Source organism: Balaenoptera ricei, chromosome 2 (genome assembly GCF_028023285.1).
Source record: "Balaenoptera ricei isolate mBalRic1 chromosome 2, mBalRic1.hap2, whole genome shotgun sequence".
NCBI classification, from domain to species: Eukaryota; Metazoa; Chordata; class Mammalia; order Artiodactyla; family Balaenopteridae; genus Balaenoptera; species Balaenoptera ricei.
Window position 1 is genome coordinate 160378875 of NC_082640.1, and position 144179 is coordinate 160523053.

General features: G+C 39.7%; 4 protein-coding genes and 1 non-coding gene across 15 annotated transcripts in view; 4 read left to right on the forward strand and 1 right to left on the reverse strand.

The window, feature by feature from the left end:
• Positions 1-2482: 2482 nt before the first annotated feature.
• AREL1 (apoptosis resistant E3 ubiquitin protein ligase 1) lies at positions 2483-50328 on the reverse strand. 8 transcript variants are annotated; one of them, XM_059914664.1, is made up of 20 exons: positions 50173-50328; positions 32519-32839; positions 28556-28616; positions 27467-27693; positions 26290-26527; positions 22618-22787; positions 22191-22371; positions 21744-21991; positions 19822-19899; positions 18913-19054; positions 18660-18781; positions 17503-17578; positions 16864-16973; positions 15378-15557; positions 15079-15204; positions 13238-13367; positions 13092-13150; positions 11094-11183; positions 10500-10675; positions 2483-10390 (listed from the first exon to the last, which is right to left on the reverse strand). In XM_059914664.1, the coding sequence occupies exons 3-20, from the start codon at positions 28569-28571 to the stop codon at positions 10288-10290; spliced, it is 2472 nt and encodes an 823-aa protein (XP_059770647.1). In that variant the 5' UTR covers positions 28572-28616; positions 32519-32839; positions 50173-50328; the 3' UTR covers positions 2483-10287. The 8 variants fall into 8 exon arrangements, with proteins under 8 accessions (XP_059770647.1, XP_059770646.1, XP_059770651.1 ...); XM_059914663.1 differs by having other exon boundaries at positions 32519-32834; positions 50096-50328; XM_059914668.1 differs by having other exon boundaries at positions 27497-27693; positions 50096-50328.
• Positions 50329-50379: 51 nt separating this feature from the next.
• Positions 50380-69456, forward strand: FCF1 (FCF1 rRNA-processing protein). Of its 2 annotated transcripts, none has more exons than XM_059915785.1 (8): positions 50380-50436; positions 50738-50805; positions 52003-52074; positions 52681-52829; positions 64979-65051; positions 66905-66992; positions 68207-68315; positions 69184-69456. In XM_059915785.1, exons 1-8 carry the CDS (start codon positions 50434-50436, stop codon positions 69237-69239), a joined length of 618 nt encoding a protein of 205 aa, XP_059771768.1. In that variant the 5' UTR covers positions 50380-50433; the 3' UTR covers positions 69240-69456. The 2 variants fall into 2 exon arrangements, with proteins under 2 accessions (XP_059771768.1, XP_059771769.1); XM_059915786.1 differs by having other exon boundaries at positions 68221-68315.
• TRNAD-AUC (transfer RNA aspartic acid (anticodon AUC)) lies at positions 59694-59767 on the forward strand. The gene has a single exon. It is a non-coding gene; the product is annotated as a tRNA-Asp (tRNA).
• Positions 69457-77821: 8365 nt separating the features above from the next.
• LOC132360700 (protein SET-like) lies at positions 77822-82114 on the forward strand. Its single transcript, XM_059915784.1, has one exon. It carries the CDS (start codon positions 77923-77925, stop codon positions 78793-78795), a length of 873 nt encoding a protein of 290 aa, XP_059771767.1. The 5' UTR covers positions 77822-77922; the 3' UTR covers positions 78796-82114.
• A 7218-nt stretch (positions 82115-89332) lies between these two features.
• The window catches only part of YLPM1 (YLP motif containing 1), a 68728-nt gene continuing 13881 nt past the window's right edge, over positions 89333-144179 (forward strand). For 2 of the 3 annotated variants that reach the window (XM_059914671.1, XM_059914673.1), the window contains exons 1-17: positions 89333-90364; positions 99028-99264; positions 100215-100394; positions 101618-102612; positions 121960-124071; positions 126702-126822; positions 132842-133262; positions 133376-133468; positions 134668-134863; positions 135342-135460; positions 136372-136526; positions 139841-139903; positions 140185-140304; positions 140521-140697; positions 140785-140868; positions 141157-141240; positions 143541-143621. In XM_059914671.1, the coding sequence (XP_059770654.1) occupies positions 89492-90364; positions 99028-99264; positions 100215-100394; positions 101618-102612; positions 121960-124071; positions 126702-126822; positions 132842-133262; positions 133376-133468; positions 134668-134863; positions 135342-135460; positions 136372-136526; positions 139841-139903; positions 140185-140304; positions 140521-140697; positions 140785-140868; positions 141157-141240; positions 143541-143621 (6111 nt within the window). In that variant the 5' untranslated portion in view covers positions 89333-89491. The remainder of the gene's footprint in view (positions 90365-99027; positions 99265-100214; positions 100395-101617; positions 102613-121959; positions 124072-126701; positions 126823-132841; positions 133263-133375; positions 133469-134667; positions 134864-135341; positions 135461-136371; positions 136527-139840; positions 139904-140184; positions 140305-140520; positions 140698-140784; positions 140869-141156; positions 141241-143540; positions 143622-144179) is intronic. The other variant, XM_059914672.1, reaches the window with a different exon arrangement.

Genomic DNA, 144179 nt, shown 5'->3' on the forward strand with positions numbered 1-144179 from the left:
TAATTGTCTTTACCTTGTAGACCAATGTGAAGATTAAATGAGTTAATATAGGCGGTGCTTAGAACAGGGCAAGGCACAGTGTTAGATGCTGGCTATTGTTATTTTTACAAGAGTTTTGAGATTACTCCCTTAGATGTCCCAGCGTTCTCTCTTGGGGTGTTCCTGTCACTTAAAATGGATTGGGATTTCAGGGCAAGTACCAGAGAAACTTAGGTCCCTTCTAGTGAGACTTCTGAGGCTTCTGTGACTGACCGCTAGCACTGGCTTGTTTCTTCTCTCCTGCCGCCTCCAGTCCTAGGCTAGTTCTGCTGCTCTGGCTCACAGGCTGTCATCGCAGCTGCTCGCCGGAGAAGAGGTGTTTAATACCTCCCGACCACTCGACTGCTCGTTGTGGGAACTAATCTATTGCTCCCTCTGCAGTGACTCTGAGCTGCCTTTGAAAAGCAGGCCATGTGATGCCCGGAGATTTCCCCAGCTGGTCCCAATTCCCTCCCTTGGTTGCTCCCTCTACCCCGAGAGGGAAACAACTTACTGGTAAGATTTTGGTGATATATAGGCACATTAAAAAAAAAAAAAAAAAAAAGTCAGACCCTTCTGCAGCACCTGAAACAGAACCTTTCTGTTTCAGAAGCTTTTCCCAGAGTCTTCCTCCTCTTCTTCCTTGTCCCACACCTGCAGACCCCTCACCCTTGCCACCCGTGGTTTGGTACAGCAATCAGGGAGAAGGAAAGGGCCCAAATCTGAAGCAGATGTTTGGGATGAGGAGTGAGGCTGGGGTGGAGACAATAGGAAGGATGTGGACCCTGCTAGAACTGCTTGTTGCCCTGACTTACTGCCAAGGCTGAGAAAAACAGAGCGACTGTTCCTGGTTAAATACCCAGCGTTTACTCGTGCCAGGCTTTCCTGGGCCTCAGTCCTCAGAGTCTCTGGCTCTGCTTCCGAAGTTCTCCATATCCTTGTGCCAACCACTGTCTTGGCCCCCTTTTCCCACCATGCCAAGCTCCTAAGCCCAGCCTGACCCCCAAAAGTCAGGACTGGAGTTTTGCTTTTTTTTTAATTCATCCTCCCATAGTTAATCCCCAATGATATTTTTCGAGCCAAAACTCAAGATATGATCTGACAAAAGAGTTTCGTGCTGCTTCCGAGTATGAGAGGCTGTCTGGAATACACAGCTTGGATGCCAAAACAACAGAACTTTCAAGGTGTAGCGGGATCTCCGTCAGAATTGTTGAAACCAGACCCTTATGGAGCAGGCAGATGCATCGCTGCGGTACCCACACCCACCTCCAGACCTCTCCAGAGCGGCACACGTGAGCCTGCCAGGATCCGACAACACGTCTGTCTACCCCTACTGGGATAGCAAATGTCAGATTATAGGAGAACACCCAAGTGTAATTCCGCTGCTCTGACTTGTTGAGGAGATGCAGCCTGGCATTACCATGACAAGGTATCAGAGAAATCACTCTGGGAAAAGCAGCCTGAAAGTTATCCTCAAGGCAATGGCCCATCCAGCTGCGATCCAGCCCAGAAGCTAGGCGGATCACCTTTAAGATCTGCCCAAACCACAGAGATGACTAAGCATCAGCTGCAGTACACTACAAAGACATGACCAAGGACTCCAATTTCCTGGGTTTGAGAAACTTCAGGGGAAACTGGAGTGAAGCTGTGTTTCCACCTGTAGTGGCCACAACCAACTGCATGGCTACTCATGAAATTGGTTTGCCTCTTCATGCCTGTTGGTTCCTGGGAAATAACATTATTTTGTCTTTCCTCTGCCACCCCCTAGTTATTCTGACCATAGTAGGAACCCTTTGATTGCTGTTAGTGTTGGAGATACGTCCCTCTCCCCATTCACTCAAGATTTTACTTTCATTCACTGATCTGCAGGCTACTAGCCAGTCCCCTGCTGCCGAAGTCAACACCTCAGGTCTGCTTTGTCTGGGAGAGAAGGTTAAAGGGGGAGTGGGGTCCTAAGATGATGGACATCCCTTTCCTGGGAACGGCTCAGGCGTGATGGCCTACTTATGGCACAGTTAGGGGCTTGCTCCTTGGGTCTTGGTTTGGAATCCATCTTTGCAAGGGTTCTTGCCTCTCTGAAGATCAACAGGGAGACTAACTTCTCTCCCTTTGTATATGTGTAAGGAGCTCAACAAATTTCACTTGCAGCTGTTACTCTATCCTTTGGAAAATCTCTAAATGCATAAAGAGAAATGCACCCCTCCCCCCAGATTAAACAGGAATGGGAGAAACTATGGGGGTAGGTGGTGATGGCTTTGGGTGCTCAAGCCTTGGGGGAAGGAAACTCTAAGGAAAATGCATTGTTTATGTGTCTGTCTCCCCCCATGAGACTGTGAGCTGTTCAGAAGCAGGGATCACATTCTATCTTGTGTCCCTAGCTCCCTGCATAGTGCCTGATCCACAGATGTTTGCTGAAATGCAGAGATGCAAAGAACTAAAGGGAAAAGGGAGGCCATAAACCCAGTGATGGAACAGAAACATCAGGTTTATTTTTTGGTAGTGGGGGCAAGGGGTACACTTATAGGAAATGAAATGACAACTTGAGAGTAGGATTAGACCAGGATTTATGAGAACTAGCACAAAATGATGACACACACATAATCTTCCTCTTACATAATAACACAACATTTTGTTTTCAACACCATCAAAGGCTCTCCAGCTGGCTTGCAAATACTGATATCCCTGACTCTGCTAATGGGCAAACAGAAGACTGTCTTGGCAACTCCTTCGAGTGGGAGTTCTGAGTAGAGAGGGAACACTGTTGGTCCTTCAAAAGATGGGAAGATTCAGAAAGACTCCTCCATGTGCAAATCCACAGAAACAGTGACCTCACCCTAGAGAGGCACAGGACCCCTCACCCTGCAGAAGATACTATGTTTATAGTTCCAATAGAGTCAGTCTTGTTTGAGGTGTGTGTCTCCCTTTAACTCTGGCATTCTTGAAAATGTTTACTTCCTCAGCAAGATAACCACCAGAGATTTGCCCTATGCCAAACGGTGCTGCGTTTCATGTGAGGAGAGTCTAGAGACAAAAGATTTATTTAAATGAGTCTTTTTCTGCAGACTTAGTTACCAGAGATAAACATCAGGTTATCGGGTAGCATGTCGGACCTCATTCTAGTATTTCATTTGCATGCAACCTATGGATTTTCAACCAAAGTGGGGATATTAAAATTTCAGGATATTCTTCCTCAGTTATATCCTCAAGGGTGTCTTGTACACTTTATGCAGGATTCATTTAAACTTGGAAGTCACTTCACTCAAGTCATTAGCTGGTTTTCTTTGGAACTTTCTACGCAAAAAAATTTTAAAGCTACTGCCAATAGCTCTCTTAGACGCTCTCTATGCTCAATCAATAGGGCCTTCTCCTCATAAACCCCAAAGCCTCAAATGACTGACAGGTAAACAAAGGTAAAGTATTCATCTGTCACACAGTGTCACCAAGTGAATGTGAGACAGAGTCAGTGAACACAGGTGACCCAGTGCCTGGGTTGTTTCTTAGTCTAAGCTAACCGGCTAGAGACAAACCAGCAATGTGGAAAGAGTTCGGGCTTTGACATAAAACAGACCCATGTTCAAATACTGCTCTGCCACTTACTAGCTAAGGAACCTTGGCAGCTACTTATCCTTTCTGAGTCTCAATTGTGTCTCGTGTAGAATGGAGAAAACAAGACTTACCTTGCAGGGTCATTGTCAACATGAGACAATATATATTAAAGCTCCTAGCATAAGGGAAGAGCTCAAAAATCGGTAGCTATTATTATGATTCAGTGATCAGGTGAGTTAAGGAAAGTCAAGGGTATTAGGTTGCCTACCACATGACATGGCTTGAGATGCAGTCCCTTCAAATACTTCCTCTGGCCTTTGGAGGGTCACATGAAGAAGAGAGAGGTGGTCTCTTCTGACCTGGGGTCTTCTTCACAGGTGTTTGGACTAGGTGTCCTGAATACCCATTCTCTCTGGCCTGCCTGGACATGGCAAGGTGGAGCAAGAGCCCCACCCCATACCAGTCATCCACTCTAGCATCCCCTACTGCCCCCAGATCCATAGAGTCTCCTGCTGTGGAAATTACCAGGGCCCTAAGCCATAATCAATATGGTATCACACATACTATATATAGGAAAACTTTTCCAAGGGCTCCAAGTTATTAGTCAATTTTCTTTAGTTAACAACATCATTTTGCAGGTCAGAAAACTAATACTAAAAGATTGTCTTGCCCAAGGTTGAACCGTGGGAGTTAAAAATAAAATATGAAAGTTCAAGCTCATCAATTCATGGCTCTCTACCCTTTGAGGGTTCCATTCTGCACACTTGATACAAAAGCATTCAAGGGCATCTTCTTTTAGAAAAGGCCAAATGACAGGAGATGCCTGTCCTGCAGGGGAGGCTGGAGGCCCAGGGGCTCTGGAGTCAGAAACATAGGATACAAGTAGGTTCCTGTCATCAGGAGGAGCCACCTGGTCTAGGACACAATGAAGTTTGTAAAAGAAATTTATATCCTCACTTAGCTCGAGTGACTTCTTCCTAGTCACCCCTAAGAGATGAAGTCCTAAGACCTTGCTCACTCGGAAAGTTGCCTGGTTGGCCAGCCAAACATGGTTTAAGGCATTCATGGCCATCAAAGACTACAAAGGCCATGCTGGCCTGCTAACTGGGGACTGCAAGGAAGTAGCAACCATATCCACAGGCTTCATCCTGGATAAATTACCCATCATCTCCCTGAAGGAAGACTACAAGGGGAGCCTCCTACTGTTCTTGCAAGGTGACTAGATGCTCTGGTTCTGTGCTAGTGTGTTTGATCCCTGTCCCTAGACGTATCAACATTATCTCCACCTTGTGTTTAAGAAGCTGTGGCTGCTGGCTGGTATTAACAAGCCAGGACCCTACTGACAACCTGGACAACTTTGCTAAGGCCACCTCTGATGCCATATCAAAAGAACTACAGCTATCACTCCTCTGACTTCTCGAAAGAGACTGTGTCCTCTACATCTCCTCACCAGGAATTCACTGAGCATCTTGTAGAGACCACACCTGAGTTCACCACAGCGAACCAGGTCCCTGCTGTGGCCACCACAAAGTATTCATATACAAGCAACGTTAAGTGAATTGATCTGGGGGGTGAGGAAGGTATCTGTAGCAAGGCATATCCCAACTAGCAGCACCTCTCTATCACATACAGACCAAGATCATCACCATAGCCTCTGCATATTTCTAAATCCCCTCCCTTTGTACTCCAAGCAAAAACCTAAGCTCTCCAAGAACTTTGGGATGGCTTTCTGTTAGAAGGTGCACAGATTCAGTACTCTGAATCAGAAATACTAGCCCATCCCACAATTTGGGGGACAATTTAGTACCAAGTCATTTTCAATACTACTACACTCAAGAACCTGCTGCTGATCACCAAAGAGAATCATGATCACATTAGATCAATCCATAAAACCTCTTCAGAGTATAAAAGCAAAGGAGTATCCAATTTAGGATATCTGGGGAAAAACCTCTGCAGAGAGACGTGGTGGTCTTTGAATATGATTCCTCAGATTCAGCATCAGGAACGGGAACTAGATTCTCATGGGGCAACAATGGTTTCAGAAGACTTTTAAAACTTCCCTGGTGGTGCAGTGGTTAAGAATCCGCCTGCCAATGCAGGTGACACGGGTTCAAGCCCTGGTCCGGGAAGATCCCACATGCCACGGAGCAACTAAGCCTGTGCGCCACAACTACTGAGCCTGCATACCACAAATACTGAAGCCTGCGCACCTAGAGCCTGTGCTCTGCAACAAGAGAAGTCACTGCAATGAGAAGCCCGCACACTGCAACAGTAGCCCCTGCTCACCGCAAAGCAGTGAAAGCCTGTGCACGGCAACGAAGACCCAATGCGGCCATAAATAAATAAATTAATTAATGAGATCACATGGGCTCTTTTTTCCCCCTCCCCACTGTGATTTTTTAGGGCAGGCTGTTTGAAAAGGGAACTGGTGAAACAATTATTCTAAAAGTCAGGAAAAGTTACCTCTAGAAGGGTGGGAGGAGACTTGCTCTGCAGTGCTGTAATGTTTTCTTTCTTTCCTGGATAGTGGTTACATGTGCGCTTCCCTTATAATTATTTGTTAAATTGTACATGCTTGTATGCCTTTTTTTTTTTTAATATGTTCATCTCAAAATAAAAGAAAAAAGGAATTAATCATTTTTAAAAGAAAGAATTACAGGATACCTGGAGCTGGTCTATTACGCTTGAGGGCCTAAGTGAAGCCAAAGCAGAGGTAAGGAGCCCTCTGGTCAAGCCACCTGCTGGAGAACCTCTACTGTGTCCTAAGAGAAGTGTAGCTGGGCAGAGGTCTCAGAGCTTGAGCTGCAGTGGCTTGAAGGTAACAGTGCATGAGAAGCTGAAGGCAGTATTTTACTGTGTTAATTCAAGAACAATTCTACCAGCCTCTTGAGTCTTATGAGTAACTGCATGATGGGATGAAATCACTCAGTGACGAATGTTCATAGTGACCCATTCAAAGCTACAAGAGCAGCATGTGTAAATGATGTAGGACTGTTAAATAACCTATAAGTGTAAAGTTGGAGGGACAGAATTTTGTTTTGTGTGTTTAAGACATCTCATACCACTCAAGGGAGTTTGATGAGGTGGGAGTACCTTGAATGCACTCTAAAGGAGTAATTTTAAAGTTAAGATTCCAATGCACTGGGTCTGGGAGGTAGGAGTGGGGAGAAAAAATAATCTGTATTTTAAAAACTATTACAGAGAAATTCCCTGACGGTCCAGTGGTTAGGACTCAGCACTTTCACTGCTGGGTCAGGGTTCAATCCCTGCTCGGGGAACTAAGATCCAGCAAGGCACACGCCATGGCCAAACAAAACAGAACAAACAAAAACTAACAAAAAACGACAAAAAACAAAACAAAAAGAAAAACAATTATAAAGGGGATTTTGTTTTGATTTTCCAGAATGGGAACCAATGCACAAAGACACCATGATTACTTCCCCAAGAAAGTCAGGGTCTCTAACACTTTTCCTACAAGGCCCAAATCAGAGGTCTGGTCTTCTCTTTCTGCCAAGCTTATCTGTGGTTAGAAAAGAATTGGTCCCGCCTACCACCCAAAAACTTTTGTGGAACAGGGTTTTTGTTTGCCATATGCAAACTTGTGTGGGAGGGTCAAGGGCACATTGAGAAATACATGTATGATTATATGCAAATAAGAAGGCCATCCACCAAAGTGTTATTCCCTCTGGATGGCAAGTAACTTTTTTTCTTGTACTTTTTTTTAATTTCCTAATTTTCTACACTGAGTCTCTTATGTAGTAAAACAACAACTAATTAATGTTTAAAAGACTGATGAGAACAGACATCCTCTACTTTTGCCAGACGGGTTTCTTCTTCTGGAGCTGAGCACAAGCACTTGCTTGTCCCAGCCATTGGCTCTCTGTGCAAGCAAGCACTGTGGCCCTGCCTGGCACCATGGACAGCAATCAGGAAAGGGTGAAAGGGCAAGAAAGTCCGGGCCAGGCCAGGGCTCTGGGAGTACATTCAACCCCAAGCTGTTTCTTTCTTTTTTTTTTTTTTTAATTTGGGAAGTTCTTTTAGCTTAAAGATTGCCAGAATTTGGGGAAGTTTTTTTTTTTTTTTTAGTTATTTTATTTTTTTGGCTGTGTTGGGTCTTCGTTTCTATGCGAGGGTTTTCTCTAGTTGTGGCAAGCGGGGGCCACTCCTCATCACGGTGTGCGGGCTTCTCACTGTCGCGGCCTCTCTTGTTGTGGGGCACAGGCTCCAGACGCGCAGGCTCAGTAGTTGTGGCTCACGGGCCCAGTTGCTCCGCGGCATGTGGGATCCTCCCAGACCAGGGCTCGAACCCACGTCCCCTGCATTGGCAGGCAGACTCTCAACCACTGCGCCACCAGGGAAGCCCAAGCTGACTGCTTCTGAAGGCATTACTGGGGAAATGCAAAAACATTTCTGAATTTTTCTTTTCCTTCCCCACCTCCAATTTAAGCCCTGAATCATCACGTAAAGCAGTCACTTGCTCCTTAGTCCTTTTAAACATTCATTTATTTACTGTACAAAATATTTACACTATTGTTGCAACTGTCTGGCCCTTTTGTCTGGCCTGACAAATCTGCAGCAGCAGGGCTTGGTCTCTGCTGAAGTTCTAGAAACATGCCGATATCTTCCTTGGTGTTCACTTGGTGCCTGGTCTCCTTTGAAGAGACTCAAGGCCAGGAGGTTAGTTGGCTCCCCAAGCATCTGGGTCACAAGGGCATAAATAAAACAACTGGCCAAAATAAGAAATGTGAATAGAAAACTGCTCAAGAAGTAACAGACACTCTTCCTTCTCTCCGACATGGTGTACCTCTCCCCACACTGGCTAGTTCCAAAGCAGGATTAGAAAAAAAGGTCAAAGGAAAGGCCTAAAGAGCAAAGATACTTTTGAATAGTTAGGAGAGACAGGGTAAACCGGAAGAACAAAAAACCACAACAGTACCAAAGGGTTTTGTTAAACAAAGACCTTGGGGCTAAGGACCACTGCAGGACGCAGCTGGGCTGCAATGGTACTCAGGATGCTCTGAAAAGTGCTATGACTAGAGCTTAAAAGGACAGATCTAACCAAGAGAATCAACTTGAGCTCCAGCATGAGTCTCTGGAGAGGAGAACGCAGAATCCAGAAGAGGAACAACAGCCAAAGACAGCAGAACCAACCCACATGCCCCCCAGCTGGAAACCCTCTCTGGGCCCGAGGGGCAGCATCATGTTTCCCGGGGGATGATGCAACTTGCCTGTACATATCCCATAGGAAAACACCGGGGCAGGCAGCAGCACCTTGTCCTGGTCCCTGAGGAGAGCAGTGACCGTGTGGCATGGAGGACCCTGGGGTACAGAGGCCCTGATGCTGGATCCTAGACCCCAAGGATGAGTGAGGTCAGCACCCATGCCAAGAAGGACAAATGACAACTGCGAAGGAGTGAGGTCAGGCAGGAATTGTAGCAGCTCAGGAAGGCTTGTTCCTCATGATCTCTGGGAACAGGAGGGCTCAGACGTGCTTCCAGGAGGCCAAGGCACTGCTGCAAGTCCCGCCTCATCTCTGGACTCTTTGTACTTGCTGGTTTTGGCAATAAAGATGGCTTGTAAATATTCTGAGTCGACTGCCCCACTGGGAATGGTAGCTTGCAGCAAAGCCTTCTTAGAAACAGAAATTTGGGAATTCAATGAGATTTTGAGTCTTGAAAACGTCTTCATTCAAATCGTAATGAAAAAGGTTGTTGTCATCTTCCAAGAAACAGCTGCAGGTTCTCTTCAATCATCACGTAACAGTGAACCTAATTTATCTTCCTCCCTCCTTAGCTGCCCTTGCTGGTAACTGATGGAGTGACAGGAAGTAACTGGGACAGCTAGGTGTTTATTTATCATCTGATGTATCTCCTCTATGTGTGTTCCCTGTGTCCTGGCCCTAAGGACCTGTGAGAAGCAATTAAATTACTGATTCCTTTTTCCTTGCCTTAGTGCTGCCAGGGAACACCAAGCAAAGAGAGAACCAGGGATCGGTGTCATGCTATCGTACTGTCCCAATCTCTTCCTCCAAAATTTTCTTCAGTGGAAATCTAAAGAATCCCCAGCTCTTAGCAGACTGCATAAGCTGGAGGTAAGTGGCCGAGCTCAGCCACACCTCAGTGTAAAGAACAAACTCAGGGACAAGCATCAGTAGTCTTCAAGCCAGCCACGTGCCTAGACGTGCCCCATAAGCCTAAAGGAGAATCACATTCAGCACTGGAGGCAACAGCCCAGCTATCTTTCACATTCTTAGGTCTGTCTATCTCACAGGCTCATAGTCAAGAAAAAGCTTATTAGGGAGTTCTTCTTTGTGGATTAATGATCATTTCCAGAAACGCTTGCAAGGAAAGCTCCTTTTCCAGTTCTGACACCACAGAAAAGATCCTTTTGTGCTATCAGTCACCATGAGAGGTAGTCCAGTGCCACCCCGGCTACTGAGAGCTTCTAAGAACCAAGTGCAAGCACAGCGGCATGGCCCTCCTCTTGTGACTGAGCGAGTTGCTCAGATTATGTACCTGCCAAAGTGGCCTGGGGGGGGGAGATGGGAAAGGAGGGGGCGAGGGAAGGACAAGGCTTGTAGGTGACTGAATACTCCAGACACTGGAGAGCATGCAGCAGCTTCTGGCTGATGGTTTTGTGTATGCTAGGGTCAGTGGTTATGTCTGTTATGTGCACTCGGATGCTCCAGAAAGCACGGGAGCCAAGTGGATGGCAAGAGAGTGGTCAGAGCATGCCAAAGCCCTCGCAGCCCTCACTGATGGCCAGCTGCAGCATCCTGTGCACCTCTTCATATGAGTCATACGTAGGGAGGCACAGCTGGTTGAAACTGGAAGGCCAAGGGGAGAGAAGTGATTAACTCACACCACCAGAAACACTGGCAAGGGCTGGAAAGATAATCCCCCGTGACAGCACGCACCAGGCAGTCAGATACCCACCACGTGTGTGCAGTTGGTAGCGTGCTATGGGTCGGGGTGGCAATAATCTGGAATGAGGGACAGAGGGCGGCAAAGCCTCCAGGCGGTAGCTGAGACGAGCCTGTTGTGAACTGAAGCAGCCGAGCCAACTCCTCCTGCGTCAAACTGGAAACCACGGTCCAAAACCACCTCATGACCTGGCAGGGAGAGCACAAGGCTGGGGTCACACCTACGTGCAGCTTAGGAGTTGACCCCTGGGGGAAGGAACAGGATATCCTGAAGTGGGGGTGGGCCCCAGTTACTGCACGCAGGTAGGAACGGCTAGAGTCGACAACCTCTTTAAAAGGAATTGACACTGTTACACGGTCAGGAGGGTAGTCGCTGATTACTTGGTTCTGTTTCTCTGCCTTTCCAATGTACTGCCTCTGTGGCAGCAGCATGACAGCTCTTAGGGTCCAGGGTTCCCGTCTGCCTGGATGACCACCTGCCTTTCCCACATATATCACTTTTTCCCAGTTGATATGTCTGCTTCTCCGACTATTCGACTTTTTCCTTCTGAAACTTTTTCCTTACAAGACAGCACAAATTCAACTAAAAGAAATTTGGCCCACTTACCTTTTCTCTGAAATGCCATGAGCCACCAACGACCACCGCATGGGCTTTGAAGTCAGACACACTGATGTCCCCAGTCCCACACATCAGCAGCTGGAGAATAGTCAGGTGTTACTAGGATAGTCAGAGGGGCAAAGTCCCACCATAAGGCCAAAATATGTTAACATGCAAAATGTGGAATACAGAAAACACCAAGAAAGAGACATAAGGTGAGGTCATAATGCCAGAACACTGCTTTAGGAAAATCAATTATAATAGGCCAATGGTTCCTAACCAGTGTGGTAAAAATCACACAGCTTAAAAAAAAAAAAAAAAAGATAGATAGATAGATGCCTATGGCCTTACCCCAGACCTATTGAATCAGAATCTCTAGGGACAGGTTACAAGCTTGTGTATTTTGAAAAAGTTTCCCAAGGGCTTCTGATGCACACCCCTAATTAAGAACTGCTGCTATATATTATTTTGAATTGAAACAGAGGACAGAAAGGGAACCAAGTATTTACTGACAGTCTGCTCTGGATGTGGCCTGGGAATACCAGGGCAAAAAGCAGGCCCTTCCCCTTTCATGAAGACCCCCGGCCCCATTTATGAATTTGTTAGATGGCCTTTCCTTTTTCCCAGGATCCATCCTTCTTTTCTGGATTGAACTTATACTACCATCCCTTCAGCCCTGCCTCTACTTGATCAGATAAATGAAAAAGAATGCCAAAAAATGAGAACATTAATGATATCAGAACCCTAAACATCTTGTTGATGTCCTAATTTGGTTCAAGATCCAGCAAGTTACTTAGCAGACTCTAAGTACTCATCCAATAGCTATAAAGAATGAAACAACCTAATCAAAAAAAAGAAAAGCCCAAATTAAGCCTGAGAAGCTTGGCTCCTTCAAAAAGAACTTGCTAAGCTAATGAGTAACTAAGAGCAGGATGGGGAACAACCGTTAAGAGACTGCGTCCTTCCTCCTACGCACTTTATGAATTGTTACAAATGCTTTGCTTCAGGATAAAACAAATTACACCAGAAGTTGTTCCTCAGCCCAGAAAATGACAGCAAGAGGTGACAGGTCTGTCAGAAACTTCAGGCTGAGAGATGGAGAGTTCATTATGCAGATTTCATATCTAAAGGTACAAAACGTGTTGAAAATTGCATGAGACTTTGATTCTTGTTCTCAAAGCCAATTCAATTTAATAAGAATAAAAACTGTGCAAGACTACCTGAAACTACTTTTTGTTTCCCCATTTTTAAAGAAGAACTTCCTCCCTATAGGAAATAGTTTATAGAAACATGCCCCTCATAAAGGCTACGGGAAGTTAAAGCTAAAGCTAGTAACTTGCATTGTGTGTATTATCTGTGAGCAGCAGGTAAAAGCAAGCTGGTTTTATTTTTTGTCTATACCTGAAATTCACGGAACTTCAATTTTGCTAATTACAGCAAGGTATTTACCATCTTATAGTCACATTTTGGGTGTTACAGGATCTAAGATAAGAATATATTAACTATATAGTGTTGTAACACAAAGCTGTGAAATACATCACATCTTTTGGTTTGTTTCCTTCACTAGAATGTAGCTCTATGAGGACAGGGACTTGGTCTTATTCATTCCTAGCTCCCCAGTTCCTCAAAAGCACATGGCATATAGAAGACACTCAATAAACAGTCTCTTGAACAAATAAATTCTATTATTCCCTTAAATCAACTTTAAAGGTCATAGGATTTACAAAGACTGTGCAGGATACCAACATTCTTTACTACTTGACCAGTATCAATAATATTTGATGAATAATATTAATTATTACTATTCATAATTAGTAATTTGCTGATTCCTAATTTTCACATTCAAATTTTTTAAAAGCTGGAGAAGGGGTCCATGCATGGAAGAGTAAAACCAACTCTTAAAGGGCTTTCCTACTGCATCTCATAACAGAAGGTGCAGTAATCCAGTTCCTGTAGGCATAATAAAAAGCAAGCCAAGAATAGGGGGTGTCAATTGTAAGCACTTACCTCAAGCTCATTCTCATCAAAAATAGCCAAAAGGTTCTCAGGGACCAACTCATTCAGGCCTGAAACAAAGTAGCCAAGTTAAAGCCATATCCACACCATGGATACAAGTATTTTCACCTCAAAGCCAAGAGTAGACAGGATCCCACCTTTTAGGAAATGTTCCACTTCCTCTTTCACTTGACTGGCCAGCCGATACTGGGCCAGCAAATTTAAGTAGAAGATTTTATTCGCGTTGGTGACTGGGGTTTGAGCTCCACCTGTCATAAGTTCTACGACCTGAAAGAAGAGGCAGAAGACAGGGAGAGGATGTGGATTGGAGGGTATAAGATGACATCTGCCCAGTATGTCCCACAAACACAGCATTATTGAACTCCACCATGGTCACAAGTTCCTGCTGTGCGTTCAGGTTTTCAACACACTTGGTTTTATTTAGTTACTAAGCTTAAGGTTTCCTACCGCTATTGCTATATATTCTCCTCGCTACTGTTTCTGAAGTGGGTCTCTCAGTAAGTCTCCTCTGACCTGGTCAAACAGTGGTGATGCAACAGGAAGATATTATGGTTCCTTGTTAGCAATATTTTAACATTTCTATGATCCAAAATTGAACCATTACTGACCTCTTCTCTTAAACCCCTGAGCCAATTGAGAATAAATAAAACCATATAAGTAGTGAAGAAGTCTTTTCAGGTCTCAAAAATTCTAAGATGGGCATAGATGTTCCCTACATTCTTCTATTTCCAATGTGAGTCAATGGAAAAAGCCACGGCTTGATACTTGGAGACTAACTTGCTACAGGATTTAAGTCACTTAGATATTTGGGCTCCCGATTTTTCTATCTGCAAAGAAAAAGCTGAACTGCATGATTCTCAAATAGAATTGGCACACTCTTTCCAATAAATAACTCCTAAGGGAGCTTTGAGGAAGCCCTGAAGCACAGTTTAATGCCACAACCCCAGAAAACCTGTGTACAATGACCATGGTTGTCTTCATAGGTGAGTAGTGAAGGCCTCCATTTAGTTACAAGATCAGATTTTAAGGTTCTGACGACAGCATGGTAGGGACGGAACTTTGCTCCAGAGCAAGGATTCTCAACGGATCCAAATGTGTTAAGACTTTTTTTCTGTTACTGTGCACAATTCTGGATATTTTTATTTTATGTGTATAAGCATTTCTAACTAGTAGCCTAAGTAGTAAATTACTAAGATTTAGTATTCATATTAAATCCATTTAAAATCAGTACTCCCCTAGGCCTGTGGACCCTAATTCAGTATTCCACTGACTCTAGACACCTTGCAGTGCTGGGTCAGGAAGACAGGCTCCGCCCACACACGTGCAAAGGCCGTCAGCTGGGATCCCCACAATGTTCACAAAGGTATCTGATTATCAGCTCAGTGCTATCAGTGATCACAAATTTTCAGTCATCGCTATTTTGCTTTCAATTATTTATGACTGCAACTTTAGCTTCATCGTTACCATTTGATATTATTTAACCTCAGTATGTAAACAAAATGACATTTTCATCAGAAATACTTTTGGCCATTAATTTTCTAGTAAAAAGTTTAAAAATATATACACACAGTGTTAAAATAGGAGTCATCTACATCCCTGCCCCTAATGTTAAGAAAGACACTGTCATCCCTTCCAAAGCTGCTTGTGCAGTGACACTTCACTATCACTTATAGTTCTTTCTCTACTGGAAAGTAGGAATGGGTGGGATGGATGGGTATACGTGTCTTTGGCTCCACTTAAATAGGCCAAGACCATACAGTGTGGGATGCAATGCCCCAAAGCTATGCTCTCCAATATGGTTGTCATTAGTCACATGTGGTTATTTAGAAACTTAGTTATTTGGTCATACCAGCCACATTCTGGGTGCTCAAAAGCACAAACAGAGAACACTTCCATCATTGCAGAAAGTTATACTAGAGAGCCCTGCTCTAGAGGAGGCTGGGAAATGGGACCCACAGGCTTCAGTTCTCTTTCTCACCTTATCCAATTGACCTGATTTGCTATATTTCTCTTCTGCAAAGACCAGCTCCATCTCACTCATGTCATTGTTGAGGATGAAACAAACTTTAGATTTGTAGAATTCTGGGTCATCTGTTTCAAAGTACTGAGGAAACAGAAAGACACAGAACAGAACATGACTACTCTTACCCAGAAACGAAATTTGTAACTGCTTGGAACCACTTACCCCTTCAACCTTAAGAATAATAAGCTGAGGGTGGAGAGATTCCAGAGTTAATGGCCAGGGGCCTTAGTAGAAAATGCACACCTAAGAGTTACCTTGTAATGCATACGCAGTCCTATGATTTGGGCCAAGAAAGAACGGGTGAAGCGAGCTCGGACCAACTGCTTGTAGGCTCCTCCTAGAGAGGACTCATAGAGACACTTGCCCACCAGGCGCCCTGCAAACTCATACATCTTTAGGCGCAGATGAGCGGGGCGATTAGGGTTGGGATGCACCTGTCAAAGAGAAAGATTAAAAGGCCCTGGGCCATTTTTCTTCAAGCCTAGTTCTGTGAAGATCCTCCCTCCCCAACTCTATCCCAAGGGAGCAAGAATTTCAGTGTTAAGATCAAAGAGCCCATCCAAATGGCATTAGTTGTTTGGTAGCCACCACTGAGTAATTCAAAGTGATTGGAGGGGGCTTCCCTGGTGGCGCAGTGGTTGGGAATCCGCCTGCCAATGCAGGGGACATGGGTTCGAGCCCTAGTCCGGGAAGATCCCACATGCCGCGGAGCACCTAAGCCTGTGCGTCACAACTACTGAGCCTGCACTCTAGAGCCTGCGAGCCACAACTACTGAGCATGTGTGCCACAACTACTGAAGCCCACATGCCTAGAGCCCATGCTCCACAACATGAGAAGCCACTGCAATGAGAAGCTCACACACCGCAATGAAGAGTAGCCCCCAGTTGCCGCAACTAGAGAAAGCCCGTGCGCAGCAACGAAGACCCAACACAGCCAAAAATAAATAAATAAATAAATTTATTAAAAAAAAAAAAAAAGTGATTGGAGGATAAAGGGCAAAGATGGACTTACATTAAGTTGAAGAATCTTATATTTATTTCATCGTCCCTGGCTGCAAACGGAAGTTAATCACTGGATGATATAATGCCTTTTCCCTAAACCAGAACTTCTTTCAGCCAAAGTCAACTTCTCTACTCCACCTAGTCAAAGATCTTGTACAGGGGCTTCCCTGGTGGCACAGTGGTTAAGAATCCACCTGCCAATGCAGGAGACATGGTTCAAGACCTGGTCCAGGAAGATCCCACATGCCGCGAAGCAACTAAGCCCGTGCAGCACAACGATTGTAGAGCCCGTGAGCCACAACTACTGAAGCCCGCACACCTAGAGCCCATGCTCTGCAACAAGAGAAGCCACTGCAATGAGAAGCCCGTGCACCGCAACGAAGAGTAGCCCCCGCTGTCCACAACTACAGAACAGCCCGTGCACAGCAACGAAGACCCAACACAGCCAAAAATAAATAAATATTAAAAAAAGAGAGAGATCTTGTACAGAGTTCAATTGCTTCAGGTATGTTTTGAGAAAAGTGGCTTAATTATTAAAACACTAAGGAGTAGAATAGCCACTGTACTATTATGCTTTTAAGTTAAATATTCATCTGTCTGCATTTTCTCTTATTTTACAGATGAAATAATGAAGGCAAAGAGGAGGGAGGCAATCTGATTAGTTCAAACTCTTATTAGTCTCTTCATTATAACACAATCCACATTTTCCTCCCACCCACGCGGAAGTCACAGACTCACTAACGCTTGGTTGGTGTCACTGAATCGGGTGAAGAGCTGATTGGTGGTGTCAAATAGTGCTTTGCAGATTAGCTCAAACCATTCCCGGCGAGGTCCTCCCCAGTCCAGAGCTGGAAAGTATAATAAAAATAAAAAGTGAGTCTGGCCTACCACCTCTTATCACTTTTGTTCATTTATTCATCATTTTATACTCTCCGATCCTTACTTCCTGCATTCCACCACCTTGGTGTCCCCCATTCCATCCCACCTCAGCTATGGACTTTTATTGAAATCCCCTCTTTCTGTAGGATTAAAGGTATTCTGATCACTAAGCTAATGCCTCCTAGTGTGGGGATACAGATCAGAGATCCTAGGAAACCAACATTTCTCTACAAAGGTTACTTTGCCCTTCTGCTTCAAACTCTCCCTCCAAGTCCCTGTATGTATGTGCTTTACAAGGTCTACCAAGCTATTAGCCAGTAAATGCCACCCTTTTTATCTTGACTCATGACTTCTTTTTCCCAGGGAAAAAGAAGCTGGGGCAGGGGTGGCGAGTATGTGTAGGGGGGTTGTTTTTGTTTTTTGTGGATGCGGGGTAAGGAGACAAGGAGGAGTGGGAAGGAGAGTTAAAAAAGATGAATATGAAATCTCAAAACTGACCTTCTTCGTCCTGAAAAACCACTTCAAAGTTCTTGCTCCAATCTGAGATGGAGAAATTCCGAGTGGCTTTCAGAGACTGAAAAGCAGTGAAAGAAAAAGAAAGGAAACTGTCAGAACACTGGCCGGTATCTCTTGGGTGTTAAAGACAAAAACACAAGAACATTGCCATTGTCCTTGTAATAACCACAAGTACCTGGAGGCAATATATTACTCATAAATAAGCTTTAATACTACCACCTTATATTTAAAATGTAAATATCTCCAGAAGAAATCTAAAATTACAAAAATAATCTAATTCATATTTACACCATTGCCTAACTGGAAAGTTGAAACTTATTTTTTTTAATAATCCTCATTTTATTAATGAGAAAACTCTTAAATAAAGAAGTAACAATGGCTCAGATCAGTAAGCTGTCAGCAAGAGAACCAAGGAGTCTTGGTTTTCAGTAAAGTACAGTCTATCCGCTAGACATTTTTAGCCACAAGGCTAGGTTCAGACAGGAAGCCATGCCACAAGGAGAAGGTGGGTTTCCAGCAGCACCTACCAGAGCTAAACATCACAAACACTTTCTGGACAGGGACCAAGGCCTTCTCATTCTCAAGGAACGTAAGAACTATGCCAGTGTCTATGTAGTGGAGACAGACACACATCAGGTGTTCCTTTTCCATCAGGCCAGAGTGACGACAAAAATCGTTTCCTTTTAATCCCACAAGAGCTCTTCTATTCCCGGGATTCAATAACAGGAACTTTCTTCTATAACAACAACTTACCACCTGCCCTTAATGCTTTTAAGTTAAATAGTCATCTGTCTGCATTTTCTCTTCTTATTTTACAGATGAAATAATGAAGGCAAAGAGGAGGGAAGCAATCTGATTAGTTCAAACTAATAGGAGTTCCATGAAATTGTTCAGGAGCTAGTTCAGTCTGATTTTAAAGCCAATGTGTCAACTAGTCTCTCCTTTCAATAACATACCTCCAACAAATCTGCCCCAAATTCAGTATAATCAAATGCATAGAACACTGTCTTTAATACGTTTAAAGAAGAGAGAGATGTGGGTTTCATAAAAAAGATAACCTGCAGAATATAACCAAATATCACAGAGGTTTCTAGTTGGAAAATTTTGACAACTTTTGACAAGGATGAAACTTTACGCACCGATTCCAACAAGGCATGTCTGCTGACCTTCAGGGTGACTTTGGAATGTGGTCTTTTCATATGTACCTGCCGAAGCTCTCGCTGGAAAAAGTTCACCTTGTCCTGAAAGGTCTCAGAGCCTCCTAAGGAGCAGCAAGATCCATCATGATTACAGCCTCATTATAAGACACCTGTGCAGGCCACCTCTACACCCTCAGGCACCCAGATATCTGGGGTCACTGCCTACCCCGTCAGAATCCCTGTCCAAACTCACCTATGTTTTTATGGAGTGAGCGGATGAACGTGGCCGCTAGGATGTTCCTCTCCTTACAGCTGAGCTCCACAGGAGGCTGAATGCCATCATCCACCACCAGTGTGAGCAGCTTATGGACAGGGTCAGGGCCAAGGTATGAAAACTAACAAAAGGAAAACAAAAAAAAGAAAAGGAGTTAATCTATAAAGCGCTCAAATCCAGCAAAAAACCTTCACATCCCTACCCTCTGCACCAACCAACAAAAACAAGTTAAGTCTGTTTTCCCCAAGTAAGTACCTACCAGGAGTATATCTCCTTGTTTTTCACCTCAATGCTCTACGATTCAGATTTTATTTTAAATTACTCGAGTCACAGAGACCACCTTTAGTAAGGATCACAGGCAACACTACAGACTTTCCAACATAAAATATAAGAAGGGTGAAAGCAGGAAGGATATGTAAAATAGCAAATGAGCACCTGAATAGGTTGGGCAAACTGGCTGGAGGAAAATGATTTGCCTTTAGATTCCAAAACCTCAGAAGAGTTTAAAAAAAACCCACTTTTTAAAAATTTTTTAAATTTTTTTAATAGATGAGACTACTGGTGCTAAAAGAGCTATCTTTGGCACGTTGGGAAGCCAAGCTCAGGTCAGAGTTACCAGCACCCTCTCCATTAACTTAGCCTTAGGGGCAAAAGATAACTGTTGAAGTATTCTGACTTGCTACCAACTGCTGTTTCTGTAGGCACGTGTCCTCCTAGAACTACATCCTTCACGAGGAGGTAACAACTCCTTCTTTATTTGGCAATAAATCCTGTGTGCACAATGAGAACTTCCAGAAACACCAAAAGTCCTTCTAGGGAAAAAGAAAAGGTTGAGATGTTGAAGGCTGAAGCCTGCTCTACATGAACCGGATGTAAGGTTCAACTTACTTTTGTTCCTGGGCACACTCGGAAGGTATAAAGGCGCCAGGGAATGATTTTCAGGTAGAACTCCTTCACTGAGAATTGCTGGAGGACCAACATATAGAAAATGAAGTGAATGATAAATAAAGAGGTTCTATTTGGGTATAGTAATTCAAATATCAGTCCCCATCTACATTTCTCATGATAACCCTTTTCCTCTCTGAACAAAGAAGATAATTTAGGACTGAAATCAAATAGAAAACATCAACTCTATCTTAAAATAGGCAAATTTAAAGTATTACTCTCACCATGCAATTTCACACAGATATTTCATAATCTTAATACTCAAGTCTGACTACCATTTCCAAATATCTGAGATCAGGTTTTCACTTTACAAGTAGAGAACATTTCACCTAGAGACAATCAAAATCTCCTTCTGCTTAGCCAGATGCTGCTCAGAGAGACTTCTTCCAAGTCAGTGGACAGGGAACACCAGTGGCCCATGCCCACTGCTTTATCTCTATTTGAATGGCACCAAGGATTTGCTGGGGAAGAGGGGGTGGGGGATGGGAGGAGTCTCATACAAAAAAGTTCATAAAAATCCTTTATGTAAGAATATAAAGAGGTCTGTTGCCATTTACAATAAAAGAAAAGACAATGCAATAACTTTTCAATCTAAAAAAACCCCTGTAGGGCTTCCCTGGTGGGGCAGTGGTTAAGAATATGCCTGCCAATGCAGGGGACGCGGGTTCAAGCCCTGGTCCGGGAAGATCCCACATGCCGCGGAGCAACTAAGCCCGTGCACCACAACTACTGAGCCTGTGCTCTAGAGCCTGCGAGCCACAACTACTAAGCCCGCGTGCCACACTACTGAAGCCTGTACACCTAGAGCCCATGCTCCGCAACAAAGAGAGTAGCCCCCGCTCGCCACAACTAGAGGAAACCCCTGTGCGGCAACGAAGACCCAAAACAGCCAAAAATAAATAAATAAAATAAATAAATTTTTAAAAATATTGAAAAATAAATAAATAAATAATTAATTAAAAAACCCTGCTATCTGAACATGTAGTAGGTCAGATTTTTTTCTTGATTTTTAAAGAACTCTTCATTAAAGAAAATTTCAAACACATACTAAAGAAGAGAAAACAGTACAATGAAGTCGTCACCAGCTTCAACAATTATCAGGTCACAGCCAATCTTGTTTTATCTCTACCTCACCATTTCCCTCTCTGCCATTCCCCCAGGCCAAATTAAGGCTAGATTTTTAAATGATGAATAGTACATAGTGAAGTGTTCTAAAGTAGAACAGAATTAGAACTCAGTTTTGGTTATGCAATTAAAGGAATGTAATGGGATGTTTCAAGAGTCTCATTTTTCTGAGGTTTGTATGAATAAGCAAAATACAAATACTAAAAAAGAAAACCCCTAAGACAAAGCGCCTCTTAGCTCAGGGGCCTTGGGAAGTTCACCTCCTTGTCTCTGCCAAAATTTCTCTATTCCAGTCCTGTACCCGGATCATGACATCTGTTGTGGTTTCACAAATCACAGAATGAAAGATCAAATTGTTCTGAAACAGTACAAGGGCCCAACAGTAATTTTTACACTAGTGAGAAATTGTTAATGGTTAAAAGTAGCTTTCTTTAAAACTCTGAGAGCCATGCCTTGAAAAATCTTCCCAGAAGCAATCAAACAGCAGAACGCCACAGGAGCTCTAAAGTCCCAAGGCACAGACTCTCTAGACAGAGATGTTATCCAGCCAAACCAGACACGGGCAACAGGAGAGGAGGCACGGCCTTCTGCTCAACTTGAAGCAGCAGCCTCCTCAGTATCCCTGAACCCTGACAAGGCAATGATCTCGCTCTGATTCTCAGACTGTTGCTTTGTGGATTTTGTAACCAAATACCAATTACAAGCAGGCTCGGGCAGGGGGCAAGAATGGGAGTTCCAACCTTTGGTGACACGTAGCAGTACACCTTCTTCGGTTTCTTCACCTTCTCAGGGGTGTGACACTCAGAGGGTGAGTCTTCATCTTCCTCCTCCAGAGCCGTGGAGGGCCGGCGCTGGGCAGAGCTTGTGTGCATGGGCGGGAGGTGCCACGGCGTGCTGGTGCAGTTGGCAGCATTATACAGATAAGCTTCAAAGTAAATGCTCACTCCTGAGGTGGACACATTGCGTTCGACAATATTCCTCTCATTCTCTGAAGTATAACAAGGAATAAGGTTTAAAGTGCAAGACAGGGGAGAAAGTTACCTATCACTAGACCTTTAGTCCACAGGGCTCTAAACCAAGTTTGGCTCAAATATCTAATATTTGTGGGGTTGGTCAGAAGAGTGCAGACGTGCAAAGAACAAGTGGCCTGAGAAGAGGACTAAATCACAGCTCTTCTCTCAACTCACCACTTAGGACAATAATGTCAAATTCGCCATTATTGATTGGCTGGTTTTGGTATGAAATGCAGGCATGGAAGCAGCCTCGAGAATGCAGGGTGAGCCGCAAGAACACCTGGCAGGTCTGCCGGTTGGATGTCACTGACTTCTCGAATGAGACACCAGCGCTCTCTTCTTCCGGAGGACCGAGCTACAGGAGGAAAACAAAGCATCGCCAACCACACATAATTTTCCCTGTTTGCACAGTAATTTACTCTTTACAAAGAACTTTCCTATCTACGAGCTAATCGAAGTCTCACAGTTACTAATGAGATAGGTATTGTCAGATGAAGGAAGGCAGGCACAACAGTCAGGGAGAAGGAGATGGATGGAAGTGAACTAGAAAGGGTGAGAGTGACAGGTGGGAGCACGCAGGGCAAGATGGGAGCCTGCTTACCTCATGAATGGACAGACTGTAATTGTGCTCATCTCTCAAGGACGTGGAAGTGTTGGTAGGGTTGTCATACTCATCTCGGGGCACTATTTGAAGAGTGTGTGGCTGCCCACAGGTCAACACGAGAGTAGAAAAATGGCACACGATTTTGGTCTTGGAAGGAACCACCATTCCTGGAACAAAGACAATGGAACATAACGTCAGAGAGGTGATTTTTAGGGCACAAAGATCTACCCAGTCAGTGAGTCCTAGAAAGCTGGGTGCCTGCCCAATTCCTAGGGATAAACAATACCATTATGAGGCAGAGAGAAAGAAGAAAACAAAGAGATTAATTCAAATGAACTTTTGGGAACTCATTTTTACAAACTCCTAACCACTGCAAGCACTAAACAGAATGACAGAAAAACTTGGAGAAAACAGAACTGAGAGTTATAGATATAGTACCTAGAACCCCCCTGGGAACCTACAAGTGAAGCAGGCCTTAAAAATAAGTGAATAATTGCAAAATAAACAAACAAACTCGAAATACTTAGGTGCAAATCTAACAAAACACGTATAAGACTTGTATGTTGAAAACTACAAAACGCTGATTAAAGAAATAAATTCAGGACTTCCCTGGTGGCGCAGTGGTTAAGAATTCGCCTGCCAATGCAGGGGACATGGGTTCAAGCCCTGGTCTGGGAAGATCCCACATGCCGCGGAGCAACTAAGCCCATGCGCCACAGCTACTGAGCCTGTGCTCTAGAGCCTGCGAGCCACAACTACTGAGCCCATGTGCCACAACTACTGAAGCTTGCATGCCTAGAGCCCGTGCTCCACAACAAGAGAAGCCACCGCAATGAGAAGCCCGCGCACTGCAATGAAGAGTAGCCCCCGCTCGCCACAGCTAGAGAAAGCCCGCACGCAGCAATGAAGACCCTATGCAGCCAAAAATAAATAAATAAAATTAATTAATTAAAAAAAAAAAAGAAGTTCAGATGCATACCATGTTTATGAATTCAAAGACTCAACATAGCAAAGATGTCAATTCTTCCCAAATGCTATATAATTTTAACACAATTCTTAACAAAATCTCACTAAGATTTTTTTGTAGATTTAGACAGTATTATTCTAAAATTTATATGGAAAGGCAAAGGATCTAGAATAGCTAAAACAATTATAAAAAAGAAGAGTAAAATGGAAAGAGTCAGTTTATTCAATTTCAAGACTTATTACATAGCTGTGTAATTAAGATTCTGGTATTGGTGGAGGGACAGACACAAAGATCAATGGTACAGAACAGAGAACCCACAAATAGATCCCCACAAATATGCCCAACTGATCCCTGACAAAGGTGCAAAAGCAATGCAATAGGGGAAAGCTAGCCTTTTCAACAAAAGATGCTGGAGCAACTGGACATCTATAAGAAAAAAAAATCTTGACCTAGTATACAAAAGGTCAAAGGTCAAAATCTTGACCTAATTAACTAAAAATGGATCACGACCTTAAATACTAAATGTAAAACTATGCAACTTTTAGAAAAAAACCATAGGAGAATATCCCTGGAATCTAGGACTAGTCAAAGAGTTCTCAGATACCAAAAGCATGATCCATAAAAGGAAAACAATAAATTGACTTCATCAAAATTAAAAAGTCTTGCTCTGTGAAAGACCCTGTTAAGGCGATGAAAAGGAAAGCTAAAGATTGAGAGAAAATATTTGCAAACCACATTTCTAACAAAGGACTTAAAGAACTCTCAAAACTCAACAGTAAAAAACAAAAAATACATTTAGAAAATGGGTGAAAGACATTTCATCAAAAAGGGCACACAGAGGGCAAATAAGCATATAAAAAGATGTTCAACATTGTTAACCACTAGGGATATGCAAATTAAAACCACCATTTATAACGGCCCAAAACTGGAAACAACCCAGATGTTCTTCAACCGGTGAATGGTTAAACAAAGTATGGTATATTCACACCAAGTAATACTACCCAGCTATAAAAAGGAACCAACTACTGATATACTCAATTGATATACTCAATTTCTCTGGATGAATCTCCAGAGAAATATGCTGAGTGAAAAAAAGGTATGTTAACCAAAAGGTTACGTATTGTTATGATCCCATTTATATAATATTCTTGAAATGGCAAAATTAAAGAAATGGAGAACAGATTAGTGGGCTGCCAGGAGTTAAAAAACAGGTGGGTGAGGGAGGGAAAATGGGTGTGGCTGTCTAAAGGCAACATGAAGGATCTTTGTGGTGATGGAAATGTTCTGTGTCTTGACTGTATCCATGTCAGTACCCTGGCTGTGATACTGGGCTTTAGTTCTGTAAGATGTCACCACTGGGAAAAGTGGGTCAAGGTACAGAGCATCCCTCTGTATTATCTCTTACAACTGTAGGAGAATCTACAATCATGTCAAAGTAAATAGTTCAATTTTAGTTTAAAAAGAAAAGGGCTGGTACACATTATAAGGATATGAACTGTTCTCCACTGACGGCAAGGAAGCAAGGTGATGCTAATTCGTGAGAAAGGAGTCTGTGAGTGAGTCACTGAAGCAAAGGAGGAAATACCTGGAGAGGGAGAAGGCTTGGGAGCCACCTTGTCTGGAGGCTTCCTCTGTTATAAGAGAAAGAAAACTGAGGACCTTTCAAGCAAACATATGCAAATCTTCTCAAGACCCCTCTTGTTATGGTTTGACTCCCAAAGTGGACACCAACCTGGCCAGTATCTAATGACACTGTCAAAAGGAAGCCAAGGCAGGGCAAACAGGACAGCCAGGGTCTCAGCACACTAAACGGTATGTTGCAGAACCAGGAGTCAGAGATTATACTTTTAGGCTTTAAAGCACATGAACATCTATTATCTGGCACAAAGGACACAAGGGGGTAAAAAAAGTTGAGATAGAGGCCTCAATTCTTAAGATGCTAGAAGCTTGGGCAGACACTCTTCAGTAAGAAGTAAAACACATACTGGCAGCAAGGGTAGGATTAGGGTCAAGGTGCTTTTACTTGAAAAGGTTTCAAAAATCAGAAGACTTTACCTTTGGTCTATTCTGGCACCCTTACCCCTTAAGAACTTACCCGGCTGATAACACAGCAATTCCACTCCTAGAGAAATGAAAACATATGTGCACACAAAAACTGTACACAAATGTTCACATCAGCATTATTTATGGTAGTCAAAAGCGAAAACGACCCAAATGTACATCAACTGATGAATGGATAAATAAAATGTGGTATATCCATATAATGTAATATTATTTAGCAATAAAAGAAATGAGGTACTGATTCATGCTATAGCATGGACAAACCTCAAAAGCATTATGCTAAGTGAAACAAGCCAGTCACAAATGGCCACATATGTAATGATCACACTTTTATGCGATGTAAATGGTAGAGTAGTACCCAGAGAATGCAAATCCACAGAGGCAGATCAGCGTTACCTAGGGCTAAGGGATTTGGGGAAAATACGAGTAACCTGGGTACAGGGTGATGGGGTAATGAAAATGCTCTAAAATTGACTGTGGTGATGGTTATACAAGTCTACAAATTTTTAAAACCACTAAATTGTGTATTTTAAATGAATGAATTATATAGCATGTGAATTAAATCTCAACAAAGGCACTGTTTAAGAAAAGAAAAAGGAAGGAAGGAATGGAGGGAGAGAAAGAAAGAAAAAACAACCTACCAGGCTGAAAAATCTTGTAGTAGGGACTATAGGCCACGTTTAATCCACCAAGCTTCACGGAGATTTCATACCGCCCAGCCCTGCGCACAGTGAAGGCCACCTTGACCACGTTGGAACTGGGTTCCTGGAGGACTTCCTGGGTCACTGGAATTTCCACTGCTAGCTCAACATGAGAGATGTGAACTCTTAGTCCTACAGGCCGATGTGCAGGAAAGGGCTGCCCGTTCTTATAGAATAACTGCGGTGGGGAGAAGAGGGACACCCATTATTGAGCAGGGGGAGAAAATCATTTCCTGTGTTACTTGAGAGAGTGTGGGGAGGGAGGAGGTGACTGGTAAATCCCTGTATCCACCCACTCCTACAGTCCTGCTCACACAAGAAGGAACAAATTCTCTCAATGCTTCAAAGAAAACCATTAAGTCACGAACAAATTCTTAACGTATTCTGAGGAAAGGGGTAAAATACGCCACTGAGTCCATTTCAACTTGACACTTCGGAACCACAGATGCTGCCTACCCTGTCTTACTTGCAATTTTTTATTATATTATCACTGCTAACCCAAACGTAAAGGTAAGTCAGTGGGTACCACTGGCACTGAGTGAACAAAAGCACTAGGCAGGGCTAGCGGGGTTCAGACTATGGAGCTAAGCACAAGGCTGCAGTGGAGAGGTCATTGCAGCGGGCAGCAAACTTTCTGCAGAGGGCCAGAGAGTAATGCTGTTGGTTTGCGGGTCATACACAGTAAGTTACTCAACTGTGGTTAACTCCTCAAACGTGAAAGCATCCATAGGCAGTACAGGAAGATGAATGGGTGTGGCTGTGTTCCAATAAGTCTGTATTTATAGAAGCAGGAAGTGGGCCTGATTCGGCCCTTGGGCCATGGTTTGCCAACCCCTAATCTGTAACACCTACTCTTTTCAGTAATATTTTTCTCATTTTGAAAATGTAACATTAAGCTTTATACTTCTTCCAAGCTAAGCACCTATTAAACCAAAATGATAGAGAAATGTGTGACTCTTCAGCTGTCAACAATTCCCAAGTTCCTGGGGGGTGGGGGTGGGGAGGTGTTGGAGAACATGAACGTTTCAGGCCAGCACCACCAACAGACTGAACTGGATTCTGGAAGGCAACTGACTCAGAAACCCCAGTGGGTACAGAGACAGAAACATTCCCTTACATGCACTCGGAAGGCCATGCTGTGGCCCACCTCATAGGGGTCCTTCCAATCCCAGGAGACTTTGCAAGACCGGGGATCCAGGTAATTTCCCCGCACGTAGTCATATATAGTCCGGTCCCCTCGGCGTTCTCGGTCCTCATTCTGGAGGAAGCTGACTACACGTGCGGCAAGCTCAAAGAGGAACTTAATTGTGAAGAAGAATGCAACCACAGACACTGTGATGCCACCTATGTAAAACAGAGAACACACACACCACCCGCCAGTTACACACTACAGCGTCTCACTGTGGAACAGGCCAGTCATCTGTCAAGCAAGAATTCCAAAGACACCCTCTACTGGGTCACTACCTCTGTGGGTGAAGAGAGGAACTTCCATACCAGGGTCAGAAACTACGGTCCTCGGACCAAATCCCACCCACTGCCTGTTTTTGCAAATAAAATTCTACTGAAACACAGCCCCCCCCACTTATTTACTGTTGTCTAGGGCTGCTTTTGCCCTAAAGCCGCAGAGTTCAGTAGTTGTGACAGAGACTGTATGGCCTGGGAAGCTGAAAATATTTACTCTTTGGTCCTTTACAGAAAAAGGTTACCAACCCTTGTTCTACACCATGGTCCACATACGATGCCTACCCCCAACCTCCCTTCATGTACTGGGTCCTGACATAGTAAAAAGAATGCGCACTCTACTCTCTCCATTTGGAAGCCTTCCCCTTCCTTGTCCACTTGGCAAAAGCCCTCCCCAATCCCTGCCACAGTTAGGGGTTCCTTCTTCTGGGCTCCCTCAAACTCCCGTGCATTCATTCATCTATTATAACTTTTCTCCCCCTTCATGTTATGAACTCCATGGAGGCAGATTTTTGCCTTATTCGACTTTGACCCGACAGGAAACAGCGCCTGGCACTGGCCATAATTACTCAATAAATATTTCCCAAATGAATGAATTCCACTGCCAACTCTGTGAAGGTACATTCTAGCATGCCTGGAAATATTTCTAAGTCTATTTTCAAGGAGAAAGGGGGAGGTAAGGAGGCAAAAAATGATATAAGCAACCCTAACAAAGAAATAATAGAGAGCTCTTTCTATAACGTACCAATAACGTAAAACATCAGGTCCCTTCAATGCCAACAGACAGCCGAGGATCACAGCTGCAGCTGCAAAAGAAAACTTGTTTAGTTTTTCCTCTAACTCTTCCTTACAGCTGTCTCAGAGAGAGACAAAGCAGAGCATGTGGCTTGAGCCTACCATCTCCAGCCTTACTATCCCTGCTCTCTCTCTAGCTTGACAGGTGCCCTACAACATTTAAGAGAAAGAGAGACCATCATTCCCTCTAAAGACTTCCAATCTACCGACCACGTTAGGAATACCACAAACAGCCACTTCTAATTACAAAATGTAATAGCATGGCTTTCATCTTCTTGGATCCAGGGCCCCAAGACAGTTTACCTCCCCCATGCAAAGTGGTACTAATTAACACAGGCAAGGAAGATAATGGAGTCACTTTCCCCTTATGTTTGCCTTCTGGAAGTAATTCATCTAAGTAGAAATAGTTATATAAAATGTTTAAAAGGATTATTATCATCATGTTGGCATTATGTAATTAAAATGAACTCTGGGTCATCCCAATAATAAGCAATGGCCATGTAAGAGAAACCATTTTCTTTTGCTGTTACCAATCAGACAAACTAATGGGCCCTGTGGAAGATGAGCTCAGCAGAGAGGCCAAGGAGAGGAAGGAAGCAAAGGAGGAGACTGTCCTTCTCATCCTAAGTGATGCCTGCCAAGGTCAGAACAATTCAAACAGGGGCCAGAGTCTGAGGGGAAACTTTCACTGTTATTAGACTTATCTCCAGAATAAGACTTCAATCTTATTACTCATTTGAACCACCCACAGTACTGCCAAGGAAAAATGCAATGCACACTGACATTCCTATCTTATCACTGAGTTTTGACCTTAACATAGACTGTACATGCTCTCCAATCCACAATGCACTAAATTCATTCTTTCTTTTCAAGTCAATATATATTAAGGTTATCAATGTTAGCTAAACCCAGCACCTTTTATCAGCACTAATATATAACGTAGAGACAAGACAGCTGAAAATTTCTATGCTCAGATTTGGGAGGGACCAAAACAACTTTTTTTTTTTTCTAACCAAGTGTGCTTTTATGTCTAATTATGCTGGGAAAATTTAAGAGAAAGAGTGACCAAAAATGGCCATTAGATCCTTTGATAACAATATATCCAATGGAATCCATAGGGAGTAGGTAATTTGAGGAATGACCATGTCAAGTTTCATAGAAATCCCTATTTAGACTGGTGTCCGAAGTCCTACCAGAAAAGAAATCCACACAGGGAACATTAGCACTGTCAATACACATGAATTAAGCTGCTCTCCAAAGGGTCTATTACAGAGGACAATATACTAACTCAATATCTGAGATCACAACTAGTGAGCCTCCTTCCCAAACAAGAATCTCATCTCCTGGGACCCTATGCTGAAAAGCTGCTATCATCTCTCAAAAAGCAACTGTCTGTGCCTTATAGGATATACTAGGTGACTTGGTGGAACCAAAACCAGCAGTTTAGTTGTCTTAAATACTCCCTCAGTTGGACATCATTCAATCTGACCCTGGACGTGAACATTTAGCCCTCAGCAAAGTCATAGCACTCAGTAGAAAATGAAGTATATGTAGGTGATGTTACAGACTTGTGGTCTTAAGTCTCTTACTCCTTAGAGGAATAGAGCAATGCTAAATTTATGGCACACATCATGAGGGCTGGGAAAATTCCTATGTACTGTCTCTGACAACCACAACAGCCTTTTCTGTGAGAGGCAGCTGACAAGCAGTAAGTCAGAGCCTGGGGACCAGTTCCAGGGCTGCAACTGTGTGACCTGTCTAAGCTTCAGAATTCTCATTGCCGTAAAAAGAGATGTAGTTTAATAATTTCTATGACACCATCTCCTTTAGTGTGATAGGACTTCAATATAGCTCTCCACGGCCATCAAGACCCTCAAATCAAACAGTAGAGCAAAGAGAATAATATAGAGGATGAGGGCATGACTAGACTAGAGCTAGACTACCTGGGTTCAAATCTGTTCTCTACCACTCACAGGGTAATCACGGACAACTTATTTAATCTCTCTATAATCTGCCAGTTTCCCTATCCATCAAATGGGGCTAATATCTGTGTGTACCTCACTGGGGTGTTGTGAGGATGAAAAGAGTTAACACATGTAAACAGCCTAGAATGGTGCCTGGCACACAGTGAGTTCTCAGTTTTAATTATTATTATAATTATTATCAATAGTAGTAGCAGCATCACTACTCCTTTGTTTCAGAGCCAGTAAGAAACTGAGGGAACCTCTCTATTGGTCCACACTTCATTCAATGAGAAATGCATCAGAACTACAAAAGGCAAGGCTTCTCTTACCATACTTAAAATCTCTGCCTATGTGGGAGTTCTTTAAACTTTTCTAATTTTATGTCTGAAAATTTTTATAATGAAGAGTTAAAAAATTAATACTAAAATAACTCATCCAACAAATACTGAGTACCTACTTAATATGCCAGATACTGGGGGAACGGTGTGGAACAGCCATAGTCTTGGTCCTCATGGCTGATAATAATGAACTTGACCTTGTTAAGTCCTTGTCCATTTTTTCCCCCATTCGCTTGTCACTCAACCAAATCATCACCACTGATCTAGATCACCTAGACCTTTTCCAAAAGGTCAAGTCTACATTTCTACTCCAATTCCCTTTATTATTTAAAACTCAGCATACCAATTATTACTTTTTTCCAAACTCTCCTCTCTTCTCTGTGAAGCCTCCTTGTGATCAGGGAGTTAGCTCTGTCAATTCATCACTCATTGATGTGATCTTTATAAACTGTCCCACTTCTCTACAATACCTCTCAAAAAAACTCCCCAACAATACTTACCCATCTCTCAATTTTACCCATGGTCACATTCTAAACTTGCCTTCCTTCTGCATTTTCCTCCTTTCTGGATGCTGTCACAAAGCTTCCATGCCTTTGTCTTTGAGTACAGGGTTTCCTTTTAGGGTGACCCCTCAAATCACTTGTATTCCAGATTCACCTCTTCTGTAGGCATTTTCTGCCCTCTTACTGTACCTGTCGTGCCCTCTCTGCCCTGTCTCTGCTCCCACCCCACCTCATAGTAGTAAACCCGTAACTTACAACCCCCTTATTGAGCCACTTACCACAGGTCAAACAATGTACTAGGTGTTTTACATGTTAGCCCAAGTAATTGTCACCAATACAACTTGGTAAATAAGCATTATTATTCTTATTTTAGAGACTTGAAAATAAAAACCCTAGGCTTAGAAAAGTTGACTTGCTGAACATCTCCCAGCAGGTTAAGTGACTCTGAAGCCCAGTGTTCTTAACCTCATATAACAGTGAATCATGAAAAAGAGCGGAATCATAGGGATAGTGAAGTATTTGGGAAGAGAAAAGATTTAAGAAACCGGTAAAAGAAAGTATGAAAAGCATTACCCAATCTTACTGAGGATAAAATTAGAAAGACAAACGCTTACGGCCCCTTTTTAAATCTTTTGAAATAAAAATAAAGCGTTACAAAGGAAACTGGAATGCAGTACCAATTATCTAATGCAGAAATATCACTTGCTTACTAAAAGATCCTGGGCAAGTTGCTTAATACTACAGAACTTTGGCTCACATTACCTACAAAAAAGGGAAAGGGGAAATGTCTCAAGGGAATGTTAGAAAGTTGATTGACATACATATTCTAAAACTCTTTGCCTTTTTTATTTTTTAGTAAAAGATTTATAATTACAATATCAAACAAATTTTAGCCCTAACATTGAAGATTGGTTGTAAAAAAGTCTATTCCCAGAAATGAAGAATTGGTTTCTTCATATTCAAATTTGCCCTGCTGGGAGCAAAGTCAATTCTAACTGCAACTGTGCACGTCAATGCTATCCCCTGCTGAGAGGGCTTAGAAACTGGTCACTGAGTCCATGTTCTACATCCCAATAATAAGTAAATCTTAACTAGTCTGTCACCTTACCTTTAAACGAGGGCCCATGTTCTGAGAACCAAGGGGAGCACACTTATTCACCAAAGCAGGTAACTTTTGGCCACTTTCACCTTGTCTTCCAACTTCCACATGAAAGAAAACAGCTGCAGGGTCAAGAGAAAGTGTCTGTCCATCAGACCTTCAGCGAGGGTGTGTCACAGAAGCAGAGGGTCAATGTTTCTGGAATGAACTGCATGAATTCCACGGTGGAGAAATATAATCCCAAAATATAACATCCCTGGACTTCTGTCTAGTGCAGGGTGCAATTGGCTGCCAAAGGGTGCATCTGTTCTGCTGTCTCGGGATCCTACGCTACAAAGAAAAAAAGAGTCAGTGGAATAGGTTTTTATCTCTCAAAGAGAACCCCCAGAAAACAACAAAGAAGAGGTATAGAATAGACAATGGAAACCCTGTGGCACTAAAAATAACCAAGGGCAGGTAATCTCTGACCAAGTTTTCCCAATTAAAAGTCCGCAAGAAAAGCCAAGTGGCGATCTCACGGGCTTAGCTGTGTCACTCCCCAGAAGGGAGCTCCAGCACTTCAGTGGATTGCAACCCTTCAGTCGATGCAGAGTAGAGCACAGATTTAGAGTGAGCCTCGTCACAACCACACACCCAGTTTCACTTTAACGGGGCTGGGAACAAGGTGAAGAGAAATGAAAGGAGAGCACAGGCGGGGCTGGGCTGCAGAGGGCCTTGTATGCCCTGATAAGGAATCAAGTTAATACTCAGCTGGAAAGGGGAAACCACCAAAGGGCTTTAAAACCCAATCAATCAGCCTATGCAGTCTGCTCCCTTTGTGCCCATGTATGCATTTCCAAGACAGGGTTAAACAATGCTGACTTTATCTTTAAAACAGTAAAATTTGCTACTGTGAGTAAGCGGAAAATTTTTGTGAACATTCAAGATAAAGTCACTGAGTAACAAAGTTCGGTAAAGTCAGTCTGTAACTCAAAGATATTCATGAACTCAGTGTAGCAGAAAGGGGATTCTGGCAAGAACAGCCGCCATAGAACACATGAGAAGAAACTACTGATCACTAAATGAAAAGAGACAGTCCCTTTCCACATGGCAGGAACTGTTCTCAGTGCTTCATATGTATTAACTCACAACCCTAAGACACAGATACAATTATCCCTATTCTACAGATGAGGAAACTGAGGCATTTTCTCAAGGTACTTTCTCAAGATTACGCACAGTACATAGTAGAGTTGAGTCAAGCCCAGACAACCTGGACTCAGACTCCATGCTTCTGCTGACCACTCTACTGCCTCTCTATCGTGGGAGACCAAAAAAGAAAACACAAAACGCTAACAAGACCAGAAGAACAGAATGGGTGAAAGCCACCAGATCAAACAAGCTGTCAAACTTTTACAATTAAAAATAAATAAGTATGTGTAATTATTTTAAAATATGGTGATAGACTTGCCAAGTACATCAGCCAAAACCTGGGTCAACTAGCAATCGGAACCAGTTTAAAGGAGCCACAAACAAGAGAAGAACTGCATAAACTATAAGAGATCCATTAGAATGCTATATAAGCATTAAAAAAATTACACTTTAAAGGAATATCACAGTGAATCACTCACAAATAAAATGTTAAATGAAAAAGCAAGCACAAAATTATTTACATATCATGAGTCCAATTTTTAAAATATTATTATTACATAAAGAAGACTAGAAGGAGCAACATAAAAATGTGCTCATCTCTAGGTGTTTTGAATTATAGACATTTTTATTTTCTACCTGTACTTTTTAGTATTTTCCAAATTCTTTTTTTTTGCTGTGCCACACGGCATACAGGATGGATCGAACCTGTGCCCCCTGCAGTGGAAGCGCAGAGTCTTAACCACTGGACCACCAGGGAAGTCCCCCAAATTCTTAATGATGCAGGAACACATAAAAAGTTTCTAAATACTCTTTTTTTTCTCCCTAAAAAGGCAAGTTACCCTTTTTTTTTCAAATAAGCTAACAATATTTTTGTTTGTTTGTTTGTTTATTTACTTAGGCTGCGCTGGGTGTTTGTTGCTGTGCGCGGGCTTTCTCTAGTTGAGGTGAGCGGGGGCTACTCTTTGTTGTGGTGCTCAGGCTTCTCATTGCGGTGGCTTCTCTTGCTGCGGAGCACAGGCCCAGGCGCGAGGGCTTCGGTAGTTGTGTCACATGGGCTCCGTAGTTGTGGCTCTCAGCTCTACAGCACAGGCTCAGTAGTTGTGGCGCACGGGCTTAGTTGCTCTGCGGCATGTGAGATCTTCCGAACCAGGGATTGAACCCGTGTCCCTGCATTGGCAGGCGGATTCTTAACCACTGCGCCACCAGGGAAGTCCTCAGAGTCCATACTTTTACAAGCTCCCCAGGTGATTCTTATGCATGTTAGAGTTCAGGAAACATGGTCTAGACTCTAGAGCAGTCAGCTGAGAAGGGACAATATTCTGCATCTCTAACAGGTTCACAGGTAATGTTGATGCTGCTGGTCTGCAGACCATGCTTTCAGGAGCAAGGGTCTATTGCAGAAGGAGTTGGCAAACTACAGCCTGCAGGCCAAATCCAGACAGCTACCGGTTTTTGTTTAAAAAAAAAGTTTTTTAAAAGAAGAATAAACACAGCCAAGTTTGTTCGTTTACATTTTGTCTTTGACTGCCTTTGAACTACAACACAGAGTTGAGTAGTTGCAGCAGAGATGTATGGCCTACAAAGCTTTCCTATCTGACCATCTACAAAAAAAAGTTTACCAATCTCTGGTATAGATGACTTAGTCTTAAAGGTACATAAATGTGTTGTATAAATGAACTGATTTTTATATATCAAAAAAGCATAAAGATCACTTTTTTCTAGTTCTACTACCCCTTCTTAGGAAAAGGGCTATAAAACTGGCAACATTATGCAAATGTTTCTCCTGGCTAATTTCAACCGTTATTTAAAAGTTTTATGCCTTCCATACCCCAAATAGGAATTTTATACAATCATTTCCCAAAGTACGCGTTTCATACAATCATGCTTGGATTTCATCAAGGCGATAGTACCTCAGGGACCAAATACTCTATCTGGGTTTCTAAAATTACTACAATACATACTGAGTCTCTACTTTTACAGTGCTATTCTAAAAAGCTGGGACCTACTGTATAGCACAGGGAACTCTACTCAGTACTCTGTAATGACCTATATGGGAAAAGAATCTAAAAAAGAGTGGATATATGTATATGTATAACTGATTCACTTTGCTGTACGGTAGAAACCAACACAACATTGTAAATCAACTATACTCCAATAAAAAATTAATTAAAAAAAGAAAACTATGTGAAAGTCCACTTCAGAATTCTAGTGCATAAAGAGATAGTGGCAGCACATAGGAGTTCCAAATATCAACCACTGAGTCCCACAAAACAAGACAGGACAAAAGAAAGACGTTTGCTTTGTTAAGATGTAGTCTCCAGCATTCTCTACACAGAGAAGCACCAGCCTCAAGTCCACGGAAGTCAAACTAAAAAAAACAAATCATTCAATTAGCAAAAGGCCCACAAGTTAGAGTGGTCCAACTAAGGAGGTTCCAAGAAACAAAGTGTACCAACAGACACTTTAGATTATTAGTTTATATTTTCCTTTGCTTAATTTCACCCTTGGTTTACTCTCCCCACCCCAAAATCCCACCATAAAAGATTGCCTTCCCCCATCAAGTTTATACTCTTGAGATACTTATACAGTTGTGTATTCCTGCTACCTTGGTTCAGCCAAGTTATGCAATTTTCATTTCTATCCGTTCCTCATCCATCAGCCCCTCCAGTCTCTTAATCATTCCTGTGGGTCTTCTGTGAACTCTCTCCAGCTGGTCGCCAGCGATCTGGTAATGAGGTGCCTCCAACTGACTGCAGCCTTCCAGGAACAGCCTCGTTAGTCAGAACAAGATGAGCTCACCCTCCTCGGTTCCGTGACATAATACTCCTGACTAGACTATCCCCCAAAACAGAAAGCTAGAATGCTGCTGTATTAGACTATAACCCCATTCCATGCTCCCCAGATGTGGGCATTGGGGCATGCCAGAATGTGCTAGAAGACAGAGGATAAATGGACACGTTCCCACTGCGTCTAGTTATTAGAGGATGAGGTGGTGGGGAGAAAAAATATTTTCATGGTAAAACAAACTCATAGATAATAAAATAGAATGCAAAATATGCAAGAATTTCTAAAGATAAAACATGGGTATGTTCAAAACGTTCATATATATTTTGTAGTTGAGGCAGAAAGGCTCCTTGGGGCTCTGTTCCCAGCCCCCAAAGGGTTACATGCCTCCTATCCTCTACCATTAGAGGTACCTGAGCCGAAAATTTGGAAAAGCACTGCAACTGCTGATATACTGCACCGTTACCACTCATTTCATATACTCACATTTTATTTTTTCTGCTATGTTCCTCCATCTCTAGATATCTGTATTTTCTCTTAGCTTAAAATTATTTGCTAAAACTTTGTGTTTTAGCAAATTCACTATAATTCACCACCAACATCTTTAGGTTCTTCTGTATCATTCATTCTTCATTCATTTCATATTTGTTGAGCATCTGTGGCATTCCAGACTGTGTGCTAAAAGCTAAGGTCACAAGAATAAATAAGACGGGGTCTTTTCTTAACCTCCACGAACCCTGTCCAATGTGGGAGCTGGACAATACAACGTAGCAAGTACCACAAAAGAGGAAAAAACAATATGTGGAGGGCAAAGGAAGGAGAGACGTAACTTTGCCTGAGTGGGGAAGTCCACAGGAGTGGCAAAGGGGCTATTACTTAAGAATGAGTAAGCATGGCAGAAAGAAAAAAAAAAAAGTACTGCTATCCTAGGTAGAAGCAGCAGCATAAGAAAAGTACTGAGTCGAGAGACAGTGATAAAAAGTTAAGCATTACAAAAGCAAAGTGTTTAGAAAACCACCTGGGCCAAACCAGGGTGACTGATTCTAAGTACAGTACAGTGCAGTGGTCAAGAGCATGAATCTCACAACTAAGCAATCCTGGACAAGCTACTTAGCTTATCTTCAGTTGCCTCAGATACAAAATGGAGATGCACTGAGAAAAGGAATTCAGCTGCGCTTGGGGAGCAAGACTTGGAATATAAGGGAAGGGAGGACGAGCTGAGACTGGCAACTAGACCCAGGTGACTTGGGACCACACGAGAGCCCTGGGGGATACGCCTTTATGTGCAAACCAAGCTGTGGGGTTGCCAGGTTATGATGGCGGTTTGTGCCCAAGCAGCCCAACCCAAATAAATGAGGAAGATGGCACAGAGTGTACCTGAGGGAACTTGGTTCAGCCAAGTTATACAGTTTTCATTTATATTCGTTCCTCATCAGGAAAGATGAGAGATCCAGAGAAATCTCTTTTGGAAACAACCACAGCAACAATCCAAAATACTAAGTTTTCTGGATTTCTTTTCCAAGTATAATGATAAAGACAAGAATCCACCTGCACTGAGAACTTACTATATGCCAGCACTGTTTGAAGCGTTTCATATATTATCTCATTTAACTCTCACAGCAACCATATAAGGTAACCATATTATTATGCGTATTTTAGAGATTAGGAAACAGAGGTACAGAGCGCTAAAATAACTTGTCTGTAGTCACTAAGCTGACAACTGACGGAACCAGGCAGTGTGATTCCAGAGCCTACCCTCTTACCCAGGAATACTGATGCATCAGGAAGAACCTCCAAAAAGGGGGGAGGGGGGAGACATTCCTGGGATAAGAAGAATGAGAGCTCAGAAATAATTTAATTTGGAATTTTAAAGGAATATGACTTCATTTTATTAGACTCTAAGCAACAACGACAACAAAACCACAAGAGATGTTTTTTAACTAAGGGAGTAAGAGGATCACACATTTAAAAAGAAGTAACTCTGGGGGCAATTTGAAAGAGACTCTGAAGAGAAAGACAGATCAATGGCTGAGAGACAAGAGGATACTGGCCCAAGGGAGCTACTAGGCACTGGCTGTGATGTAGAGAGGGAGAGACTAGCATATGCTTTATTTCTGTTAGAAGCAACAGATCGGTGATCTGAGAGGCTGAAAAGATCAAGGAGAGCAAGAAGCCAAGGACAAATCAGGATTTTCTATGCTTGGGAGCCTGGATGAATAATGGTAGAGAATTAAGGAGGCAGAACAAATGTGTAAGGAAAGTAATGAGTGCAAAACTGAACATGTTAAGTTTAAAGTGTCTATAGGATATCCAGGTGAGTATATCCACAAGACGAGTGGAATCAGCATCTGAAGCTATAGACACCAGGATCCTGACGGCAGTTAAAAGACATGGGGAATGGGAAAAGACTGCCAGAAAAAGCAGGCAGACCAAGAAAAAGACTAATCATAGAACCCTGAGGGGATCAACTTTAAATATATCCTGCCTTTGCCCCCAAAAAAGAGCTAGCAAATCAAAATGAGAAGAAACTCAGAGGAGAAAAATTGTATTGGGTTGTCCAAAAGGTTCACTTGGTTTTAAGATGGCTCTAGTAGCACTTAGCTGTCTTTAACTTCATTCGAAACAATTGTTAGATTGTATGTGACAGCTGTCATATCAGTGTGCATTTAAAAAAAGACTTATCAAAATTGGTGAATTTTTGTGTAGCAACATTTTCGGCATATTATGCTTTATTATTTCAAGAAAGATAAAAATGCAACTGAAACGCACAAAAAGATTTGTGCAGTGTATGGAGAAAGTGCTGTGACTAATCAAATGTGTCAAAAGTAGTTTGCAAAGTTTCGTGCTGGAGATTTATTGCTGGACAATGCTCCACGGTCGGGTAGACCAATTGAAGTTGATAGCGATCAAATTGAAACAATAATTGAGAACAATCATCGTTATATCACGCGGGAGATAACCGACATACTCAAAATATCCAAATCAAGAATTGAAAATCATTTGCACCAGTTTGGTTATGTGACTCACTTTGATGTTTGGGTTCCACATAAGTTAAGAGAAAAAAAGCTTCTTGATCGTATTTCTGCATGCAATTCTCTACTGAAACGTAATGAAAACGTTCCGTTTTTAAAACGAATTGTGATAGGCGATGAAAAGTGGATACTGTACAACAAAGTGGAATGGAAGAGATCGTGGGCAAGTGAAATGAACCACCACCAACCACACCAAAGGCCAGTTCATCCAAAGAAGGTGATGTTGTGTACATGGTGGGACTAGAAGGGAGTCCTCTATTATAAGCTCCTTCCAGAAAACCAAATGATTAATTCCAACAAGTACTGCTCCCAACTAGACCAACTGAAAGTAGCACTCGACGAAAAGCATACAGAATTAGTCAACAGAAAATGCATAATCTTCCATCAGGATAACGCAAGACTGCATGTCTCTTTGATGACCAGGCAAAAGCTGTTAGAGCTTGGCTGGGAAGTTCTGATTCATCCGCTGTATTCACCAGACATTGCACCTTCAGATTTCCATTTATTTCGGTCTTAACAAAATTCTCTTAATGGAAAAAATTTCAATTCCCTGAAAGACTGTAAAAGGCACCTGGAACAGTTCTTTGCTCAAAAAAGATAAAAAGTTTTGGGAAGATGGAATTATGAAGTGGCCTGAAAAATGGCAGAAGGTAGTGGAAGAAAAGGGTGAAAATGTTGTTCAATAAAGTTCGTGGTGAAAATGAAAACTGTGCCTTTTATTTTTACTTAAAAACCCGAAGGTACTTTTTTGCCCACCCAATAAAAGTAATTTATTGGAGGCAAAAGGAAGTGACTATTTCTAGAAATTGATGGTCAACTGTATTAGACCGAGTAAAGATTTAGGCCAGAGGGGGAATTCAAAATCAGCCCTCAAGTTTCTTTTCCTTAGTTATTTAGAACTCTCATTCTCTGATCTAGCAACTTCTTCAAATAAAATTTGTATTTTATTTCCATCTATTTTCATTAATAATATTAACCTAAACTTGACCCAACACTGAAAACTAGTAAGCTCTTTGCAACTCAGTTCAGTGATATTATTATTTCAAAATTATTTTAATGCCTAGAACAAATTCAGATCCAAACTAATTTAAATCCATTCTCTAATCCTATATAAATCACTGGTTAAAAAAAAAAATCTCTTGTCAAATCTCTTTTCAAAATCAGTTTCACTGAAGTATAATTTATATCTAGTAAGTCACCAATTTAGAGCATACAATTAAGAGTTTTGACAACTGTATAAGGTTATGATATAAAGTACAATCATGATACAGAACATTTCATCATCCCCAAAAGTTCCCTCATGATCCTTTGCAGTCAGCCCCCTCCTCCACCCCCACTGATGTACCTTCTTTTGCTATAATTTTGCCTTTTACAGAATGCCACAGAAATGACATCACATAGAAAATGTAGTCTTTTGTGTGTGACATAACACTTTTGAGCTCCATACATGCCATTACTTGTATCAGTTGTTCATTCCCCTTTACTGCTGCCAGTAGTCATCCATTATGTGGACGTACAACAATTTGTTTATCCACTCACCAGTACAGGACATTCTATCCAGGCTGGGGCTATTATGGGTACACATTCAAGTACAAGTGTAATGTGGACACACGTTTTCATTTCTCTTGGGTAAGCAGCTAAGAGTGGGATTGCTAGGTCACGTTGTTAGTATATATTTAATCTACACGAAACTGCCAAACTGTTTTCCAAAGTGGCTGTACCACCTTGCACTTCCACCAGCAATGTATGAGAGGTCCAGTTACTATACACACTTATGCTTGGTATTATCAATCTTTTAAATTTTACCCATTCTAATAGGTGTGACGTGGTATCTCACTGTGCTTTTAATTTCCCTAAGGACTAACAATATTGAATATCTTTTCATGGGCCTGTTGGCTATTTATAAAGCTTCTTTGGTATCCAAATCTTCTGCCATTTTAAAAAACTGAGCTGTCTTCTTACTACTGAGTTGTAAGAGTTCTTTATAAATTCTGAATACAAGTCCTTTATTAGCTATACATTCGGCAAATATTTTCTGTGGCTTGCTTTTTCATTTTCTTAACAGTGTTGTTTAAAGAGTAAAAGTTTCTAATTTTCCTAACTTGATGAAATCCAACTTAACCTTTTTCTTCCTTTTATAGTTTGTGCTTTTTCATGTCTTATTTCTTTAAAAAATTCTTTGCTTAACTCAACGTCACAAAGATTTTCTTCTATAAGTTTTACCTAAAAGTTTTGCATAAGAAAATCTCTTGTCTGGGCTTCCCTGGTGGCGCAGTGGTTGAGAATCTGCCTGCAAATGCAGGGGACACGGGTTCGAGCCCTGGTCTGGGAAGATCCCACATGCCGCGGAGCGACTGGGCCCGTGAGCTACAACTACTGAGCCTGCGCGTCTGGAGCCTCTGCTCCGCTACAAGAGAGGCCGCGATAGTGAGAGGCCCGCGCATCGCGATGAAGAGTGGCCCCCGCTTGCCGCAACTAGAGAAAGCCCTCGCACAGAAACGAAGACCCAACACAGCCAAAAATAAATAATAAATAAATAATAAATTTAAAAAAAAGAAAGAAAATCTCTTGTCAAAGTTTTCTTAAAATTTTTATTTATTTATTTATTTGTTTGTTTGTTTATTTATGGCTGCGTTGGGTCTTCGTTGCTGCACGCGGGCTTTCTCTAGCTGGGGCAAGCAGGGGCTACTCTTTGTTGCGGAGCATGGGCTCTAGGCGCGCGGGCTTCGGTAGTTGCAGCACGCGGGCTCCAGAGCGCAGGCTCAGTAGTTGTGGCGCACGGGCTTAGCTGCTCCGCGACATGTGGGATCTTCCCGGACCAGGGCTCGAGTCCATGTCCCTGGATTGGCAGGTGGATTCTTAACCACTGTGCCACCAGGGAAATCCACTGTCAAAGTTTTAAACAAGATTTTTTAAGAAACATCTGCATTCCATTTATCTCATAATTAGTCACACAGTTTTATTATCCCTTTGTTTCTTTCAAAATCAACTTCCCACATTAACAACCACTATTTAAGTTATAGTCTATTTCAGAATTGGAAAGATTTTAATCTTTTAACAGATGTTCCACTTCTTCAATCTAATAAACGGCACTTCTAAATGTAGGCAAGATCTTAGTCCCTCAGTTCTCCTCAAATGACATAAAATTTCTGGATCCCTGATGCTTGTTTTTAAAAGTAATTCTACATTTCTTAATTTAACTTGGATTCCATTACATCAGTCTCTTTAAAATAATCCAGAGTTCTTCAGACTCAAAATTAAATGAATAGTATATCTAAAACTATTCTATGCCCCCTGGAATACAGAATAGTTCAAAGAGAGTAGGAGAAAGGTATATAAAGCTAATGTTAGTAAAACAGGGAGAAATGAAACAAGAAATTATCATTGCTCATTTTGTAATTTCATGGGATGTCTGGAGAAAAACAAAATAGAAGACTGGCTCATCTATGCCCCTGTCACAGTCTTTACTCTAAATCAAGAAAACAGCAGCTTTAATTTACAACTCCTTCCTACCCTGATGTTTTTTCTATTTACCAAACTGACTCTACTGTGCCCAATCCACAGATTTAGAACAGGCCCCTGTGTTCCCATACCATGGCAGCTTTTATGCTTAGGTGACCCTGGGCCACTGAATCTTGGCTGTAACAGGAAAAATTTTAAACTAATTCTCTGAATCTGACAAGCCGTCTCCCTCAATAAGTCTAGGAAGTTTTTATATCATTAACTGTGCATGAAGTGGCAGGCAAAGAGCCAGATCTACAGCCCAGTGTGGTGAAACTGGAATTGTCACACATATACTCAAAAGCTAACACAATTTCTAACTCTACTACCATCTATTACTTTCAGTTCTACTCTTATTTTTTAAGGAAAATAAATTACTTATATAATCAGAAGAAAGAGGAACCTTAAATGAATACTTTATAGTTCTTTGTTTAAGATTCTGGGAAGAAAAACTCAACTAGCCACAGAAATGGCAACTTAAGATGGCTCAATTTGAAGGAGAAACTCAACACTTATGGTATTCAAAACAAAACTTCTGTTGACCTAATAATCAATGTTACCAAACAAGTGTTTATTAATTTCTTCAAATGTGTATTAAGAACCTATTACGTGGGGCTTCCCTGGTGGCACAGTGGTTAAGAATCCCCCTGCCAATGCAGGGGATATGGGTCCGAGCCCTGGTGTGGGAAGATCCCACATGCCACGGAGCAACTATGCCCGTGCACTACAACTACTGACTGAGCCTGCACTCTAGAGCCCATGAGCCACAACCACTGAAGCCCATGCGCCTAGAGCCCGTGCTCTGCAACAAGAGAAGCCACAGCAATGAGAAGCCCACGCACTGCAACGAAGAGTAGCCCCCGCTCACCGCAACTAGAGAAAGCCTGCACACAGCAACGAAGACCCAACACAGCCAAAAATAAACAAATAATAATAAAAAAAAAGAACCTATTACATGCCAAGCAATATGTTGGATGCTTAGGATTCCAAAATAAGATAGTCCCTGACCCCTTAGAAACAAACTAGTAAAGAAGACAGACAAGTAAATAATTGGTGATAGTTCCATATAGTAAAATCTATGAGGTGAACACACAGTGTTAGTGGAGGCTGGGAAGGGACCCTCAATCAGGAACAGCTCTTAAGCTTCTCAGGAAACTTCACACCACCCTCCTGGGAGCAAAGCCAACTCTCCCACTGAGTTGACAGTGCTCTGGGAATCAAAGGCTACAAAACACTACCTATGTGGTATTGTTTATTCTCATGGTCAGTGACTTTCGGTCCTCAGCACTGGTCAGAGGGGATTATTGGACCACGTACATGGCACAGAAAAAGCTCACTGGAAACCCTAATTTATCAAAATTACACGTGATCTAAATGCAGTGTGGTATCCTGGAACAGAAAAAGGATATTAGTGGAAAACTTTATGAAATCTAAATAAAGTCTGTAGTCCAATGTCATACCAATGTTAATTTCTTAGATGTGACAAAATGTACCACGATTATGTAAGACGTTAACATTAGGGAGAGATCTGAGTGAAAGGTATACAGGAACTTGCTGTACTATTTTGCATCTTTTTCTATGAACTTAAAATTATTCCAACATAAAATCTGGTTTTTAAAAAAAAGTACATATGGTTCCCCACTTTACATTCTCACTCTCCCTTAGGATTCTGATCATGCCTCCCAAGTCACTGCCCTAGTTTAGGTAATGCTTGGTTAAAACGTTTTTTCAAAATCTTTTCGTTTCTTTTCTACGGATATAAACCATTTATGCAGCCCAGCTGGGTTTCCTTCTTCACCAAGATATGAAAAACTAGATCACACTTGGGAGGTTTTAACTGTTTTCCTAACAGTTTCACCACATACACCAAGGGGTATCCTTGGAGTTAAACTTCCCTAAGTGGACAAGACAGGGGTTTAAAATAACCTGGGCTGGATCTCTGGATAAAAACAAAGGGACACAACAGAAAATGTATTTTGTATATTCTTAGATTATCTTTACCTGATCTCTGATCAAAAAGAATAATGAATAGAAAATACAATGAAAGCATAGGAAGGACTTTTCCAGAAGCTTACAGCAAACTTAATCTCTCACATCATTGACCAAGATTGAATTACATTTTCTTTCCTAAATTAGAGACTGGTAAAGACGGATGGAATTATTCTTAGCCAACCAGCCCCATCCTTTGGCGTGAAGATGTGGTTGGCTTTCCCTGAAGCACGTGGCTGCAAGGGAGGAAAGTGAATACATGGAAAAAAATCTGTTAGGAGGAAGGAGGAAATGGATGCCAGGGGTAGGGAGGTGGGGAGATCAACCAAAAGAATCCTCTGCACTTGTATATCCACAGTATGCTAGCATTTAAGGAACTTTAAAATGTAAAAGCAACTTTTACTATGTAATTACTTTTACTAGCACTTGTGTTTTCTCTTGCTTTGTCAAAGTTCTTGGGGTGGACATGGGAGCTTATACAAGCACCAAAAAAAGACAGAGAATTAAGTATGGCTAGTAGGTTTCTATGAGTAGTGGGCTTAGTGTCTGTTGGGTGGGTTATGTGGGGTACCAAATTCATGTTCCTTGTATCGTTCTAGTGGAATCAGATGGCCTTGCAGACATACAGAAGCATAAAGACAGGTCATCTACTTAAACCAATCCCAATTTTTCAAAACAGAAATGTAATTTAAATGCTTTTTAAAGTGTTTTATTTCACTTTGTCTTTAAGGCTAGTCCAAAAGGAACTAGCATTAGTTAAAGGATAAAAATAGATGGATATGCCTTGGGAAGAGAAAGTAGAAACTACACAGGGATATTGTATAAGATCTTAGAGTACCTAAGCAGGAAGGGATCTCAAAATCATTAGTAAACCATTCAATCTTTTAATAAAATTTATTGTGGGACTTCCCTGGTGGTCTAGTGGCTAAGACTCCATGCTCCCAATGTGGGGACCCGGGTTAGATCCCTGGTCAGGGAACTAGATCCCACAACTAGTGGGAACCAGATGCCGCAACTGAGTTTGCAGCAGTCAAAAGACCCCGTGTGCCGCAACTAAAGACCCAGCACAGCCAAATAAATAAGTAAACAAACAGACAAATAAATAATTTTTTAAAATTTATTGTTAGTATTTTAAAAAATACAATGAACAGGACTTCCTTGGTGGCACAGTGGTTAAGAATCCGCCTGCCAATGCAGAGGACACAGGTTCAAGCCCTGGTGCGGGAAGATCCCACATGCCACGGAGCAACTAAGCCCATGTGCCACAACTACTGAGTCTGTGCTTTAGAGCCTGCGAGCCACAACTACTGAGTCCACGTGCCACAACTACTGAAGCCCGCGTGCCTAGAGCCCATGCTTCGCAACAAGAGAAGCCACCGCAATGAGAAGCCCGTGCACCGCAACGAAGAGCAGCCCCCACTCACGGCAACTAGAGAAAGTCCACGCGCAGCAACGAAGACCCAACGCAGCCAAAAATAAAGTAATTAATTAATTAATTTTTAAAAATACAATGAACAGATGTTGATAATTAGCATCTCAACACCAACAGGCAAACTGCACTGAAATGAATGCTTCAGCTAAAAGCTCTGAAAAACATGATACCAATTCCTCAACTATTCAAGGTAACAAAAATTCATATTAAAATCATATGGTACTGTTTCCAATTCAGGCTAAATGACAAGACATATAGCTACCATAACTGTTTGGTTTCTAATATCTAAACGATACTCACCTCTTTCTATTAAACCACAATTTGTAGTACAGGCTTCAAGAGTCCCTTCAGGAAAATGGCATGGTGACATAACACCATATCAATTCTCAGGCATGCTCACACATACCCACACACTGCAATAAGGTTAAACAACCTCAAAACTTTGGAAACTACTATACAAAAGAATATTAGTGAAGGCTAAACATTCATAAACCCTTCAAAAAGCAAAGAAACCAAAGAAAGATAACTAAAATGTACACCTAAGCTATTTAATGACGAAAGTCATTTAAAAGGTAAATTGATTTACTAGAATCCATTAAGGTCATAAAATTTGATCTGTTATATGGTATGTTACACTGTTAAATAAATATTACACAACACTACTCTGCCCTGAACCACTACCAGAAAGATGAACAAGTAGAATAATTCCTCTAAAATATTTAAATTTGCATACCTGTTCAACCACCTACCATAATTTATCTGTTCACAAGTCTTTCTCCAATACAGGCCTGAACTTTTTAAGAGTAACCAGCACATTGCCTGTAGCAGAATGGGCCCCCAATAAATGCCTTCTGAATGAATGAACATGCAGCGGTAATGTACTTCTGAGGTATCCTTACGAACCAATTCAATATCGATACCTTAGGAGTAGGGAATGCTGTACACATATCATGCTACCATATTTAGAGGCAGTCAAGCTAACTGAAAAATAACTAACAGCAACTAACATTTGCTGGGAGAAAAACTCGTATCACATGAGACATAAAAATAAGTGTAAAAACTGTAACTTGAAAAGGAAGAAAATATCTGTGAATTTATTTTTCTCTTAATGGCCACAAAAGTGAATCTACCTCTAACTTTCTAACACTGAAATACAAGATGTTGGAATCTTTCATCATCCAAAATTTTATATAGAAATTTGTTAACAACTTAACATTAGTAAGTTAGACCAATTAGTGAATGGAATGAAGTCCAAGCCCAATTATGTGTTCAAACTGTGGGTCGACTGCCTTGAACAATTCTTTCTCTTCAAGACTGCAGAAAAGTACAAAACAACCTCTTGACTACTGAGAAGGACTAAAATTATTTCTTTTTCTCACAAGTATGTAATCAAAAGCAGTTACTTTCTGCTCCCACCCAACACAAAGCAACACCATCTCCCTCTCCCATCACCATCAAAATATGCTATAGAATATCTGAGTACTTTAATCTTAGACCATAAGAATCTCAGATTGCAACAAAATTACAATGCAACAAAACATATTTTTCTAAGTATGGTCTCATCCCCCATGGTGTTCCTACACTAATTTAGCTCCCTATCAAGTTTTAACAATCAAGGAAATCAGAAAAGTCTCAGAATAGATATTACAAACTGCTTGTTTTTTTTTTTAAATGTATTATTGTTCGTGAATTCCAAAATTCAGGGTACACATTACCAAGAGAGTGTTTTTCTGTCAATGCCTGAATTTAAATGCAAATGACTATTTAATTATATGCAATTTTCCCTCTGAACCTATATATAACACTAATCAGTCTCCAAATGTTCAAAATAAACACACCAATCATGTTTACTTAAGAAGCTTATTGGGCTTCCTTGGTGGCGCAGTGGTTAAGAATCCGCCTGCCAATGCAGGGGACACGGGTTCGAGCCCTGGTCCGGGAAGATCCTACATGCCGCGGAGCAACGAAGCCCGTGCGCCACAACTACTGAGCCTGCGCTCTAGAGCCCGCGAGCCACAACTACTGAGCCCACGTGCCACAACTACTGAAGCCCGTGCACCTAGAGTCCATGTTCCGCAACAAGAGAAGCCACCGCAATGAGATCCCCGCTCACCGCAAAGGAGAGTAGCCCCCACTCGTCGCAACTAGAGAAAGCCCGCGCCCAGCAACGAAGACCCAACACAGCCAAAAATAAATAAATAAAATAAATAAACTTAAAAAAAAAAAAAAAGAAGCTTATTGCCTAATCACCAAGAGGTTCTAATGCGTCGAAAAAGTGGTGGCTATCATATCACCATGACAGCTTGGCAGAAAGGCTGTTCCCGAAAGATTAGGAACTTCTAGTAACGACAAATGGGGTAAAGCAAGAGGCACATACAGTATCTGTAGATGCTTCCATAATAAAATTATTTCCATATCAAAAATTCAGAGCCTACAAAGTCAGATATGTGCCCTACAAAGCTATCTAAATGCATGCATGCCTAAAAGGGAAAGCAGAAGTAGGAAGAAAACTGTCTACTCAAATCAACACAAGAAATCACCCTGCAATTGAGCTTTTCAAGAACTGAAAATGTAATAAAGTTTTTGAGGTTATTAACACATTCAAGTTCCAAATTGAGCAACTATATTAAAATACACAATTGGCATACTCTGACAGAAGACACACAACAATAACAGAAAACACTTTAATAGGGTTTAGTCGTGCTAGGAACTTCATACTTCAACTAATTTAGTCTTGATTACATCCCTGTAAGACAGATACTATTCATTTTACAGGTAAAGAATCTGAAGCACAGATAAAATCACCCAATTACATACAACTAGTAAGAGGCAGAACAGGGATTTTTAATTCCATCAGTCAGACTCCAAATTTCATGTTAATACCCTATATTTCATAGTAAGGCTTATGCTGCAATGGTCAGTTGTTTTTTTTTTTAACCTCATAACCTTTTTGGATTTCAAACACTAGGACAGCTTTGTGCAATAAGTACAGACTTTGGAATCAAACAGACCCAAACAAACCCCTGAACAAAGTCTGAGCCTCAGCTTCCCCAATGTAAAAAGAGGGTACTGAAGTTATTGTGAAGGTCAAAGAAGGTAATATAATTAAAGTGCCAAATACAATATGTAAGATCGGGGTTCTTAACTTTAAGCGCAGATACCTAGAGGGTTCACGGATGGGCTTCAGAGTCCACGAGTCTCATAATTGTATGACAAATGTTGTATGTGTACCCATTTGTTAAAGAATATTCCATGGATCTCCGAAAGGTTAAGAACCACCAGAGTACCTAGGAGGTACTCAAAAAATGGAAGCTATCTTTCCCTTTTTGTTCTCAAAAACTCTACCTTTTCCATTAGAGATGACACACCAAGCCTTCACAATACATGTTAATTATTTCCCAACATTTTCCTGGCTTGGTAACTAGTAACATATACAAACTTATGCCTCAATTTTCTAGAGACAATCTAAAGAAGGCCCTCAAACGCTGCTCCATCCCTCGCTTCACCGAGATGAATACACGGTAATCACTCGGGGGAGAATCATGAGGATCGTCCACCTGGCTACACCAGGCACAATGCCGGCTGGGAGAACCAAGTAGGAACCAGAGCCTCCGAGTAGCATGATAAAGACCTGATGCCCCAGCGCTGAAGGATGAGGAGAATGTGTTTCCCCGAGCTACTGGGCAACCCAGAATTTCGTCCCCCCTACCCTTGTCCTACCTCTCTCTGGAACTCTAGTGCGGGCAGGTCCTCTGGGCTCTGCCCCGTGCTGCACAGATGCGAGAGAGAAACATTACCCGAGCAGGGGATGCAGCACGGCGAAGTCCCAGCTCTGCTACCTTGGGAGGCGACTGCAGCACCAGCAGAAAACCGTCCCTCGACCCTCCCCAAGAGAACCCAGTACAAAACCCGGCCTTGGACGGGAACCGGCTTGCGGCTTTTCCGTTTCCCAAAACGGCTTCCGCTTCCGGGCTATCCTTTGCCGGAAGCGCTATACGGCTGACGCAAAAGTGTCGCGCTGCTGGTGATTCCGGAAGAAACAGCAGTGCGGCGTGAACATGGTGAGAGACGAGGGTCCGAGAAGGGGCATTGTTAGACCACGTTTGGGACAGAGATTGAGGGAGTAGCCATTGGCCAAATTTCCACAACATTCCCCTTGCTTATTTTCATTCTGATCTTAGCTTTTAAACTGCCTGGAGTGGTGCCTGTTATGCTCTAGCGAGTGGGGAGAGCGCTGGGTTGAGGCAGCTAGAATAAGAAGAGTTGCGTATTTGAGGGAAGAGGGGTGTGGACAAAAGAAAAGGAACTCAAGAAGATGCAATGTATTTCCAACTCTTTTAACTGTAAAATTTTTGTTTTAAGGGGAAACAAAAGAAAACACGGAAGTATGCGACCATGAAGCGAATGCTTAGTCTCAGAGATCAGAGGCTGTGAGTGTCTGGAATCAACTGGGTTCATAGACTGCCCGGAGATGTAGAAGTCACGAGGGGATAAGTAGTAAAAGTTTTTGTTGTTGTTTTGTGTTTAGTTTTGATATTATTGTGTCTTGGATTTATATAGTATAGGGTAATAAAGTATAGCACTTAGCTGATGAGCAAGTACACTGGTGAATGGGATGGGAATTCAACATCTAAGTGTTCAATTTGTACCACCGTTTTTATATACTGTATCTGCCATATCGCATTTAAGCCTCCTAACAGTTCTGTGAGGTAGGTAGGATTATCTCTATATTCTTGCCATTACACTGCTACATTCCCCAGGAAAAAAGGTTTGTTATAATTTTTGAAAGGCGGTGAGGTCAGAGACCATGGCTGTACCAGCACCTGACAATTCAAGTATTTTTGAAAGAAAAAATGGGAAAATACATAGATGTCTCCACTTTATAAATCTTATAAGAAGATTTATGACTGTGGAAGAAGAGAGTAGAATGATATTCCCTATTATAAGGAGGAACTAAACAGCTTGCCTGCTTCAGTGAACAATGGACTGAGTTATTAAATAAGGACTAGACTTCATTGTGTTTCAGAGCCTCAGAACCAAGGAGTGAGTGGTCGTTAGAGCCTTCATTTGTTATTAAATTGTATTCTTGGCCTTTAGTATGTATTTATTATGTAATTTTAAGGAAATTTGCCCCACTAATAATATTCTGTTTCTAGTTAAAGTTAAATTTTGTATATATATTGTCACATTTTAGCGCTTTTTAAGAGACATGTAGGGGAACCCTTTTCCTCCTGCTGTTGAAGCATCTCAGTCTTTAGAAGATAAATGTCAGCCTATTTACCCACTGCTTGGAAGTGGATTTTGATCCTTGATAGGAGAGCTTCTGACTAAGAAAGAAATAATAATCTAACCAACATTTATTTATCCATTAACAATTTTTATGGATCATTAGCTAATGGTTTTAAATTTTAATTATGTTTTACTGATTAATTGTGTTAATTCCAGGCTACTTCCCACACAGTTATTCGTGCTCAAAAAGTGTATGCTGATATTAATATAATGAAGTCACAAAGTAGAATTTCCTTTGTAGACAAAAAAAAAAAGAAGAAGAAACTTTTAATTTTCATGAGGTTATAACTGCTATGGTTTTTTCTTCTCCCCTACATTGAATTTACTTTTTTTCCTAGTAAGGAAAAGGATAGATTAAAACCGAAGAAGAAAGAAAAGAAAGATCCCAGTGCACTCAAGGAAAGAGAAGTGTGAGTAATCAAAAATTTCAAGTTTTCCTTTAAAACTAGAAGAAAGATTCTAAAACTGTAGACCTCATAGAAATTCAGGCTTTCCCTGAACTGATTTGCTCAGTCATTTGTCGGTCTGGCACAACTGTACAAATGAAGCTATGCAAATGAAAGTGTTATTGATGAGTATATACCACTTCTAATGGTTTGAAGGTTTTTGGACTTCATGGAGCAGTAAAATTTTCCCTAAAATACTGGGGATTAAATCTAGGATCATTTTTTTTTCTTTGCCAAGAATCTTTCAAAAGAAATAATTGCCATTGTTTTAACATACCAGCATTTCATAAAAGAGAGAATGTGTCACCAAAAAGTAGTAAGGGCATATTTTCAGGATAAAGTTCATTCCTTTTAAATAAATACACTTAACTTTATGAAACCTCATCACATTTTTCTTATTTTTCTTATTTGCTCTAGATTGGTGATGGATATATCATCACAGGATTTATTAGGATTTATTTCCAATGAAAGGAAAAAGGAGCAAACTGTTCCAAGCAGAGACTTCTTTTTTTTGTTAATACCAAATATCAGTGTAGACATTACTTTGTGTTTTGTTTCTTTTTCTTTCAGCCCCCAACACCCTTCCTGCTTATTCTTCCAATATAACACACAGCTGGGCCCACCTTACCACATCCTGGTCGATACCAACTTTATCAACTTTTCCATTAAAGCCAAACTGGATTTAGTGCAGTCAATGATGGACTGTCTGTATGCCAAGTGTGAGTATCAGACCTTTCCATTTCTGTGACATTTGTACAGAATAATCATACTTATCCAAATACATGAAAAGAGGGGAATGGGGTTCTAGTTTAACTGAATTGCTGGCTATTTAATTTGCTCACCATAGCAATGACCATTTTCAGTGAATTGAAGTATAATGCAGGGACTTCCCTGGTGGTCCAGTGGTTAAGACTCTGCGCCCTCACAATGCAGGGGGCCTAGGTTCAATCCCTGGTCAGGAAACTAGTTCCTGCACGCTGCAACTAAGAGCCTGCGTGCCGCAACTAAAGAGTTCACATGCCGCAACTAAAAGATACCACATGCCTCAACTAAAGATCCCACAGGCCACAACGAAGACCCCACATGCTGTAACTAAGACCCAATGCAGCCAAATAAATAAATAAATAAATATCTTTTTTTAAAAAAAGGACTGAAAAGAAATATGCCAAAAAATGTTAAAATAAAAAAGACGTTTATAAAAAACAGAAATATAATGCAAACTTGACTGGGAATAATTAAACTTTCACAATTCATAAAACACTTAGCATGCTTTGACCATCATTATAGATATCAATTTAGAAAAAAAATCGGTGGGGAATTTTCTGTTTTAGGATTTTGGATTTTAAAATTCTGGATAAATGAAAATTTATTTCACTTCTCACTATTTATTTATTTATTTATTTATTTACATTAGGTAGGAAACATCCTCCATTCCACTCCAATGTGGAAAAGCTAAATAAGACATTTTGCCATTTACAATCACAGACCATGATGATGGTCAACTATTCTTAAGTTTATTCAGTGTGATGTTTATTTGTACCACAAAGGATCTGAGGTAGTTTATTTGCACGTAGGTATGCAATTTACCATTAATAGATTTCCCTTGTGTGTCTGGGTGTCTTCTCCTTCAGATGATCTTCTCTTCCTACCATGAGGAGGAAAAAAAAATTTAGGCCAAGTACAAGGAAATAACTTCCTAATAGTGAGACCTGTTGCGTTTGTGGTGGCTTTATATTCATATATTTTCCAGTCATCTAGTTAAAGGTACAAATGAAAATTAGACTTTAACTTGGCTGTAAAGAATAAATGATTGGAATCAAAGGAAAAACTGTGCACCTCCATCTTTAATATTTAAAAGATACTATATAATGAACATTTACAGAATGTCAGTAATGTGAATGTTGTTTATTGGTTTATTAAAATTAGCAAGATGGGAGGGACTTCCCTGGTGGCGCAGTGGCTGAGAATCCGCCTGCCAATGCAGGGGACATGGGTTTGAACCCTTGTCCGGAAGGATCCCACGTGCCGCAGAGCAACTAAGCCCGTGCGCCACAAGTACTGAGCCTGCGCTCTACAGCCCGCAAGCCACAACTACTGAGCTGGTGTGCCACAGATACTGAAGCCTATGCGCCTATAGCCAGTGCTCCACAGCAAGAGAAGCCACCACAATGAGAAACCCGTGCACCGCAACGGAGAGAAGCCCCCGCTTGCCACGACTAGAGAAAGCCCGTGCACAGCAACAAAGACCCAATGCAGCCATAAATAAATGAATATTTAAATATTTAAAAAATTTTAAAAATAAAATTGGGAAGATGGGATAAGGGATGTGTGATGAGTAAGAGACGTAAATTCTTTAAATGCCTAGAATTAATAAATATAAAAAGTAACTGCACACTGTAAAACTCTTAGAGGAAAACATAGGCAGAACACACTACGACATAAATCACAGCAAGATCCTTTTTGACCCACCTCCTAGAGAAATGGAAATAAAAACAAAAATAAACAAATGGGACCTAATGAAACTTAAAAGCTTTTGCACAGCAAAGGAAAGCATAAACAAGACGAAAAGACAACCCTCAGAATGGGAGAAAATATTTGCAAATAAGCAACGACAAAGGATTAATCTCCAAAATATACAAGCAGCTCATGCAGCTCAATATCAAAAAAACAAACAACCCAATCAAAAAATGGGCAGAAGACCTAAATAGACATTTCTCCAAAGAAGATATACAGATTGCCAACAAACACGTGAAAGGATGCTCAACATCACTAATCACTAGAGAAACGCAAATCAAAACTACAATGAGCTATCACCTCACACCAGTCAGAATGGCCATCATCAAAAAATCTAGAAACAATAAATGCTGGAGAGGGTGTGGAGAAAAGGGAACCCTCTTGCACTGTTGGTGGGAATGTAAATGGATACAGCCACTATGGAGAACAGTATGGAGGTTCCTTATAAAACTAAAAATAGAACTACCATATGACCTAGCAATCTCACTACTGGGCATGTACCCTGAGAAAACCATAATTCAAAAAGAGTCATGTACCACAGTGTTCATTGCAGCTCTATTTAAAATAGCCAGGATATGGAAGCAACCTAAGTGTCTATCAATAGATGAATGGATAAAGAAGATGTGGCACATATATACAATGGAATATTACTCAGCCATAAAACGAAACGAAATTGAGTTATTCGTAGTGAGGTGGATGGACCTAGAGTCTGTCATACAGAGTGAAGTAAGAAAGAGAAAAACAAATACCATAGGCTAACACATATATATGGAATCTAAAAAAAATAAAATGGTCTGAAGAACCTAGGGGCAGGACAGGAATAAAGACGCAGATGTAGAGAATGGACTTGAGGACACGGGGAGGGGGAAGGGTAAGCTGGGATGAAGTGAGAGAGTGGCATGGACATATGTACACTGCCAAATGTAAAATAGATAGCTAGTGGGAAGCAGCCGTATAGCACAGGGAGATCAGCTCGGTGCTTTGTGCCCACCTAGAGGGGTGGGATAAGGAGGGTGGGAGGGAGACGCAAGAGGGAGGATATATGGGGATATGTGTATATGTATAGCTGATTCACTTTGTTATAAATCAGAAACTAGCACACCATTGTAGAGCAATTATACTTCAAAAAAAGATGCTGAACTAGTTACACATATAAGTTTTAAGGTTTTTTTAGAATTTTTGTTGGGGTGTGGTTGACTTATAGTGTTGTGTTGGTTTCAGGTATACAGCAGAGTGAATCAGTTATACATGTACATATATCCACTCTTATTTAGATTCTTTTCCCATATAGGCCATTATGGAGTATTGAGTTCCCTGTGCTACACAGTAGGTCCTTATTAGTTATCTATTTTATGTACAGTAGAGTGTTTATGTCAATCTCAATCTCCCAATTTATCCCTCCCCCCAAGTTTTAAGTTTAAATAAAATATTTAAGGCATCTATGTATCTTATTTAAATGATTCACACTTTGACTTCCTGAATTACTGGACACAGAGTTACACACTGATGAGGGACAAAGTCGGTTTAACTATAAAGTACTGAGCAGACACACAAACTAAACAAGAAGCCATGCTCAGAAAAATAATTTTTAGGCCTCCAAAGATAAAATAACAATCTGACTTTATTGTTCTAGGGTAATGTACTGTGTCAGGTGACTCCAGTTGTTTCAATGGCACTGTGCCATGCCACCCAGATCATATCAGTCAGGTGGGATTAAGTGGGAACAGAAACTGATCCAATCAAGCTGCCAGTAAATTGACTGAAATTTGAAGGCTGTAATGTAGCAGTGATTTTGGAACGGGAACAATGTGAGGAACTAAACATAACAAGACTTGGTCATTCCTGCTATGTCTTTGCAGTAGAACATTCTAGTTTTATGACAGTATGTAAAATCCTATTACATCAAAATTCTAGAACACATGGAGCTTCTGTAGAAGCATGATGTGTTATCTGCCAACAAGATATTAAACCAAATTCGTCTGGTGTTTTCCGTAAATAATTCCCTACTATTGTCTGGCATCTTGTAAGTATTGACTACGTTTTTGAAAATAGAATTCTAGGAATGACCTATCCTATTTTCTGTGATTTCACTGAAGAAAGAACATATTGTTTTATTTGTATATTTCATCTCAGTAATGTTTTACTATTATAATTCCATGTTAATATGTTATTCTTGGTACCATGAAGTCATAGTATTTTCCAAACTAAGTGATTTGTTATTTCTTTGAAAGTTAGTGGTATATTTCTTTCATAATCTTCATTGTCACCATTAACAATAAATATGAAGTGGCTCTACTACACAGAGTTTAAAGAAGGATGCTAGAATATATGGTGTGCTGTTTCTGTCATCCAGGATTTGACCATCTAGATGGAGAGAGGAGATGTCAATAGATGAAAAAAAGATAATCATAATGCCAGCTGTTTTGAACTATGAATTACTATGTTCTGGTGTTGTGTTAAGTGCTTTTCATAATTATCATAATCCTCACAATAACCTAATATGATGAGTAGTATGTCCCCATTTTACAAATGAGAAAACTAAACAGAAACTTGAAGATTCATCTCTTCATTCGATAATGATCACTTCTTGAGTATCAGATATTATATTATATAATATAGGAATTCAAGAGAGGGTGAGTGCTACTTGATCTGAGCTTCATAGCTTGGTTGGATTTTAGTGAATAGAGAGAAGGAGGGAGAGCATTCCAAGCAAAGGAAAGGACAGTCCCAAAGGTTGAAAACAGGAGAGCAAATTTGGTGAGAATAGTTGGGCTTAAGGGAGTATAAGTAGGAGAGTGAAGGTGAAACTCAATTCTGTCCTCAAACATTTCTTAAAGATTGGCAAAAGTGGTTTGGAGACAAATTGTTGAGTGTTTTAAGTAAAAAGCTAAGGAGTTTAGACTTTGTTTTACAGAAAGTGGTGAGTCAAAAATGATTTAACATGTGTTTAAATTATGTAAATTATAATAGTAACATGTACATTAAAACTAAACAATACAGGGACTTCCCTGGTGGCACAGTGGTTAAGACCCCGTGCTCACAATGCAGGGGCCTGGGTTTGATCCCTGGTCAGGGAACTAGATCCCACATGCGTGCTGCAACTAAGAGTTTGCATGCTACAACTAAGGATCCCACGTGCTGCAACTAAGGAGCCTGCCTGCAGCAACTAAGAAGCCTGCCTGCAGCAACTAAGAAGCCCACATGACACAACTAAGGAGCCAGCAAGCTACAACTAAGGAGCCCGCCTGTTGCAGCTAAGACAGTGCAACTAGATAAATAAATAAATAAATAAATACATATTTAAAAAACAGAAAAACAAAAAATTAAGCAATACAGAACGTAAAAAGAATAGGCAAAAGTTCTCCCCCCATCAGGCCGTAATTTTACTTCCCAGAAATAATCACTGTTAATAGTTTGGGTATTACCTTCCAACCTTTTACAATTAATAAAAATGTAGATTTACTTTTAAACATAATTGGAATTATACTATGCATGCTTTTTCGCCACCTGTTTTATTTTCACTGAGTAATGTATCATGAACACCTTTGCATGTTAATACATGCTACGAAGACCTTTGTCCAGCTTCAAGCATTTCAAAACTTGGATGCACTAGGATGAAAAAAATCTAAAAAATATACATTAACATAACCAATGTTGCAATAAATATCTTTGATTATCTTCCTAAAAAAAAAAAGTAACTGCATAAGTTTATTATTAATCAAGTTATAAAGGTAACCACCAAGTGAGAAAAACAGCCAATGAATTAAAATAGTCATCTCTAAGGATCAGAGTTGGTGGGGTGGGAAAAGATCAGGGGATGGTTATTTTTTCATATAGTCCTTTTCGTATTTTTTTAAGCTATGTACATGTAATACTTTAATTTTTTTAAAAGTCTCCTAGAAATAATAAAGAGTAGTCTGAAGTTGGAGCACTACCATGCCTGTAAAAGTGGACTAGGGTGGCCTGTATGAGGGAAGACACTAATCTTGGTAGACTTCTTGTATTCCCATGGCGTTCCTGCTTCTCCAGGAATGCTGTGACCTATTTATAAATGAAATAGATGGAGGATTCAAGCATGGCCCCTTGGAGGTGAATTGCTTCCCTGACGCTATAGCTCTGCCACTATTATCTAAATGGTTATTGATTAGGGGAATTCCGTGGCAGTCCAATGGTTAGGACTCGGCACTTTTCACTCTACTGCTGAGGGCGCGGGTTCAGTCCCTGGTCAGGGAACCAAGATCCCACAAGCGTGTAGTGTGGCCAGAAAAAAAAAGAAAAAAAGATGATTGTTTAGGATAGCTTTAGTCCTGTAGTTAGGTTTTTCTGCAGATATGGATACCATAGAGTATAGCTATAATGCATACAGCTCAATCTTCTCATGGTGCCTTTTCCAAAAACAAGCTTATTAAGGAAAATACCACTTTCTGTGTAACCTAATACCTCAAAGCAAAGTCTGAAGAAACATTCTACTACAGTACAAATTCAGTTACCTAGGAGATTCCTTAACTGTTTTAAGCTCTGCTTATTTAATCGTTCTTCACTTGCCTTTATTCATAAAAGAAGGCCTTTATCTTCCTCTTGCCTTGGAGATGCCCCTTTGACCTTTTCATAGCTCCTGATCCCTTGCATTTGATATTCCAACAAAGGAGGATGGTTAGCTACCCATGAGCTTTCTTTTCTGCCCATGAGTCCTCTTTGTAGTGATCTTCCTGTGTTCTTTGTAGTGATCTTCCTGAGCCCGCTTCCCTGCTCCCGATGCAGCCCTTGCTTCAGTGCTACATGGCACTGAAATTGATCCTTTTAAGGCGTGTATTGCCCTCTGATTCCATGACTGTCTGCTCTTCCTGACTTCTTCTTTCCTCCATTTTACAACTGCTTTTTCTTCTGGGCATTGTATTTTAGTTTAAGATTTCTTAACTTTGTTTGCTTTCAAGAGTGTTAATGTATTTGTAAAAGAAAATCTAGCATAAAGAAAATGAAAGCTCCCTATAATGCCTTTCCTCAGAAAGGGGCAGCTTTTAAAAATTCATATACAGTTTCTGTGGGGTAAAGATATATGAGTCAGGGAATCCCCTGGTGGTCCAATGGTTAGGACTCTGCGCTATCACTGCCGAGGGCCCAGGTTCAATCCCTGGTCGGGGAACTAAAATCCCACAAAAAAATAAATAAATAAAATATATGATTCAGTGGCTTTTAGTGTATTCATAGTCAATTTTAGAACATTTTCATTACGTGAAAAGAAACTGAGCTCCTTAGCCATCATTCCCCAACCCTTCCTATTCCCCCCAACCCCCCGCCCCACCGTGCCCTACATAGGCAACCATTAATTTGCTTTCTCTATATCTAGATTTGCCTATTTTGGACATTTCGTTAAAATGGGGTCACATATTTTTGGTCCTCTTTCATTTTAGTGTAATGTTCTCAAGGGTCATTCATGTTAAAGCATGTATCAGTATATCGTTTCTTTTTGCTACCAAATAATATTCCATTGTATGGCATTGTATGGATAGATCACATCTTAGTTATCTATTTCTCCTTGCTTTTTAGGTTGAACAAATACATCTTGAACATTTTTCTGTGCCAATATATATAGATGGGCCTTATTCTTTTTTTAAGTTATAGTATTCTTTATTTTTTTTGTTGAAGTATAGTTGATTTACAATGTCATGTTGATTTCTTCTGTACAGCAAAGTGACTCAGTTATACACATATATACATTATTTTTTATATTCTTTTCCATTATGGTTTATCCCAGGATATTGAATATAGTTCCCTGTGCTCTACAGGGAAGGACCTTGTTTATCCATTCCCTATGTAATAGTTTGCATCTACTAACCCCAAACTCCCAGTCCATTCCTCCCCCACCCCACTACAAGTATTCTATTGTTTAAATATGTCGGGTTTTTTGTTTGTTTGTTTGTTTTAAATTTTTATTTATTTATTTATTTATGGCTGTGTTGGGTCTTTGTTTCTGTGCGAGGGCTTTCTCCCGTTGTGGCAAGCGGGGGCCACTCTTTATCGCGGTGGGCGGGCCTCTCACTATCGCGGCCTCTCTTGTTGTGGAGCACAGGCTCCAGACGCGCAGGCTCAGTAATTGTGGCTCACGGGCCCAGCCGCTCCGCGGCATGTGGGATCTTCCCAGACCAGGGCTCGAACCCGTGTCCCCTGCATTAGCAGGCAGATTCTCAACCACTGCGCCACCAGGGAAGCCCTAAATATGTCGTTTTTAAAGACTAGACATTTGGATTATTTCCAGTTTTTACCCTATTATAAACAAAGCTGTAGTGAATATCTTTGTGAATGTGTCTCTCAAATATTTCTTTTGAATACATTTTCTAGAAGCCGTATTGCAATATCAAGGGAGTACATATTTTTTAATTTTAATAGGTATTGCAAAATTGCCCTCAAATAGTTATACAAATTCATACACCTACTTACGATGTGAGGATACCTATTTCTTCAAATATTGGGTGTTTTCATCTGTTTAATTTTTGCCATCCTAATAGGTAGAAAGTGTAATCTTGTCTCAATTTATATCTCTTTAACTAGGAGTGAAATTGAGCATTTTTCTGTTGATTGACCATTTGTATGTCTTCTTCTATGAACTGAAATGTAGCCTGGTGGTTAAGAACCCACTCTGAATCCTAACAGTCTCAGTTCAAACCTTGGCTTCACCTTTTGCTGTCTAGTTACTTCATTGTACTTCAGGTTCCTCATCTATAAAATGGGAATAATAATAACAATGCTACTTGATAGGAATTGTTCTTAAGATTAAATGAGATAATCCTTGTGCTTAGCACAGTGTCTGGCAAATAACACATAATTCCAAGCTATTACTTTTTTTAACATCTTTATTGGAATGTAATTGCTTTAAAATGTGATAGTTTCTGCTGTATAACAAGGTGAATCAGCTTATACATATACATATATCCCCGTATCTCTTCCCTCTTGTGTCACCCTCCCGCCCTCCCTATCCCACCCCTCTAGGTGGTCACAAAGCACCGAGCTGATCTCCCTGTGCTATGCGGCTGCTTCCCACTAGCTATCTATTTTACATTTGGTAGTGTATGGATGTCCATGCTACTCTCCCACTTCGTCCCAGCTTACCATTCCCCCTCCCCGTGTCCTCAAGTCTGTTCTCTACATCTGCGTCTTTATTCCTGTCCTGCCCCAGGTTCATCAGAACCATTTTATTTTATTTTTTTTAGATTCCATATATATGTGTTAGCATACAGTATTTGTTTTCCTCTTTCTAACTTACTTCACTCTGTATGACAGACTCTAGGTCCATCCACCTCACTACGAATAACTCAATTTCATTTCTTCTTATGGCTGAGTAATATTCCATTGTATATATGTGCCACATCTTCTTTATCCATTCATCTGTTGATGGATACTTAGGTTGCTTCCATGTCCTGGCTATTGTAAATAGTGCTGCAATGAACATTGTGGTACATGACTCTTTTTGAATTATAGTTTTTTCAGGGTATATGCCCAGTAGTGGGATTGCTGAGTCATATGGTAGTTCTATTTTTAGTTTTTTAAGGAAACTCCATACTTTTCTCCATAGTGGCTGTATCAATTTACGTTCCCACCAACAGTGCAAGAGGGTTCCCTTTTCTCCACACCCTCTCCAGCATTTATTGTTTCTAGATTTTTTGATGATGGCCATTCTGACTGGTGTGAGGTGATACCGCATTGTAGTTTTGATTTGCATTTCTCTAGTGATTAGTGATGTTGAGCATCCTTTCACGTGTTTGTTGGCAATCTATATCTTCTTTGGAGAAATGTCTGTTTAGGTCTTCTGCCCATTTTTGGATTGGGTTGTTTGTTTTTTTGATATTGAGCTGCATGAGCTGCTTGTATATTTTGGAGATTAATCCTTTGTCAGTTGTTTCATTTGCAAATATTTTCTCCCATTCTGAGGGTTGTCTTTTCGTCTTGTTTATGCTTTCCTTTTGCTGTACAAAAGCTTTTAAGTTTCTTTAGGTCCCATTTGTTTATTTTTGCTTTTATTTCCATTTCTCTAGGAGGTGGGTCAAAAAGGATCTTGCTGTGATTTATGTCAAAGTGTGCTTCCTATGTTTTCCTCTAAGAGTTTTATAGTGTCTGATCTTACATTTAGGTCTTTAATCCATCTGGAGTTTATTTTTGTGTATGGTGTTAGGGAGTGTTCTAATTTCATTCTTTTACATGTAGCTGTCCAGTTTTCCCAGCACCACTTATTGAAGAGGCTGTCTTTTCTCCATTGTATATTCTTGCCTCTTTTATCAAAGATAAGATGACCATATGTGCGTGGGTTTATCTCTGGGCTTTCTATCCTGTTCCATTGATCTATATTTCTGTTTTTGTGCCGGTACCGTACTGTCTTGATTACTGTAGCTTTGTAGTATAGCCTGAAGTCAGGGAACCTGATTCCTCCAACTCCATTTTTCTTTCTCAAGATTGCTTTGGCTATTCAGGGTCTTTTGTGTTTCCATACAAACTGTGAAATTTTTTGTTCTATTTCTGTGAAAAATGCCATTGGTAGTTTGATAGGGATTGCATTGAATCTGTAGATTACTTTGGGTAGTAGCGTCATTTTCACAATGTTGATTCTTCCAATCCAAGAACATGGTGTATCTCTCCATCTGTTTGTGTTGTCTTTAATTTCTTTCCTCAGTGTCTTATAGTTTTCTGCATACAGGTCTTTTGTCTCCTTAGGTTTATTCCTAGGTATTTTATTCTTTTTGTTGCAATGGTAAATGGGAGTGTTTCCCTTAATTTCTGTTTCAGATTTTTCATCATTAGTGTATAGGAATGCAAGAGATTTCTGTGCATTAATTTTGTATCCTGCTACTTCACCAAATTCATTGATTAGCTCTAGTAGTTTTCTGATAGCATCTTTAGGATTCTCTATGTATAGTGTCATGTCATCTGCAAACAATGACAGTTTTACTTCTTCTTTTACAATTTGGATTCCTTTTATTTCTTTTTCTTCTCTGATTGCTGTGGCTAAAACTTCCAAAACTATGTTGAATAATAGTGGTGAGAGTGGGCAACCTTGTCTTGTTCCTGATCTTAGAGGAAATGGTTTCAGTTTTTCACCATTGAGAACGATGTTGGCTGTGGGTTTGTCATGATATGGCCTTTATTATGTTGAGGTAGGTTCCCTCTATGCCTACTTCCTGGAGAGTTTTTATCATAAATGGGTGTTGAATTTTTTGAAAGCTTTTTCTGCCTCTAGTAAGCTTATCATATGGTTTTTATTCTTCAGTTTGTTAATATGATATATCACATTGATTGATTTACATATATTGAAAAGTCCTTGCATTCCTGGGATAAACCCCACTTGATCATAGTGTATGATCCTTTTAATGTGCTGTTGGAATCTGTTTGCTAGTATCTTGTTGAGGATTTTTGCATCTATGTTCATCAGTGATACTTGCCTGTAGTTTTCTTTTTTTGTGACATCTTTGTCTGGTTTTGGTGTCAGGGTGATGGTGGCCTCGTAGAATGAGTTTGGGAGTGTTCCTCCGTCTGCTATATTTTGGAAGAGTTTGAGAAGGATATGTGTTAGCTCTTTTGTAAATGTTTGATAGAATTCGCCTGTGAAGCCGTCTGGTCCTGGGCCTTTATTTGTTGGAAGATTTTTAATCACAGCTTCAATTTCAGTGCTTCCAAGCTATTATTATAAAGCTCTTTGTATATTAAGAAAATTTACCCTTTGACAAATGTGTAGAAATATTTTTCCCAGTTTATTTTTATTTTACTTTAGTATGACTTTTTGTTTGATAGTTGTCAAACAGAAGTTTTATATTTTTATGTGATCAAATTTATATTCTCTGGTTAATTTCATGGTTTCTTTTGGTTCACATTTAAATATTTTGATTCACATTTCAATTTTTTTCCATCTAGAATTTATTTTAATATATAAACAATGACAGGGATCCAGCTCAATTTTTTTCCCCAGTTATGTTTATGACAGATACTTTATGGAATCTGTGATGTGAGGTTGGCCCAGTTCCCTAGTTTCTTTATAGATAGGGATTTTATTCTTCTCTAGTTCTTATTGTTCACTGTACTGTGCTTATTTTGCTGTCATTTCAAAGATTCTTAACAGGGGAATTCCCTGGTGGTCCAATGGTTAGGACTCTGCGCTTCCACTGTTGGGGGCCTCGGTTTGATCCCTGGTCAGGGAACTAAGATCCCTCAAACCGTGTGGCACGGCAGACAGTAAATACATATACATACATACATACATACATACATACATACATACATACATATGTACGTACTCTCAACAGGATATAATTCAGAGAGAGTTAAATCAGTTCCTTCACAAGTTCTGTTACTAATTTTTTTTTCCTAACAGGTATCCCTTGTATAACTGACTGCGTAATGGCTGAAATTGAGAAATTGGGGCAGAAGTATCGAGTGGCTCTAAGGTAGGAAGGACCTGGTCCAGATTTGTTCTAGATTGGTGTAATGAAGATTGTTTTGACCCTCCTTCAACTGTTTGCTATCCAAAGATTTCTTGTCTGGTTAGTTTAAATAAAAATCATACAAAACTAGTTAACTATTTATAATTAAGAAAGCAAACATTGGAAGGTTAGAGGTTTTCAAGCTGAAGCTTCTTGAACTAAGTTACTTAGTCATATTGGTCTCATGGGCCTCCATTTAAGTTCCTCTAGATTTTCAAATAGAAAGTGTTTTTCTGTTAGTTTGTTATCTAGTTATCTTCTTCAGAATCTCACACGTAAAGCACTTTGAGTTTACCTAAAGAAGTTTTGAGTTTATTCTAGAAAGTGCCCTTGAGTTTACAGCAGTGGTTCCCAAAGTGTGGTTCATGGAACCCTGCCCCACCCCAGGAGTCCTAGAGACCACTGCAGGGAGTTTGCAAAACTGTTTTCATAATAATACCAAGATGTTGCCTTTGTCACTGTGCTGACATTTGCACTGAATGCAAAAAAGCCAGTCAGTGCCTTAGTACAAATCAAGGCAGTGGGCCCAACTAATGCTACTAGGTTTTGTATTCTTCACTACCACCCACTGGCAGTTGAAAAAAAATTCCAGTCACTTAAGAATATGCTTAATAGAGCAATAAAATTCATTAACTTTGTTAAATCTCAACCCTGCAGTACACATCAGTATTCTGTGTGGTGACATGTGAAGTACACATAAAGCATTTCTACTGATGGATGCTCAGTAACCTTTCTGTGGTAATCATTTCATGATGTATGTAAGTTAAATCATTATGCTGTATACCTTAAACTTACACAGTACTGTATGTCAATTGTATCTCAATAAAACTGGAAGAAGAAGAAAAACATACCAAAGGATGAACGTTGTCTCTATGAAAAGCATTTGTGTGCTTGAGTTGTGAGCTGAACCAGCTTCTTTTTCATGAAATATCATTTTTATGTGAAGAACAACTGGCAAACACTGATTTTTCAGACTTTGGTATTTAGCAGGTGTTTTCTCAAAGATTAATGCAATGAACCTGTCACTTCAAGGAAAACAACTTACTCTGTTAGTTACCAATGATAAAAATTGAGCTTTCAAGTGAAAAACCAGAGTTTTGGAAAATCATAAGCTTATCACATTCCCAGTACTAAAGACCTTTCTGTTGAGACCAGTGAAGACATTAATGAATATGATTTCTTTTTATGTTACATATGTGTGTGTGTATGTGTGTGTGTGTGTATATACACACACATATATATATGGTCTGCTTTGTTTATTTAACAATTTATTATATGTCCTTCCACATTGGTACATACAACTCTACCTCATTTTTTAAAATAGGATAGGGGTACCAAAATGTATTTAACTTTTACCTTGCTGATGGATAATCAGATTATCTCCAGTTTTCCACTCTTATAAACTGTGTAGTAGTGACATCCTTGTGCCTATATTCTTGTACATGTGTGTAAGACAACTTTCTAAAAGTAAAATGGTTAGGTTAAAATTGATTTGGTTTTGAATCCTGACTTTTCCCAGCTGTGTAGCTTTGAACAAATTAATCAAGCTCTCTGAATCTGCTTCTTTATCTGTAAAATGGAAATATAATAATTCAGTTTTGTGACATGTACATGATGTAAGGCACAGCAGCTGTCGGTCAGTAAGCTTTAATTCCCTTCTCTCTAAATTGTCTTTCAATTAGAAGATAAGCTCCAGGAGGAGAGGGGTGTCTTAAAATCTCCAGACAGATCACATTACTCTTATTTCACTGATTGAGAGTCATAAAGTTATTCAATTGCTTGACTGTTTTCATTAATCCACTTTTATAACCATATAGGATTGCCAAGGATTCAAGATTTGAACGATTACCATGCACACACAAAGGAACCTATGCAGATGACTGCTTAGTGCAAAGAGTAACTCAGGTATCATCATTTTTTAATATGTACTTTGTGCTATTAAAAAAAAAGATAAACTGTTATTTCCTGAATGTTCATGTAAAGTATCTAGGAATATAAATGATAAAAATTATTATATAGAATCCCTTCATGGGAAGTGTAGGTGTCCTAATTTACTTGAGAAAATGGATTGGAAGTATATACTATAACCATAATGGAAAGATCACTGGCTTAGGGAGGATTTCAAATCTTAGCACTTGCATTTATTGGGTGTGTAATTTGGAGCATTTACTGATTCTTTATTCCACAGATCTTCTCTATAAGATGGTTTAAGTGAGTAAGTATAGACATAATAATATATCAGATTCCACCTCCCTGTGAATCTAAAGTAAGGTTCCATTTACTCCCTGTGTAGGAATTTTGTTACATCTAAGTCTCCCAGGATGCTGTTTCACACATACCCTAGAATAAGTAGGTTTTTGATTCTTGTGTTCTGGCTTCCTTGTCAAACACTACAAGAACTTCTGCTACTGATTGCCCTTAAAGAGCCTCTCTCTGCTGAGGAAAATCATCTTCATCTACTGACCACACTGCCATCCCTTTAGCCACTTCATCCCATGGGTGGGGCTGGCATTTCCCTTAACTTCCCACAGCATGGCTGACACCAATCTGCAACTCTTTATAAAACTCAGTGAGAGATTTGGGTAGGATGGAAGTAAAGTACAATACAAATTAGTTCCAAACTGGTAGCTAAATGTTAGTGCTTTCAGAGCTGTTTGACTCAGACTTGTCCTGGAGATCCTCCTATTCTGGCTTTAGGGCCAAGGAGGCAGCCTACCTCCACTGCTAGGAGGCCTCAGAGTAGGTCAGCCCCAGAGATGCCACAGACGGCAAAAGTTGTGCCCTCGGATCTAAGGCACTTACTCTGCCTTTGTGTAGAGTCTCTAAGGGCGTTTTCCCAAAACCAGGGAATTGTCTGTCCCAGATATGAAAATCCTTTCCACTTATAAGACAAAAAACAATTTGCAGCTTTTAAATAGTTTTTCTATCTTCTCCCCCTCAAGATTCTTAGAGCTACATTCAGCCCAGGCAGCTTATAAATTTGAGCTCCTAGATCATAGTAGCTACTCAACAAATTGGTTTAGCCTTTCCTTTCCTATTTACTGTGAAAATGAATAGTTCTTCAGACTAGCCAGTGGTTGTATCCAGTATCACTGAATGAGCTCTATGTGAACACCCAGTGGGTCTCTTCCAGCACAAGTGTTACATTGTGGCCACAGTTGACCGGGACCTTAAGCGAAGAATCCGGAAGATCCCTGGAGTTCCCATCATGTACATTTCTAACCATAGGTGAGAACTTTCTCTTAGGGAAGTGATTAAAAGTATGTAATTGCTATCAATTAAAAATGAGGTCAAGTTATAGAAGGATTTGAAAGAGATTGATGTATCAAATGTTTACATAGTTCTATTTGAAGAAATGAGGCAAAGTAACAAGAGCAAAGGCAAAAGATAGAGCTAGGATTTAGGAATGAGGCAGACATTCACACTGTTACAATAAGATCACTAGAAGAAATAGGGAGATGTGTGGCCTTAAATACAAAGCAGTAATTTAAATCAAGCTAATCTTTTTGGCTAGAAATATTTTTTTGAAACCTAGTGCATGTGATTAGCACCTCATCTGGGAAACTAAAAATTTATTAAAAAAACAAAAGCTGTGGACACCCAGTGCCAGCTGGGCCCCCAGCTGTTGGCAGGTCTGTGAGTGAGTCCAGGGAGGCCAACAACAAAACCGCCTAATCAGCCCTCACAATTGTACTAAATAATAAATGACCACTGTTTTAAGCTAAAACAAACAAACAAACAAAAGCTGCTTTTTTATCCTTCTTGGATATTCCTATGTCAGTCCTCAGATATTATTGGCCAGCTTTTATCCTGGGACAAACACAACAGAATGGGAAGAATATGGGTGAGGGCCTTGGACTTACCTGGACTCAGTGCCTGGCTCCCCAACTTAACTTTCTCACTTTGAAGAATAAATATAATATAGTCAGCATTTTGCTGTAAATCATTCATTATGATAGGCCTTTAAAATTTAGTTCCCACTGACAAAAAGGATTCACAACAGGAGGTGAGAGTGATATAATCAGTAAAGGATGGGTTTTTAAGGTGGATTCTGGAGCCACATTTCTTACCAGTGTTAATTTTTTGTTCTGATCAGGTACAACATTGAGCGGATGCCAGATGATTATGGAGCCCCTCGGTTCTAATTCTTAAAAGACAAATTTCCTCTGCCTTCCTTCAACCAACTTTCTCTTTTGCCAGTTCATTAAACATGCTATAGCATGAATTATTATTCCACTCACCCATTTGCTCTGTAATGAGCTGAGTATGGTTAAATACACTCACTTTTTAATGTTGTTTTGAAAATTATATTTTGTGTCATTTTAAAATTTGTTGCATCTTTTTATAAATCAGATAATTGCTCACATAATTTGATGGTCATTTTATATTGATTTACTCAACAAATATTTATCAAGGTGATACTAGGTATTTAATAATATATGGTCTTATCCTCAAGATAGTCATTTATGATGGAAAAGAGAAACATGTAGATGAATAAATATGGTAAAATAATGATGCTAAGATAAAAGTATGAGAGAGTAGACATACAGATGGAAAGAATGATTTCTTTCTACTTGGTTGGGATGGGGAGGGGAGAAAGACCAGAAGCAGTTATGTTTGAGTTATTCTTTAAAAAGAACTAGAAAGGGAAGGTGTCTGTACCCACATCTGAGACTCCAGAGGTAGGAGGTGGGAGGAAGGGGGCTTTATATGACATGCTAAAGGGTTTGGACTTAATCCTAAGGTCAGTGGGGAGTTATTAAAACTTTAATTAGGGTGAATAACATGATCAGATTAGACGTTTTACATGATCACAACATAGCTAAGAATGGACAAATAGATCATTGAAACAGACTAGAAAGTCCATAAATAGACCTATATATTTATGGCAATTTGGTATGTTATAAAGCTGGTATTTCAAATCTATATGAAAAGGAAATTACATTAAAAGCCAAATATTGTGGAGTCATTCCATTAGGGTTAGAATCCTGATTTCACCAGTTAATATCTGTATGAATTGGGCAAACCACGTAGCCATTTGATGCCTTCTTTGCTTCCCTTTTAAAATGTTTTGTTTAATCCTCAAAACAACCCCAATAAGATGGGGTTGAATTGAACAGTACCTGTTACAAGTAAGTGTTGTTCAATAAATGTTAGTGATTATTGTATTATAATGACAAGTTGGCTATCCATTTGAAAAAAAATAATTAGATTTCTACCTCATATCCTTCATGAGAAAATGTTTCAACTGGATCAAAGTCTAAATATTTTTTAAGCTATGAAAGTATTAGGGAAAAAACAAGAAAAATGTGTATAGGCTCTGAGTAGAATTCTTAAAGAAAGATGAAGAATGTAAAAGCCATAAAAGAAAAGATTGCTAAGTGTGGATACATTAAAATTAGATTTCTCTGTAAAACAACTTCCCCCAAAATTAAGACAAGTGACTGACCAGAAGATTTTCCAATATATATAGCAAGGGTATGAGGAAATGGATAGTCATGTAGTGCTGACAAGAATGCAGATAGGTATAACCATTTCAGACAGCAGTTGGGCAGGATCCATTAAAATAAAAATTGCAGATATCATGTGAGCCCAATTCTATTTTTCGGTTATTTACAGGTATCATATAGGTGATTTCCTTTAAAATGATCAGTGCATTTGCATCACATGATCAGTGTGATGTAAATGCATGATAAATGTGTAAAAAAAAATCACACATGTGTACAAGGAAGTGTATAGAAGGATGTTTACTGCACCACTATTTATAATAGAGAAAAATTGAAAAGAATGTAAATATCCATCAGAAAGCTTTTAACTATGTTATGTCTATACTATGGAATGTCATGAGCATTTAAAAACAATGAGGTAGATTTTAAAATAGGCAAAGGACTTGAACAGACAGTTCTCTGAAGAAGACATATAGATGGCCAAAAAGCCCATGAAAAGATGTTCAACATCACTAATCATTAGGGAAATGCAAATTGAAATCACAATAAGATACCACCTTATACCTATTAGGATGGCTGCTGTTAAGGGTAAATAAACAACAAGTGTTGACGAGGATGTGGAGAAGTTGGAACTGCTGTGTACTGTTGGTGAAAATGTAAAATGGTACAGCTGCTATGGAAAATAGTATGATGGTTCCTCAAAAATTTTTAAATAGAACTACTATGTGATCCAGCAATTCCACTTCTGGGAATATATACAAAAGAATTGAAAGCAGGATCTGGAAGAGATATTTGTACACCCATGTTCATTAGTATCACTATTCACAATAGCCAAGAGGTGGAAGCAACGCAAGTGTCCAAACAGATGAATGCATAACCAAAATGTGGTATATACATGCAATGGAATAGTATGCATTTATATTATTCTGACACATACTACAATATGGATGAACCTTGACGTCATTGCGCTAAGTGAAATAAGCCAGTCACGAAAAGACAAATACTGTAATTCCACTTATATGAGGTACCTAGAGTAGTCAAACTGGACCAATTAGAACATCCGTATTCCCTTTGCCATTGTGATTATTTCAAACATGGGTGATCAGGGTCAAGCCAAATAGTCTTAATCAGAGCTCTTACTGGAGAGTTGTTCTTCTTCTGTGGGAGAACTGTTAGATAATGTTGGCTTTGCAATTGAGTGACCAGATGTGCCAATACATTAGAAAAGGCTACCTGGGTTTTACTTTAATTGTATGGCCAAACCCAATCCTAACTAATGTAAGATGTACGTCTCCTAAACCAACATAAATAAAATGGAAAAAGGAAGCTCAATTCACTAAAAAATTAAAATTAAAAAATAAAAAAGCAGAATACACTACTGGAGATCTGTATACTTCACTATATGTAAATTTTAAAAGAAAGAGGAAAAAGAAATGCAGAAGAGGGGAGGGAAGAAGAAATAATGGAAAATAAAAAACTAAGTTGGTAGGGAAAAGTCCAAACACAGTAGTCATGATGAATGAATGTGACTAGGTTAAGTTCCCTTATTAAAAGACAAATGCTCAGATTGGCTATTTTTAAAATCTTGTGGCTATATGGTATTTACAAGATGTGCCTAAATCAGGATGACACAAATCTGTTGGAAATAATGGGAAAATACACTTTCCACACAACCCAATAACTCCACTCCTAGGAAATCTAACCAAGAGAAATGAAAACTTACATCTACACAGAGACTTGTACACCAATGTTGATATTATCTTTATTCATAATAGATAAGAACTGGAAACAACCCAAGTATCCATCAACAAATAAATGGATAAACAAACTGTGCGTTCATACAATGGAATACTATTTGGCAATAAAAAGAATGAACTACTGATACAATAACATGATGAATACAATAACATAGATGAATCTACAATAACATAGATGAATCTTAAAACTGTTAAGCTGAGCAAAAGAATGTATACTGTATGATTCCGTACATATGAAACTCTAGGAAGCACAAACCCAATCTATAGTGATGGAAAGTAAATTGACTGCCTGATGTGGAGGGAGAAGATTGGCTCTTGTAGAGGTACAAGGGAGTTTGGGGGGATGATGGAAATTTTCTCTATTTTGATTGCTGTGATGGCTACTTGGATATATTGATTTGTCAAAAAGCATTGACATGTGCACAAAATGGGTGCGTTTTATTATTTGTAAATTACACCTCAGTAAATTAAAAGATGGGAAAAGGCATGCAAAAATACTATGCTGTTTGAATATGCAATATGGAAAATATTGAGGTTTTCTTTGTAGCCTAACATGGTCAATTTCATGAAAGTTCCATGTACACTTGAAAAGGAGGTACATTCTGTATTATCTGGTATTATCAGGGTAAAAGGTTTGATATTTATGCATAAGATCTACCTGATTGTTTAGGTCACCTGTATCCTTACATTTATTTTTGACTCTGATCTGTCTCACACTGAGAGAAATAGAGTTTTCTAATCTTAGTATACTTTGTCTATTTCTCCTTGCATTTCTTAGAGTTTCCACTTGGACGGAAGTTGCTACTGTGTTGTTTTGTGCATGGATACTCATAACTGATATTTTTTTTGTGAACTGTCGCCTTTAGCATTATAGTGTATTCTTTTTGTCTCATTTAATGCTCTTTAGCCTGAATTCTACTTTTTCTTATATTAAGAACAGGATCCTTGCTTTCTTTTTCTTTTTCTTTTTTGTAATGCATTTGCCTTATCTACTTTTGCCTGTCCTTTTATTTTTAGCTTTTCTGAATTCCTTACCCCCAAAGTAAGGTGCCCTTGCACAGTTCATCTTGTAGACAGAATTGCTAGAGACTAGTCACTTCTATGTGTTTTGTTTTGTTTCCTTTTCTCAACAGGAGTGTTCGCTCTAGTTGTCCTGTTCCTATTCCACCAATTGTATATTTAGTGTTATAAGGGCAGATAATTTGCCCTCTTGGTGCATAGGTCTCTAGATCAAAAAAAAGCCACACCTCCTGACACTGATACTACTACATATACCCCTTGCTGATGGCTGTGCTCCACCTAGATATCGTGGACTTTGAGCATGATGTCATGATTGTACAGGACTTTGAGAGTGTCTGTGTGGGGGAGTTGTGTAGTGTATACTTGGCCTGTGGTAGAGAAAGTGAGATCAACATTTGGTAACTAGAAGGGTAGAGTGTAGCAGTTTTTTGTGCTGTTTACCAAATATTTCTGGCTCTCTTGTTTATGGACTGAGGGTAGGATGGCTCTTCTCCACCACCTTTGAAGTTAGGTGTGGCAATGTGAGTGAAGATGACGTATATCATTTCTAGGCAGAGGTTTTAAAAGTCATTATGTGATGAACTATGCTCCCTTTGGCCTGCCTTTCAAATCATGAAAACATAGAGATGGAACCTTGCTTTGCCTGGATCCCACAGAACATCCCAACACTAGGGTAAATGAAAAATAGGCATTTGTTGTTTTAGCCACTGAGATTTGGGTTGGTTTTTTGTTTGTTTTTTACAATAGCATAACTTAGCCTATACCAACTGATAAAGCACATGTTGAAAAGTCTGTGTTAGAACAGTTGGACAAGAAAAAGAAATAAAAGGTATCCAAATTGGAAAAGAAGTAAAATTATCTCTGTTCACACATGACATGATCTTATGTAGAAAATCCTAAAGAATACATTTGTAAAATCTGTTACAACTAATTAATGATTTCAACAGAGTTTCAGGATACAAAATCAACATGGAAAAGTCAGTTGCATTTCAGTATGCTAACAATGACCAATCAAAAAAGAAACTAAGGAAACAATCCAATTTGCTATAGCATTAAAAAGAATAAAATACCTAGGAATAAACCTAACTAAGGAGGTGAAAGACTTGTACACTGAAAATTACAAAATGTTGCTAAAAGTAATCAGAGAAGATACAAGAGAATGGGAAGACATTCTGTGCTGTGGATTGGAAGACTCAATAGCAATAAAATGTCCATACTACCCAAAGCGATCTATGGATTCAATACAGTCTCTTATCAAAATACCAATAACGTTTGTAGAAATGGAAAGGAAAAAATGCCAAACTGGTGTGGAATCTCAAGGGATCCCGAATAGCCAAAACAATCTTGGAAAGGAAGAACAAAGTTGGAGGCCTCATGCTTCCTGATTTCAAAACATACTACAAAGCAAAGTAGTAATCAAGACAGTGTTGTACTGACATAAAGACAGATATATAGACCAAATGCAACGATAGAGAGCCCAGAAATAAACCCATACACATACAGCCGTTCCTCCATATTAGCAGGGGATTGGTTCCAGGACCCTCACAGACGCCCAAATCTGTGGATGCTCAAGTCCCTTATATAAAATGGTGATGTATTTGCGTATAACCTATACACATCCTCCCATATACTCTAAACCATCTCTAGATTACTTATAATACCTAATGCAATGTAAATAGTTACCAGTGCACAGCAAATTAAAATTTTGCTTTTTGGAATTTTCTGGAACTTTTTCCCCTAAATATTTTCTATCCCCAGCTGCTTGAATCTACCAGTGCAATACCTTCGGATATGTTGGGCTGACCGTATTGCCAAATGATTCTCCACAAGGGTACAAGACCACACATGGGAAAAGGACAGTCTTTTCAACAAATGGTTCTCAGAAAACTGGATATCCACATGCAAAAGAATGAAGTTAGACTCTTACGCCATATACAAAAATTAACTCAAAGTGGATTAAAGACCTACACACATGACCTAAACTATAAAACTAGAAGAAAACAAGGGAGAAAACTTTAGGACATTGGATTTCACAATGATTTATTGGGTGTGACACCAAAAGCATTGACAACAAAAGCAAAACTAGACAAATGGGACTACATCAAACTTAAAACCCTTTGTGTATCAAAAGAAACAATCAAGAGAGTGGAAGATATGGGAACATATTGTATGTGTATAACTGATTCACTTTGTTATAAAGCAGAAGCTAACACACCATTGTAAGGCAATTATACTTCAATAAAGATGTTTAAAAAAAAAAAAGAGAGTGGAAGGCAATCTAAGGAATTGGAGAAAATATTTGGAAATCATATATCTGATTAGGGATTAATATCCAGAATTTATAAGGAACTTCAACTCAACAACAAAAAACAGCCTGATTTTAAAAACGGGCAAAAGACTTGAACAGACAGTTCTCTGAAGAAGATATACAAATAGCCAACAAGCACATGAAAAAGATGCTCAACATCACTAATCATGAGAAAGGCAAATCAAAACCACAATGAGGTATTACATCTCTCCTGTTAAGGTAGCCACTATCAAAAGAACAGAAAATGAACAAGGGTTGGTGAGGATGGGACCAACATCCTATTAATTGGAACACTTGTGCACTATAGGTAGGAATGTAAAATGGTACAGCTGCTATGGAAAATAGTAGTTTTTGAGGTGGTTCCTCAAAAAAATTATAGAATTACAATATGATCTGGCAATCGTAACTTCTGGTTATATATACAACAGAATTCAAAGCAGAATCTGAAAGAGATATGTGCACACCCATGTTCATTGCAGCATTATTCACAATAACCAAGAGGTGGAAGAAACCCAAATATCCACTTAAAAATGATAAAGATGGCAAATGTAATGTGATGTGTCTTTTACTACAATTAAAAAAACATATTACAAGATCCAAGCGATGCACAGTGAGAAATGAAAGTTTGATGATCAGAGGAAGTCACAGACCCATTAAGAATTGCTTCTCTATTTGCTGTAGTCCTGTGGGACTCATGGACACAAGCCCTGTTGGCTTTCAGAGCTAGGTGTTTTAGGGACCCATCCCTGATGTGAGAACCTTAAAAGTTGGGGCACAAGATGTGGGTCCAAACCTTTCACTCCTCAGGGAGAAGGTGGGAATTGGGGGTTCCCCCCAAATTGTATGGCCCTGTACTGAGGGTGAGGTTCATGGTGAGAGTGTGTCTCAGCCTTTCCTACCCATTTTGAGGTGAGTATTTTCTCATCTACTCGATGTGTAGAAGTCGCTAAGCTAGTTTCTGGATTTCTCCCAGAGGAATTGCTCTGTACGTGGCTGTACATTCTGTGTGTCCATGGGAGGAAGGAAGTTCATGAGCTTTCTATGTCACCATCTTGGGCCCTCTTCATAATAAGGAAATTTTTTAATTATAGAAAAATGCAAGGAAGTCCTCAAAAATTGACGGGGACTTGCCAAAAGAAACAGGAACCAGCTTGAAAAGTCTCATGTTGGTCAAATTTGAGACAATTTAAGGATCAAAATTAGTAATGACAGTAGTGGATTATCACATGATTATTTTTAATTTTTATCGATATATATTTGATGTATAACATTGTAGAAATGTAAGGTGTACAACATGTTCATTTTTAATAAAGAATCCATGTGTCCATAAGATATTAAGAATAAACAAAGAAAATGGGAGAGATGAGGGAGCTTTTTTTTTTTTAATTTTATTTATTTATTTATTTATGGCTGTGTTGGGTCTTCGTTTCTGTGCGAGGGCTCTCTCTAGCTGCGGCAAGTGGGGGCCGCTCTTCATCGCGGTGCGCGGGCCTCTCACTCTCGCGGCCTCTCTTTGTTGTGGAGCACAGGCTCCAGACGCGCAGGCTCAGTAATTGTGGCTCACGGGCCCAGCCACTCCGCGGCATGTGGGATCTTCCCAGACCAGGGCTCGAACCCGTGTCCCCTGCATTGGCAGGCAGATTCTCAACCACTGCGCCACCAGGGAAGCCCCGAGGGAGCTTTTTTGTATAGGAATATTACAACTAATAAATGTAGAAGGAAGAATAGAAATATAAAATCATTTACAATCACCATTGTAATAACTGATTTGGGCAAGAATCATCAGTGGATGTCAGAACCATTGGTAAAAAGCTGTAGGGAACAAGATATTTTCAGAACCTCAAAGTATTATCCCATAGATTACTGTACATACCTTTACAATAGAGAAATTTGGCAAACACTGCCTTACCCAAATGATCACACTTGATGTCACTACTGATGAGACAAACTGACATAATGTACATCATGTTGTGGGGTATATAAGGATACATTAATTATGTAGTATTTTTGTCCCCCCAAATTTAAAAAAAAAAAACTAAATCTAATTATGAGGAAACTGAAATCCAAAGTTTAGGGACATTCTGCAAAACAGTTGGTTTGGAGTCTTAAAAAATGTCAGTGTCATAAAAGAAAAAAAAAGGTTAGAGAACTGTTTTTATATTAAAGGAGACTAGGCATGAAAACTAAATGCAATGTGTGATCCTTGATTGTACCCTGAATTAAAAAAATAAGAAACTGTAGAGTTCTCAGAGCTCCTGGTACGAGCATCTTCCCTTGGGTGGATTCTTGGCTTTTCTCCCAGCATGGCCCCCAAACACCAGTCTTCACTTCCACCCCAAGCAAAGAAACCGAAGAAACCAAGACTGACTCCTGCCTCCAAGCCAGAGGAAACGTCTGCTTCTCCGAACTTGACGAACAAAGAAAAAGAACAGCAAGAAGCAATTGAACATATTGATGAAGTACAAAATGAAACAGACAGACTTAACGAACAAGCCAGTGAGGAGATTTTGAAAGTAGAACAGAAATATAACAAACTCCGCCAACCATTTTTTCAGAAGAGGTCGGAATTGATGGCCAAAATCCCAAATTTTGGGGTAACATTTGTTAACCATCCACAAGTGTCTGCACCGCTTGGGGAGGAGGATGAAGAGGCGCTGCATTATTTGACAAGAGTGGAAGTGACAGAATTTGAAGATATTAACTCAGGTTACAGAATAGATTTTTATTATGATGAAAACCCTTACTTCGAAAATAAAGTTCTCTCCAAAGAATTTCATCTGAATGAGAGTGGTGATCCATCTTCAAAGTCCACTCAAATCAAATGGAAATCCAGAAAGGATTTGACAAAACGTTCAAGTCAAACGCAGCATAAAGCCAGCAGGAAGAGACAGCATGAGGAACCAGCAGGCTTCTTCACCTGGTTTACTGATCATTCTGATGCAGGTGCAGATGAGTTAGGAGAGGTCATCAAAGATGATATTTGGCCAAATCCATTACAGTACTACTTGGTTCCGGACGTGGATGATGAGGAAGGGGAAGGAGAAGAAGATGATGATGATGAAGAGGAAGAAGGATTGGAAGATATTGATGAAGAAGGGGATGCGGATGAAGGTGAAGAAGATGAAGATGATGATGAGGGGGAGGGAGGAGAGGAAGATGAAGGAGAAGATAACTAATGGAACACTGATGGATTCCAACCTTCCTTTTTAAATTTTCTCCAGTCTCTGGGAGCAAGTTGCAGTCTTTTTCTCTTCTCCTCTTGTGTTCAGGCGCCCTGTTTTTGAGGTCTCTTTTCTCCTTTATACTATGGATCACAACTTATTTGGGGGGAAAATACCTTGAGCAGAATTCAGTGGGAAAAGAATCTCTACCCCTTTCTGTTCCAAATTCATTTTTATCCTTTCCTGTCTCAACAAAAACTTTATGGAATCAACACCACCATTCTCTGTGGGAAAAAAGAAAAACCTGCTCCCTTAGCTCTGCTGGAAGCTGGAGGGTGCTAGGCCCCTGTGTACTAGTGCATAGAATTCTAGCTTTTTTCCTCCTTTCTCTGTATATTGGGCTCAGAGATTACACTGTGTCTCCAAGTGAATATGGACAGTTAGCGTTTACCAACATGTATCTGTCTACTTTCTCTTATTTAAAAAAAGAAAAAAAAACTTTAAAAAATGGGGTTATAGAAGGTCAGCAAAGGGTGGGTTTGAGATGTTTGGGTGGGTTAAGTGGGCATTTTGACAACATGGCTTCTCCTTTGGCATGTTTAATTGTGATGTTTAACGGACATCCTTGCAATTTAAGATGACACTTTTAAAATAAAATTCTCTCCTAATGATGACTTGAGCCCTACCACTCGATGGGAGAATCAGCAGAACCTGTAGGATCTTATTTGCAATTAACATTCTCTATTGTAATTTTGTCCCTGTTTATTTTTAAATTTTTCTTTTTGTTTCACTGGAAAGGAAAGATGATGTTCAGTTTTAAACGTTAAAATTGTACAAGTTGCTTTGTTACAATAAAACTAAATGTGTACACACACACCAAAAAAAAGAAACTGTAAAGGATATTATTGGGACAATTGAGGAAATTTAAATAATGGGCTGATTGTATTTATGTTAAGTTTCCTTAGAGTGAATAGTATATAGTAGTTGCATGTAAGGATAGCTTTGTTCCTAGGAAATACCTGCTGAATGTTTAGGTGTGAAGGGTCACAATAGCTTCAAGTAACTGTTTAATGGATTGGGGAAAAACAGATAGATAGACAGATAGATGGAAGAGGGAGGGAGAGAGAGAATGTAGCAAAACATCAACAAATGATATGCCTAAATGAAGGGTATATAGGGTGTTTATTTGCTTTTTTTTTTTGGCTGCATCCTGCAACTTGCAGTTTCCATGACCAGGGATTGAACCCGTGCACTCTGCATTGGCAGGCAGATTCTTAACCACTGTGCCACCAGTGAAGTCCCTTGACTACTGTTAATTGAGTCAAGGGTAGGGCATCTTACCCACAAACATCTAATCTATAGATTGGCAGGGGGTTCATGAGATGGACTGTCTTAAGGAAATGGATCCTCTCTTTGGGGAATTCAGATCTCAAGACATGAAGAGTTGAACAGCTATAGCAAGATTAGAAATCATACATCAAGAAAAGCAGGGATGCACCTGAAACAAGAGTACCAAGATGGCAGAGTCCTGGGATAAGAACTGATCAAAAACTTACTAATGCTGAGAGAGTGACAGCTAGGTCTACACTGGGTCCTAAGGGCCACCCAGTTCCTGAGCCACATTCCACTCTCTGTGAGACCTACATATTCAGCCCTTCTTGTAGTGACAAGTAGGGTTCTTAAACTTCCATGGGGCCCAACTGTGTGTCTGAGGTTCCTGTTTCTTTATGTATCCTTAAAATGTACCTCCAGGTTTCAGTTAGGGTGGTTCCAGTGCAAGTAGCAGGAATCCTAACTCAGTCTACCTTAAACAGTAAGGAAATACATCTCAAATAACAGGAGTTTCAAAGGTAGTGAGCTCTATAGACAGCACTATCAGGGCTGAAGCTCCATATCTCTCAGTTCTGACCTTCCCCCTCTATTGGCTTTGTCATCAAAGCCCACAGTTGGCTGTAAATAGCAGTTGGAGCAACATGTTCCTTGTTCATATCTCTTAGAGAGAAATAGGGTCTCTTCCCCAAACCGTGTAATAAAAATCCTGCTCGTCAGCATGATTGTGCCAACTTTGGACAGATGCCAATCTTTGAATGGCCTAAGAAATGCCACATGCAGGGAATTCCCTGGCGGTCCAGTGGTTAGAACTCTGCACTCTCATTGCTGAGGGCCCGGGGTTCAATCCCTGGTCAGGGAACTAAAATCCCACAAGCTGCACAGCAGGGCCAAAAAACCAAGCCAAAACAAAACAAAATAAAAAAGAAATGCCACAGGCTGATTAGGTTAAGCCAGAATCTCTGAACCAATAAAAGGCAAGGAGATGATATTGGCATGATTGACTTTAACTGCAGCGACCTACTGTTGGAGCTGAAGATAGTCAGCTTTTTCTTAGTGACATGGGATGTGTAAGGGAAGATGTGGACTCCTGAACAAAACTGGGATTTTATCAAGAAGGGAGAAGGAAGGAAATGGATGTCCTGAAGGCAGACAATAGTATTCACTACACCTCATTCTCAAACAAACCTGTTGTTTGAGGTGGAACTATACAAGTTGGAACTATGTTTCAGCCTAGAGAGAGTTTCTGAACATTAGTTTTTCTAAGTTTTCCTCAAGTAACCCACTTTAATATTTCTTAATTCTCCTTTAATTTTCCCACGTAAAAATATGTAATACTTATACATTCAAAAGCATACATTTATATTGAGTATATATGATATGTGTATTTAAATGTATACTTTTGAATGTATGAAATACTGTATAACATATATAGATACTATAAAATATTACATACATAGAGTATATTTAAGGGATAAAGAATATTACTAAAATGAACACCCTTGTACATATAACCTAATTTAAGAAAAAGAATATTACCCATAACTTTGACACTTTCTATATAATCCTCTCTGATTACGTTCCCTCCTTCTCTCACCTCCACCCCACCTCTTAGGTAACCACTCTCCTGGATTTTGTATTTGTCATCCTTTTGGTTTACTTTATAGTTTTACCGATTACTTGTATACCTTAACAATATGTTTGTAATGTGTATGCTTTTGAGTTGCCTATAAATGAAAACATGCTGTATATAGTAATTTTTGTGGTAGAATATACATAACATAAAATTCACCATGTTAACCATTTTCAAGTGTACAGTTCAGTGGCATTAAGTACATTCACACTGTTGTGCAACCATCACCACCGTCCAACTCCAAATTTTTTTGTTTTCTAAAACTGAAACTCTGTACCCATTAAACAAAAACTTCCAATTCCTCCCTTCCCCCAACCCCTATCAATCCTGATTCTATTTTTTGTCTTCATGAATTTGACTACTCTAGTTACCTCATATAAGTGGAATCATATAGTATTTGTCCTTTTGTGACTGGCTTATTTCACTTGGCATAATGTTCAAGATTCATTCATGTTGTAACATGTATCAGAATTTCCTTCCTTTTAAGGTTGAATAATATTCCATTGTATGTATAAGCCACATTTTGTTTATCCATTCATCTGTGGATGGGGCACTTGGGTTCCTTCCACCTTTTGGTCATTGTGAATAATACTGCTATGAATATGGGTGTACAAATACCTGTTCAAGTTTCTGCTTTCAATTCTTTGGGGTATATATCCAGTATATAGTTTTTTGCAACTTTCTCTTTTTTTCTGAGTTATGTTTGTGAGATTCATCCATGTTAGTTTTAGCTTTAGTTCACTCACCTTAATTGCTGTATGATATTTCACTGTGTGAATATTAAACAATTTGTTTATTCATATTTTTGCAGTTTTTAATATTACAAACAGAGCTTTATTCTTTTACATGCCTCCTTGTACATATGTAAAAAAGTATCTGTAGTCCAAGATAATATACTTAGAAGTGAAATTGTGTCATAAGGCATTGTATGTCTTCAACTTATTGAAGATAATATATTCTCAAATTATTCTTTAAGTACTGTATACATTCGTACTCCCATAAACAGTGTGGGAGTTTCTGTTGCTCCACAACCTTATTAGAACTTGTCATTGTCAGTGTAACAGATATTGCCAGTTGTCCCAGCATTCACTCTTCCCTTCTTCCTTTAATAATAGGTCTTATGAGTTTTATTTGGGTTGCCCAAGTAGAAATTTTATTTCCCAGCCTTCCTTGCAGTTAGGCATGGCCTACCATTAAGTTGTAGCCAACAACTTGTAGGGTGTAACTGAAAATGATAAGTATCTCTTCTGGGTTATGACCTTAAAAGGCATGCTCCTTGGGACTTCCCTGGCCGTCCAGTGGTTAAGACTCCGCGCTTCCACTGCAGGGGGCGTTCGACCCCTGGTCAGGGAACTAAGATCGCACATGCTGCAGGGCAACTAAGTCCGCATGCCGCAATTGCTGAGCACACACACCACAACTAGAGAGACTGCGCACCATAACGAAGAGCCTGCACGTCGCAGCTAAGACCTGACATGGCCAAAAATTAATTAATTAATTAATTAAAAAAAATTTTTTTAAAAGGTATGCTCCCCTAACCCATTCTACCTCCCCACTGACTAGATGCAGATTTGATGGCAGGAGCCAGAGCAGCCACCTTGAACCCAGAGATGGAAGCTTTAGGTTAAAGATGACAGCTTTGGACTGCTTACCTCTGAATTGTTCTATGAGTGAAAATGAACTTTTGTTTTGCTTAATCCACTGTACTTCAGTGTCTCATTGCTATAGCAGCTTGGACTACTTCCTAATTAACACATTTATTCTTTGATTTTAAAATCATTCCCAATTTTTCCTTGCTCAGAAAGCCTCTGTTTATTCTCTCTCAAAATCTTTGTGGTGGTATTCTTTTTGCATTTGACTGATAATGCTAATCTCCTTTTTATGCCCAGGTCTTTGAATACATTTGCCTGAAAATGGAGGCCCTTCCCCCGGGGAGTGGATATTTGTTGCTTTTGTTTGCTCACATCCACTCCTCCTTTCTAACAGTACCCAGACTTTTTTCTTGGCATATTACACTCAAATTATATGCAGTTGTATTAGGATTTAGATCAGAGTGCCCAGCCTTTTCACTGTAGATGCTGAAGGGAGAATTGGAGAATCCTTCCCCTTGTTAGGGGAAACACTGACTGAAACCGCCAGCCCTGGCCAGGCAACATAGTAACCACTTGCATGAGTTATCTTAAACAGGAGGTCCTGGTAAGGAACGCAGAACTAACAGGCAACCACCAACTGGAAGAATTCGGGAAAGGTCAAAAGGAGAGAGGAGATGCCAATCCATATGTCCTTCCAACCTCCCAGAATCCTCGCTGGAATTCATTTTGGCCTGGCGATGCGCAAGCCACCAGGAAGGACCCTGAGTCAGAATGATTGGCCAGAGACAACCCGGAAACTAACCCCATTCCCATAAAACCCGAGACTGCAAACCACGTGGCAGAGAGTCCTCCTGGGTTCCCTTACCCTCCTGCTCTCCACCTTAGTGCCCCTTCCCGATAAAGTCTTGTTTTGTCAGCACGTGTGCCTCCTCAGATAATTCATTTCTGAGTGTTAGACAAGAGTCCACTCTTAGCCCTGGAACAGGTCCCCCTTCCTGCAACACTCGCACCATCCCCTCTATCTGAGAAGGCATTGAGTGGCTAAAGGAAAAAAAAAAAAGAGTTTAACCTTATTTCATACAGCATCCAGAGCTTTGATAGTAGAATAGCTCCTGGATTGGCTTTTTCCTGCTCCTAGACCTAGTTATATGGCCTTCTTGTCTGTTTTGTGACTTCTATAATATCTTTCCAAATATATTTCTTTTAAAGTTTTAGCTGCTGCTATGGATAACATCCAAAGAACTGTAAGAGGTTAACTACTCTCAAGTTACAGGCTCTCCTAAACTGTGCAGATCCATTGAGAATGAAGGACTGACCACATGCAATTGAGATTACTTATTAACACCTATGGAGGTTTTTTTTTAGGATAAAATGAAAGCGTGACTCCATGGTGATAAGAAGGGAAAGAAGTACTCACGCACACTGCCAAGGTTATATATGACCAGGTTACCCTGAGCCTAGACACTATCCATCCCAAATCTTAAGAGGTCCAATAGCAGATAATCTGCCTCTAGATCCTGTTGTTTAGAATGGTACAAGCTGCAAGAGGTAGCAGGGATTTTATTCCACAAAATAATACGCAAGCCACCAGCCAATCAGAATATGGTTTCAAACCACTAGCCAATCAAATGTCACCCCCTTGTCCCAGCCCTCACCCAAATCTCCCTAGTAACAGCAAGAATGAAACATAAGGAAAGAAGGGCAGCTGGATTTTTTTTTTTTTAATATTTATATATTTATTTGGCTGCACCGGGTCTTAGTTGCAGTATGCAAGCCCTTTAAGTTGTGGCATGTGGGATCTAGTTCCCTGACCATGGGTCGAACCCTGGCCCCCCCCTGCATTGGGAGCGCAGAGTCTTATCCACTGGGCCACCAGGAAAGTCCCGGGCAGCTGGATTATAAACCTAACCTAGAGAAGGCTCATGCTGAGTTGATTTTGACAGCATTGACAATTAACAGCTGACACCCCCCCCCCAGAGTTTCCCACACAAAACCGAATCTGTGTGATTTGTGCTATAATTCATCCCTTATTTCATTTTGAATAAGAGCACTTTATGTGTTCATTGTTCTTTACTTTTTGCATTCTAGATTAGTAAAATTAGTCTCTAAAAAATGGGCTTGGGGTTGGTCATATAACGTGAAATCAATGTTACTAAAATGTCATGAGGAGAGTATTACACAAACAATGAGTCTTCTTTTAAATAATTTTCTGGAGACGGGTTCTGTATAATGAAGATGGCTGTGACTTTTGAAAATTAATTGTGCAGGCTACAAAATTTGAACGGCCAACTATATGTTAGTTCCTTAAGTGTAAGAATGTAGCAGATAGAGGCTTCCCCGATGATGCAGTGGTTAAGAATCCGCCTGCCAATGCAGGGGACACAGGTTCGAGCCCTGGTCTGGGAAGACCCCACGTACTGCGGAGCAACTAAGCCCGTGAGCCACAGCTACTGAGCCCGCATGCCACAACTACTGAAGCCCGCGCGCCTAGAGCCGGTGCTCCACAACAAGAGAAGCCGCTGCAATGAGAAGGCCCTGCTTGCCGCAACTAAAGAAGGCCCGCGCACGGCAACAAAGACCCAACGCAGCCAAAAATAAAATAAATAAATAAATAAATTTATATTTTAAAAAAGAATGTAGCAGACAGGATTTCCTATAGGATCTAGAACAATGATGAAATCTATCTTGAAACAATGAGGGGAACATGGAAGGGCCTGTTTTAAACAGCGTTGCTGTTTCCCTATTAGGTGCCTTGCTGAGGGAGGGTTTCTGGATAGAGGGCCTGGGGCCTGACAGCTAGAACCTACCATGCCAGGTAGGAAAGGAAAAGGCAAAGAGAAAGCTTCCTGCCTTCCTCAACCTAATCTCATCTTTCTTTGTCTTCCGCTACCATCACTTTTCTTCTCCTTCCCACTCTTAAAAACTTTAAAAAAAATTGTGAGGTACAAAACAGAAACAGGAAAGCGCAAAGGATAAATTTACAGCTCAGTAAGTTTTAACAAAGCAAATATTTATGTAATTACCACTTGGTTCAAGAAACAGAACATTGTTAGCACTTAAAACCCTACTTGTGACCCCTCTTGGTCACTACCCTTTTCCTTCTCCCCAAAGGCAACCACTACCTTCCTTTTTTCTTTTCTTTTTTTTTTTTTAGGCCTCACCGTGTGCCATGCAGGATCTTAGTTCCCCAACCAGGGATTGAATCCGTGCCCCCTGCAATGGGAGTGCAGAACCCTAACCACTGGACCGCCAGGGAAGTCCCTACCTTCACTTTTAAGATTATGATTTAATTTTTTTGTTTGTTTGTTTGTTTATTTATGACTGTGTTGGGTCTTCGTTTCTGTGCGAGGGCTTTCTCTAGTTGCGGCGGCAAGTGGGGGCCACTCTTCATCGCGGTGCGCAGGCCTCTCACTATCGCGGCCTCTCTTGTTGTGGAGCACAGGCTCCAGATGCGCAGGCTCAGTAATTGTGGCTCACGGGCCTAGTTGCTCCGTGGCATGTGGGATCTTCCCAGACCAGGGCTCGAACCCGTGTCCCCTGCATTGGCAGGCAGATTCTCAACCACTGCGCCACCGGGGAAGCCCATGATTTAATTTTGTCTATTTTTGAACCATATGTAAAGTCAATTTTACAGTAAATATTCTTTTGAACTTCCATCTTTCACAATTTTCTTGGAGGTACATTATTATTGAATTATACAAACAGAAAAGTGCACAAATCAAAAGTGGTTCAGCTTGATGAACTTTTCATAAACTGACCATACCTACGTAACAAGCACCCAGATCGAGAAACAGCATTAGCACCTCCCTTTCAGTCACTATCCCTCCACTGTCCTGAATTCTAACACTATATATAAATTTTGTCTATTTTTGAACTTACATATGTGAAAACATATAGCATATATTCTTTTCTGTCTAGCCTCTTTTGCTCAACATTGTGAGATTCATCTGAGTGGTTTCATGTAGTTATAGATCATTCATTCTCTTTGGTGTTTTGTATTCCATTGTACAAATATACCACAATTTGATTATCTATTCTAGTGTAGGTAGACATTTGTGTTGTTTTCAGCCATTACAAATAATGTTGCTGTGAACATTCTTGTACATGTCTTCTGGTGAACATATATATGCATTTCTGTTGGTTATATGTTTAGGAGTGGGATTCCTGGGTCATAGGCTCTGGGGCTGTTCAGCTTTAGTAGATAGTGCCAAATAGTATTTCAGAATAGTCACCCCAATTTACACTCCCACCAGCAGCATATGAGAATTCCATTTATTCCATACTTTGGCTTGCAGCTGCATAACTCCATTTCTGCCTTCACCATCACATGGCATTCTCTCTGTGTGCTGTCTTCAAATGGCCATCTTATAAGGAGACTACTTGGGCCCATCCTACTCCAGTATGACTTCATCGTAATTAATTACACCTGGGACAACCCTATTTCCAAATAAGGTCACATTCTGAGGTGCTGGGGGTTAGGATTTAAACATCTTTTTTTGGGGGGTGGGGGGGGGGACACAGTTCAACCCGTAACAGACATGATAGCAGTGGACATCTGTTCTTGATCTCAGTGGGAAAACTTACAACTTTTTAGCATTAACTGTGATGTTTGTTGTAGTTTTCTTAGTAAATACTCTGTATAAGATTAAGGAAGTTTTCTTTTATTTCTGGCTTGCAAATCTTTTTAAAAATCATAAATGGATATTGAAATTTATGAAATGAAAGAAAACATTTTTTTTCTGCATCTAATGAGATGATCATCTGATTTTCTCCTTGTCTGTTCTATAGTAAATTACATTTATTTTTATAGTTTTCAAACAGAATTTCAATTGAAAATATTAAAATTACAAGTGGGATTTCTGAGTTGGGTAATGTTCTGTTTCTTGATCTGTACACAAGTGTGATTGGTTTGTGAAAATTCACTAAGCTGTACACTATGATTTGTAATTTTATGTATATACTTTATATTTCAATAAAAGCTAAAAGAAACACAGCTAAATTCCTATTTGAGAATGAAAAGCTCTTTCTTCCAAAGGAAACTTAGCTGCCCCACTTTCAGCTCACATCCACCTCCTATGAGAGGTGAAGATCTGGGTTATTAAGATGGAGGCAAGGTCAAACCTTTAAGTGGTGCACAACTGGCACATTGACACACTTAAAAGTCTCAGAGTTAGGTAGATTTTTGTTTTGTTTTGTTTTCAGAATTCAGTGTGTATCAGCTTTGTTTTTCAGTGATTCTCTCAAGCCACATGGGTTCATATTTCGTATTGCATGAGATTGGATTATTTTCTAAATCCAATCTGGTCCTCTCTAGACAATCTTGTTATCTGGCTTTTGCTATCTTTCCTTTGACTGATATTCTCCAACATAAATTCTTCTGCGTTGAATTATTCTAAAGAATTCCCTTTCTTCCCTTTTACAATACCTGCAGGAATTGATGTACTCTTACATTCTGTCTTCAGAATACATCTTCACAGATTTGTTCCTAATTGGATTTTTTGTTAGAATTGAATTAAGTCTATTCACTTAATTTGAGAAGAACTGACATCTTTATAATTTTTCCTCTTTTCATTCAGAACCATGGTAAACCTCTCCATTATTTCAAGTCTAATTTTATTCCACTCGGATATGAGTCTGTATAGTTCTGTAGTTTCCTTTATATAGACTCTGCATATTTCTTATTAGTGTTATTCCTACCTGCTTCATGGTTTTTTGTTATTGTTGCTATTGTGAATGGAACCTTTTTTTTTTTTTTTTCCATTCAAAAACGAACCCGTAGAGCGACACGATCTCTACCACCGCTCTCAGCTGTGAGACTCTATGGTTCCTTGGCTATATAGGAACATTCTACTCGCCCCTACATTATCCGAACCGGAAGGAAGATGGCAACCGAGAGTCGCCAAGCAAAGGGCCGCTCTATCTTGCCTTTGTTCTCCTCTCGGTGGCTACTGCGCAGGCGTAATCGCCCCGGTACCGCCCCCGCCTTCCCGGTCTCGGGCGCAGCTCGGTAGCGCCGGCGCACTGGCGCGCTCCGTTTACACGCTCCGGGGCCTGTAGGCGCCGCGAGTTCCGGCTGTCGCCGTCGCCGCTGTAGCTCCTGGAGGTCGGTTGCGACGCGTAACGACGCCGGGACGAGCGCTGCGCCTTCTTCTCCGATATGTACCCGAATTGGGGCCGGTATGGCGGGAGCAGCCACTATCCGCCGCCGCCGGTCCCGCCGCCACCGCCGGTGGCGCTTCCTGAGGCCTCGCCGGGGCCCGGGTACTCGAGCTCGACGACTCCCGCGGCCCCCTCCTCTTCTGGCTTCATGAGCTTCCGCGAGCAGCACCTGGCGCAGCTCCAGCAGCTGCAGCAGATGCACCAGAAGCAAATGCAGTGCGTGCTCCAGCCCCATCACCTTCCTCCGCCCCCCCTGCCGCCCCCGCCGGTGATGCCGGGGGCCGGCTACGGGGACTGGCAGCCACCGCCGCCACCGATGCCCCCTCCACCTGGGCCGGCTCTCAGCTATCAGAAGCAGCAGCAGTACAAACACCAGATGCTCCACCACCAACGAGACGGGCCTCCTGGTTTGGTTCCCATGGAGCTGGATTCTCCCCCTGAATCTCCCCCAGTACCGCCGGGGTCTTACATGCCCCCGTCTCAATCTTACATGCCTCCACCTCAGCCACCACCCTCGTACTACCCCCCGGCCTCGTCTCAGCCCTACCTGCCTCCCGCTCAGCCGTCCCCTTCTCAGTCCCCACCTTCCCAGTCCTACCTGGCGCCCACCCCATCTTATTCTTCCTCTTCCTCCTCCTCGCAGTCCTATTTGAGCCATTCCCAGTCCTACTTGCCCTCTTCTCAGGCATCTCCTTCCCGCCCCTCCCAAGGCCATTCTAAATCCCAGCTGCTAGCTCCGCCACCGTCGTCCGCCCCTTCTGGGAATAAGACAACTGTCCAGCAAGAGCCTTTGGAGAGCGGGGCCAAGAACAAGAGTGCTGAACAGCAGCAAGCTGCCCCTGAGCCAGATCCCTCTACGATGACTCCACAGGTAAGAAAACATCTGCCCAAGCTGCGTCTCTCACCTAGAGGGCCCTAAGTGAGCAGGCCTGGGGGCTGTACCCAGCGCTTAGCCTAATTCCGACACACAATAACTAGCTAATTTACACTCCAGAGGATTCCATAAAAGTCAAAGGTCTGACATACCAGCTTTTTAATTAGCTAAATGTGGATTATTAAAAGAACAGTGTTTGAAGATATTTCTAGACACCAGAGTGATGGGGTGGCTCAAGAGTTACTTCTCAGATATATTCCTTGGTTTCCTTTGACCATGCTTCTAGGTTTTGTTGCTGTTGCAAAGGGCTTTTTTGTTGTTGTTGTTTAATTGTAACTTAAACTAAAATTCTATTTGAGAGGCAGCATAAAAAAGAAGCTTCTCAAAGGGCTGACACCTGAAATGCATATGAATCTTATGACCAGTTAGTTTCTTTAAAAGAAAATTAAGGGCCACTGATAGCTGTCAGCTTCCTGAATTAAGAAGTCTCAGCAAATGAAGGATGGAAATCTTGTTCTAATCAGGAACATCCTAATTATGTTTATAGATATATATGCAATACCTAGGGAAGTCTACATATTTGGCCTTTTTGGGAATCTGTTGGTCATTTAAGGAACTGACCCATACATCCTTTTCTCACATCACTGAAAGATAGTTTTAAGACATGACCAATTTGCTGCATTGCATTGTTGTTACCATTTACTCCACAGTAACAGCCTTGGAATTCAGCCAAGTTTTAAAAAAATGGTCGTGACATCTCTTCATTCATGAGAGAGCCATTCCTCTAAACTTCTCTTTCAAGTGATGCTTCCCTGTCAAAGATTGATAGGGTAGCAGTAATAAATGAATTCCTTTCTTAAGAAAGAAGATAAAATTAAAGTGGAAGAAATAATTTGTTTTGGTTTCTTAAAATAGACACTTTTAGCAATTACTAATCTACCTAGATTCCCTCATGAAAAAAGAGAATCTTTTAATCTACAAGCTCAGATTTACATATAAAGATTTCCAAAAGATATTATTCTAATTTTACAGTGGTTTGGCATTAGAAATTAAGAAGAGAAACAGGTTGTTTTAAGTAAGCAAGATGTGGTGCTTGGCACATCATCAGGAGAAAACACTTGAGATGCTGGGGTAAAACAGTAGAATGAGAGATTCTGTTAGCTTACACCAAATTAGTACTATCCATTAGGTTATTTCTCCAGATTCCTGCATTATAATAGAGATGGAATTTCTGCCCCCTTTACCACCCCACTCTGAAATTTCCAGTGCTTTTATTGTCCAGCACTCTCAGAGTTAGTCCAAGCCAAAATATGACATTTATATCCTCATCTCTCCTGGACTTTTTCTGGCCTCTTAGACAAATGAATTGTTTTTTGGTAGTGGAGGATGGGGGCGGGAATCAGACCGGTCCTTAATATGAATGTTTAGCACGAACACTGTTTTTGTTTTTCTGTCTTTGTACCCTTGTCTATAGTGAACTTCTTTTAGTGCTTTTGACTATTCAGTGCCTCAAATTCTTTGATGATAGCCGTAAAGAAAGTGGTGGAAGATGAGATTTGAGAGGTGTGAATGGGCCAGATCAAGAAGGCCCTTGCTAAGCCTCTTTAGGTTTTTTTTTTACCTCTCTCTAGAATTCATCCCAACTTCCTCAACCCTCTCTCCTCCCTTGCAGTTGTATTGCTTTCTAGGCACATCTCAAATATCAGGGTCTCTATGAAGCCGTGCTTCAGCTTACCCATGTGCTTTGGTTCTGTTCTTCAGATTGTAAGTCCCTTGCAGACAGAGACTGCCTCACTTACCTTTTTATCCCCTGTAGCACCTAGGACGGTGTCTTGCCGTTTGTCGGCTCTCCACAAAGTTTTGTTGAATAAGATACAAGAGTTGTCGTGTTCTAGACTTAGGATACTTTGGTTTATTAGGTGGTAAACATTTTCTTCATGCCAGTGCCAATCTCTGACAATTAACTCTTCTTTGTTGATTCATATTTTATTTTTGGAATATTTCATTAAAAATTTTTTTATGGTGAAAGATTTTAAACATGCACAAAAGTAGAGAAAATAGTATGATTCTCCCCATATACCCATCACTCAGATTCAACAGCTATCAAGATTTTGCCATGTATGCTTCACCTAGGCCTTTACTGTTGTTCTTGCTGAAATATTTTTAAATGAATCTTAGATCTCACATCATTTCATTCCTACATTCTTAGACATTTTTTTTTAAAGGACTTTTTCTAAGGTAAACACGTTATAACACCTAACAAAATTAACAAGTTTCTATCATCTAATACCAGATCTGTTCAGATTTCCCCTATTGTCTCATCATACTAATAAAAATAATTCCTTGATATTATCCATGTTAAAATTCCCCCATGGACTTAATAAAGTTTTGATGGTTTGTTCAAATTGGGATTCAATATAGACATTTTGGGGCAGAATAATTCTGTTGTGGGGCTGTCTTGTGCATTGTAGGATGTTTAGCAGCATCTCTGGCCTCTACCTGCTAGATGCCAGTAGCAGCCCCCAGTTGTGACTAACAAAAATGTTTCCAGATATTGCCAAATATCCCCTGGGGGGCAAAATCACTCTCACTTGAGAATCCCTGATTTAGGTCAGTCTCTCCTATTCTGTTTCTCTACCCTTGCCATTGAGCTTGATGAAAAATCTGTGTTAGTTATCCTGTAGAATGTCCCACGTCCTGGATTTGTCTGCTGTCTCGTTGGTGTCATTTGACTTGTTCCTCTCTCTCCCATGTTTTTTGTAAACTAGGCATTAACTGTGCAGCCTTCTTAGATTTAAGTTCACCTTTCTTTTGTCAAGTGTACTTCGTAACCTAGGTAGTGCTGTGTACTTCATTTGCATCCCATCAGGAGTCACTCAGTGCCTGGTTGTCCCATAGTTAGTGGTGCCAAGATTGATCAAGGGGGGTGACTGGTTTCTCTGCTGTAAAGCTTCCCATTAGTCTTGCATCTCATATTTCATCTAGTGGTTCATCTTTTGATGGTCTTTGCTTGAGTAAATTATTTCTTTGTTAGAGGTTGCAATATGGTGATTTTTTTCCTGCTGTTTCTTCTATATTTACCATAAGGAATTCTGTAAAGAACAACTTTCACTCACGAACTAGGACTGCTTGATTGGAAATACAGTTAGCATAGAAAAGACAGGATAAGTGCTTGATATTCTTCCATTTAATTTCTAGTTTTCAGAGTAAAGTGGTGATATAATGGAATGTGTCTTTTTTGAAAAATTAACTTTTCTGTGTGTTTAAAGGACTGGCTAGGTAAAATGCATACTGGTCTTTTTTTAATGAACTGTGATTTATTCTCTTATTCTTAAAACTTATTTAGGTAAAGCTGTTGACTTTGATTAGAGTTTTTAGTCACTATTTAATACTCAAATATATATTGAGTAACAACTGTGTGCCAAGAACTGTGCTTAGTACTGGAGATGAAATGGTGAACAAAATAGACAAGGTACCTGTCCTCATTCACTTGTTCCAGTGCGGGGAAAAGACATTTAAAAAGTAATTGAAGACGTGTAAGGTGCTGTGGAATTATAAAATAGAAAATATCACTAGACCATTCCATAAGGATTAGGAAAAGGTGAGCTTTTTTAAGCTCACCGTTGTATTCACAAGGCCTTGCTCAGGGTCTAGCACATAGTAGGTGAAGAATAAATATTTTTCAAATGATTGAATATAGCTGGGAGCTCTAACCTAATTGAAGAGACCTCCCTTTGCAAGTAATATTTAAATGAAACCTGAAGAATGGGTAGGAAATAACCAGATAAGAGTTCAAAGAATTAAGTTCAGTAGGGCTTACTGAAGGTACAAACCAGGCCAGGGAGGACCTATGAGGACTTTATCCTAAGGGGAGTAGGAAGCCACTGAAGGATTTTATATAGGCAAATGTGACAGATTGGCTTTTTTGAAAGTTCACACTGCTTTGGGGAGAGTGGAATCGAAAGGAGCAAGAGTGATGTAGAGAGAATAGTGAATAGAGTGATCCAGGCAAGAGTTAGTAGTGGCTTGGACTTGGATGGTGATGGAGGAGATGGAGAGAAGTGGAAAGACTGGAGAAATATTTTGGTGCTAGAATCCTATTGGAGATTGAGTAGTAGTGGAGAGGGAGGCATCAAGGACGATTCCTGGGTTTCTGGGATAGGAAACTGGGTGGATGGTGGTTCCATATACTAATAACCTACAGGAGGGGGAAGAACAGGTTTGGGGATGAAGGGAAAATGATGAGTTAAGTTTTAGACTTACTGAGTTAAGATCCTTGAGACATAAGATTCCAAATGGAGATGTCCAGTTAGAAGTTAGATATAGGTCTGGAGTCTAGAAGTGAGATCTGGGAGACATTGACTTGTGAGTCATCAGCATAAAAATGGTATTTGAAGGCACAGAAATAGATGAGGTCTCCTGAGGAGTGTGTGTAGAGTAAGAATAAAGTTTAAAGGACATTGAGCCAAGCCCTGCAGAACCACAGTACCTAAGGGAACCAATGGGAAGAAAGGCCAAATAGGTGGATGGAAAATCAGGACAGTGCAGTGCCACAGAAGTGAAGGGAAGACTGTTTCTAGGAGGAGGGAGTAGTCAGCTGTGTTACTGCTGAGAGGTCAAGCAAGATGAAGACTGTGAGTTATCTTTTGCATTTACTGACATGTAGATTATTGTTGACCTTGGCAGGAGCAGTTTCATAGTGACTGAAGCCATATTGCATTGATTTGAGGAGTGATGGAAGGTGAGGAAATGGGGATGGTGAGTATAGACAACTCTTTCAAGAAGTTTGACTGAAGGAGAGAGAGAGAGAGAGAATGTGGGTAGGAGCTGGAGGAAGAGGCACAGTAAAGGAGGTTTTTTTTTTTAAGATGGGACCTTAATTCCTGGAATAGAGTGTGAACTTCAAAAATGTTGAAAATAAATATATTTTAAGTAAATTTTAAAAATGGAAATCCACTTCATTATTTTACCAAGTCCCCCCTCCCCATCCCACTTGCTTTAGGATATGACATTGAACATTTAATGTTACAGGCATTTATCCTAATCAACCTGGACAGGAAAGGCAACCTTTCAAAATTAATCTTTAAAACATCACACACATAGACACATGTGTTCATTCATTCATTCATCCATTCATTCATTCATCCTCTCTCTCTCTCTCCCTGTCCTTCCTTCTTTATATTTCCCTACTTGGAGAATCATTTAGTACCTAGTTCCTTACTGTGCTGATAGCAAGTGGTCAGTAAATACTTGCTGAATTAATTAGCACCTTTTTTGGTAATGGTATTTATGACAAATACATCCTTACTTTTTAACTCTATTCAATCTCTTTTTGAATGTGACATTTACTGTGATTTTCCTCTACCTATGAACTAACATCCTATATGAGATGGAGTTGTCTGATATAATGGGACATTCAGAAGAACTGGCTACTATTTCAGCTTCATTAGCAAGTCCAGGCAGGTTTTATTCCTTTTTAAAATAGAGATAAAGCAACCTTTTCTGGGGTCACTGAGGACATTTCTGAATGATTTCATCGTTATTCATTTGCAGAGCTTTAAAAATGTGCCAAAGCCTCGTCCTAGGATTGAATTAGATCTGGTTTCTGCTTATTGGGTTCATATTAAGTAGAAATTGATCTGCAGTGCATACTGTTAGTAAATCAATAAGTACTTGAGCTCCTAACAAGGTTTTAACCTTAGACTAGGTCTAAGACAAAGATAGAAAGCATGAGAATAAGGTGGGTATAAATTGATAAAGAATCTAGACCTGAATAATCTTCCTGTCTATAGCCACTGGCTTCTAGTTTATGAAAGATAGTTTGCATCTTTGTATCTTTTGGTGATGCTTTCAAAGTAACTTAGAAAAAAGGAAACTTTTAAATTCTACTTGAAAGAGTTTATTAATTTTTTAAAGCTAAAAAACAAGCCTGTTGCTGTTTTCAGTATTTTCATACAATAATGGAAGAATGTTGAAAATGTTTTAATACCACATAATTGTTGACTATCATGAACAGTGTGTGGGTTTTTATTCTTTTTTTTTCATGTTGAATAGTAAAAGTAATTATATTTCAGGAACTGATGGTTATGTGTATGATAATTAAAAAGAGAAAAGCCCAGTCATGACCCATACTTCAGGATGGAGTTAGTGAGATGGAATTTACTATTCCAAAGGGATGTAGCAAGTTTCAGGTCATAGAAATTAGTAACCTAGAAGGGAAGTCTTTAGCTGATCAGCAACTATTTATTGACATTCTACTGTGTGTTCCAGCACTATGCTTAAGCACCAGACAGGATATGAGAAAAGCATGAAACACCTCTCTCCCAAGACAGTTACATTCTGCGAATGAAAAAACAGATAACAAGACAGTATGTTTCGTGAGAAAAGAGTATCATGTATATTTGCATGTGGAAAATTGGAGAGGATATACAGTAAAATAGTAACAATATAGGAAATCCTGGTTATCCAGAGATAATGAATCTCAGTGAATGCAAGTAAAATGAATCCATTTAACACAAGGACCAAAAGTTTATTGTAAAAAGTAAAAAATTTAATTTGGGACACGATCTTGAAAAATAAAGCTCAAAGAACAGCTGAGTCTTAGAGTTTATAAAGAATAAAGTGTAGATTAGGTTTCTGTACTATAATTTTTGTGACAAAATTGTGTGACAACATTATATTATCATCATTTATTTTGTTTTTGAATATGTTGAAAAAATATTTTAGGGATTTATACATTTTTCCAGGGGCTGTTTTTCAACATTTGATATTCATGTCATTCTCTTTTGCAGTTCCTATTATAAAAATTCTTTTTGGTTGTTAACTGGTAGTACTTCTGCTAGATCCTGCATTTTTATAATTGTAGTAGAAATGTATGCTTTTGTTTTTGTTTATATGCTGTTGTTAATTATAGAAGTATATAGGGCAGTTCATTAGTGAATATTTTAGTGTTATGACAACTTTTTTTTCCTTATGCCACCTTGTAACCATGGGGAATTATATAGTGAACACTGGGATAATGAAGATCCTGTAGTTATTTCTGAGCGGTGAGATTTTTTAAAATTGATTTTAATTATTGCTTATTTGTAGTTGAATCTCTTTATTTGAGGTATTTATATTTTATAAAGTTGTCAAGAACCCTGAATTAGTGAATACTGAACGATTGCTCCTAGGGGAAGTGCAGGGTTAGGTTCCTGTGGGCCTTTGGTCACATTTTCTTCAACCAATCAATACATAACCTTGTTTTATATGTGTTTCTGTTTAAAAACAACTTATTTAATGTATATTGTTGATTCATTAACATTGAACTCACAGCCAGCAGCACCATAACACATGCCTGAAAGAAGCTTACCCAACACAAGTATTTTCTTCTTAAGGCACATCATAGCGCATAGCGTTCTCACACTTAGGAATACTAGACAGCACTTCAGCATAATGCTTGGGGGCCATTTTAAACAGCAAAATCTTCAACCAAAAAGTACAGAAATGTGAAAAATGTGGCCCTAAATAGACCTTGAAAAGAACACTTATTTACAATACAAGAGCTAAACGAAACGGCAGAGCATGGCCGTGTTCTGCCTCAGACAGGAACGTGCAAGTCAGATAACTAATTTTTTGCCCATCTACGCGTGTCCACAAATGACTGTGAAAGTTCCTTGAGTGTTGATTTTAGAGTTAGAAATAAATTTTAGCAAGTTGGCAAATTCACAAATACAGAATCCATGAATAATCAGGATAGGCTGTATCTTCTAATTTTTTTCCACATTAAACTTATTATTGTGGTAATTTTTAGAAAGTGGAGTGACAAAATAAGCTTCCAGAAAATCAAATTACAGTATAACTTGGAAGACAAAGTGAAACTTTTAAAATAAATAGAAAGCATTCTAAAACACAATGTATTTTCATTTATGCATATATACCTGGGTATGGCAAGATTAATGATACAGCAGGTGTTTAAAAGAGGGAAGGACACTGCAGAAGAGAAGACAGAGAGAAGAGGTAGGGCTATTTATTATATTCATTAATCACGAGACCCCCGTGGATAAAACTGAACCAACTAAAGGCAAGTTAAAAACAATAGCTATGAATACTGAAAAGATTTACTCTGATCTTTTATCAGAAAGACTACTCTCACCTCCAAAAACATATTTTTTTAATGAGAATAGAGAAGTATGTTGAATTAACATGTATGGTTTAACTTAAATATATAAATTTGGGGGAGGAATTGAAAGATCATGTTTATTTATTTGCCTTTCTCAGTTCAGGTTTGCCTTTTCTTATGTATAAATACATGAACACAGACACAAATGTAGCTCCCTGTCAAAACCAAGTTGCAGATATACAGGATTGTCAATTAAAATTTTTTTTTTTTAATTTTTAAATTTAATTTAGTTTTTTATACAGCAGGTTCTTATTAGTCATCCATTTTATACACATCAGTGTATACATGTCAATCCCAATCTCCCAATTCATCACACTACCCCCCCCCACCCCCCGCTGCTTTCCCCCCTTGGTGTCCATACGTTTGTTCTCTACATCTGTGTCTCTGTTTTTGCCCTGCAAACCGGTTCATCTGTACCATTTTTCTAGGTTCCACATATATGCATTAATATACGATATTTGTTTTTCTCTTTCTGACTTAAAAATGGTTTCTGTTGTAGGAACAGCAGCAATATTGGTATCGACAGCACCTGCTTAGTTTGCAGCAGAGGACAAAAGTGCATTTGCCGGGACACAAAAAAGGTCCTGTTGTAGCAAAGGATGCAGCTGAGCCAGTAAAGGAAGAAGTTACTGTACCTGCCACCAGCCAAGTACCAGAACCCCCTCCGTCGGAGGAGCCCCCATTACCACCCCCTAATGAGGACGTACCACCTCCTCTCCCACCTGAGGAACCCCAGGTAACCATGAAATTAATTACTTGGTATTTATTAAGTTCTGTTTTTTTCCTGATTCATATATATATGTACCTTTGTTATAAATGGATATATATTTTCATGTGTTTTTTTTTTTTAAGTGCATGTAAAATTTCATTTGTGGAATAATCAGATGTATGCCATATCAGGTTTAGAAAAGGCATTTTTTCGTCGTTTAAGTGAGAGTGAAGAATTAGACACTCTTCTGAATTGAGTGTCTCTAAGCAGTAAAGGGATGCAAGGGTGGGTGTTTTCGTATTGGCAGCACAGGGCAGTAATTAAGAGATTCAGCTTTTATTGTCAAACTGCCCGGGCTGTAGTCCAGGCATTGCTACTTGCTGGTGGTGACTCTGAGCAAGTTAGTTAACCATTCTATGCTTCAATTTCCTCATCTACGAAATGGGCATATTCAAATAGTAGCTTTCTTATTGAGCTATTAAAGCATTAAATGTGATAATCCTTGTCCCTTAGCATACTGACTGGCACATGGAAAGTTCTCACATTGGTCCAAAGGTCATTGTTCTCCCAAGAGCCTTATGTGGAAACATTATTGAAACATGATGATTACACTGTAGTCAGCTGGTGAAAAGTGACTAAGGTGAAAAAGAGATTTCTCATATAGTGAAAAGGATAGTAACTGTGGATTGACTTTCTGCTGGGGAAATGGTTATCCTATTTAGGAACAGTGAGGTGATTATTCTCGTAAAGACCGTGGGATTTATAAATTCCTTTGTATTAGTATCCATGATCACAGTATAGATAGAACCAGGTATTTTATGTAAAGATAGAATAGCTTTTCTCAGAGTTGCAGGGATTCTGGACTTTATAACACAATACTATTACAACACAGTACTTTATAAAGTATTCAGGTTTCTTATTAATTTGGTTGCTGTTTATGACTTAGAAAAAAACTGTACCCTCTCTTTTATCTTTAGTCTGAGGACCCAGAAGAAGATGCCAGGTTAAAACAGTTGCAGGCTGCAGCAGCACACTGGCAGCAGCACCAGCAGCATCGAGTTGGCTTCCAGTATCAGGGAATAATGCAGAAGCACACTCAGTTACAGCAGATCCTACAACAGTACCAGCAGATTATACAGCATCCACCACATATACAGGTGAGTGCTTCCTCAGTTGCCACATGGGAAATTGCCCCAGGATGTTAAAGGGATTTGTTTCTCATGAAAGAGATTTAAGTATGAAGAAGGAAAGATATCAGATGTTTCCCCTGGAGTGCCCAAGTAGTTATTTGTCACATTACTGGGGGCTTGGGAAATGTGGTATTATGAAAATGCTCTTGGGGAAGGGCAGGTATAGTGGAATCTTCTGATCATGTTAACCCAGGCAGATGTTAGAGTACTGTTGCTAAGGGATTTAAGAACCAGGGCTTCTTACAGACTCACAGACATAGAAACAAACTTATGGTTATCAAAGGGGAAAGCAGGGGGAGGGATAAATGAGGAGTTTGGGGTTAACAGATACACACTACTATATATAAAATAAACAACAAGGACTTAACTGTATAGCACAGGGAGCTATATTCACTCTCTTGTAATAACCTATAATGGAAAAGAATCTGAAAAAGAATGTGTGTGTGTGTGTGTGTGTGTGTGTGTATTTTTTTTTCTTTTTTTTTTGTGTACACCTGAAACTAACACAATATTGTAAATCAACTATACTTCAATTTAAAAAAAAAAAAAAAGGAATTCCCTGGTGGTCCAGTGGTTAGGACTCTGTGCTTTCACTGCTGAGGGCGCAGGGTTCAATCCCTGGTCGGGGAACTAAGGTCCTGTAAGCCGCGCAGTGGCCAAAAAAAAAAGATGAAGAACCAGGGCTTCTTATGTCGCTTCAAGTTAACCTGTGTTTTTGCCTGAAAAGCACTGCAGTAACAAGCAGAAATCCACCAGCAAGATCAAAGCAACCACCACAAAAAACCTAAGCAAATGCACCACAGAAGATGAATTGATTTAGATACTTGTTTGTCTTGTATCTGTGAGGTATAAACTTACGTCTATATGTCTATAACAGATCATTTTCAATAGTAATATTTAAAATGACCCATAGTAGTAATAAAAACTTGAAAAATACTTATTGCTGAGATAGGTATTTGCTTTAGTGTTTGGTAGATTTTTTCCAACTCAGTAATAACATATAAATAAGTCAGAGGGAGAAAGACGAATGATCATCGTGGAAAGGATTTAACAAGCTTATCCTTAGCCTCCCAAAGTCTTGTGTTCTAATTTCCTAAGGCTGCAAATGCCCTTGATTCATTAATATTTTAACTTATGATTAATTCTCTTATATGAATGTCTTGAAATAATTTTTATCCCTTTATTTGTAGACCATGTCTGTAGATTTGCAGATGCGGCATTATGAGATGCAGCAGCAGCAGTTTCAACATCTCTACCAAGATTGGGAGCGAGAGTTTCAGCTGTGGGAGGAACAGCTTCATTCCTATCCTCATAAAGATCAGCTTCAGGAGTATGAGAAGCAGTGGAAAACATGGCAGGGACATATGAAAGCCACTCAGACCTATCTCCAGGAGAAAGTCAATTCATTTCAGAACATGAAGAACCAGTATATGGGGAACATGTCCATGCCGCCACCTTTTGTCCCATATTCTCAGATGCCTCCACCTCTACCAACAATGCCTCCTCCGGTATTGCCTCCATCATTGCCACCACCAGTGATGCCCCCTGCCCTGCCTGCTTCAGTGCCACCACCTGGCATGCCCCCACCTGTGATGCCACCTTCTCTACCAACCTCTGTGCCCCCACCTGTGATGCCTCCATCTCTCTCTTCTGCAGGGCCACCACCAGTTCTACCCCCTCCTTCCCTCTCTTCTGCAGGGCCGCCACCAGTTCTTCCCCCACCGTCTCTCTCTTCAACAGCACCTCCACCTGTTATGCCCCTCCCACCATTATCTTCAGCCACACCTCCTCCAGGAATGCCTCCCCCTGGAGTTCCACAAGGGATACCTCCTCAGTTAACAACAGCCCCAGTTCCACCAGCCTCCAGTTCTCAGAACTCACAAGTTCCAGAGAAACCTAGACCAGCACTGCTTCCCACTCCTGTGTCTTTTGGTTCAGCCCCACCCTCAACTTACCATCCTCCATTGCAATCAGCCATTGGCCCATCTGAACAAGTGAATTCTAAAGCTCCACTGAGCAAGTCTGCTCTGCCATACAGTTCATTCTCATCTGAGCAAGGACTTGGGGAGTCTTCAGTTACTCCATCTCAGCCAATCACTGCAGTCAAGGACATGCCAGGGAGGTCAGGTGGATTACTACCAGATCCTCCTAGAAGCAGTTACTTGGAAGGTCCAAGAGGCCCAAGGTAGGTCTGCCTTTTTTTTGGGAGCGGGTGGGGAGTGGGGGTGTGGTGGTTTTGCTGCTTTGCTGATACAGGCTGAGTAGGCTTTTACGTTCTCTGTACTTTTATATACCTTCCTGGTTTACAGTTAATAATGTTAGTGTTGTTCACTTATTAGACATGACATAATGAAATCTAGAAATGGCAACATCCCCCCCTTTCTTTGATGTCATTGCTTTTATCCTGTATGTAGCGATTTTAGTCCAGGATGAATGTAGTGGTTTAGAGTAATGCTTATCAATTCCTTAGTGACTGTCAGCTTCAAAAGCAATTTTTATTAAATTTATTGATCTTTTTTGCTTTTTGTTTATGTAACAAATAACTGGATTGGTAACTTCTTTCTGTGACATGATATGCCAGCTGTTGGAGATAAAAATGAATAAGCATCTAGTGAAATAAAGTAATGAAATTTAGTGTAAGGGTAAATAGGACTTTTATTTTATCCATTTGTTCAGCAAATATTTATTAATATTTGTGCTTCCAGCAGTGAATGTAACATAACAGACACAATCCCTGCCCCCATGGAACTTTTATCCTTTATATTTTCTCAGTTTAGGAGATGTTTTTCTTTTGTTTGAACCACATTTTTATTTAGAAAAGCACACAAAACATTTACTAGTAGTTTCTAAATTTTTTCTTATACCTTTTAAAAGGTGTTAAATTTATTTTTCCAAGTTGGTAAAAATATTTTTTCCCCAAGTTGGCCTAAATGATTATTTTCTTACAAAAACATTTTCAATCAGATTTTTTTCCAATTGGAAATTGTACTGGAAATACTCCTTATATAAAATTTAGACAGGACAGGAAAGTATTGAAAAAAAGTAAAAGTCACCTAATTCTACTATCTGGAGGTAATAATTTTTAAAACATATGTCATAAAAAATTGAAGCATACTAAGTGTATTATTTTGTAACTTGGTTTTTCCACTTGTCAGCATTGGTTAGTTTTCCATCTCAGTGTTGATGGATCTACATCATAATTTTAAATTTAAACCTCATTTCAATATTTGAAAACAAAATATATTTTTTATTTGTTCTCCAAGTTTATATTCAGAAAACAGAACTCCATCCAAAAATGAAAGCTAATTAAAGGCAATTAACGTGAATCCGCTGAGTACCAGAAGCCTTGTCAGAAGCTTTACATACATTATCCCGTGGAGTCTTCTCGACAACCTGTGAACTTGGCAGTTTCATACCCTACATTTACCCTTTACAAACTGGGGCTGAGAGGATTGGGTAACTTGCTCAGGATCATGTAGGTGGGAGAGTAGAGCCTAAGTCCACGTAGTGGGAGCTGAGTCCAGAGGGTCCCCAGAGCAAGAGCACTAGTTAAGCACTGTGTTTAATGCCGTGATTCAGTGATGTTCATCCTGTCAGTGATTACAAGTGCATTGTAGTCCTGATTTATTTGGCATGTGTTTCATCTTGATTTGAATTCCTACTTATCTCCTGGATTGAGCATTACCTTTTAGATACGGTGACTGATTTGCTATATGAGAAGTATGTTCTTATAACCTCATAAAACATAGATTTCCTGCTCCCTTTTTTCTGTCATAATTACGTTTTCTCTGTTTCGCCTACCAGATCTTGACGTTGTAAATTTAGGACCTACTTTAACTTTTTTTCTTTTGCCTCAGGGTACAGTTAATACTTTCAGTGCTAGGAGGATCTTAGTTAGCAGTTACCTAGTGCAACTTTCCCTCTATATAGCAACTCACCCTTGTGTTGCATTTTGTCATCCTAGGTCTTGCACATATTATCTCATTTATTCCTCTCAGTGATCTCATGAGGTAAATGGATAAAGGGAGCTGAGATTTGGAGAGGTTATAAATAAATTGCCCCAGATGACACGGCAAATAAATGGTTGAGATGGGGTTAGAATCCAGGGCCTTCTGACCCACTCTTAAGTCCACTGTGCTTCCTGTGACAAGCAGCTGATGAGCTCAAGCAGAGCGTTGGCACTGTGATAAGGAACACTGCCCTATGATGTGCTGACAGTTTTACAGAAATTGTATTTCTTACATTGAACATAATTGTGTTGCCTTGACTTCTGCCTGTTGATTCTAGATCTGCCTGTGTGGTGCAACACATAATGAATTATCCTGTCCCTCTTCTACAGTGTATTCCTGCCGTTGTTTAAAGACCATCCTCTTGTCTCCCTCTACCCACCTTAACCATTCTGCTGTGCCATCAAATAAACTGAAGTTCTTTTCATATTAACATTGGTGCTAGCTTTCTCCTGCTATATTGTTCACTGTCCTTTTTTAAAAAAAAAAATTTATTTATTGATTATTTGGCTGCGCTGGGTCTTAGTTGCAGCACTCAGGATCTTCACTGTGGCATGCGGTATCTTTTTAGTTGTGGCATGTGGTATCTAGCTCTCTGACCAGGGATCAAACCTGGGTCCCCTGCATTGGGAGCGTGGAGTTTTAACTGCTGGACCACCAGGGAAGTCCCTGTTCACTGTCCTTTGAAGGGCCTTTGGTTTGTCAGTCTCCTTCAGAATGAACACTTACTTCAGATGGAGAAGACCATAGGCCTATTACTAACTTTGTTATAAAAATGTACTTATATGGGCTTCCCTGGTGGCGCAGTGGTTGAGAATCTGCCTGCCAATGCAGGGGACACGGGTTCGAGCCCTGGTCTGGGAAGATCCACGGAGCAACTGGGCCCGTGAGCCACAACTACTGAGCCTGTGCGTCTGGAGCCTGTGCTCCGCAACAAGAGAGGCCGCGATAGTGAGAGGCTCGTGCACCGCGATGAAGAGTGGCCCCCGCTCGCCGCAACTCGAGAAAGCCCTCGCACAGAAACGAAGACCCAACACAGCTAAAAAAAAAAAAAAAAAGTACTTACATAGCTGAACAAATTGCTTTTTTTTTTTGGTCAGTACTCTCACAGTGTTGACTCATGTTGAGCTTAACATCAATTTGGCCAGCCAGGTCTTTTTCACCTTACTGTTATTAAGCCAGTTCTCTGTCACCCTGAACTTGTACAGTTTTTTGTCTTGTGGTTTGTTTTTTTTTTTTCCTAAGACTTTACATTTCATCTAGTTAGGTTTGGGCCTGCATTCTAGTCTGCTGAATCTTCATGAATGGAGATTACACTGTTTTTAGATATGAGATATCCCTTCCTGGCTTTTTCCACCTGCAGCTTTGATAAGGATGGCATATTTTGTCCTTGAATTGTATCCTGCTCACATTTTTACCTTGTTTTTTTTTTTTCCTGCCTTGTTTTAAAAACCTTTCCCTGATCTAGCTGTGTCATTGCCATTTCTATTACCCTTCTACTTCTTTTGTTCACTTAGCCCATGTAAAGTATAGTTTGTGACTGTTGCCCAGGCATGGTTGTTTTTGTTGTTTTTTTTTAACCTTGTTACATGGGAGAAAAAAAGATCAGTGGGAAGCCGGTCAGTGAGTAAAAGAGACTGAGGTAAGAATAATCCACACTATTAAGAAAACTTATGAATTTCCTTTATTAGTTGAATTCAGAGTTTGCTATATATATAACATACGGTAAGCCACTCTAGTTTTTGTGTGTGTGTGTGTGTTTGTGTTTTGTTTCTTAAACAAAGCTGGGTAGAAAAACAAGAACTGAGAACACAGTTAACTGATTTACCAATTACACACTGTTAAAGTACTGGAAATTACTTTGAGTTTTTTGAAAAATCCAGATTTAGGCTGCTTTCTAAAAACTGAAGGTTTACAAAATGTCAAGTGACATAAGTGCATCATATGTAAATAGCATACCACATTGTTGAGCATCTGGGGCAGCTTTTTGAAACTGTTTATGTGTGTATGTATCATTGGATTCATCAAGTCTTGTGGAAGACTACTATAGCTCCAATAAACTGTCACGTTAGTGGATGTTGGTTTCCAAGAATCTTTTATTTTCAGTAATAAAACTTACTTATTGAAGAGGAACATACAGAGATGTGCACAATCATAAGTGTACAGCTTAGTAAATTTTCACAGGTACACCTGTGTTATCGCGACTCAGATCAAGAAATAGAAATTAACAGTGTCTGAGAAGTCCCACTCATGCCCCTTCCCATTTTTCCTCATCCCAAAGATAACCACTATTCCAACTTTTTACACAATAGATTAGTTTTGCCTATTTTTGAACTTTATATAAATGGACTCATGCTGTATGTACTCTTTTGAGTCTGGCATCTTTCACTTGACATTATATTATTGTGAGATTCATCCATGTTGTGTGCAGCTGTAGTTTGTTTCATTCTCATTTCTTTACAATATTTTATTGTATGAATATACCACAATCTGTTTATCCATTCTAATATTGATGGTCATTTAAGTTTTTGGTGGTTATTATGAAAAACACTGCTTTGTGTCTTTGGTGCTATATATGTCCCTTTAGGGGTGTGTGTGTGTGTGTGTGTGTGTGTGTGTTTGTATTTAATTTTGTTTAGATATATGCCAAGGATGGGAATTGCTTGGTCATAAGAGTACGAATATGTTCTGCTTTGATAGATATTGTCAAACAGTTTTCCAAAGTGGTTGTGTCAGTTTACACTCTCACCACCAGTGTTTCTGTATTCCAGTTTTTTTGTATCCTCATTAGTACTTGGTGTTATTAAACTTTAAAATTTTAGCAATCGTGGTGGATGTCTAGTGGTATTGTAATATGGCTTTAATTTATATTTCCCCGATGACAAATGAGATTGACTTCCATTTGATTTTCGTTCAGTTGGATTTCCTCTTTTATGAAATGCTGATTCAAGTCTTTTCCCTATTTTTCTGTTGGATTATGGTTTTTTCTTATTGGTTTGTAGGAGTCCTTTACATATACTAGATATCAGCTCATATGTCTAGATTGTCTTGACTGTTTCTCACTCTGCAGCACTTTTTGCAATCTTACCCTTCAGTATACTAAAAAAGTAGTCTTCACTTTACCATCTAGATGGTCCATTGGAACCTTTTTAAAAAATATTTATTTATTTATTTATATTTTGGCTGTGCTGGGTTTTAGTTGTGGCATGCGCAATCTTTAGTTGCAGCATGCTGACTGTTAATTGTGGCATGCAGGCTTCTTAGTTGCAGTTGTGGACTCTTAGTTACGGCATACGAACTCTTAGTTGTGGCGTGCATGCGAGATGTAGTTTCCCAACCCAGGATTGAACCCGGGCCCCCTGCATTGGGAATGTGGAGTCTTACCCACTGGACCACCAGGGAAGTCCTGGAACCTTTTTATTTTTTTAATTTAAAAGTAATTTTACAAATAATTTACAGAACTAAGAATAAAGGCATAATGAAAACAACTTACTAGAAATTTTAATTAAAAATTTTTTAATTAATTAATTAATTATTTTTTGTCTGCATTGGGTCTTCTTTGCTGCACGCAGGCTTTCTCTAGTTGCAGCGAGCGGGGCTACTCTTCGTTGAGTTGCGTGGGCTTCTCATTGCGGTGGCTTCTCTTGTTGAGGAGCATGGGCTCTAGGAGTGTGGGCTTCAGTAGTTGTGGCACGCGTGCTCAGTACTTGTGGCTTGCGGGCTCTAGAGTGCAGGCTCAGTAGTTGTGGCGCACGGGCTTAGTTGCTCCACGGCATGTGGGATCTTCCCGGACCAGGGCTCAAACCCACGTCCCCTGCATTGGCAGGAGGATTTTTAACCACTGTGCCACCAGGGAAGCCCCTAAAAATTTTAAAAGAGTAAAACTCTTCTTATCGAGTAAATTTTAAAAGAGTAAAACTCTTCGCATCAAGACACACAAACATTATAGAAGATGAAATAATTCTGTCACATATTCTTTTTTTTTTTTTAAATGAAACTCACATGCACAAGGTGAGCCCTTCTTTTTTTTTTTTAATTTTATTTATTTATTTTTATTTATTTATGGCTGTGTTGGGTCTTCGTTTCTGTGCGAGGGCTTTCTCTAGTTGCGGCAAGCGGGGGCCACTCTTCATCGTGGTGCACGGGCCTCTCATCGTGGCCTCTCTTGTTGCGGAGCACAGGCTCCAGACGCGCAGGCTCAGCAATTGTGGCTCACGGGCCTAGTCGCTCCGCGGCATGTGGGATCTTCCCAGACCAGGGCTCTAACTCGTGTCCCCTGCACTGGCAAGCAGACTCTCAACCACTGTGCCACCAGGGAAGCCCCACATATTCTTTTAGCAAAGCAGAATGGTCCAGGTTCTTGCCAAAAATATGTGATGAAGTCTTTCCTATTTAATAACTATCTGGATGACGATACCACATTTCCTTTCCGTCCTTAGAACTATATTGTTCACTCATCCTATCTTGAGTTTGAGAATATTCATCTAGGATATTGTCATCCGAGGACTCATAGTCAGAGATTTTGCTTGTATGATTAATTTCACATCTTTATTAGGACCTAGAGTGTAGCTGTCTCTGCATTTATCTTTTGACTCATTTAATAATTTTTTAAAATAAATTTATTTCATTTATTTTATTTTTGGCTGTGTTGGGTCTTCGTTGCTGTGCGCAGGCTTTCTCTAGTCATGGCGAGTGGGGACTACTCTTCATTGCAGGGCGCGGGCTTCTCATTGTGGTGGCTTCTCTTGTTATGGAGCACGGGCTTTAGGCACGCGGGCTTCAGTAGTTGTGGCGCACGGGTTTAGTTGCTCCGCGGCACGTGGGATCTTCCCGGACCAGGGCTTGAACCTGTGTTCCCTGCGTTAGTGCTTGGATTCTTAGCCACTGCGCCACCAGGGAAGGCCCATCTAATAATTTTGACACAACTTTCTCTGTCACTTTTCTTTGTCAGGAAATGAAAATTTCTGAATTCTCAGTTGTGCTCAATGAAGCTAAAAGCAGGCTGCAATATTTTGGGCCATGCAAGGAGGGGTGACAGCTTATTTCACAATTCCATCATTCTTTTGTTGTCTTCGTATTTTTATCTTTAGCATAGTTGGGGATAATTGATAAGGAATGATGAGTAATAATGAATTCTAGGATAAGAAGATCACAAAATGTTTCAATATATAGAAAAAAGATTCCATAAGGTATCTTAGGTTTATGAAAAAATTCAGTGGGCCTATATGGTAATTGCAAGATAATGTAAACTTCATTCTATTTATCAAAAAGTAAATTTTCTCTTTGTTCTTAGGAAAGCCTGTAGGAAAAAAAAAAGTCGTGAAATATCAATCCTTACAAATAGAACTGTTTTTAAAAAACTCAAAAACTATAATTGAATCCAGTGAACCCAAATGAACCCCAAGGGTTAATGGTATCTTTTGATTAATAGAAATTCTTGATTTTTTTAATTTAGTAGTCTAATTTATTGATCTTTTCTTTATGGTTAGTGCCTTTTCATGTCCTGTTTAAGAAATCTTTGCTTACTCCAAGGCCATAAATACATTATTGTATTTGTTTTCTTTTATTGTTTTACCTTTCTATTTTAAAATCAACAATCCATATAGAATTGATTTTTTTGTTAAAAAAAAATGAGGTAGGGTAAGGTTCATTGTTTTCCATATGGCTATCAAGTTGACCCCAGTACCATTTATTGAAAAAGTCATCCTTTTCTTACTACTTTAAAGTGTCTCCATCATAAATCAAGTGACTATATATGTGGATTTGTCTGTGGACTCTGTTACTTTGGTTTGTCTATCCTTACACCAGTGTCAAATAGTTTTAATTACTGTAGCTTCATAATAAGTTTTGATATCTCTTAGTGTAAGTCCTCCAATTCTATGTTTCTAGATCAGGGATTTTCTGTGAAGGGCTGAATGGTAAATATTTTTAGACTTTGTGGGCCATGTTTGGTCTCTGTCAAATATTTTTCTTTCTTCCTTTTTTTCTTTCTTTCTTTTTTTAACCTATAAAAATATTTTAAAAATCAGTCTTAACTGGGTTTGGCCCGGGGCCGTAGTTTGCTGACCCCTGATCTAGATTGTCTTGACCATTCTTGGTCCGTTCTGTTTCCCATATAATGCTTAGAAGCAGCTTGTCAGTTTTCAGAAAACCGCTGGAATTTTGCTGAACATTGCATAGACTCTATTGACCATGTTGAGGAAGAACTGACATATTAATAATATCAAGGCTTCTGATCAGTTATACCTATTTTTGATTAGTTTTAGGGTTGGAATTGTGACCTCTTCCATTCTGTAGCTGTCTTACTAGGTTTAACAAGGGACTATGAACACCATAATTTTTCTTAATGCTTTCATTTGCCATGGCTTTTCCTGTTTATAGTGATTATTTCTCTTTGGAATTTTGATTTTAGGATCTTGGTTATACATATTAGAAAATGGCATTATTTCACATGAAAACTAAAAGGGCAGGAATTTGATTCCAGAATTTAAAATCTTGTAATTACTGTGGTCTGCAGATGTGTGTTTATATATTGTGATAATCAGACATTATCTTGTTTAAGGGTATTTGTATTTCTGCATCCCTCTTAAGTTTTTGTACCCAATTTGGAGTATATTTTTTGTATCAAGTTTTGAAATTTTTATACCTAGTTCTGATGGTTTCATACCTAGTTATAGGGTTTTTATTTTTTAGAAGTTTATGAAATACCTAACTGTACAAGCAAAAATTTTCAAAATATTTAAACACCAGATATTTGTCTTTTTTTCTTTTCATCTAACCAATGTACAATGCATGTGTTTTTGTGTGATTGTATTTAGTGAATGTATACTATGTTTGTACTTTATTTCCAGTACGTTTTTATATGTTAAAAAGGTCATAGTAGTTCATTGTGTTGATGTAAAGATGGCTTATTTTCGTACATATGTTTAATATGAGTATCTCTAAATATATTTATTCCAAAGGCCTAAAAGCTCTTTACTTTTATAAATCAAAAAGGTTTTGATAGTCTGACATTTTGTAACATCCTTGAACTTTGAAAAATTTGAAGTGCAGTATTGATAACTAATTTCCATTTATATGTAGAGTTGAAAGTATATTTCAATTGGTTTAACATATTCTCACTCCCCAAATAAAAATAAAATGGTGACCCTTGGCTCCTGGTCAACAATTAAATCTAAAAGCAAAGCACCCTACCTTTTCATAAACACTGCATATTATATATGCAGGCATGAGGCTTACAGAAGTGAGTTCATTACGTTTTACAACTTTTCCGCCATGTTCACTTCATCTATATCTTCACACCTTTTAGTGCCTCTTGCTTCCTTTATCCTTTCCTCTGGCCTTTGCATATGCTCTTTTCCTTGTTTGGAATCCCCTTTCTGTCATTTTTTGCTTTATCAATTCTTACTTTTCCTGCCCTGGGGATGGCACTTCTATAATTATGTGTGGAGATCTTTCAGTGAGTCAGACATTGGGGATACTTACGTGAGCAAGACCAACATGCCCCATATTTATCAAATTCTGTTCTGTTGATTTACTTGTTTCATTCTTCTTATGGACTGTGAACTCCTTGAGGTTAGGTATCAGTTTATTTCCAACGCTAACACAGTACATGACAATTAGTAGGTGTTCAATAAATGTTGCTTATGCCAGAATGTCTTAGTTGTGGGTAAAATTCTCAAGGCATTCACGGTTTAGTTAGAAAGCAGTTCATTCATATTCAGAATTTGATTATAACACTAGCTAACATGTTGAAAAGTGTTCTTATACTGACTTGTGTATTATATATAGTCTTTTCTTATCACTTATATGAACTAATAATTGCTGAATTCAATACAAAACAGATGACTTTACATATCTTTAATGACCTAAGGTGTTATTTCAGACACTTTGAATTAATAAGTGTAACTTCAAGAAAAGGAACCAAATCATCACAAAACCTGAAATGGCATACTTTTTTTCCTTCATAAATATGTGGTCTTTATCTTTAGCATTGCAACGTACCTTTTTTTTTTTCTGGGCTGTATCACGCAGCTTGTGGGATCTTAGTTCCCTGAACAGGGATCAAAGTGGAAGCTCGGAGTCCTAACCGGGAGTTCCCTGTGACATAATTTTGACAAGCACCTGGTCAGCTCCTTTCCTCTTTGTCCAACAATAGCTGTGTCAAGCCTTCACTATTTTGCATAGACCATCTGTGCTAATGCTGCTTTCTCTGTCTTAGCAAACATTATTATTTCTCTTTGTATCTTTAATTTAGCTTCCTGCTTCACAGAGAGAATCAAGGCTTTCAGGCCTAATGAAACTCACTTCTCGGCCTTACCATTACTTAAGTTGCCATCCTAATCTTTCTTGTAGTCTCAGAAGAAGCCCTTTTCCTGGTTTGGGCTAACACTCTCTGTGTGTCTTTTAAAGAAATACATTTTACATTTTTATCAAAGTGATACATGCACATAGTTTTTTAAAAATCAAGAGAAACAACCACCCACTGCCCCAAACCACCCTAGACGTATTTCCTAATGACATCTTTTAATTCTTTAGCTGTTTCTTTTGGTAGTTACCTTCATATCACTAAATAATGTGTTGCTACTTTTTTGACTTATACATGTATACTTATACATTAGATACTACATGTTTACTTCCTATTCTGATAGATAAAGGTTTAGTTCTTATACTGTTCTCTAACCCCATCTGCCCAATATATTTATTTCATTCAGTAAATAATGTTCATAGAGGCAAGCAGTGTACCGTGATTACATTTCCTTTAGCATAATAACTCTTTTAGAATTTCCAGTTGCCTTTCTTCTTGCAACATCTTTTTAAAAAATATATTTATTTTATTTATTTATTCGGCTGCATTGGGTCTTAGTTGCGGCACGCGGGATCTTTTTGTTGCAGCGCGTGGGCTCTTAGTTGTGGCACACAGGCTTCTCTAGTTGTGGCACACAGACTTCTCTCTAGTTGTGGCACGTGGGCTTAGCCCCTGAACCACCAGGTAAGTCCCTCTTCTTGCAACATCTTTAAAATAATCCTCCAACTCCAGTCTCAAAAGCAACATCTCTTTTTCTCTTGAGATCTCTCCCCCAGATTCATGCATTCTCTTGCTTTTGCCTGGGCTGGTTGGCTGGTTTGCTGCTCTCAAGATCTGTCATATGGCTGTTACTCCAGCATTTCCCTTGACTATCCTTCTAGATTGGATTCACTGTTTACTGAATCTCATGGCTTCCAGTTTGTGGTTTAGTGCCTCCTTTTCCTGGAGTGCATGCTCAACTAAGAAGTTGTGGGTTGGAGTTTCCTGAGCCCTTGCATGCCTGAAAATGTTTTAATCTAACCTCACACTTGATTAGTAATTTGGATATATAATTTGAGGTTGCATATATTTTTATTATAATTTATGTAAACTAAAAAACAAAAGAAAACAAAAAGTTTACCCATTTTTCCCACCTCCACACCCTGCCTCTGGCAACCATCAGTCTGTTCTCCATATCTAAGAGCTTGGTTTTTTAATTAATTAAAATTTTTTTAAGATTCCAAATATAAGAGAGATCATATAGTATGTCTTCCTCTGACTTATTTCACTTAGCATAATGCCCTGCAGGTCCATTTATATTGTTGCAAACGAAAAGATTTCATTCTTTTTTATGGCTGAATAATATTCCATTGAATGTATATACCACATCTTTTTTATCCATTCATCCATCAATGGACACATAGGTTGTTTCCATACCTTGGCTATTGTAAATAATGCTGCAGTGAACATGGATGGGGTGGGGGGGAGGTGCATATATCTTTTTGAGTTAGTTTTTTCGTTTTCTTCCAATAAATACCCAGAAGTGGAATTGCTGGGTCATATGATAGTTCTATTTTTAATATTTTGAAGAGCCTTCATACTGTTTTCCAGTGGGCTTCACCAGTTTACATTCCCACCAATAGTACACAAGGGTTCCCTTTTCTCTGTATCCTTGCCAACACATGTTATTTCTAGTCTTTTTGATAATAGCCTTTCTAACAGATGTAAAGTACTATCTCATTGTGGTTTTGATTTGCATTTCCCTGATGATTAGTGATGTAGGGCATCTTCTCATGATGTCTTCTTTGGAAAGACATCTGTGTATCTTCTTGGGAAAAATGTCATTTGTCTGTTGGAAAAGTGTCTATGATCTTCTGCTCATTTTAAAATCAGATTGTTTCTTTTTTTGCTGTTGAGTTGTATGAGTTCTTTATATATTTTGGATTTAGCCCCTTATCAGATACATGATTTGCAAATATTTTCTCCCATTCAGTAGGCTGCCTTTTCATTTTATTGATGATTTGCTTTGCTGTGCAGAAGCTTTATAGTTTGATGTAGTCCCACTTTATTTTTGCTTTTGTTGTTTTGCTTTTTTTTTTAAAGTAGGCTTTTTAAAAAATTTTATTTACTTTATTTATTTTTGGCTGCATTGGGTCTTCACTGCTGCACTCAGGCTTTTCTCTAGTTGTGGCGACCGGGGGCTACTCTTCGTTGAGTTGTGCGGGCTTCTCATTGTGTTGTGCGGAGCGCAGGCTCTAGGTGCTTGGGCTTCAGTAGTTGTGGCATGCGGGCTCAGTAGTTATGGCTTGCAGGCTCAGTAGTTGGGATGCATGGGCTTAGTTGCTCCGCGGCATGTGGGATCTTCCCAGACCAGGGCTCAAACCCATGTTCCCTGCATTGGCAGGCAGATTCTTAACCACTGCACCACCAGGGAAGTCCCTGTTGCTTTGCTTTTGATGTCAGAATCAAAAAATCATTGCCATGATCTATGTCAAGGAGCCTACTGCCTATGTTTCTTCTAGGAGTTTCATGGTTTCAGGTCTTACACTCAAGTCTTTCATCTATTTTTTTTTCTTTCATCTATTTTGAGTTAATTTTTGTGTATGGTGTAAGGTAATAGTCCAGTTTCATTCTTTTGCATTTGGCTGTCCAGTTTTCCCAATACCATTTATTGAAGAGACTATCCTTTCTCCATTGTGTTTATATTCTTGGCTTCTTCATCATGAATTAGTATAAACATGGGTTTATTTTTAGGCTCTTTATTCTGTTCCGTTGATATGTGTGTCTGTTTTTGTACCATACTATTTAATACTGTTTATATACTGTTTACTGAAGTTGAACATAATTTAGGATCAGCGTTTAAGGTCAAGGTTTTAGGGTCAGCGAGCATTCTCTTTTCTTCTGTTACCTAGTGTAGCTGTTGTACTGTTTTGATTCTTTTCCTTTTTAGTTGGTTTCTCCCTACTGCCAGAATCTTATTTAATCCCTTTTCTTTTAATATTTTATAGTGGTTTTTGTTTGTTTAGTTTTATTGACTGTACTGGATACTTAGTGAGCTGGGCCCTTTCCATCTGGAGATTAGAGTCTCTTAACTCTGGGAAATTTCTTTGTCCTATTTCTTCATTTATTTATTTATGTACTCTTATTTTCTGTTTTTATCTTTCTGGAACTCCTCATTTGTAGGATTTGGACCTGCTGGATTGATTATATTTGTCTCTATTCTCTCTCATTTTGTTGTACTTTCTGAGATACTTCTAATCCTTTTATTGCATTTTTTTAAATTTTGAGAATTAAAAACCAATTCTACAGTTCTTCTGGTTCTGATCCTTTTTTTTTTTAAATAAATTTTATTTATTTATTTTATATTTACTTTTTTTAAAAATATTTTTTTATTTATTAATTTGGTTGCACCGGGTCTTATTTATTTATTTATTTTTATATTTATTTTTGGCTGTGTCGGGTCTTCGTTTCTGTGCGAGGGCTTTCTCCAGTTGCGGCAAGCGGGGGCCACTCATCATCGCGGTGCGCAGGCCCCTTCACTATCGCGGCCTCTCCTTTTGCAGAGCACAGGCTCCAGACGCGCAGGCTCAGTAGCTGTGGCTCACGGGCCCAGTTGCTCCGCGGCATGTGGGATCCTCCCAGACCAGGGCTCGAACCCATGTCCCCTGCATTAGCAGGCAGAGTCTCAACCACTGCGCCACGAGGGAAGCCCTGATCCTTTTTTTTTTTAATAAATTTTTTCATTTATTTATTTTTGGCTGCATTGGATATTCATTGCTTTGCACAGGCTTTCTCTAGTTGCAATGAGTGGGGGCTACTCTTCGTTGTGGTGTGCATGCTTCTAGTTGCAGTGGCTTCTCTTGTTGCGGAGCACAGGCTCTAGGTGCGCGGGCTTCAGTAGTTGTGGCTCACGGGCTCTAGAGCGCAGGCTCAGTAGTTGTGGTGCATGGGCTTAGTTACTCCACGGCATGTGGGATCTTCCTGAACAAGGGCTCGAACCCGTGTCCCCTGCATTGGCAGGTGGATTCTTAACCACTGTGCCACCAGGGAGGTCCTCATCCTTTTTTTTTTTTTTTTTTTTTAAATAAATTTATTTATTTATTTTTTTGGCTGTGTTGGGTCTTCGTTTCTGTGCGAGGGCTTTCTCCAGTTGCAGTGAGCGGGGGCTGCTCTTCATCGCGGTGCGCAGGCCTCTCACTGTCGTGGCCTCTCTTGTTGCGGAGCACAGGCTCCAGACGCACAGGCTCAGTAGTTGTGGCTCACAGGCCCAGTTGCTCTGCGGCATGTGGGATCTTCCCAGACCAGGGCTCGAACCCGTGTCCTCTGCATCGGCAGGCAGATTCTCAACCACTGCGCCACCAGGGAAGCCCCTTTTTTTTTTTTTTTAATATTTATTTATTATTTAGGCTGCAATGGGTCTTAGTTGTGGCGCGCAAGATCTTTATTATTATTTTATTTTATTTTATTTTATTTTTTAAATTAATTAATTTATTTTTGGCTGTGCTGGGTCTTCATTGCTGCACACGGGCTTTCTCTAGTTGCGGTGAGCGGAGGCTACTCTTCATTGCAGCGTGGCAGCTTCTCATTGTGGTGGCTTCTCTTGTTGCAGAGCATGGGCTCTAGGCACACGGGCTTCAGTAGGTGTGGCATGTGGACTCAGTAGTTGTGGCTTGTGGGCTCTAGAGCACAGGCTCAGTAGTTGTGGCGCATGGGCTTAGTTGCTCCACAGCATGTGGAATCTTTCCGGACCAGGGCTTGAACCTGTGTCCCCTGTATTGGCAGGTGGATTCTTAACGACTGCACCACCAGGGAGACCCCTCATCCTTTTTTGTATATAGCAAATTGTTGTCAATTTACTGATACAGTATCTTTAAGAATGTCTCTGAGGGCTTCCCTGCCGGCGCAGTGGTTGAGAATCTGCCTGCTAGTGCAGGGGACACGGGTTTGAGCCCTGGTCTGGGAGGATCCCGCGTGCCGCGGAGCGACTAGGCCCGTGAGCCACAATTACTGAGCCTGCGCATCTGGAGCCTGTGCTCCGCAATGGGAGAGGCCGCGGGAGTGAGAGGCCCGCGCACCGCGATGAAGAGTGGCCCCCGCTTGCCGCAGCTGGAGAGAGCCCTCGCACAGAGGCGAAGACCCAACACAGCCAAAGATGAATGAATAAATTAATTAATTAAAATAAAAAAAAAAGAATGTCTCTGAGGATACTAACTTGAGAGTTGGTTTTTTTTTTTTTTAAGTTCTCTTCTGTTTTTTTTTTTTTTGCATTATGTCTGTTTCCTCCAGATCCATGTTCTGTTTATCTTTGGTCTCTTCTTTTCATTTTGGAGACATTTCTCAAATATATTGTGATCTCTGGTTGTCCATTTATATTTAAGAGTGGGAGACACTGAAGCTGATTGGGAGCTCTGTGTGTATGTGGGGGGCTAACCAATTGTCAGACTTTGCTTTAGGTGATAGGGCAAAAAACTGTGCTAACGCTACGGGACCCTCAAATTCATGCATTTAGAGACATTCAAGACCAGGGAGGGCTTCCCTGGTGGTGCAGTGGTTGAGAATCCGCCTGCCAATACAGGGGACACGGGTTCGAGCCCTGGTCTGGGAAGATCCCACATGCCGCGGAGCAACTGGGCCCGTGAGCCACAACTACTGAGCCTGCGCGTCTGGAGCCTGTGCTCCACAACAAGAGAGACCGTGATAGTGAGAGGCCCGCGCACCGCAATGAAGAGTGGCCCCCGCTCGCCGCAACTGGAGAAAGCCCTTGCTCAGAAACGAAGACCCAACACAGCCAAAAAATAAATAAATTAATTAAAAAAAAAAAAGACCAGGGAAAAGCTGATCAGTGGTTCTGAATATAGATTTTAATTTACATAATTTTATCCCCAAGTCTTACTTGTCTTTCCCCAGCATCCCTGGATTCTGAGAATCCTGATCCTCTCTGGGTTTCTCTGGGCAAGCCAGCCCCATTTTGATTGTATCCCTCTCTGCTACCAGCACTCTAAACTGCGGCTTCTTCCTGCTCCATATGTTACCACTCATGTTTGTTCTTTGTCTTCCAGAATTTAAAAACAAAATTCTCATCTACTGGTAGCCCCTTCTCTCTGTTTATAGTGAGTTTATTTATTTTTATTTTTATTTATTTATTTATTTAATGTTATTTATTTATTTCTGCATTGGGTTTTCGTTGCTGCGCGCAGACTTTCTCTAGTTGCCGCGAGCAGGGGCTACTCTTCGTTGCAGTGCACGGGCTTCTTATTGCGGTGGCTTCTCTTGTTGCGGAGCACCGGCTCTAGGCACGCAGACTTCAGTAGTTGTGGCTCTTGGGCTCTAGAGCACAGGCTCAGTAGTTGTGGCGCACAGGCTTAGTCGCTCCGCGGCATGAGTTTATGTATTTTTTAATTCCTTGCGATGACTCTATATAGTGTCGACTTGGCTGGGCTGAAGTACATTTTCCAGCCATGTTTCTTTCTTTCTTCTATGTTTCTTATTAGGGTGGGTCACAGGGGAGATTTTTGTGTCTAACATGAAACATTTATCCCTGGACAACCAGAAATTTTCTCATCCTTTCCCCAGAAAAGATTATAAAGCCCCTTTTTTGTCTTTGGGGAAATCTTCATTCTCCCTAGCTGGTTTACATCCCCTCTTTGATATTCTGTAACTTAAATTCTGAGTTATAAAGCTAGCTAGTATTAATACATCTTATGTTAGATGATAAGGAAGAAAAATCAATTAAAAGATATTTGACTAATAAATATATATTTAAACCTTTAATATCAAACGTTAAGGAAGAAATATTCATAACTATCACAGCCCTTATTTCAGCAACTGGTCATGTAATTACAGTTGGTATTTATAACTGCCTTCTTCCTCTACTTAATCCATATTCCCTTTGCTGTCAGTGAGCACCTCAGCTGGTCTTGGTTCCTTGCCTGGTGGAGTGACCCAAACCTTCATTTTTGAAAGGTCTGAGCTATTCTCAACCCTGCCTGAATTGAGTTATTGTAGTTTTCTGTTGACTTTAATCACAGGACATGGAAGTACTAAGGGGTGTCCTAGAGGATCTCCTCCATTCCAGACATACTCCTCACCCTCACTGTGTAGAAATAACCCAATTTCCCCTTGGACGACAGGATTAATCCCCCCCCGCCACAGCCAGTACAGTAACTCCCTTTTTTGCTTGTTGATTCAGAACCCAAAGTGGCCAGATGGCAGTCTGAACTGGAGTTTAATAGAGTCATTGTTGTGTCCCCTGATAGAAGCATTCTCCCTTTGAAACTAAGACTTCTAGATTACCAAAGACTGATGTCACAGGGATAGGAAGTTAATATTTTGCTGAAACCGAATTTATTACTCTCATTTATTTCCCTAACAAATGAAAGAAAAACCCTTTTATTTCTCATTAGAGGCATGAAAGGCATGACCATCACCGAAGCCAAAAACCTTGGAACCATCCTAAATTCTTCCTTTTCCATTATTTTAATCCCACCTGTTAGAAAATTTATCAGCTTTACTTTCCTTCACATCTCTCACTTTTATCTCCTCCTTTACATCCTCATATCAATCACTGCCTTAGAACAGACTTCACCTTCACTTACTCAAATTGTAGAGACAATCTACAATTAGCTTTTCCCACTTATCCATCTACTACTTTTCTGCTAGAGAAATGTTTTAAAAATCACGTCATATTTAGTGGCTCTACGTGCTTAAGGTAATTTCCAGCTTCTTACCCAGCTGAATTAATTCATCTGTTGTAACAGAGATCCAAAGTCACATGGCTTTAACAAGTTAGAAGTTTATTCTCTCTCAGGACTTATATGGTGGCTCTCCAGTGTCGAGAATCCAGGTTCCTTCTGATTTGTTACTTTACCATCTCTTAGTATGTTGCCCTTATCTACATGGTTCAGGATGCCTCACCACCATGTCAGAGCCAGCATGAAAAAGAAAATGGTGAAGAGAAGGATGTGTTCTTCCCTTTAAGTTTACAACCTGGAAGGATGTGTAAATCATTTTCACTCTCAGCTCATTGGCCAGAACATGGCTAAAAGTTACAGCTGCAAGAGAGTTTGGGAAAGAGAGTCTTTAGTCTGGCTATCCTTATGTCTAGCTAATAATGGAGAGGCTCAATTACTGTAGAAAAAGGGGGAATGAATTTTGGAGGTGTACCAGTAGTCCATGCCACCGAGGTATACAAGGTCTTCTGGAGATTGACCCTTGCCTGGCTCTTTACCTTATCTCTTAGTGTGCTGCTTTTCCACTCCTCCTTTCCTAGGTGTCCTAGACTTTGTTTCCTCTTTCTTTCAGCCATGCTAAACTGTTTGCCAAACATGCTATGCTGGTTATGTTTCTCTGCCTTTCCTCATAATGCTTCTTTAGCCTGAGATGTCCTTGCCACCCACTCCCGTCATCTCCAATACTCTCTGTTAACCTGATCTCTGAGAATTTGTTTTTCAAGAGTTAACTTAAGCATCTTCTATTATATAAAGCCTTTATTGGAGAGCACCACCTTCACCCTGGTAGAACTGACCATTCTCTCCTCTGTTGCCCTTATTATGTGCAGATAGACTAGTCATTGTACCTTTTGGCAGTTATTTACACTTAGATTCTTTCTCTTCCATTGTAAACCCTTTGAGGGCAAAGAAGACATTTTATTCATGTATCCCTTGGATGTAGCATAGTGCCTGACAGAGGATATACACTAAATATTTACCAAATATGCAAGTGGGTCCATAGCAAAAATATATCTGTCCAGATTTTTAAATGTCAGGGCATGCTTTTAAGACATAGCTGGCTGCTGTTTTTTAAACTTTTGTCAATTAGTCAAGATGATAATGTTAGCTCCAACAGTATCTATAATCATCCTATATTATCTTGTTAATTGTTTCATATTTAGTTTTTAGTTATAATTTAACTCTAAAAGTACTTTCAGAATTAGCTACGGGACTTTTTTTTCTGTTTGAAATGAGTGGACTTTTCTGTCTACTAAGGCACAATATTTATAATTGCTTTTTAACAATTCAGTGTATCAGTGACTTGCTGCAGGAGATTTGTCCTGAGACCTTCTGAGCTCTGCCACCTTAACATACTGGTTCTAAGATATAGATATCTCAGGGTTTGTTTAGTGACTAAGAGTCATTTTTGTAAACAGATACTAAGGCAAGATTGCCTTAAATATTTTTACATGGAGAATTTTTTTTTTCTGCATTACTGTCTTGAGTAATATCTTTTGTTTTACTTGTAGATTTGATGGTCCTCGAAGATTTGAGGATTTAGGGTCAAGGTGTGAAGGACCGAGACCCAAAGGGCCTCGTTTTGAAGGAAATCGCCCCGATGGGCCAAGACCCAGATATGAAGGTCACCCAACAGAGGGCGCTAAAAGCAAATGGGGAGTGATTCCCCGGGGGCCAGCATCTCAGTTCTATATTACCCCCAATACATCCCTCAGTCCTCGACAGAGTGGACCACAGTGGAAAGGCCCCAAACCAGCTTTTGGACAGCAACATCAGCAGCAACCTAAGTCACAAGCAGAACCAGGAAACAAAGAACCATTAGCAGACACCAGTAGTAACCAGCAGAAGAATTTTAAAATGCAATCAGCTGCATTTTCCATTGCTGCAGATGTAAAGGATGCCAAGGCGGCTCAGTCAAATGAGAATCTAAGCGACTCTCAGCAAGAGCCACCTAAAAGCGAAGTCTCGGAAGGGCCCTTAGAGCCTTCTAATTGGGACCAGAATTCTCAAAGTATGGAGACTCAAATGGACAAAGCCCAAGCTGTTACTCAGCCTGTACCCCTTGCAAATAAACCTGTACCTTCTCAATCTACTTTTCCCTCAAAAACAGGGGGGATGGAGGGAGGAACAGCAGTAGCAACATCATCATCACTAACTGCAGATAATGATTTTAAACCTTTGGGTATTGGTCTGCCCCATTCAGAAAACAACCAAGATAAAGGGCTGCCTCGGCCAGATAACAGAGATAATAGGTTAGAAGGCAATCGAGGCAGCAGCTCATCTTACAGAGGTCCTGGGCAAGGCAGAATGGAAGACACACGGGATAAAGGACTAGTAAATAGAGGTAGAGGCCAGGCAATCAGCCGTGGCCCAGGGTTGGTCAAGCAAGAAGACTTCCGTGATAAAATGATGGGTAGAAGAGAAGACAGTCGAGAGAAGATGAGTAGAGGAGAAGGCAGCCGGGACAGAGGGTTGGTGAGGCCAGGAAGCAGTCGGGAGAAAATGCCAGGTGGTCTGCAAGGCAGCCAGGAGAGGGGTAGAGCTGGCAGCCGAGAAAGGGGACCACCTCGGAGGGCTGGCAGCCAGGAGAGAGGACCCCCTCGAAGACCTGGGAGTAGAGAGAGAGTACCACCCCGAAGAGGTGGGAGCAGGGAGAGGGGACCACCTCGAGGGCCTGGCAGTCGGGAGAGGGGTCTGGGAAGACCAGATTTTGGTCGTGACAGAGGTCCATTTAGACCAGAACCAGGAGATGGTGGGGAAAAAATGTATTCATATCACCGAGATGAGCCTCCTAGGGCAACATGGAACCATGGAGAAGAGAGAGGGCATGAAGAGTTCCCATTAGATGGTAGAAATGCTCCAGTGGAACGAGAAAGACTTGATGATTGGGATAGAGAGAGATACTGGAGAGAATGTGAACATGACTATCAAGATGATACACTAGATTCATATAACAGAGAGGACAGGTTTTCGGCACCATCTCGATCTCATGATGGAGATAGACGAGGCCCTTGGTGGGATGATTGGGAGAGAGATCAGGATATGGATGAGGACTACAGCAGGGAAATGGACAGGGACTTGGACAGGGACGTGGATCGGATCGGAAGACCTATGGATATGTATGATAGAAATTTGGATAATGAGTGGGACAGAGATTATGGGAGACCACTGGATGAACAAGAATCACAGTTCCGTGAACGAGATATTCCATCTATTCCACCTTTACCACCCCTCCCACCTCTTCCACCTGTGGATAGATATCGGGATGATAGATGGAGAGAAGAAAGAAATCGAGACCATGGGTATGATCGAGATTTCCGTGATAGGGGTGAGTTGAGGATCCGAGAGTACCCAGAAAGAGGAGATACATGGCGGGAAAAGCGAGATTATATTCCTGACAGAATGGACTGGGAAAGAGAACGATTGTCAGACAGATGGTACCCATCTGATGTGGATAGACATTCCCCCATGGCGGAACATATGCCCTCCTCACATCATTCTTCTGAAATGATGGGGTCGGATGCAAACTTAGACTCTGACCAAGGCCTTGGAGGGGTAATGGTTCTCAGTCAGAGGCAGCATGAAATCATTTTGAAAGCTGCACAAGAACTGAAAATGCTTCGGTAAGTTAACTACTTAAGATCATTTCTTTTAGTCAAAACCGCATTCAGACTGCTCTTTTTAAAATGATGTGTTATATTTGAATGGAATCATTTTTGTTCAAGTTCTTACCACATGATTTTAATTTTAATTTCTAGTCATTGAGTGCTGTTTTAGGGTAGGATGGATATTTAGGAACTGTATTAATTATAAACTTATGTCCTGAAATATGAAAATTTGATAGCCATTCTTGGCTTTTGTAGATATGTTGCCGACATGCCATGCCTGTGATTGTTTCAAGTTCAAACTTCAACTTTCCAGTGCTCTGGATTTCACAGAGCTCATACGTAAAATCCCTTTTTTCCCCTGAGGCAGTTTGTTCTTTGGTATTAGATCTGATAGACTTCATATTCACTAATCTTTGGTATAACTTTGGAAAGTGCTGGAAGGATTTATATTTTTCTCTGTTGAAGCTAAGAATGGTTTACGTGGAAGCAGCCTCAGATTTATCTAACTATTGATTCTTTCTTTTTGGGATGTTTTATCTTTCATTATAACTAGAAGCAGTATCTCTACTTGAGGATGTTACTTGTTTCTACATAATCAAATATTTCCTTTGTGAGATGGAGAATAGAATTTGGATTTCTTGATTTACAATCACCCAACTATGTATAGGTATCTACATAATGCTTCCCATTAGTAGCAGTAATAATAAAAGCTAACATTTATTGCACGCTTACTATGTACCAGGAACTGTACTAAGTGCTTTGTATGTATTAATTCATGTAATCCTTATACCAACTATATCCTGAGATGAGAATTTAGGAGTCACTGACAGATTGCAATGAGAAATTACTTTTTGAGTAATTTCTTAGGAATTAGCAATGTTTTGTGAAAATAAATTAATGGTTAGTTTTTGATATATTCCAATGTATTGTGTTTTTTTTTCATTTTTCAATTCTGGTCTACATTTGTGGATTATGCCAATTGAAATTATAACTGAAGCTTTATGACTAAAAAAGTATGAGGAAAAATACCTGTAAGTAAAGATCAAAGATCAGGTGCCTCAGGAAACAAAACAGATTTCTGTGGTCTATAGAAGATACACTCTAAGAGATTTGACTTTTCCAGATTACTCCTGAAGATAGTAGTAAATGTGGAAAGTATGCTATAGAACATTTAGTTATTCTCTGTTCACTTTTAAATTATGGACACCTTTAATTTAACACCTACTTTGTGCTGGCACTGTGCTGATAATTTAGCATGTATTATCTCAATCCTCCTATCTCAAATCCTTACCGCAAAGGCCTGCAAAGATAAGTAATAGTATTCTCACTTCACCAAAGACACTAAGGCTCAGAGAGTACCACTTGGCTACTAGAATTGGTAAACCTAGAATTTGAACCCAGTCTGTCCAACTCTAAAATCTGTTGTTTATGGAGAGCACCAAGCTGATTGGTGTTACTAAGCTGCCAAGGTTTCTTTCCTTTCCTTTTTGAAATTTCCTTTTCACCCGTTATTGCTTTGTATAGAAATGCTGGATACAAGGTGCCTCATCACCCTTTTTTTAAAGCTCTTTCTAGGCCACATAATAAAACAAAATATGTGAAGTGATGGGTAAGAGTGGTCATAGTTAAATACAAGTCACTCACGTTGTATTGGGAAAGTCATAGTATGATTTACATGAGGCAGAAAATAATCTTTTTTTATACTTGACCCTTACTTTGTGTCCATTTGGGTCATTACACTTTACAAAATGGTAGGGAGAAAATTGTAAAAGGTCTGAAGAGGTTGTGGTAGATGTTGTATGTGTTTACTGTGGGCATTGTAAGGAAAAGTGAAGGGAATTTGACCAGCGATTTAAAGAAAAACTGGAAGAGTTACGTAACTACTCTTTAGGAGCATGAAGCATTGTTTTAAAGGTTTAGACTGACAACTGTTCTCACTGTATACAGCAGGGGCTGTAAACTAAAATGCCCACAAGAACCACACAGGTAACTAAAATGAGTGAAAGCGGGTCAGTGTAACTCTACTGGGTTTGGTGAGGACTGTGGCAAACTGCTTCATATAAAGCAGGGAGCCACTACTCCACTGAGCTGATTGTTGGCATGTGGGAATGTAGGCCCAGTGTCTGCAGATCTCTTTAAAATTTGAATTTATATGGAAAAATATGTTATTTTGCTTTGTAAGTAATGGCAGCTAGCTCAGATTTTAAAACTAATATGGAAGCTAAATTTTAAAAAACCTTTTTATATATTCATATATATCCAAATACATTGATATTTGGCCCATGTGCCACCATTTTGCAACCTCTTATCTAAAGACTATTGAACAAAGAAAAAAATAGCAAGAGAGATTTTTGTTGGATGAAAGAAAAACATGACAAGTAGGTGAGATATTAAAATAGACTAAAGAGGCAGGTTCTAGAATCGGTCCTTGAAGATCTTCAATAATTTATCATTATTTTATAGGTCGTAGATGACTGATCAGTTAGCTCATAAAGGCAAGAGAGTATTACCCTGGAGATGCTTTATGGGCACTGTAGAGGGTTTGAAAAAAGGTTTTAGTTTCCTTTTTTGTTCTTCAATATTATAGTTATTTAGGAATGGAGAACACATGCCTTATGTACAATGGCAATTTTATTTGTTTACAGAGAACAGAAAGAACAGCTTCAAAAGATGAAAGACTATGGGTCTGAGCCACAGATGCCTGACCATCTACCACCCCAGGATTCGAGATTGCAGAATACATCTTCAAGACCTGGAATGTATCCGGTATGGGAAAATATGTGCCCAGAAAATGAAATGGTTCTTACTTTGTATGTTTGTATGTCGTTTGATTTTTTTTTTTGTATTACAATAAGTATAAATTTCCTCTATAAAAAATGTAAATTTTGGAAAAGTAAAAAGCTAATGGTAATGGACCTTTGAAAATATTATGAGTATGGTCGAAAGTGTGACAGAAATGCTTTTTCCCCCAGGGTTTGATAAGTACACCAAGCACACTGGAACTATATATATGGCTTGGTGTTCACAAAATTGTAGAATTTTCTTGGTAATCCTTTTTGTTCAAATAGTCCTGTTTTCCATTTGGACAGTGCAGGGACTCCCTGTGAGCCCTGCTCATGTGAGCTTCGTAGTCTCCCTGCCTCTTCAGGCTACTAGTCCTTAGCTAGGGAAGGGGTTGAACCTCGTGCCCCAGTTCAGGCAGTGAAGCTACGTTAAAGACTTGTGTGATTAAGCTCTCCCCTTGTTTTGCTTTCATTTTGTTGTTGTTGTTGTTTTACCTTTAAGCCAGTGATGGGCTTTTAAAATGTTATCATGCAAATATAAGTGAGAGAGAGAAAAAAAACACTACTGAACCATTTCATCAGATTAACTCTTCATTTCTCAACGTTCCCTTCCATCCTAATCTAACACACAACACTCAGATGTAATTGTTGATGTCAGCAACCACCATGATGTTGACTCCCCAAATCATATCTCTTGGCCTGTGTATGCATCCATCTGCCTACAGGGTTTCTCTCTGGGTGTGTCTCCTGCCAAACTCAACATATTTAAAATGGAGCTCATTACCATCCTCCATGAAAACTTGTTCTTTCTCCTCATTATCACCTAGTCACCCGAACTTGAAACCTGAAGTCAGCCGTAACTCTTTTCTCTGTCCTAACCTTCTGTGTTCAGTCATTCTGTTGATTAATTTTACTATCTTTTTAATATTGTTCAAGTATTCTATCCTCCACTTCCCTACAACCTCAGTTCCAGCCCATGTCAGTTCTTGCCTAGATTATTTCAGAAACACCCTAATTCATCTCTCTCCATCTCATTCCCCTCTGATCCATTCTTCATTCTGCTTCCAGAGTGATTATTTTTAAAATATTTTTTGAATCAAATTTTAAGTTATAATTTACATATGTTTTAAGCCCACAGTTTGAGTTTTGACAAATGTATACTAAAAGATAAAAAAAATTTCCATTGCCCCCAAAAGTTCTCTCATGCCACTTTGTAGTTAGGACTACCCTACACTTTACTTTAGGCAGCACTGATGTGACTGCTGGCCAAAACAGACATTTTATGTCTTTTTTTTTTGGCTGCGTTGGGTCTTCGTTGCTGTGCACGGGCTTTTTCTAGTTGTGGCGAGTGGGGGCTACTCTTCGTTGCGGTGCACGGGTTTCTCACTGCGGTGGCTTCTCCTGTTGCGGAACACAGGCTGTAGTCATGCAGTCTTCAGTAGTTGCAGCACGCGGGCTCAGTAGTTGCGGCACGCGGGCTTCAGTAGTTGTGGCACGTGGGCTCAGTAGTTGTGGTGTCGGGTCCTAGGGTGCATGGGCCCTAGGGCACAGGCTCAGTCGTTGTGGCTCATGGGCTTAGTTGCTCTGTGGCATGTGGGATCTTCCCGGACCAGGGGTTGAACCCACGTCCCCTGCATTGGCAGGTGGATTTTTAACCACTGCACCACCAGGGAAGTCTCCAAAATGGACATTTTAAAACATAAATCTCACCATGTTGTACCTTGGCTTTAGAACGCTTCAGTATTCTTGTGTTCCTTTCAGGATAAAATCTAGATTCTTTTGCCTGGCCTTTTATGTTCTTCCTGAGCTGGCCCAAGCTCTGCTTACCATTACTTGCTACTCCCTCTCTTTACTTTCCCTCCACATGGAGCTTCTGACAATTCTGTGAGTGTGACTGGCTCTTACTTCTCCATGCCTTTGCATATGCATGTTGTTCTCTAAACCTAGAGTTTCTTTTTTTTTCTCTTCCTATCCTCTCCTCCAACTAGTTAATTCTTGTTTATTTTTTAGAACTCATCTCTGTATCTTCTCTTCCACTTGTGTAAGACAATTGCCCTTGCATGTACGCCTGTAACATCTTATGGGCCTCTGTCAGAACCCTTATCATACTGTATTTGGATTGTCTGTTTTCTTGTCTGTCTTGCCTTCTGTCTTGTCTTGCCTTCTCTCTTATCTTGCCTGTCCTTCATAAGGATAGGAACTACATCTTTTATCTTTGACTCTCTTAGCAAATAGTAGAAGCTCTAGATCATAGATCCACATTTCTGCTTTATTCACTTGATAAATCAATCATAAACATTTTAACATATTGCTACATGCTTTTTATTTTTGATGCACAATTTATTAAAACTATTCCATTTAACAAAGTTAAACCTTTGTTTCTAATCTTTTATTAATACAATGTTAATAAATGTCTTTGTATCAAATTCTTATTTTTTTTAGTTTTAATATTTTTTTATTGAAGTATAGTTGATTTACAATGTTGTGTTAATTTCTGCTGTACAGCAAAGTGATTCAGTTATACATATATACACTTTTTTTTAAAAATTATTTATTTATTTATTTATTTATTTATGGCTGTGTTGGGTCTTCGTTTCTGTGCGAGGGCTTTCTCTAGTTGCGGCAAGCGGGGGCCACTCTTCATCGCGGTGCGCGGGCCTCTCACTATCACGGCCTCTCTTGTTGCGGAGCACAGACTCCAGACGCGCAGGCTCAGCAATTGTGGCTGACGGGCCTAGTTGCTCCGCGGCATGTGGGATCTTCCCAGACCAGGGCTCGAACCCGTGTCCCCTGCATTGGCAGGCAGATTCTCAACTACTGCGCCACCAGGGAAGCCCCCTATACACATTTTTTTTTTAATTAATTAATTTATTTATTTTTGGCTGTGTTGGGTCTTCGTTTCCGTGCGAGGGCCCTCTCCAGTTGCGGCGAGCGGGGGCCACTCTTCATCGCGGTGCGCGGGCCTCTCACCATCGCGGCCTCTCCTGTTGCGGAGCACAGGCTCCAGACGTGCAGGCCCAGCAGTCGTGGCCCACGGGCCCAGCCGCTCCGCGGCACGCAGGATCCTCCCAGACCAGGACTCGAACCCGTGTCCCCCGCACCGGCAGGCAGACTCCCAACCACTGCGCCACCAGGGAAGCCCCATACATTTTTAGTATTCTTTTCCATTGTGGTTTATCCCAGGATATTGAATACAGTTTTTGTGCTATACAGTAGGACCTTGTTGTTTACCCATTCTATAGATAAAAGCTTACATCTGCTTTCTTTATTTTCTACAAACCACTATGCATTATGCTTCAAATTCTTATTTTAGATAACTTCTTAAAAGTACTTTTAAACTCCTATAGTGGTATACTTTAGTTAAAGAACAAGGACATTTTTAATGATTCCTATAATATAGCCAACAGCTCTCTAAAATAGTTATATAACGACTATACTATAGCCTAGCAAGCATCAGCTACTTAATATTTTTGGAAGATTTAATATTTTAATAAAATGTTTTAAAATGTTTGGTAATGGGACTTCCCTGGTGGTCCAGTGGTTACGACTTTGCGCTCCCAATGCCAGGGGCCCAGATTTGATCCTTGGTCAGGGAGCTAGATCCCTCATGCTGCAACTAAAGATCCCGCACACAGCAACGAAGATCCCGAGTGCGGCAACGAAGATCCTGCGTGCCGCAACTAAGACCTGGTGCAGCCAAATAAATAAATATTTTTAAAAATAATAAAATGTTTGGTAGTTTCGATAATTAGTGAACATGAATATTTTCTGATAATTGTTAATTACATTTCTTATAAAAATCCTGTTTTATCTATTTGACTCTTAAGGTTTTTCTTACTAATTTATGTTATCCTTAGTATGGTACAGATATTAATCCTTTCTCATGTAAATACTGTAGGAGTGTTCTGTTTTTCACAAATGTATGTATTGCTTTCACTATGTAATATGAAAAAAACACTTTTTATTTGTAGACATAGTCCAGAATCCTTATGATATCTAAAGCATGTCTGGATAGCTGTGCTCCAGACGCAGTAGCTTTGTCATGCATAGGCATTTCCCTAACAAAGTTTAAAGTGCCGTAACCTAAAGTTTACCTTACATCATTTACCTAATAGTCATTTGTCTTTAACTCCAGCCTATAGTGGCCTCTTGTTAAATAATATTTCTTACGTTATTAGCCAAAATGTAATTTTGTTACTCAAAAAGTTTAACACGCAGCCTGTGTATGAATAAATATATAAGTAATGTGTATTGTTGGCTTTCCAAGGTCTAAAGTAGCTGTCAATTTGTTTGTCAATAGAACAAACCAGAAACATAGAACTAAGAGAAATGGGTAAAGAGCGTTCGAATCAGAGATTAAAATTATCTCTGATTGCAAAGATTAAAATAAAATTTGACAATTGGGTTTTAATATTAAGTAAATAGAACCTATCTACCAAGAGATTCTACTGTTTCCTTAATATACATTTCTGTTGACATTTGGTGGTTGTCAGAGAGATTACTAAATGTCCCATTTGGTATCTTTGTTTTGTTGTTTCCCGGTTCTGATGTTGTGTGTTGGTACCAGCCTTGCCACAAACTACTATTGTCAGTCAGACAATTAGATAGAAGTGAGGGAGCTAGCTAGAGTTTGTTTCTCTCACTGGAAATTCACTATTTTTGTGGAGGAGATAGGTTACCATAGTGGGGAGATAGTTTATAGCAGAGATTCTTAACCAGGTGGTGAACATCAGAATTACAGAAGTTTTGTTTATTTTAAACTAATGCCAGGACCTCACTCACAGAAATTCAGTAGGTTTGAGGTGGGCCTGGGATATTTGTATCAAATTGGCTAGCACCCTAATTTTTCTGGAAGGAGAAGAAAAAGAGGGTGGTTCATTGCAGGGAAGGGAGGAGGTGATAGTGTTGAGGGCATTTTTGTTTTTCCTTTTTTAAACCAACCTAAGGTATTTGAGGTATAATTTACATCATCTAATTTGCCCATTTTAAGTTTGTAATTCAGTGATTTTTAGTAAATTTACTGAGTTGTCCAACCATCGCCATAATCCAGTTGTAGAACATTTTCATCACCCCAGTAAGATCCCTTGTGCCAATTTGCAGTTAATCCTCATTCCTACCCAAGTCCCAGGCAACAGCTAATCCACTTTCTGTCCCTATAGATTTGCCTTTTTGGGCATTTAATTTAAGTGGAATCATACAATATGTGGTCTTTTGTGTCTGGCTTCTTTCACTTAACATAATGTTTTCAAGGTTCATCCATGTTATAGCATGAATCAGTACTTCATTTCTTTTTATTGCCAAGTAACAATCTGTTGTATGGCTATACCATATTTTGTTTATCCATTCACCAGTTGATGGACATTTGGGTTATCGAATAATGCTGTTGTGAATATTTGTGTGCAGGTCTTTGGGGGGGCATGTTTTTCTTGGTTAGAGACCTAGGAATGGAACTGCTGAATTATTTGGTAAATTGAAGTTTAACTTTTTGACAAATTGTTAGACCATTTTCCAAAGTGGAAATTTTACATTCTTACTAGCAGTCTAAGAGTCTTTGTGTTTCTCTACATCCTTGCCATCATTTGTTATTGTCTGTTTTATCAATTATAGCCATTCTACTGGGTATGAAATGGTACCTCATTGTGGTTTTAATTTGCATTTCCCTCATGACTAATGATGTCGAGCATATTTTCATGGGCTTATTGGCCATTCATATGTTTTCTTTGGAAAACTATATGCAAATCTTTTGCCCATATTTTTTTTGACTATTTGTCTTATAAGAGATTTTTATATTCTGAATACAAGTCCTTTATCAGATAGGTGATATGCACGTATTTTCTCCCTAATGGTGTATTTTAAATTTAAAGTACAAAAAGTTTTGAATTTTGAGTAAGTTCAGTATATCAAATTTTTCTTCAATGGATTGAGAACCAGATTTTAATTTCTACTGATACATGAAAACATGATGGTATGCTCATTCATTAAGCCATTTACTCTTTTTCCAGCCTCCAGGGTCCTATAGACCACCCCCTCCTATGGGTAAACCACCGGGTTCAATTGTAAGACCCTCTGCTCCACCAGCAAGATCATCTGTTCCTGTGACCAGGCCGCCTATCCCAATACCGCCACCGCCACCCCCTCCTCCTCCGCCACCACCTCCCCCTCCAGTGTTAAAGCCACAGACTTCAGCTATGGAACAGGAACGCTGGGATGAAGATTCTTTCTATGGCCTCTGGGATACAAATGATGAACAAGGACTGAATTCGGAATTTAAACCTGAAGCTGCAACGATTCCATCTGCTCCAGTGTTACCACCCCCACCTGTTCACCCTTCCATCCCTCCTCCTGGCCCGGTGCCTATGGGTATGCCACCAATGTCCAAACCACCACCAGTGCAGCAGACTGTCGATTATGGCCATGGCCGAGGTGAGTGAAAGTGGCAAATTTGTATTTGGGATTCTAAAGGAATTGTTAGCTTCAGCTTTGGCTTCCTTAAGCTTCACTCTTACAGTGTTTTTATCCCTGATTTTGTTTACCAGACATATCCACTAATAAAGTTGAACAGATACCCTATGGAGAAAGAATAACTCTACGTCCAGATCCACTACCTGAAAGATCAACTTTTGAAACAGGTAGGAGTCCCAGAGAGATCAGTATTTTTAAACCTTTTAGGACCCAATTATCATATGATTTCCCTTTTGGTAAGATTATCTGGGCCTCCCTTTTTTTTTTTTTTTTTTCAGTGTTCAGAAATAAAGTTTTTGTGTTTTTTTGTTTTAATTTATTAATTTATTTATTTTTGGCTGCATTGGGTCTTCGTTGCTGCGTGCGGGCTTTCTCTAGTTGTGGTGAGCAGGGGCTACTCTTCGTTGTGGTGCGCGGGCTTCCTATTGCATTGGCTTCTCTTGTTGTGGAGCACGGGCTCTAGTCGCACAGGCTTCAGTAGCTGTGGCACGTGGGCTCAGTAGTTGTGGCTCGTGGGCTCTAGAGCACAGGCTCAGTAGTTGTGGTGCACAGGCTTAGTTGCTCTGCGGCATGTGAGATCTTTCCGGACCAGGGCTCGAACCCGTGTCCCCTGCATTGGTGGGCGGATTCTTAACCACTGTGCCACCAGGGAAGTCCCAGAAATAAAGTTTTAATGGAACACAGACACACTCCCATTAGCTATTGTTTACAACTGCTTTTATGCTAACAAATCAGAGCTGGGGTAGTTGCGACAAAGACTGTATGTCCTATAAAACATTGACTGTCCCTTTACAGAAGAAGTTTGTTAATCCCTGTTCTAGACACTGGGAATTCAACATGAGAAAAATAAAAGTTTCTGTGCTTATGAAATTACATTCTAATGGGAAAAACAAACGAATAAATGAACAAGATCGTTTCAGACCTTTGAATGTATTATAAAGACAATGAAACATTTGATGTGATGGATAGTGAAGGTGGTTAATTTAGACAGAGTGGTCAGAGGAGGCCCCTGTGACAGTGAAGCTGAGAGCTGAATGACAAGGAGTCAACCATGAAACATCTGCAAACAGATGGTCCCAGTCAGAGGGAACAGCAGGTGGTAGGTCTCAGGAACAGGAAAGTGTGGTTGCATCACAAAGAGATGGGGAAAGTAGTAGGAGGTGAGATCAGAGAGGGAACTAGGGTTAGGCAGGGGCCAGCTCACAGAGGGCCTCTTCGAATGTGGGCCTCCCTTTAATATAGCTAAAAGATTTATAAGTTGAATTTAGGGCAACAATTTATACTAGTTCTAAATTTAGATGTGTACATTTCTGCTTTTATTTCAGAAAAAAAGGGATATAGTTCTTATTTTATATTGTTTTTATAGAGCATGTAGGCCAACGAGATCGTTACGATAGAGACAGAGATCGTGAGCCTTATTTTGATCGTCAAAGTAATGTCATGGCAGATCATCGAGATTTCAAAAGGGATCGGGAGACACATAGAGATCGAGACCGGGATCGTGGTGTTATTGACTATGACCGGGATCGATTTGACAGAGAACGCCGACCTCGAGATGACAGGTATGCTATGAGAAATATCTTTGCCAGGTGTGCAAATTACCATATACTTAAGTTCAGCAAAAGTCAGTGTAGTTAAAGGAAATTTAGTAAATGATGTATTTTTCTCATGCATGTGTGCGTATAATTTGGAGAGGGAAGAGTACCAATTTTCAGGAAACTAGATGGTTGAGTTTTGTGAGCTTGAATTCCAGAGAGTTAAATGGGAGATGGAGATAGCCAGAAAGGAAAGGAAAGAGTATTGTTAACAAAGTTGTAATCATTGCTTAGTTAATAGGCAAACAATTTATTTTTGCAATTTGTGAGCTCTGTGGATGTGTGTATGCAAGGCAGATCTAAATGGGAAAGCAAAATGAAAATATAAGTATTGACTATGTATAGTAAGTACCCATAGAAAAAATTGGGCAGATAATGGTGTTGCATTATAAGAGACCTCCATATATTTTTTGTTTACCAAAGCACTTACTGTTAAACCTTCTAGGACTCAGTCATATCGAGACAAAAAAGACCATTCCTCATCCAGAAGAGGGGGATTTGATAGGCCATCCTATGATCGGAAGTCTGACCGACCAGCCTATGAAGGACCGTCCATGTTTGGAGGTAGATTAGTGCCTTATTAACTATAAAGATGCTGAGAACTGAAAACAACATGAGATGCTTTCCATTGTAGTTATGGATTTAAACTTTCAGAGTAAAATGCACTCACAGATTTCTCAGAGGTGACAACATTATCACCAAAAATAGCCATGTAATTGATGAAATAAAATGTAAATTTCTCTTTTTACATTATTAAAGAAATTTTGGAAGCTAGAAACAAAATCGCTTATAATCCCACCACCTACCATACCACAACTATTGTAATTTTGTATATTTCCTGTCATTCTCTCTTCACACACATATTAATGAAGTTGTAATCAAAGTATAAATACAGTTTCTTTGTTGTGCTCGTTCCCATTGATATTGTGTACTATATACATTTTTCCATACGTAAACCTATTATATTAACAGCTCTATGATAGTCCATCAAGTGGATGAGATATATGACTCTTATTTTTGGACGTTTAGGTTGCTTTTAGTTTTTCACTGTTATAAATTACACTTAAACTAGAAATTCACACCTACTTATACAAACAAGCTTTCCTAAGCTGGTGACTCGTTCTCAAAATTGTAAAGCAGAAGTTACATACAGACGGACTATAAATCATACTCAGGACTATTCAGGAGTACATGTTATTCTTCTATATTCTGTTGCTTAACTTTTTTCCTAAGTTTAATACAAACAAGGATGAATTCAGTATTTTTCAGAACATTCTTTTTGCCTGAAATCATACCTAAATCTTTTCATTTTCTTGATTTCAATAGATTTACATTATCTTAAACTATCTCTAATTAAGGATAAAAGTAAGCCCCCAAATCACCATAACTTATATTACCTTAGGAGGAGTGGAGAGAGTTAAAATTTTAAATAATTACTGTATAAATAGTAATTTGTTCAACTGCTGGAATCCTAGGAGAACGAAGAACTTACCCAGAGGAGCGAATGCCCCTGCCAGCTCCTTCACTAAGCCACCAGCCACCTCCAGCTCCGCGGGTCGAGAAGAAACCTGAATCTAAGAATGTGGATGATATTTTGAAACCACCTGGCCGAGAGAGCAGACCTGAGAGAGTAAGTCCTATGTAAATGACTAGTTTTCTTGCAAATTAGAAGCTGATAAGAAATCTTTTTAGTATCCTGAACAGAATTTCTGTACTTTTCTGTGACGTAGTATTTTTTTTTAATTTTTAAGAAAATTTTAATTTATTTTATTAAAGTATAGTTGATTTGCAATGTTGTGTTAATTTCTACTGTATAGCAAAATGATTCAGCTACATAGATATATACATTCTTTTTCATTTTGGTTTAATCACAAGATATTGAATATATATAGTTCCCTGTGCTATACAGTAGGACCTTGTTGTTTATCCATTCTGTATATAATAATTTGCATGTGCTAATCCCAAACTCCCAGTCCATCCCCCCCACCCTCCCCCTTGGCAACCACAAATCTGTTCTCTGTGTCTGTGAGTCTGTTTCTGTGTCATAGTTAAGTTCATTTGTGCCATACTTTAGATTCCACATATAAGTGATATCATGGTATTTGTCTTTCTCTTTCTGACTTATTTCACTTAGTGTGATAATCTCTAGGTCCATCCATGTTGCTGCAAATGGCATTATTTCATTCTTTTTATGGCTGAGTAGTATTCCATTGTGTATATGTACCACATCTTCTTTATCCATTCATCTGTTGATGGACATTTAGGTTGTTTCCACGTGTGATGTAGTATTAATATCAGATTCAAGGCATCTTACCATCTCCAAATCATCATAAAATCTCATAAACTGCCTACCCTATAGAATCTAAGAAATTAGAGCTTAATTGCTTGGCAGAAAAAAATGTTGAAAGTTTTAGAAAATAATTCATAAGAACTCAATTAATTGCAATTTGAAGAAGGGAAAAGAGGATTTGGTTTTATGGTATGTGGAACTAAAAGAGGGAGAATTAGGAGACTTGATTAGTTTAGACATATTTTCCTCCATATGTATACATTCTTTTTGTTTTTTTTTTAAACATGTAGCTTATTATTCTTTTTTTAAAATATTTATTTATTTATTTATTTATTTATGGCTGTGTTGGGTCTTCGTTTATGTGCGAGGACTTTCTCTAGTTGTGGCAAGCGGGGGCCACTCCTCATCACGGTGCGCGGGCCTCTCACTATCGCGGCCTCTCTTGCTGCGGAGCACAGGCTCCAGACGTGCAGGCTCAGTAGTTGTGGCTCACGGGCCCAGCCGCTCTGTGGCATGTGGGATCTTCCCAGACCAGGGCTCGAACCCGTGTCCCCTGCATCAGCAGTCAGATTCTCAACCACTGCGCCACCAGGGAAGCCCCCTACATTCTTAAATTTATCTTTTATTGCAAAATAATTAGATTCCATTTAAATAAAATGGTACGGGAGATTTCCATCAGAAGTTTGACTCTGTATATGTATGTATGTCACTGTTTTAAAGTCTATTTCATATATTATTAGTATAGTTACTCCAGCTTTCCTGTGGCTGTTGATATATCTTTTTCCATCCTTTTAATTTCAATCTGTTTGTGTCTTTCAATGACACAAATAAAGTATGTTTCCTATAGACAGCATATAGTTGGATCATTTTTTTTATGCAGTCTGATAATTTTTGCCTTTTAATTGGATTGTTTAAATCCATTCACGTGTAATGTTATTATTGATATAGATGGCTTAAGTTCCCTGGTGGTCTAGTGGTTAGGATTCTGCGCTTTGACTGCCGTAGCCTGAGTTCAATCCCTGGTCGGGGAACTGAGATCCCGGAAGCCACACGGTGCTGCCAAAAAAAAAAAAGGAAGGTATAGATGGCTTAATTCCATTCTTGGATTGTTCAGTTGTATTGAAATACAATTGATTTTTTCGTATTGATCGTATATCCTTCAACATTGCTGAACTCATTTATTGGTTCTAATAGATTTTTAATGGATTCCTTAGGATTTTTCCTATATATAAGATCATGTAATCTGCAGATGGAGATGGTTTTACTTCTTACTTTACAATGTGTATGCCTTTTTTCTTTTTCTTGCCTCATTGCTCTGGCTAGACCTCCAGTACAGTGTTGAATAGATGTGGTGAGAGTGGACATACTTGTTTTATTCCTGATCTTAGAAAGAAAACTTTCAGTCTTTCACCATAAGTACTATGTTAGTTGTGGGTTTTCATTAGATGTCCTTTATCAAGTTCAGGAGGTTCCCTTCCATTCCTAGTTTGTTGAATGTTTTTATCATGAAAGGATGTTGGATTTTGTTAAATGCTTTTTCTGCACTGAGATTTTTTTGTTTTTTATTGTATTGATATAATGTATTACATTAACTGATTTTCAGATATTAATTTGAATCTCTGGGATAAACCCTACTTGGTCATGTTGTGTACTTCTTTTAATATGTTGCTAGATTCAATATGGTAGTATTTTGTTGAGAATTTTTGTATCCATAATCCTAAGAGATATCTGTAATTTTCTTGTGATGTCTTTGTCTGGTTTTGGTATCAGATTATATGCTTGGTTTGAAATGCTGGCCTCATAAAATAAGTTGGGAATTGTTCCTTCCTCTTCCATTTTTTGGAAGAGTTTGTGAAGAGTTGGTATTCTTCTTTAAAGGTTTGTTAGGATTCGGTGAAGAAGCCATCTGGGCCTGGGCTTTTCTTTTTTGGCAGTTTTTGGACTACTAATTAAATCTCTTCACTTGTCATAGGTCTACTCAGGTTATCTATTTCTTCTTGAGTCAGTTTCAGTAGGCTGTGTCTTTCTAGGAATTTGTCCATTTCTTTTAAGTTATCTACTTTGTTGGTATACAGTTGTTCATAGTATAACCCTTTTAAAATTTCTGTAAGGTTGGCAGTCATGTCCCCTCTTTTTTTCTGATTCTAGTAATTTGAATTTTCTCTCTTTTTTCTTAGTCTAGCTAAAGGTTTGTCAATTTTGTTGCTCTTTTCAAAGAGCTAGCTTTTGGTTCCATTGATTCTTCTTTGTTTTTCAGTTCTCTATTTTATTAACTTCTGGTCTAATATTACTATTTCCTTCCTTCTGCTTGCTTTCAGTTTAGTTTGTTCTTCCACTGTCTTATGTTGTGTCTTCATTTTTGTTTATCTCAAAGTATTTTCTGATTTTTCTTTTGACTTCTTCTTTGACCCATTGGTTATTTAGGAGTATGGTGTTTACTTTCTACATACTTGTGCATTTCCCAAATTTTTAATTTTACTCCATTGTGGTCAGAGACATGCTTTGTATTATTCCTGTGCTCTCAAATGTATTAAGGTTTGTTTCATGGCCTATCATATGGTCTGTCCTGGAGAATGATAGGTCATTGTTAACTCTAAGATCTCACTGTGAAAAAAAATCTTCTCTGGGTGATTTTTTTTTTCGTTGTGTTTCAGATTGTTGTTATAATGAGAGGATTGCCTGGCAGTGGAAAGACACATGTTGCGAAACTTATTCGAGTGAGTATGGGAAAGTGAAAGAATCAGTTGCTTTTGTTAGCCACTTGCCTTCTTAGCAAGTAACATGATATTGATACAGATATTTCCCATTTGATCCATTCTAGTTCGCCCATCTGGTAGATGCTATCTCATAAATTTTGATCTGCTTAGGCTACTTTGCCCCTGCTTGATTTGAAACTACAAGAAGATTGCGTGGTATTTAGCCATAAGAAAAACTTTGTGCACGTTTATTAATTTATTCCATAAATTCTCTTTAACTTTCTTGAATATATGATTCTTAGGATAAGGAGGTAGAATTTGGAGGACCTGCACCCAGAGTTCTAAGCCTGGATGATTACTTCATCGCTGAAGTGGAAAAAGAAGAAAAAGATCCAGATTCTGGAAAGAAAGTGAAAAAAAAGGTATGGTATATTCCTCTCAGATTACATCCTGATTCATAAATAGCATTGAAAGGAAAACATGTTCAGAGAGAAATGTGGCTTTTTTGAACACGAACTTTAGTACTCAGGTGTGAAGGAAAGACTAGAAAGTTGTCTCTATCCAAATGCTAACGAGGGAGGAGATTTAAGATGATTCTTTGCTTTTGCTAACTCCATATCTCTTTTGGGGGATCTCAGGTAATGGAATATGAATATGAAGCTGAGATGGAGGAAACCTACCGCACCAGCATGTTCAAAACTTTCAAAAAGACTCTGGATGATGGCTTTTTCCCTTTCATCATCCTGGATGCCATCAATGACAGAGTTAGACATTTTGACCAGTTTTGGAGTGCAGCAAAAACCAAGGGATTTGAGGTACAGATTTAAAAGAACTTTAGAGTACTTTGTGTTATCATGTAAGTGCTGCATTTGTTTGCCTAATCATTATTCATTCTTTCTTAGGTGTATTTGGCTGAAATGAGTGCAGATAACCAGACTTGTAGCAAGAGGAATATTCATGGAAGAAAGCTTAAAGAAATAAATAAGGTGATTTTTCTGAAGCACAGAGGGTGTAATATTCTAAACTTCATTTTGCCTGTTTCATCACTGTTGTCTGGAAATTCTTATTTATCCCCTTTGCTTTCAAAATATATTTTCTACCTGCTTTAGTAAATGTTTCTTAACCTTTGTATCTAAGGGTACGAGGTGTCCTAGCTCTTCCTGGAACTAGCCTGTTAGACTTCACAGTATTAGTTAAGTTTGTCTTGGATATTCTCTTGGTCTTTCTTTGAGTAGTTTCCAGAGATAACTTGACCTCCTGAATCTCTCAATTAGATGGCCGATCACTGGGAAACTGCACCTCGTCATATGATGCGTCTGGACATTCGTTCTTTGCTGCAGGATGCTGCTATTGAAGAGGTGAGCATTCTTTGGCTCGAAAGCAGTGCAAAAGCGACCTTTTTTTCCATCTTTTTTTACTTTGAAAAAAATTTAAATTACAGAAAATTGCACGTATAGTATTGTATTGGCCAGAAAGTTCGTTTGGATTTTTCCATAATGGAAAAAACGAACAAACTTTTTGGCCAACCCAATATAAGAACACCTGCATGACTTTCGTTGAGATTCACCAATTGTTAATATTTTGTCTCATTTTTCTCTATTTAGATTTCCTCTGTTTCTTCTTCCTCCTCTTCTTACTACTACTACTACTGCTACTCCTACTACTATTATTCCTCTTACTGTGGAACCATTTGAGAGTTAAAATGCAGACCTCATAAACCCTTTAGCCCTAAATATTTCAGTAGATATCTCCCAAGAACAAGGGCATTCTCTTACAAAACTAGAAGGCTCAATTATCAAATTTAAGAAATTTAACATTGATAAGATACTAAGTTAGGTAATATAAATTTCCTGAATTCTTTCATATACAGTCCATATTCATATTTCACCAGTTGTTCCCATACTGTGCTTTATAAGAATTTCTTAAAATCCAGGATCCAGTCCTTTCATACAAAAAATGGTTTTTCAGCTATGTCATTGTCATGAAAGACAAAAAATTTTTGAAGAGTATCGGCCACTTAGCTGTTTTGTAGAATGCCCCTCAATTTGGGTTTGTCATGATTAGCTTTAGGTTAAACATTAGCAGGAATGCTACACAAGTGGCATGGTGTTCTCAGTGCATCATATCAGGGGTCCTATGATGTCGTCTTATTTCATTATTGGTGATTTAAGTGTTGATCACTTGGTTCAGGTGATATCCATCAAATTTTTCTGCATTTTTCTCTTCCTAATAAGTAATCTGTAGGGAGATACTTTGAAACTGTTAATATCCTGTTCCCCGACAGATTTTCACAGATTGCGAATTCTTGTCTAAATCAATTACTAGTTTGAAATAAATAAATCTTTATTATGGAAAAGGAGAGATTTTTCTCTTTTAATCAGTTATATACTTCTGTTTTATTTGACCTCTTCCTGTGAATGAGAGTTATCTGTACTCAGTGTTGTCACTGTATTTTTATGTGTTTTTACCTCCCATGCCACTCCTCAACCCATTTCCTCTGGCTTCTGCCCCAGCCATTCTCTAGAGACTCTCTCACCAAATATTTCCATGGCAATGGACAATTCTCACTTCTTTTGCTTAATTTTGCAGCCACATATGACATGGTTGACCATGTCCACCTTCTTGAAACCATTTTTCTCTTGGCTTCTGTGAGTCTACCTTCTCCTGGTTTTCCTCTTGCATCTCTGGCCATCCCTTTTCAGTCTCCTTTGCTGGCTTCTCTTGCTACCCAGTCCTTAAATGCTGGAGTTCTTTAGGGCTCTATCCTAGGCTCTATTTTCAATCTGCACATTCTGTATAGATAATCAGGCTTTTTGGTACCTTGGATTGCCACTTACATGCCCTTAATATTAAATTGTAAAGGCTGGAATGCATTTTATCAATATTTTAACAGTAATTATATCTGTGTGGAGGGGTTATGGGTGATTTTTATAATTCTACCATTATTTTCTGAATTCTCTACCAAAAAATATGTATTATCTTAGTACACCTCAAACTCAACCTATTCAATATGTAATTCATCCAAACCTGTTCCTCTTCTCACGTTCTCTATTTTAGTAATTAGATCCATCAATCCACTTGGTTGCTGAAACCCTGACTCTCTACTCTCCATTATCTTTGACTCTTTACTTTCCCCTTGTGCCAGTGTTTAATTCTATCCCCCCACCATATAGTCAGCCTACAAGTTTTGTCAGTTTTACCTTATAAATACTTCTCTAATTTATCTACTCTCTATTTGTATTGCTACTATTCTGGGCCAAGCTATTATCATCTGACTTTTCACTATACCCTTTCTTACATTTTGAAATTTGAATCATACCTGTTTTACTTGATTGAAAAAATACTTGCTAAAGGTTTTAAAAAGAAATCCTAGTAATCCATTGTCATTCAAAACAGATAACCGTCAATTTAGATCATTATACTCAACTTCATAGAGAATTACAAAGATGGATATCCCAGGAAAATGAAAAGCAGGAATATCATCCTGTCTGTCAGTTCTGTTTCAAAGTTTAGGGTGTTAGAAATTACTTAGCATGTAACAGCAAGTCTGTGTGTCTTGCTCTGGGCAACTGTGCTCATTTCATATCTCAGTGAGGGACTCAACATTTTCCTAAATGTTAACTCAGTCTTTTTGTGTGTGATTATTGTGGTATTGTAGGTGGAGATGGAAGATTTTGATGCAAATATTGAAGAACAGAAGGATGAAAAGAAAGATGCAGAGGAAGAGGAAAGCGAACTGGTAGGAGACAGAACAACCACTTTGAACAAAGTGTCTCTTTATTAAAATTCTTAAGGGTTTAAATTCAGCTCTGTGATCAGATGACTATTGTTGATATGCACCTTAATGGTAAAAGTTTCCATAATCATCTTCAAGGAGACTTTTGGATACTTTTTATTTTTCCCCTGACCAAAGGAAAAGAACCCTCTACTGTGTTGTTACAAGAAAATTTTTAGAATGCTAAGAAACTTACCCTTGTACTCACTCATCTATTTGTGGGTGGCTCTAGGGGAATACACTTTTTAAGAAAATCGATTACATTTGAAAGGGTATTCTTACATTCCAGCAAATATGTGGTACAGCCTACCCAATGTATGCATAATTGTCTCTTCTTTGCTATAAGAGCTCAAAATTGATTTTCTATAAACTGAGGCAGAAGAACTTATTGAATGAGGAGGCAGAGGGTTGCCACTGACTGCTGGATTTGTTCTTCCGCATTTTATCCTATTAAGTGATGGGGAAAATGATTTGACTGTGTAGGCAATGCATTTTGCTTAGGCTGATTAAAGGCTTACGTAG

Bases quoted from the DNA above. Each gene is read 5' to 3' on its own strand.
- AREL1 (XM_059914664.1), bottom strand. The intron at 19,055-19,821 runs GTAAGTTGAACC...TCCTTTTGTTAG, and splicing joins GAGTGTGCCCAGGAACAAAA to TTTTCATACCTTGGCCCTGA. The intron at 10,391-10,499 runs GTGGGTATCTGA...TTGGCCTTCCAG, and splicing joins CTACCAACTGCACACACGTG to TTTCAACCAGCTGTGCCTCC.
- FCF1 (XM_059915785.1), top strand. The intron at 52,075-52,680 runs GTGAGTAATCAA...TTTTTCTTTCAG, and splicing joins GCACTCAAGGAAAGAGAAGT to CCCCCAACACCCTTCCTGCT. The intron at 65,052-66,904 runs GTAGGAAGGACC...ATAACCATATAG, and splicing joins AAGTATCGAGTGGCTCTAAG to GATTGCCAAGGATTCAAGAT.
- LOC132360700 (XM_059915784.1), top strand. From the start codon at position 77,923: ATGGCCCCCAAACACCAGTCTTCACTTCCACCCCAAGCAAAGAAACCG.